Source organism: Capricornis sumatraensis, chromosome 18 (genome assembly GCF_032405125.1).
Source record: "Capricornis sumatraensis isolate serow.1 chromosome 18, serow.2, whole genome shotgun sequence".
NCBI lineage: Eukaryota > Metazoa > Chordata > Mammalia > Artiodactyla > Bovidae > Capricornis > Capricornis sumatraensis.
The window spans coordinates 20,812,037-20,956,215 of NC_091086.1; the positions used below are offsets into that span (position 1 = coordinate 20,812,037).

General features: G+C 35.8%; 3 protein-coding genes across 5 annotated transcripts in view; 2 read left to right on the forward strand and 1 right to left on the reverse strand.

Annotated features, from left to right (window-relative positions):
* Positions 1-214: 214 nt before the first annotated feature.
* Positions 215-21,280, reverse strand: PPWD1 (peptidylprolyl isomerase domain and WD repeat containing 1). Of its 2 annotated transcripts, XM_068990496.1 has the most exons (11): positions 21,091-21,280; positions 17,617-17,719; positions 15,846-15,946; positions 15,589-15,709; positions 12,440-12,887; positions 8,243-8,433; positions 7,230-7,419; positions 4,320-4,501; positions 3,076-3,157; positions 1,967-2,149; positions 215-418 (listed from the first exon to the last, which is right to left on the reverse strand). In XM_068990496.1, the coding sequence occupies exons 1-11, from the start codon at positions 21,278-21,280 to the stop codon at positions 275-277; spliced, it is 1,935 nt and encodes a 644-aa protein (XP_068846597.1). In that variant the 3' UTR covers positions 215-274. The 2 variants fall into 2 exon arrangements, with proteins under 2 accessions (XP_068846597.1, XP_068846598.1); XM_068990497.1 differs by lacking the exon at positions 17,617-17,719 and having other exon boundaries at positions 21,091-21,175.
* Positions 21,281-30,893: 9,613 nt separating this feature from the next.
* On the forward strand, positions 30,894-57,318 carry CENPK (centromere protein K). 2 transcript variants are annotated; one of them, XM_068990735.1, is made up of 9 exons: positions 30,894-31,010; positions 33,049-33,105; positions 37,964-38,036; positions 42,175-42,221; positions 47,303-47,385; positions 47,485-47,583; positions 47,919-48,045; positions 53,858-53,911; positions 57,147-57,318. In XM_068990735.1, the coding sequence occupies exons 1-9, from the start codon at positions 30,894-30,896 to the stop codon at positions 57,303-57,305; spliced, it is 816 nt and encodes a 271-aa protein (XP_068846836.1). In that variant the 3' UTR covers positions 57,306-57,318. The 2 variants fall into 2 exon arrangements, with proteins under 2 accessions (XP_068846836.1, XP_068846837.1); XM_068990736.1 differs by lacking the exon at positions 47,485-47,583 and having other exon boundaries at positions 30,990-31,010.
* Positions 57,319-77,821: 20,503 nt separating this feature from the next.
* The window catches only part of ADAMTS6 (ADAM metallopeptidase with thrombospondin type 1 motif 6), a 277,466-nt gene continuing 211,108 nt past the window's right edge, over positions 77,822-144,179 (forward strand). The window contains exons 1-6 of the mRNA XM_068990700.1: positions 77,822-77,918; positions 80,204-80,568; positions 96,002-96,170; positions 102,826-103,037; positions 103,457-103,540; positions 104,044-104,189. Coding sequence (XP_068846801.1) covers positions 77,822-77,918; positions 80,204-80,568; positions 96,002-96,170; positions 102,826-103,037; positions 103,457-103,540; positions 104,044-104,189 — 1,073 coding nt within the window. The remainder of the gene's footprint in view (positions 77,919-80,203; positions 80,569-96,001; positions 96,171-102,825; positions 103,038-103,456; positions 103,541-104,043; positions 104,190-144,179) is intronic.

The window sequence follows — 144,179 nt, forward strand, 5'->3', positions numbered from 1 at the left end:
TTTTAAGACTCTTGAGAAATTATGTATAAAGAGTGCTGTTTGCCTGAGTTTTAGTCCATTTGAGTTTATTACCTCTTAGGATGAGAAATACTGCAAGAAAACTCAAAGGCAGAGCTTTTAAAAAATAGCCTTTAATGAAAAATACACAAATATAATACTGAATTCCTGAAACATGATTTGTACATTCAGCAAACCTTGAGCTTCCTTATGTAAAATCATCCTGTGTTTAATGTATGTGTATTTTTATTTATATAGACAATGAGACAAATCTATTTTACTTAACAGTAATATTTATGATGCTGACATCCTCATAGGGCTTATCTGTTTTGGGATTGACTTTGACGTTGGAGATCCTTTGTACGACTTCCATTCCTTTAGTCACTCGTCCAAACACTGTGTGCTTATTATCAAGCCAAGGCTGTGTTGGAGGACAAACAGAAAATCTTGGTAAACCCTAAATTCTTAAATCACACCCTCTGGATGAGCAAATTAAAAAGAATTAAACTTTGGCTTCATTTAAAAATATAATTAAGATTATTTTCATTTAGCAGCTTTTAAGAGTAGTTTCCATGTTATAATAAAAATAAAAAAGCATAGTTAAATATTTAATATCTGCATCTTTTAGATCAAAGGGAGCTGGGAGATGTTTGCTAAAGGTAAGTTTCTTTGCAGTAACCTTACCTGCACAAGAAGCAGTCTGGAATACTTTAAGCAGCATGTGCTCTGGCATCAGAGATAGGAGTTCAGACTCTGGCTCTGCTACTTACTTGACCTTTGGCAAGTTCATCAGGTCTCACTGTTTCCTCATCTATTTTTTTAAAACTTGCTTCCCTGGTGGCTCAGAAGGTAAAGAATCTGCCTGCAATGCAGGAGACCAAGGCTTGATCCCTGAGTGGGGAAGATCTCCTGGAGAAGGAAATGGCAACCCACTCCAGTATTCCTGCCTGGAGAATCCCATGGACAGAGGAGCCTGATGAGCTACAGTCCATGTGGTTGCAATGATACTAGAAGTATTGTGAATATTACATGAGATCATGTACCTGGCAGACAGACAGTAGTTATAAATTGTTTTCTTTAATTCTAAAAAATAAGAGTTTTTGTAATTTTGTAGAACTGCATAGCAACAGAGCTAGATATTCTTACATGTATTTCATCAAAGCTACATTGTAATTGATTAAAAAGAAACTTTGGCTTCATTTTAAAATACAATTTAAAAGATATATTTTCACTTAGAAGCTTTTAAGAGTTCCATGTTATAATAAAAACTAATAAAATCTTAATGTTTAATATCTGCATCTTTTAGATGAAAGGGAGCTGGAAAATGCATTCTGATTTCAGAGATAGAAAAATGTGGGAAAAACTGTATTAAAATCGGGAATTCTTATACCCTCATCCTACTATTCTAAAGATGAGGAAACAAGCCCAGAGGTAGAATAATTTGTTTTGGATTGTCCAAGAAATAGTGCAAAGCTGACTTAAACTCAGCTTTATTTATTATAAATAATAATAATTTATTATTATTTATTGGCCTGAATTACAAAAGTACTGATTATAAAGTCTTGTTAGGTAATTTTCCATTTTCCTTCCTGAATTGTTTTCATTTTTATATCCTAGCATATATAAATAATAGAGAATAATAAAGCTCTCTTTTCCACTGAATTTACTCTTAGATCAAAGCCCATGAATCTTTGGCTTAAATTCACCTGGAAAATGCCTCCCAGGTGGCGCAAGTAGAAAAGAAACTGCCTGTCAATGCAGGAGAGATAAGAGACATGGGTTTGATCCCCGAGTTGGGACGATGCCTGAGTTGGGACGATCCCCTGGAGGAAGCATGGCAACCCACTCCAGTACTCTTGACTGGAGAATCCCATGGACAGAGGGGCCTGGCAGGCTACAGTCCATCGAGCTGCAAAGAGTCAAACATGACTGAAGCGACTTAGCACACACACATGCATGTTCTACTTACTGTTGGTACTACTGTTATGAAAAACTGGGATCCATTAGTATTCGATCCAGCATTGGCCATGCTGAGTGTATATGGTCTGTCATGTCGTAATGTTGAATGAAATTCATCTTCAAATTCTCCTCCCCATATACTTTCTCCTCCCATACCAGTACCTGTTGGATCTCCTGTCTGAATCATGAAGCCCTTAACAGAAAGTAGACAAAGTAGTATTACACACATTACATACATGTATGCTTTGGAGTCGTATGTTTGTCAAGAGTGCTTTATATTCAATAAAATCTTAAGTCATTCTGTAAACTCATTTTAAAGTAAACCCTTGCTTATACTTTATGTATTTTCATTGTGTAACTGCCACCTTATCTCAGTGATGGAAACAAAAATGTAAAGGTCTTTCCATTTATAGATAGGCACTATCTCACTCAATAATATAATTAAAGCCAATTAATAGTGTAGATAAGTTTTAGGATCTTGTTTAATGTGTTAGGTCTTACATAATTGGCCCACTCTTTTCTCCCCCCTTTCCCTAGACACTCTGAATGTCCTAGTCAGTCACTTCACACTTCACTAATTCCTTCAGAAATCTGAAATCTAATTTTTCCTTCCGACATTTCTTCTGCCATTTCCGACCTGCCAGTAATCAAGAACTACCTCACTGCTCCATACATTTCATGGAATGTTGCTCAACAAAATCCTGGCTTGAATTCATTCTGTTCATCAGGTATTAGTGGTAGTTTTCACAGATAAAGTGGCAACATGGCTCTTCTAATACTTAATCTTCTAGATCTAGACCTTATCTAGCTACTAAAAACAGGTTACCTTGGCTACTGGTTTTATCTCAGCAAGACCTTTTACTCATTACCTGATCCTTTGCTTTAACTGCTGACAAAAATTGCTGCAGTGTTTCTAAAAAGGCTACCCTGCTACTGTTCCTACCCTTGATTTTATATCTGATTTTCATGATCATCCATTATTCTTGTGACTTCCATAGTCCATTTTTCCTATTCCTAATAAAGTGCTAAGTGTGAATGAGATTCCTTAGGTTCTAAACGTCTTGTTATACAATGACATACTTTTCCTTAAATCAGATAAAATTTGCATAAGTTACCTACCTTAATTATGCGGTGAAATGTGTGTCCATTATAATAACCATTTCTGCTGTGAACACAGAAATTTTCCACGGTCTTAGGGCACCTAGTAAGACATATATTAAAAATATGAAAATTTAATGGAGCATGTTAGGAAAGTTTTCTTTGTAGTTAGGCGTCCCAATGGTATTTTCAGAATCTTCTGAATGTTTCAGGACAGTCTTTTTTTTCATAATTTTTTCTGATCTCAGTAGAAGCAAGAGTTGACAGGGCATATAGGCAGTAGCCTGTTCTTACAGTTTATATAATATACCATCTTTATATCACAACTGCTTATTTTACTTGAATTTGAGAGTATTTAGGTTCCAAAGTCATTTAGTATTTTTAAAAAATATAACCACAGCACCATAACCCACTGTATATAGTTCCTGGGAAAGGTAATTTTCTTATAAAAACAATGTTATAGTATGGTGACATTTCCTGACCAAGAACTTATTCACTGCTATGATAGCTACTAAATTTAATAAACTTTAAATGATAGTCACACACTCAGATACACTTTCTAAATAATATTAACTAATCTCATGAAATGATTTAATACTGTATATTATCATATAATAGCTCCCAATGCTGAGAATGGCAGAGAGAATCAAGAGAATCTTGTACCAACCACATCAGGGAGTAGGCTTAGTGGATGCATGGGTTCTGAATACTTAAAATGAGATAGTCCACGTGTTTTGTCTGGTTGGACATAAAACATTCATATCAAAATAACAAAGTAGTTTTAAATCAAGGCACTGTACAAGAGGTCTTCTTTTGGATCGAGAATAACCAGTCGTATCGCATTGTATTTGGTATTGTATGTTCATTCTGCAAACTGAAATGTCAGGAAGGAAAAATAATTATCCTCCCCTCAATGATTTGAGAGGAAAGCCAGTTATAACAAGTGAGCCACAAAACCTATAGTTGGCATGTGTAGTTGATGGTAGCGGTAATATATATTTGTATGTCAATCTATAATTTACATTCAGCACTGTCATATCTACTATATTTTGTCCTCATAATAATAAACCTGTGAAATATGTTTATGTATGTATAAAATTTTCACATTTTCTAATGCAACAATTATCAGAGAGCTTAGGAAGATGCTTTATCTAACAGCTCAATTTTTCAAAATACTTTTAAGTCAAAATAACAAGAAGTTGCAGTTTCCTCAAATATATACATTTACACTGGTATTTATTTATGACAACAGAAACAGTACATACTCAACAGGAAAGAGTTTGATGTGAATGTCTCCCATGCTTGTGTGGATAATGGCACTATCTGACACTCGTTTAGGTCCCTCAGCTTGAGTAGCTGCCATGACTTCTTCTTTAGAAGGTTTCTCATTAAAAACATCGCGGTCAGAATCTGCACTTTTTGTATCTTCTGGTTCTCGTTTAGTAAACTCAAGGAGGAAAATAAAAAGTGAGTAAATCAATTAAATTTTTCATCTGTTTAAAATTTATGAACAAGAAAATTACATTTCTAATGAAGTATTTGAGGAAACTAAGAATTTACATCAGAATAAATGCTTATTTCAGGAATTGCTTCCAATCATAGGACATGCAAGGCAGCTAAATTTCTGCATTTGCCTAATGAGAAAATTCATATGATGAAGATGAATGATTTCAAATGGAATTTAATTTCTTTTTTGGTGAAAATTTTTTTGAGTACCCATTTAAAAATAGGCAGTTCTGAGGTAGCTCTCTGCTTCTGCCTTCTAGTATGTCCTACCTAACCTGCCATCTATTGCTTACTTTTCACTATTTAGATTGCCTGGGTTTGAATTGTAGTTTGCCACTTAACTAGTTATATGGCTTTGGGGAAGTAAATTCATTACTTTCATTTCCTTACTCATAAAAGAAGATAATAAAAACTACCTCAAAATGACACCTGATATGAAGATTAAATGAAGGATATAAAATGTTTAGAGAATAGTGCCTGACACAGAAGGCAATATATACATATTAATAATTGTTATTACTATGAACAGAACCTGGTACTGGTAGGATGAGGATTCAAAGATGAATCAGCAGTGGACCTTGACCTCTTTTTTTTGACAGAGTCCCATCTGATCTATCTAAACCTTGAAGCCTGGAAGAAAGGATGTACAGTACATTTTGAGTGAAGCAGAAATCTCAGGATCCTCAAGGTCTATAGAAAATTAAGAAAAAACTTTCAGTTGTTAAAATTCTGGACTTCTAAAGGCCTATTTGTTTTATTTGACTCTCAGTAAGCAGAAATCTTCTCTCCCTTAGAAAGTGGATGTTAACTGAGCTCCAGGAAGGTCAGTCTAGTGCCCAGACTCTGTTTTGCCTATGTCAGTCCTTGGTCTACTTGGATCGATTCCAGATAAAGGAACAACTAAGCCAGGATGTCACTGCTTTAGCATATTTTTCTCCAGTTACCAAAGAATGACATGTCTGTTTCACTATTTAATTATATGAATTTTTAAAAATTATCTTGATTTAGTTCACATATAGAACTATTAAAGTTCAAATTTTATACAATCTTTTATTTTATGGTTATTTTATGGTACTGGATTTGAAAAAAGGGATATAAAATTTGCATATATGAATACCATTTTAGTTTTAAGAATATGTACATCTAATAATTCATGAAAATGTTAGCAGTATAAATACTCAGTGAGTGACTTAATTTTTTATTTTTCTATTTCTTCAGAGTTTCTAAGGAACATGTGTGGTTTAATCAACAAACATAAACTCTGGGGAAAGACAATTTTTAAATAAAGTGGATGGAAAATTAAATTTAGTGTATATTAAGAACTGTCTTTTATGATTTCTTTTTACCTTCAAAAAATTATAGGTAATAACAAGAAAAAGTATTTTTCTTTAACATATATATTAATAAATCTTTAGCAGTGAATTTGAAAGTTTATAAGCAAAATTCTTATCTTAAAAAAATATATGCCATTTTAGGCCAGAAGAAAAATATTGGAGTAGATAAACTGCTATTTCGCACATTTACCAAATGCTGGTAACCTTTAAAGCCTCACAGCTGCCTGTAAATTGTCAGACGAATGAATGAGTATACTATAATGGGTCAGATAATTCACCAAACTCTGTGGAGTTTGGTATGTGAAGAAAACATAGTGCTCTGTATTTATGGATTTTATATTATCTTGAGGAAGAGAAGACAGTGTAAGGGACCCCTCCCCACCCCCTGAAAATAACAATTATTCCAGAAAGTGTGACATGTACACAAGCAGGCACACCTATTCCAGACTTGATGTCAGAGGAAGGCTTCCAAGCTGGGATCTGAAATATGAAGAGGAACTGGGGAGAGGTTTGTGGCTGACAGAAGGAATAACCCGTGCAAACACCACCAAGTAAAAATAACATCAAGTCCTGCAAATGGGGTCAAGTTCAGTATAGGCAATGAACTAAAAATGAAGAAAGATAAACTAGGAGAGCGGTTAATATAGACAGATGGGGAGTCATTTAAGGATTTTAGGCAAAAAAATAATCACACTCGGGTTTTAGAAAGTCTCTAAGCATGAAAGACAGATACAGATGCAGAGGTCTCTACACTTCAGATTTTTCTGCTTGACTGAACAATATTAGAACAGTGTTATTCCTAGATGGCTTAGTAGTTTGATTTTGAGCCCAATCTTACTTAACATGCAAAGTACTTTTAATTTCCAGAAAAAAAAAAATCTCTCAGGAATGAATACCACGGTAGCATCATTACAATGGAATCAAAAGGTGAAAAAAGATTTGTATCTAGAGAAGGAAATGTGCAAGTCATGTTGAAGAGTAAAAGGTGAATAATACTAAAACAGAAGAATTTTTAAAAGTCCACAGGAAAATCAATTTTGGATGCAATTATTACCACAGCCACTTACTTCCTATTTTCTTAGACAACACAAGTTGTAGAAGCTAGGTTGAAAACTAGTTCAAAACCGGATGTAAAACAATACAGAAATACTTAAACAAACCCTAGTTAAAGATTCTACAATACTAATGTTATAAGATGGTATTCTGGTTGTTTAGAAAGTCTGCTATTATGGGCAACATTCTCTTCAGTTGAAAACACAAGTTAAAAAAATAAAACTCCAATCAAACTGGAAGAAACATTAAAGACTATCTCCTGTTATTGATACTTCCACATACCATATAAAATCTGTTCTTTTTGAAGGATGTACAGACTATTGTTGGGTCAGCTTGAATATTCTGAAGAACAGGGTTTTCAGAAGCTTTCATTTCTATAGTAGTTGCAGCACGATGTTTTTTGGCTATTCCCTGGAACAAAGCCAATTGCATCACTCTAATATTTTCTTGCTTGCCTAAGATCCGCACACAACTGGAAAATACATATAATAAAATTATTAGGATTAACTCCAATTATACCAACTTTGCAGATAAAAGCTAGAAATCAACTATCTTTTATTTTTGTACAAAATAACCAGTAAAAGATTTTTAAAAAGTATTTTTCTGCCTCTCCCACTCCCCCCAAAAAGTTATTTTAAATTGGTATTTATAATTTTCAGATTAAAAAAAATATTTAAACAGTTTTAACCTATCCCTATCATTTTAATCTTTCTTCAAGCCTTCAAAGATTCTGTATTGCCAAGAACTACAATATAAATTTGTTTATATGTGAAAATGTATAGTACAAGACTGTTTTCCTTTAAATATACTTTAAGTTCTTTTCATTTACATTCAGTGATAGTATCTGATTATAGCAATTTTGTTCTAAGACCAAATGGGCTGTTTGTACCAAAGGCTTATTGTGGTTTCATGCATTTTAACTTCTGATTTTATGTCTAGCAGGATGTAATGCTGAATTCTGTGGTTAAAATATTTGGCAACATTTAACATGAAACGGGCTAATTTAAATCAATAAGCAAAAGACAGACTGAAACTTGTTAAAAAAACACAACAACTTGAAACTATGCATATCTTTCTTCCATTTCTTTAACAAACATGAGTGGAAACTTTTTACATAAGATTATAAACAACCAAAAGACCACAGAAAAATCCAGTCAAAACATTTGGTTAAGTTTAGACATCTGGGACCATTCCACTTGTCTTGGAACAAACAAAACTCCCATTGTTTTCCCCCAAGGAGGAAATGGTCCTTTAGAAGTAAATTTTTAAAAAGCATATGTGATATTAAAGCTTACCGGTTTGTCTCTACGTTTATAACTTTAATGCCCAGCATTGTTCCATACAGCACGAAGTGTCCAGTTTCATCAAAAACTATATTTATTAATCTTACTGCATCCACCTTCTCCAATTCCCGTTCTACAGCCATCCGTCGACCAAATTCCATGTCTGGTAGCTGTTGCCTCATCTGCTGCAGTTCAGTAAACATCTAGGAAACAAACCATTTATTAACAAAAATAATGTTACATGATAAAGGGAAGGAGAATTTAAATAAAAGCAGAGTGTCCATTAATAGCCACTGACAGTTTATGTGCTTATATATCTTCTTAAGCAGTACTCTATAAACACTATAAGCAGGAATTGAATTACAAAATTCAATCATAAAAAATAGTATTTATACTAACTCGTTATTTTAATAAAAAAATAAGAGTTAATGTAACTACTGCTTTTTCTGCAGAAACAATATATCTGCTGCATTTTATAAGCCACACACAGCACTTTCCAATATAAACCATATATGTAATTTTAAATTTTTTAGTAGCTATGTTAAACGAAGTAAAAATGAACATGAAATTAATCTTTTATTCAACCCAATATATCTAAAATATTATCAAGACATTAAGCAAAATCAATAATACAAAAAAGTAAAATAAAGACATTAAAATATTAAGCAATATTTAAAAACTGAGATCTTTTTTCCTTCTTATACTAAGTCTTTGAAGTCCAGTGTGTATTTTACACTTTTAGTCCAGCTCAATTTGGACTAGTCACATGCCAAGTGTTCAGCAATCCTATGTGGCTAGTGGCTATTAAGCTGCACAATGCAGATACGGACTGTGAGACCTTGTTCCAGGATCATGGACCTGCCATTTAACAAGCACTCGATTTTATTTTTTATGATTTCACTAACTTACAACAATTTCATATTTCAGAAAATGTTTCAAGTTGTTTTGGAGCATCACTATATATTTAGATTATCATTAGGTAAATGTGATTTAGGATTGATGAATTTTATGAGTGCCCTTTAGTTTGGATATTTGGTTTACTTTTCTTTAGATATTTAATATACAACTTTCAAGATAAGGGTCAGTTACTATGTACAGTCACACTACCAGCCTCCCCAAAGATGTGATCTTTACATTCAGTTTCCCCAACATTTAGGGCATAAAACTGCAGAAATCAAAAGTGGCTAGATTGCAAATGAAAAGAGGTCAGTCAGGCTTATGTCCCATCTACTACTTTTTTTTTCATGCTTGCACTAACAAAATCTCTGGTTTTTCTAGACGTGGAAAGAACAACAATATACGTTAACTCCAGAAATGAAAAGGAGGTATACATGTTAGGGAATAACATTAGGATTTCTTGTTACTCATTTGCCAGAAATAGCCTAGATGCTACATTTTTGTAGTATGGGAGCCTTGACTATTTTGCTAGAAAGAAGATTCATTTTCAAGAAATAAAGTTTATAGATGGTGATCTACCCATGTAAAAGTAATAAATGCTAATCTAACCTTTCAAGCACATTAGTATCTTTTAAAAAATTAATTTAATTGGAGGATAATTACAATATTGTGGTGGTTTTTGTCACATATTGACATCAATCAGCCACAGGTGTATGTGTCCCCCGATCCTGAACCCCCTCCTCCCACCTTCCCATCCCATCCCTCTGGGTTGTCCCAGAGCACCAGCTTTGAGTGCCTTGCTTCACGCATCAAACTTGGACTGGTCATCTATTTCACATATGGTAATAAACATGTTTCAATGCTATTCTCTCAAATCATCCCACCCTCACCTTCTCCCACAGAGTCCAAGTCTGTTCTTTACACCTGTGTCTCTTCTGCTGCCTTGCATATAGGATCGTTGTTACCGTCATTCTAAACTCCATATATATGCATTAATATACTGTATTGGTGTTTTTTTTACAATATTCTAGCTTTAATAGCTGCATCTCTTACCATCTCATCATCTCTGTATGGCCATATGCAGTACTCCTGATTAATAAAATGCCAAAAGATACAACTTCACACCATCCAATTAAATTTGTCTATTAAACTAGGACTCTTAACTAGTTAGAACCCTTAACATGGAACTAGGAGATACCAGTCATTAACTAACTAGTAACTAGCATTATTACTAAATTAATTGGCATTTATACCCCCTCTTTTTTTTGGGGGGGTGGCAAACTCCCTTATCCTGAATCTCAACTTCTGTCCTATACTTTGCTACTGATCTTATCACAATAATCCTATAATTTCAACAAATATTAAAGACAATAATGAAATAGAGTGAATTCAACAGCTCAGAGTATATGTGTTAAATGATTTGTATCCAGAGAATAGATTTGTTTTCTTAAGGAATCTAGGAAGAATTGCAAATTGTGAAGAGTTTTAAAATTATAGTTAAGTTGAAGCCATCATTAAAGAAAACATTACAAGGTTTCTCCTTTTCCCAAAAGCATAATGGAAAGTTATAATTCTTCCAATAAGAAAATGAGTTATGAGGATAAGTTGACTAGCATACAAACCTTCCCTTTTGTCTGGATTCATATTCCTTCAGGCAGCTAATTCACCCAACTTATTACTACATCTCTAATAAGGTGACAGCATTTTTGAAGTACTTAATGCAAGCAATCTATTATAAACTGGTGGCTACAAAGACTGTAGAATTGACACTGTTGTACAATAAACACTATTGTTACAAAGATTTGACCCACAGACTTTTGGAGAATTCAACATACCCATAGCAGTTAGAGAACCACAAGATGGAAACATGATGAGACTCAAATATCCACAAAACCAATTATCTTTGCATGGATAAAAACTCATTCTACAGCTACATGCTCTAATAAATACATTTTTTCTTCCCCGTTTTTTGGCTATGCCAAAAGGCATGCAGGATCTTCATTCTCCAACCAGGGATTGAACGCATGCCCCCCTGCAATGGAAGTGCTGTGTCTTAACCAATGAACCACTAGCAAAGTCCCAATAAATTATTGTTAACAGTTAATTATGTGTCAGGTATCATTCTTAGTGCTGGAGATTCAATCACAAGCACAATAGATACAGGACCATAAATGACATGCAGTTTAATCTACTGGGGGAGGGGGTGATACACATTAATCAAATAATAAGACCAAATATTCTAAAAGAAAATAAATAGTGATACACTACCACATTAAAAAAATATAAGTAGTCTGAGACTGAAGAATAGTGGAAGATCACTGGGGGAAATGATTCTTTGAGATTTGAAGGATGAGTTCAATATGTAAGGGGAGGAATGAGGATTAATGGGACTAGGGGTCACTCCAAGCAGGAGGGACAGCATATGCAAAGGTGCTGTGGTGGGAGACGTAGTCAAGAAACTGAAAGAAGGCCTGACTAGGTACAGTAGAGGCAGGGAGGGAGGTGATTTACAGCAGGTTGAAGTGGAAGGGAGGGGTACAATACGGTAGGCCATGATTTTGGTCTCGCTCCTAAAAACAACAGGTAGTCACTGAAATAATCAAAGGATGACATGATAAGATAATGTATTTTTAAAAGATTCCTCTGGGTGGAGCATGGATAACAGGTTAGGAAGAAGCTAGGATAGATTCAGAGAGTAGGCCATGCAATAGGCCAGGCAGCAGATTATGAGCTAGGGTAGTCACAGCTGTGCTAAAAGGAAATGTATGTATTTAAAGTATATGTAGAAAGTAAAACTGACAGGACTGATGATGAATTAAATAGACGGGTAAGGAAAAACAGTTAAAAATGACTCAGATTTCTGGCTTGTGCAAGCAGATACATATTGGTGCCATGAAAACAGCAAAAATAAATACATAAAAGGATAGGGACAGGTCTGTTTACAATAGAAGGCTGGAGAAATAAATTTTTAAGTAGTCATAAAGAAGGCAGGAGTGAAAAGGATGAGAAGAGAAGGAGGCCTAGCATGGGTTTTGAGGATCTCAAAAGAATGAGCTTTCAAACAACAAAACTACAAAAACAGCCACATAAGTGTAAGAAAAACTGGCTCAGAAAATATCACATCATAAACCTAGAGAAGAGAGTTTTAAAGAGTAACAATGCAAGACAGCAGACAAACAATATCTTTAATGTGATAAGCATATTAATCATCAATCTAAATGTCCATGTCCAGAAAAAAATCTTTTAAGATAAAGCACAAACTAAAGACATTTTCAGAAAAGTAAAATCTGATTAAATTTATATGGCACTTACACTTAGTGATTCATCAAAGACTCTCATGAGTTTTCCAGTTAAGAATCTGAAAATTCTAACTTTTCTGTCAGAACCAATAGTGGCTAATTTCTTCCCATCAGGTGAAAAACATATGCTGGTTGGATAAGCCTTGCACCTGGCAAATTCATATAAATCTGTGTCAGTTTTATATTCCCAATTCACATTTTTGGGGAATTTATACTCATAAGGAGGACCAGTCCAGTATTCAATCATTCCAGATTTGTCAGAAGACACTACTGCTTTGTAAACTGGGTTTAGCCGTATCTGAGTAAGAGGTGATGTATGGAGTTTGTCAAAGATATGCAGTGGCTGGTTATCTCCTCGACCATCATAAATGAAAATTTTTCCTGTACTTTTCTCAGAAGCAGCAACTGAAGATATGGCATCTCCCGGGCAATAGATCCACTCACACTGTCCAGGGAAATACCTAAAATAGTAAAGAATTGAGGGGGATAAGAAGAGGCCAAAACAAGTCATAAGCATCCTTACTCATTCCCATCAATAAAAAACGTCCCTGCAGTGATTCAGCCAGTTTTAGATTCTTTGATCAAACATAGCAGCGAGAAACAGAATGGGGAAGAATAGGAAAAGTTACTAATTTTTCTCTTTCTGACCTCATAAATGAATGATAATAACTTCTGAGGACTGATCAAACCACAGGAAGAGAACTCACACAGCAAGTATTTACAAGGAAACTGAAACAGAACTGGTTCTTAAAATATTCTGAGGCATTTTTTGTTTTGTTTTGGATCTCGATGTCTCTGTCTATGTATGTGCTATTCTAAGTCACTTCAGTTGTGTCCGACTGTTTGGGATCCAATGGACTGTAGCCTGCCAGGCTCCTCTGTCCATGGGCTTCTCCAGGCAAGAATACTGGAGTGGGCTGCCATGCCCAGGTCCTCCAGGGGATCTCCCCTACCCAGGGATCAGACATGCATCTCTTATGTCTCCTGCATTGGCAGGCAGGTTCTTTACCGTTAGCTCCACCTGGGAAGCCCCTGTCTATGTATACCCTACTTTTCAATAGGTTACCATGTTAGTATACTTTACAAATCCATTCTTGAAATATTTAAGGTCAAAATATTTTAGTCATGGCTTTGCTCTAAACAAAAATGTTCTGATATCACTCTCTCATTATCAGTAGCTTGATCTTAATACTATGAGCTTTGAACATGTTACCTGATAAAGTGTAAAAGAATTGGACAGATGTAATCAACATACTAAATTTATATATTCAATTGTGTGTTGTTTCCTTCAAAATCATTAGTCTGAGAAGCTAGAGTTTCTCCAATGACAGAGCTAATGCTCAAAACTTTTTGAGGACTCTCAGAATTTCTATAAAATCTTAAGAGACACAGGCATAGCTTGGAGATGTTGCAGGTTTGGTTCCAGATCACAAAAATTGAAAATTGCAATAATGTGAGCCATATAGATTTTCTTTGGTTTTCCAGAGCACAATAAAAGTTTGTTTACACTACCTGTATTTCTACTGAAGTGTGCAATCACATTATGTCTAAAAAATTACATGTATATATACATATCTTAATTTAAAAATACTTTATTGCTTAAAAAATGCTAATTATCATGTGAGGCTTCGGCCAGTTGTAATCTTTTTGTAACAGTAACATCAAAGATCACTGATCACTATAACAAATATAAAAATAATGAAAAATGAAATATTATGACAATTACTAAATGTGAAATAATGACACAAACTGAGCAAATGCCGTTGGAAAAATTGGTGAGTACAGACTTACTCCATCCAGGGTTGCCACAAACTTGTTATTTGTTTAAAAAAAAAAAACAAACCAGTGTGTGCAAAGTGCAATAAAACAAGATATGCCTGTTCTCTTTCAATACCTTCAAAGGTGGCAAATGTTCAACATATATTTGATTTAAAAAACAAACAAACAGCTAAAGTCTGGGGGAAACAAAGCTGGGAATATGACACATATCAATAGGTATTTCTATTTGTAGTCAAAAAATAAGCTCTTATTATAAATAATGAGACTAACTTCTTTTAGTGGTTCATAAACTGGTTTTGAAGGAAATTCCCAAAAAGTACTGTCACATACTGAATTGTGTAGTTCTAATTCCTACTTTCCTCCAATTCACATGGTGAAGCCCTCATCCCCAAAGTTACTGTATCTGGAGAAAGGGTTTTAAAGAGGTAATTAAATGAGGTCAGAAGGTGGGGCCCTAATCCAACAGGCCTTGGCCTTCTAAGAAGTGGAAGAGCAAAATATTTCCCTCTTTCCCCTGTACTTAACAAGGACAAAGTATGAAACCCGTAAGAGTCCTCACCAGAACACAAACACTGTTAGAACAATGATTTTGGACTTTTCACCTCCAAAAGTTTTGGACTTTCCAATCTCCTCATCGGAAAAGACTCAGATGCTGGGAAAGATTGAAGGTAGGAGGAGAACGGGACGACAGAGGATGAGATAGTTGGATGGCATAACTGACTTGATGGACATGAGTTTGAGTGGGCTCTGGGAGTTGGTGATGGACAGGGAAGCCTGCCGTGTTGCAGTCAATGGGGTCACAAACAGTCAGACACAAGTGAGCAACTGAGCTGAACCGAACCTCCAGAAGTGTGAGAAAATATATTTCTGTTGCTTAAGCTACGCATTCCATGGTCTTCTGTTTAATTTCGTTACTGCACAGTCTAACCACATAGTTTGGGTATCAATACACTTTAAAGTTTAAAATCACCAACAATTCCAAAAATGCACATAAGCCTTATAAAAACACAATGCTATATTACTGAAATAAGCATTACTAGGACGTTAATTTAAATGCCAGTAAATTAGACATGATGGATGCTCATTAAATTATTAAGTAGTGTAAAATGGATATAATTAATCCTTGTTATGGGGCTACTTGGACATTTCTGTTGTAATTAATGACAAAACTCACAGCAGAAGCTCACAAACAACATCATAACAAAGATTCATAATATTTAATTTTCCCAAGCAAAATCTAAAGGCACATTTTTTAATGGAATGGTAATATATTCTGTTTAGAAATACCTATGAAATGGTGAAGTTTAGTTCAAGAATTCTTTCATTAAGTTAAAAAAATATATATATACATATATATACACACACACTTTAAAAAAGACTCACCCAAGCTTCAGCATATTGATCATGTCAAAGTTTACTACATCAAACACCTTCATTGCTTTATCATCACCCACGGAACAGAATAAAGCTCCCTCAGAGCTAATTGCAATACTCTCAATAACTCCTATTTAAAGAAACCAAATCAAAACATTCTAGTAAATATAAAAGAAATGGATATAATTAAAAGGAAAAAAAGTTTAAAAAGAAATTTTAATTAATACAGTTGAAATGAGAGCCAAAAAAAAGAGTGAAATTCTTACCTAGGTGACTACGAAAATGTTTAACAAATTCAATTCCCTCTTCTATTTTTTTCCAGAATTTAACATGTCCATCGTGACTAGCAGTAATAATAAAGTCTGTCCTGCATAAAAAATTATAGAAGTTACTTTCTAAAACAGATGCAAAAATCACTTTGTGCCCCCAAGCCAATCATTTACTGAGAATCTTGGACTCTTAAATAACAGATTACAAAAAAAATCTTCCTTTATACAAACCACTGTATCACTGTATTAGGGTAGACATAACATTGCAAAATTTGAAGCTCTTTTCTGGATATCATAACAGCTACTGCTGCACTAATCTTATTTATTTTTTACTGGTGTATAATTGCTTTACGCCAGTTGTGTTGTGTTAGTTTCTGCTGTACAGCAAAGTGAATTAGCTATATGTAAACAAGTTCAATATTTCGCCTCTTTGTCACCGCAGAGCACTAAAAACAGTTCCATGCTGCACTAATTTTAAATCTAAGAGCTAGGATCAGGATTGAGGTAATCTTGACATTAAAAAAGTCTCACAAGGAATCACTAGTTCATAGAGTCCTTTAATGCTAAAATTACCCTACAGGCAGTCTTTCCACAGGGAAAATGTACTATCTTTCAGAAGGTGATAAATAATTAAATCCCAACATACAACTTACATATAAAGCAAAACTCAATGTAAGTTTGTTTCAGATATTATCCAAGGTATTTTGGTTAAGTACCAAAATTTTGTACAGTATAGCCTCTCATCAGTTATATAAAAATAGAAATCATTTGTTGAAAGCTATTATATGTTGAGTACTCTACATACATTATCTTAGTTATAACCATCTTTACAACAACCCTATAAGGTGAATATTTTTCACCATCTTTTTAAAAATTAGGAAACAGTTTAAAAATGTTAAATGTATTTGCCCCAGGTCTGTAGCTGGAGAAGAGCATTCAATATTGGGTTTGCCTAACTTCAAAACACTAGGTTTCTATAAAATCTTCAAAAATCTTTCCATTATAGTCTGCTGTCTTAGGTTAAACAAAGAAACCTGGAGTGACAGAAAGCTAGTCCTATATGCTGCCTTATTAACTGACAACTTTCTACTAGGAAAAGAGCTAATATTTGGTCAAAATTATCCCATAAAAGGAATATAAAGATATTTAAATCTTTTAATTGTCTCTAAGAGATCAAGAATAAACTGATCCAAACAGCAAAGTAAATCATCTACTTCTTTCCATACTCATTGCCAATATCATCTCAGCTACCATCCTAATTCATCTATGATTACTGCCTCCTCATTGCTTTCTCTGTATCCATTTTTGCTGTGTTTGAATCCATTCATTTCACCACAACCACAGTGATCTTGAAGTTTACACACACACACAGACACATGTATACACATATGTGATGTTACTCTCCCAATCAGGTTCAAAATCCATACAAGAAATAGAAAACTGTGGGATTTCTTGCATTTTTTTCTCCAGCCTCAATTACCACTTAAACCCCTCTAAACCTGTTTCCTTATCTATAAAACGTAGATGAATACTACTTGTAAGACTGTTAAGATCAATGGGACAATTAATGAAAAAGCCTTGATACAGGACCTAGACATAATATGAGCTCAACAAAGAGCAGAGTATTACTATTCCTTCTACAAAACCTCATTCAGCTATTTTAAAGATTCTCTGACATTTCCAGAAAAGTTACTTCTACAATTCACCTCAAAACTGAAGTATTTTTAAAAAACAATAAATTCTCAGGAAAGAATATAGATAGACTTACTTGGTGCACACCACATGGGTGATAACATCTCTATGCATGTAACTGCGCTCATACATGGATGCACTGGGGAGATTATCAAGATAGACTTTTTCAAACTCTAGAACTAAGGGAAAAAAGTAAAGGAAAATATTTTTAACAACTGGAACTAAATACTATTTTGTATTTTCTTTTAATTTTAATTTCTCTCAATTCACACGTAATGAAAAAATATCCAGTGTCTGTTATGTCAGTTGTAACTTATTATTTCATTGTACTGAATAGCACCGTTGTTTATTTGGTCATGAATCATTCTCAGGTTTTATACAGATGCTTAACTGTGTCCCAGAACTTAAGAACTGAGTGGCTCTGGCTTAATATACAAGTTACATTAAAAGAGAAAAACCTTAAGTTTCATGAAAGTATCACAACCAACTTTCCAACCATGTAGATCCAATTATTACTGCTAATTTAAATAAGTACTAAGAGGTCAGAGGCCATCCAGAACATCTCAGTTTATCTTGAAGGCAATGATCCTCTTTGAAGTCACTGATACTAGGTTTGAGTAAACGTAATAAATGCTTAGATTTCTGGAGCTGAGACAATCCTAGAGAACGTCCAGTTGAGTGATTCTTAAACTTTTTCCAAGGGCAAAACATTTTTAAGAGTGGTAATCTTATGGCAAAACCAATACAGTATTGTAAAGTAAAATAAAGTAAAAATAAAAATTAAAAAAAAAAAGAGTGGTAATTTGAGGAAATATTTCATGGTATGAGCTATAAAAAATTTTACTAGTAAAAAAATGACGTATTTGTTACCTAAAAACAATCCAATGATGGCCAAACATGCCCATAAAAAGTTTCTAAATTAAGCATGATCATTTCATGGTTTTTCATCATTGCTATTTAGCAAGCTCAAAGTTGTGTTCAACAAATTACGTCTCTCTTCATTTTCAGTAACGGAACTTCCATTTTTACATGGGAATAATGACATCTAGCTGTAGTCACCTCTAACTTTTCTGCAGTTAGGAGTGACTAAGTACCAATGAAATAAAAATGGAAGTGTTGTGTAACAGTCAATAAGTCTCCCTCAAGAGCTGTGCCATTCTTTCTTTCCCCATCTGACAGTTTAAAACTGGGAGATAACCATCAAGGACAAACACGAGGTCCATATCCTAGTGATGCTGGAGCAGAAAACTAGGAGGAAACTTTGGAGCCTCCACACCAATCCCAGACTGTCTACTTTAGGACTTTTATCTTTATTGTCATTTTGGACTTTTTTTCTTTATTTATTGTCATTTGGATTTTTCTGTAATATACAGCTAAATTTAATCCTGATGGATATTCCTTTTGCTGTTAGTTCACTTGTTGAACAGATATTTACTGAAAAAAAACTAGGTTCCAAGGGACATGGACATGAAGAGTTAACACTGTCTTGAGAAAACCATCATTGGTAGAGCCATATAATATATAATATATATAGAGAGAGAGTGAGCCATATAAGGTAGAGCCATATAACCATTTATAGTATCTTTCTGAAAATGTGTACAAAAGTCCAATGTCCAAAGAACATGTTAAAGGGGATGGTTCCATTTCTACTAAGTTTTAAACCCTATCCTTTTAAATGAAATCTTCAGTGATATTTTTCTAACATTTCATACATGTTTCTGAATTTCAACTTTTTCTTCAAACTGAATACACTACTGATTAATTTGAATAAGCATCTCATTGTCTCAACTGTATTAAGTTTATAAGCTCTTTGTTCCCTAATGCTAATAATATCAGCATCTTGATATTTTTGGACTTTTCCATTTCCACTCATTTCCACAAAAAGGGACCTGATATCTAGTCCAAGAAAATAATTGTGAACATACACATAGTAATATTCATTCGTTGAAGACTTACTTTTGTACCTGCTATATGGAAAGCACTGTACCCAGCACTGGAGCAAAATAGGCATGGTCTTTGCTCTTATATGCTTACAGTCTTAACAGTGAAGAGAAACATTCATCAGAGAATTACATGAATAAACATTCAATTTAAAAATGTAGCAAGTGCAATGAGGAACAATTGCTATGGAAACATTCAACTTAAAAGGCTTAGCAGTAAAAAAGGTAACTGCACTTTAAGGGTGTTAAGGAACAATATTCAAAAAAGTAGCTTCTTCAAAATTTGGATACATAAAATTTTGTTGTATCTGGATCCAAATTGTATTCAAAATTTGGAACCATAAAAATGTCATTCTGATAAATACATCTCATACTTATGATCAATGTACTTTAGAAACTCAGCCCAGACTGGAAAAGTCATACGTTTTCCAGAAAAAGTAATAGCTGAGCTAAAGGTTGAACGACAGTAGGTTAAGTGAAGTGGGTGAGGAAAATTATTCCAGGTAGACCCTGTGACACCCACGTAGACATTCGCAGTTGTAAAAGGGCATGCCCCATTCTCTAGTGTTATAGTATGGCTTGGACAAAGAGTAAGGAGGATCAAGGATTTGGGAGAGGAAGTAATGGAAATGTGCTGAAGGAGGAATCGTATCAAGAGCCTTACATGCTATATTAGGGAGTTTGGACATTGTTCTAATCAGAAATCACTTAAAATTTTTAAGTTGGAAGAGTAATTAAAGATTTGAGCTTTCAGAAAGATCACATTTTAATGGTCTTATACGTTTAAGGAAAACATTTAAAAGAACCTGAAAAATAAGAAAATTTAATGTGACCCTTTCACCAACATCTCCCCCCTTTTTTGGTGCACCCTTTTTATTTCATAAAATTTTGTCACTATTACACGCTAGTGGCAAAATGCTTCCGGCCATGATATCTCACGAGTATGCTTTGAAAAACACAGATCTTGGTTTTTGGATGAAAAACTTGTAATCCAGGAAAGTTTTGTAATCGTCAGAAAACTCATTAGTGGTGGAGTCAGGAATTAAATTATCCTTGCTAAGATGCTAAGTCACTTCAGTCGTGTCCGACTCTGTGCGACCCCATAGACGGCAGCACACCAGGCTCCCCTGTCCCTGGGATTCTCCAGGCAAAAACACTGGAGTGGGTTGCCATTATCCTTATCTATTCCTTAAGACTCTAAACAGGCACCACCTTCCCGGGTGGCCAAATACACTACCACCAGTCTTCAACTAAAAACCTGAAATAGAAAGTTTTCTTTTCCACATCTGCTAAACGGGGTTAAAACTTCCAACCTCATACGACAGCTGTACGGATTAAATGAGCGGTGCCAAACACGTTATGTAATGGCAAGTTAGCTTTAGCCTCTATTGTAACAAACAAGAGAGATTGTTAGATAACTATTAAAAAGACGCTTTACTCTGTCCAAATCACTATTTCGGAGTAGAGAACGGCCAGAAGTGAGAAGACGACCCTCTGTTCCGACGACACAAATACCCACAATCACACACCCTCCGTATTGGGGTCTGGTTTGAACTCTCCCACTCGGAGGACACAGTATTTCATTTCGCCCTGTGCCTGTCTGTAGCTACCTTTCCTCTTCTTCGCCAATGTTGCTTCTACAGGTAAAGGCCCAACCCAGCGCTCTTCATTTTCTTCTTCGTTCTCTTGAGGCACTGCCACTACCAGCTCTCGAGCGCTGAGTTCCGTTTTCTCCGGTTCCTCCGGGTCCCGGCGCCTTCTTCTTCTCAGCTGTGAATCACTACCACACTCGGCCGCCATGTTGTCCGAACCGTCAGAAAATGCGCGACACTCACAGCTCGGCTACCAATCCCGAAGCAGCGGCGCGGCCTTCTCGTCAGCGGCCGAGCAAGTTCCAGGATTGGCTGGAATGGGTGGAAGCAGATCCAATCAGCAATCAGCGCGCGCGCGTTCTGGTCCGTAGAGCCACTTCTGGAGTAGGCTGAGGCGACCTGAAGTCTGTGGTGCGGAGGAGGTAAGCATTTGGCCGGGAGAGCGTCGTAACCGGTGAAACTTGCTCCCGGGGTTGACAATTCCTAGGATATGGAGCTGCAGACCCCCACGGTGGGACCCTTACCTCCGAGAAACTGGATACCTGTCGTCCCACCAGGCCTGAGTCCCGTTCTTCTCCGGGTCTAGAATCCCACAGGTTATGAGAGAAAGACATAGGGGTGGGGAATTTGAAAGAACTAGTTAACTTTCGGGCCTCCCTTGAGATTTGCCAAACATCTTTTTTCCTGAGCTTCTTGATTCTTTCACACACAGTCTGAAGAAGATAATGAGCGCTTGTTACTGTGGGGGTTGAGTGGTGGGGCTGGGGAGTGGGGCGGGAGGGACTGGGCAGAAATCCAGTCACGCCGAAGTGGCCCAGGCAGGACCATTTACCTTCTGGTCTAGGTTTCCACCTCTTAGTGGGCTTCTAGACTTAAGCTCTCTTATTTACAAATGATTTTTTTTTTACTCTGGTAAAAAAACCAAATATACAAAATTTACCATAAAAATTGAGATATAATTGACATGTTAGTTTCAGGTGTACAGTGTAATGATTTAGTGTTTGTATGTTGTATGTATTGAGAAATGATCACCACAGTAAGTCGAACATCCATCACTATACATAGTTACAGAATGTTTTTTACCCCTGTGGTGAGAACTTTTTAAGTCTACTCTTCTTAGCAACTTTCATATATGCTTTCATATAGTATAATTTTCTGTAGTGACCGTTCTGTACATTATATTCCCATGACTTACTTATTTTGTAACTAAGTTTGTACCTTTCAACCCTCTCCACCCACTTAGATACCACATGTAAGTGAGATCATGTGGTATGTCTTTCTCTGTCCAACTTATTTCACCTAGCATAATGCTCTCAAGGTCCATTGGTGTGGCCAGTGAGATTTCATTCTTCTTTATGGATGAATAAAATTTACTGATATGTCTGTCTATATCGTATTGCATTTTCTTTATTCGCCAGTTGATAGACACTTAGGTTGTCCTCGCTGTTGTTAAGTCATGCTGCCACGAACATGAGACTGCATATATATTTTTGAATTAATGTTTTCGTTTTCTTTGGATAAACCCAGAAGTGGAATTGCTGGATCATATGGTAGTTCTGTCTTTACCTTTTTGAAGAACCTTTATAATATTTCTCACAGTGGCCACACCAACTTATGTTTTCACCAACAGTGAACAAGGAATTCCTTTTTCCCCACATCCTGGCCAACACTGGTTTCATAATTGCCACTCTAACATCTCATTGTGTTTTTTTTAATTAATTTATTTTAATTGGAGGCTAATTACTTTACAGTATTGTAGTGGTTTTTGCCATACATCGACATGAATCTGCCACAGGCGCACATGTGTTCCCCATCCAGAACCCCCCTCCCACCTCCCTCCCCATCCTATCCCCCAGGGTCATCCCAGGGCACCAGCCCTGAGCACCCTGTCTCATGCATCGAACCTAGACCTGCGATCCACTTCACTTATGATAATATACATGTTTCAACACTACCCTGTCAAATCATCCCACCCTCGCCTTCTCCCACAGAGTCCAAAAGACTGTTCTTTATAGGGTCATAGTTACCATCTTTCTAAATTCCATATATATGCGTTAGTATACTGTATTGGTGTTTTTTTTTTCTGACTTACTTCACTCTGTATAATAGACTCCAGTTTCATCCACCTCATTAGAACTGATTCAAATGTATTATTTTTAATGGCTGAGTAATAGTCCATTGTGTATATGTACCACAGCTTTCTTATCCGTTCGTCTGCTGATGGGCATCTAGGTTGGTTCCATGTCCTGGCTATTGTAAACAGTGCTGCAGTGAACTTTGGGGTACATGTGTCTCTTTCAGTTTTGGTTTCCTCAGTGTGTATGTCCAGCTGAGATTGGGATTACTGGCTCGTATGGCAATTCTATTTCCACTTTTTTAAGGAATCTCAACATGTTCTTCATGTGGCTGTACTAGTTTGCATTCCCACCAAGACTATAAGAGGGTTCCTTTTTCTCCTCACCCTCTCCAGCATTTATTGTTTGTAAACTGTTTGATAGCAGCCATTCTGACTGGTGTGAGATGGTACCTCATTGTGGTTTTGATTTGCATTTACTTGATAATGTTAAGTACTTTTTCATGTAACTGTTGGTCATCTATATGTCTTCTTTGGAACATTTTCATTTTTAAGTCACATTACTTTTTGGTATGGACTTGTCTGAGTTCTTCATGTATTTTGGATAGTAATCTCATATCAAATATATGATTTGCAAATATTTTCCCCCATTCAGTTAGTTGCCTTTTCATTCTGTTAATGGTTTCCTTTGCTGTGCAGAGGCTTTATAGTTTAATACAGTCCTACTTGTTTATTTTTGCTTTTTTGCCAAACTCCCCACATCATCACCAAGACCGATGACAAGGAAGTTGCCACTTATATCTTCTTCTAGGAGTCTTAGAGTTTTAAGTCTTACATTCAAGTCTTTTAACCATTTGGAGTTAATTTTTGGGTATGGTATAAAATAGTGGTCCAGTTTCATTCTTTTGTGTGTGGCTGTCCAGATTTTCCAACACCATTATTGAGAAGACTCCCTGTCATGTATTCTTGGCTCATTTGTCATAAAATTAATTGACCTTATTTGTGTGGGTTTATTTCAGGGCTCTTTATTCTGTTTTGTTGACCTATGTGTAAAATTTGCCATCTTGATCTTTTTTATCCAATAAATATAACTTGTCAAATGGTCTCCCTAAAACACTTCCTCCAGAAGCCCACTCAGAAGGCATCTGGTTGCCTGTTTCAAACCAGATAAATTGCTTCTTTGCTTTTGCTTTGTGGTAGACCCCAGATGGGTTTTCCTGGTAGCTCAGCAGTAAAGAATCCACCTGTAATGAAAGAGTCACAGTACACATGGGTTTGATTCCTGGGTGGGAGAAGATCCCCTGGAGGAGGGCATGGCAGCCCACTCCAGTGTTCTTGCCTGGAGAATCCCATGGACAGAGGAGCCTGGCGGGCTACAGTCCAAAGGGTCAGAAACCACTGAGGCAACTTACCACGCATGCACACACAGACCCGAAATACAGGGAGGTAACTGCCCATAGGAAATACTTGTTAAAGGTTCACCTCGCCTCTAAATTTTAAATTCCCCCTGAGTTTCCCAGTGGCTCAGTGGTAAAGAGTTTACCTGCCAATTTAGGAGATGTGGGTTCGATCCCTGGGTGGGGAAGATACCCTGGAGAAGGAAATGGCAGCCCATTCCAGTATTCTTGCCTGGGAAATCCCACAGATAGAGGAGCCTGGTGGGCTACATTCCATGGGGTCGCCAAAGAGTTGGATAGGGCATAGTGACTAAACAACAGCAACAGCAAATTTTAAAGGCTCCCATTATTTGACAGGTCCTACCTAGAAATTCTCATTTCTTCTCTGCCTTCTGCTCTAATCACACCAGTTTCTTTTGTGTCTCACAAATTTTTCATGTTCATACTTGCTCTAATCTTGTTTTTAATTCTTTGAGAGAGCATCTCTATAGCAAAGCTAACCTTCATCTTTACAGTTTCTCATAATCATTGCCATTCTAGGGAGCTAGCACTGTGTACTGAGCACTGTACTAAGCCATTTGTTCTTCCCAGTAGATTTCTTTGATCTTCGATATAGTTAATTCTGAAAGCACTTGCAGTCTTTATTGTATAATTTACCACACTTGCAACTACCTGAAGAAATTTCAGATAGTTGTCCATTTATTTATATTGTCTCTCTTCATTGAAAATGTATGCTGCATGAGGACAGACTTCATCTACACAGTTAGAGCCACAGTGTCTGACAAATGGCACACATTAAGATAATGTGTCAGATAAATATAGCTTAGAATTACATGGGTACTTCCTATTAATTTATTTCATGTATGTTCTTCCAATGATGGTATGAGGTTCTTTAATTAATATTAAGTCTTGGTTTTAGATCTTTTAAGTTTGTATGGCATAGTATCTCTAAATATAGCACTACTGTTCTTCAATAAGTGACTCCAAATTATAATACTGAGGACTTCAAAATATCTGAGGACTTGTTCTCTTTATAGAAAGGTAGATTTAAGGATATATATTGTAGGGAAAGGATAAATTTAAATCCTTGTGTTAGTCACTCAGTCGTGTCCAACTCTTTGCGACCTGTGGACTGTAGCCCACCAGACTCCTTGTTCCATGGAATTCCTCAGGCAAGAATACTAGAGTGAATTGCCATTTCCTTCTCCAAAATTTAAATCCTTAAATATTCTTATTTATTTGTTACATTGGGTTGTACATTGAGTTGTACATTCATGCTACATTGAGTTGTACATTCAGCTAATTACATTACTTTTTCTCACTGATAATGAATTTTATTGGCTAGTATTCTGCAAGATGGGGAAGGATCAATTTGCACTTAATTTCTAAATTCAGTTCAGTTCAGTTCAGTTGCTCAGTTGTGTCCGACTCTTTGCGACCCCATGAATCGCAACATGCCAGGCCTCCCTCTCCATCATCAACTCCCAGAGTTTACCCAAACTCATGTCCATTCTTTGGCGCTCAGCCTTCTTCACAGTCCAACTCACATCCATACATGACTACTGGAAAAACCATAGCCTTGACTAGACGGACCTTAGTCAGCAAAGTAATGTCTCTGCTTTTGAATATGCAGTCTATGTTGGTCATAACTTTTCTTCCAAGGAGTAAGCATCTTTTAATTTCGTGGCTGCAATCACCATCTGCAGTGATTTTGGAGCCCCAAAAAATAAAGTCTGACACTGTTTCCACTGTTTCCCCATCTATTTCCCACAAAGTGATGAGACTGGATGCCATGATCTTCGTTTTCTAAATGTTGAGCTTTAAGCCAACTTTTTCACTCTCCTCTTTCACTTTCATCAAGAGGCTTTTTAGTTCCTCTTCAGTTTCTGCCATAAGGGTGGTGTCATCTGCATATCTGAGGTTATTGATATTTCTCCTGGCAATCTTGATTCCAGCTTGTGTTTCTTCCAGTCCAGCGTTTCTCATGATGTACTCTGCGTATAAGTTAAATAAGCAGGGTTAAGGTATATTTAAAACATATATAATGTTTGATTTTTTGCTTAAAAATTTTCTAAAATTGTTAATGACTGTTTATAGCTTTGTGAACTTAACTATATCTTTAGTGTATAGCAAGGAAGATATTTGGATATGGCATAAATTGTTTAACCAACCTTCTACTAGTTAACATTCAGTTTGTTAATGTTAATAGCCAATACTGATATAATTCTTTACATGCCAGGCACATTTCTAAGAACTTTGCATATGTTAACTCAGTTAATTGTCATAACAATCCTATAAAGTAAGTGATACTGTCTTCATTTTACAGATTAGGAAACTGAGGCACTGGCAATGTAAGTGACTTGCTCAAGGTCATTAGGCTTGTAAATTTGAAGTGAGAATTTAAACCAGGACAGTCTAATTGGAGAGTTCACTCGCATGAATGTTTTTATTGATAATGTTGAGAAAGCATACCAATGTCAGTCAGTTCAGTTCAGTCACTCAGTCGTGTCCGACTCTTTGTTACCCCATGAATCGCAGCATGCCGGGCCTCCCTGTCCATCACCAACTCCAATGTAGACTTACACAAATATAACTGTAGGATTATTCCTGGCAGTAGAATTTCTGATTCAAAAGATAAATACATTTAAAGTTTTAATGGATATTGCTAATTACCCTACAAAGGGATTGATCTTCAGACAATGCATGCCTTTTGTTCTACACTCTTGCCAGTATTGATTTTTTAAATTAATTTTTCACTGTTGCTAGTCTGAATGAAAAAATAATTTTAATTTGCATTTTTATGACATGGGTAAGGATAATGCATTTTCTATATTTAAAATATATTTTTTTAATTTCTCATTTGTTTTCTTTACTCATTTCTATTTGAGCTTTTTTATTGTTGTCTTTTATTGCAAAATAAATACAGATAGGAAAAACCTCACACAAAATAAATGTAAAATTTATAAATTATTATAAGATGAATACCTTTATCACCATGCAGATCAAGAAATGAAATGCTGGTAATCATTTCGGAAGTCTCTCCATTTGGCCCATCTCAGTCACAGCCTCCCATCTCCTTTTACCTCCTCTTTCTCACCATCCAAAAGTAATTAATATCCTGACTTTTATAGTGGTCATTTAAAAAATTTTTTCTTTTATGATTTGTTGTTGCTTTTTTCTATTAATTTGTGAGCATTATTCATTAAGAAATTAGGTCCTGGATGCCAAGTATATTACAGATTTCTTTATTAAGTTTTTGGGTTTAAAATTTTATATAGTGATTTTACTTAGTTTTGTCTAGAAAGGCCTTTCCTCATCTAAGATCTAAAAACATGTTTTCTCCCTGTTCTTTATTGTTTGGATTTTTTGAGGGATGGAGGAGTACTCTAAAGATTGAGGCATATACTGTGCTCATTTTTCCTCACAAAAATTACGCATTTGTTAAAAAGAATGAGGAAAGTGTGTATGGGCCAAAATATATCTGGAAAAAAAGGCAATATATATCATAGGTCCCTAAATGTGTGACTCTGGAAAGGTTTTGTGTTCCATTGTTCAGTTGCCTATCTATGTGCTAGTTGAACACTATAATAATTAATATAATTTTTAAAAAATAATTTTGACAACTGGTAAAACAAGTCTTCCCATCTTAATCTTTGTGAGGATCTTGACTGTTTTGACCATCTGCACTTCCATATAAATTTTGGAATTAGCTTGTCAGATGCCACAAAAAGAAATGAAAACTTTTGAAATTTTGAAATAATATTGAATAGATCAACTTGAGAGGAATTTATCCTTACATTATTGAGTCCTCCAATCTGTGATATAACTTTATGTATCTTTAAAAACTCTCTATTGATAAATAATAGATTAAACAATATAAAATTAAAGTTACATATGAATAGAACTATTTTGGGAGGTGGGTTATTCTGGTTTGCATTTGGTATTGTGGGATAGATATCCTCATTGTTTTTTATTACTCTGACCACCTCCTTAAAATTACCCAACGTTGAATTTATGCCATCAGACTCTACCACCAATCATTTTTCCTTGCAGCAGTTATCTATCAGGTTTATATCATGCGCCTTCATTCCTTGAAGATTTTTAGCTCCTGACTCTGTCACCCTCTCTTATAATTCTGTCATAATTCTTGATGATTTTAATATCCATATAGAGGGTCTTCCAAATCACCTGGCCTCTCTTTTTCTTGACCTCCTTTCCTCCAGTGATTATATTCTCCACCTTATCTTAGCTACTCACTCCCTCTGGTCATACTAATTTAGACTTTGTCAGTCTTTCATTTTGTCTGTTTTTACCTATGCTGCTACACCATAGAGGAAAACACACAAACATGTTCTCCTTTCACTTTAAATTCATGCCTACTAACCTCAAGTGGGCTGTAATGTTACCCAGTTATCCTACTATTTCACCCTCTTCCACTTTTTTATATATGTATTTTATAAATTTTTTTCCCTTTCTTAAATCTCCACTGCATTTTTCCCATCTTCTTTCGTAGCTGATGACCTTAGTTACCACTTCACTAATGAAAGAGAAGCAACTCAGACAGAACTTACATAAGCTTACATATTTATTCATCTTCCTGTATCTGTGTCCCTAATATTCTGCCTACCTTTCCATTAAAATGGATGAACTGCATGTACATCTGTCTTAAGCCAATCCCTCTACTTGTGCATTAGATCTTTTTTTTTATATTATTATTATTTTATCTATTTAGTCTGTACATTAGATCTAATTCTTCTTTTTCCTCTCCTTTCTCTTCTGCATTAGAATGTTTGCTTCTCTTACTATGTCATATAAAGATGCTATATTTCATCCTATCTTAAAAAAAATAATAACTTTCTTAACCTTGTGTCTTACTGCAGCTGGGACCTCGTTTCTTCCCTTTAGAGAAAAAATTCTTAAAAGTGTTTTATATACTGAATATGTTCAATTCTTTGCCTGCTGTCTCTTGAATCTACTTCAGTCAGGCTTTCACTTCCATGATTCTCTTGAAGCTACTTTTATGAAGGTTAACAGTGACCTCCATTTTTGTTATTTACTTGAAATTGTGTGACACATTATTCCAAAACTTATGTAATAGGGGCCAGGCAGGTGCACAACTGTTAGGGCGTGCCCATTAGCACGGTGATTAGAAGTTGTGCTCTAACACTGGTCAGTCTTTCAGTGGTCTTCACAACAGAAAGTGCAGTGAAGTGGATCTTGGGCTTCTCTCCGGGTTCTCTCCAGCTTTTCCAGGCCTTCCAGCTTCAGGCTGGTGGGTGAGCTGAGGGGCCAGAGTACAGGCTAAGGGCTGTGTCCTGTAGAGACCTAGAGCCCTCACCTTGAAGCAGCAGGGAATGTCTCCCCTATCCTCGCCTCTGTGATCTAATGACCGTGGCAGTATCCATGGGTCACAGTCTGTGGGACTTGGCCCTGATTTGGGTGGCCTTAGGGCAGGCTGGGTCTTGAGCACCTTGCTCCCTCAGTGATAATGGCTGGGTAGAGTCTGGGAACCTGGCCCTGAGGGCCCTACCAGCTGAGAGCTGTCTCTTCAGCCAGGCCCAGGCACTGGCTGGAAGACCCAGACTGAGTGGTGGATGGCTTCTCCCAGGCAAGGGAAATTGCTCATGTAGAGACCCTCCTTCTCTTAGCCTGGACCTTGGGGAGCCTGGACCTTGGGGGGCAAAAGTTGAGCTTTGGGACCTTTCCCTCTCTTGTCAGAACAGAGAATTAACATTTGTTTTGGTGGCGGTTTATAGGAACCTCAACCTGTGACCTCACCTCAAGAACAAAGGACCTCTGACCTCATTTTGTTTTCTCTGCCTTACTCTGCTCTAATCACAGTGGCTTCTTTACTACTTTAGGACACAGCAGTCATGTTACTTCCCCAGGACCTTTGTACTTACAGTTCTCTCTGCCTGGAGCCTCTTCTCCTAAATATCCATGTGTCTTCCTTCTCTCCTTTGTATTTTTGCTAAGTTGTCTCATTGAGCTTGTATGACCACCTTATGAAAAATCATGTTGCCCCTGTCTGAGCACTCCCTATGTTTCTTGCTTGTCTTGCTTTTCTTACATAGTACTTTAAACTATTTGATATATAACACATATGTATATCTTTTATTTTATTTATAGTTTATATTTATTTATATTTGTTTTAATCTTTTGAGTTTATATTGTTTTCCTCAAGTGAAATGTAAGCTCCTTGGTTGGAGGAATATTTGCCTGTTTTCTTCACTGTTACATCTTTAGCTTCTAGGTGAGTATCTGGCAGGTAGTGGGTATCAATGAATATTGTTAAATGAATATTTTTTACTTTAGTTTTTCTTAAAAGGTTAACAAAAATCATAAGGCACATGTCAGTGAATCAGCAAGATCTAGATCCAGATAGTACTACAGATGTGGAAGATGTTGCCGATGCTGAAGAAGAACTTATTAAAAAATGTGAAGAAATGTGGAAAGATATGGAAGAAGTAAGTATCAAGACATAAAAGTGATATACTAATTAATTACTATAAGGTTGAATTCCATTTCAATAGTAGACTTAAGAAAGAATTACACTGGTTTCTGAAAGCAGTTATGCATGTGTGCAGTTGTGTTCAACTCTTTGTGACCCTATGGACTGTAGCCATATGTGACCCTACGGACCTGCCAGGCTCCTCTGTCCATGAGATTTTCCGGGCAAGAATACTGGAGTGGGTTGCCATACCCTCCTCCAGGGGATCTTCATGACCCACGGATCAAACCTGCATCTCCTGTGTCTTCTGGATTGGCAGGTGGATTCTTTACTGCTGAGCCACCAAGGAAGCCTGAAAGCCATTATATTATATGATAAATACTTACATATTTTTTAGACTTATAAGCATTCATTTTAGAAATTTTATGCTAGGTGAGCTGTAGAAAGAGAAAAAATTATGGCAGTCCCTGTCCTCAAGGAGATTATCATCTAATTCAGGCAATCACAAATTATAATATGGTGGTAAAGTTTAAAGACTATACTTAAGAGGAATACTAAGCCTAGCCTGAAGGTATCAAAGATAGCTTTCTTAAAGAGGAAATAATACTGAATTCATTTCAAAAGGATAAATAGGAGTTAGCCTGTGAAAGTGGGAGAGATATACAAAGTAAAACAAAATATATAAATGTTGGGAGAATTTAGAGAACTCTTAGTAGAATATTATGACATTTAAATTAGGAGAAGAAGAATTTGTAGAATGAGACTGGAGAGGTAATTAGCGGCAAGCACATGAAGAATTTTGTTGGATGAATATTATGGGGAACTATTAAAGGATTATAAACATGAAGTGGCATTATGAGATACCTTGTTTGAGGAAATAACTCTGGTAGTTTTGAAGAAGATGGAATGTAGAAAAGTGAGACTACAGAAAGAAAGAATATTCAGGAGGCACTAGTAGTGGTCCTGTAAGAAGTACTAAAGCCAGAGTATTGTCATTGCGAATAGAAGAATGGATTCAAGAGATACTAAGAAGATTGGACTAAAAGGACCTGGAGGTTAATTGTTGTGAAATAGTGATATAGAATTACAGATAGTTTTAGGTTCCTAGCTTGGGCCGTTGAGTGGTTAGTGGTTTTATTTTCCAAGATAGAGAATATAACGGGTAAGAACACTTTATACTTAACGGAGTTTGAGTGAAAATATGAATTAATTTAGAAAATTTGATTGAATTATATGTACATTTTCTGAGTTAATGAGATAGAATCACTCTGGTGCACTATAATATGCTGGTAAAAATTTGTTTTACTCAAAATAGTGTAATATATGATATAGGCCATAGACAATTTTTTACATGTTATTCCCAGTAAAATTTTATGTTAAGGCAGTTAATGGTTTTTTCATATTTTCCTTTTTAAAAAATTATTATTTTTTAAACATATATCCTTGGTACCCTGTGATTACTGAATTTTTAAGATACTTCGTGTTGCTTTTGAAATATTTTCAGTATAGAATTTTGAATTTAAAAACTAAAAAATTTTTATGGAAAAATATTGCAACTAGAAATAAGCACAAATAACATTTAAGTTGGTCATATTTTTACTTAGATTTAATCACTATTAACAATTGTGAATTCTTTTTTCAATAGCATAGTAGCAGTGTCTCCTGATGATTTTATTTTCATATGATTTTAACTGCCTTCTTACCTCTTGTTATCTTTCTGTAGTGCTTTCCCCCATGTTCTATTATTTCCCATTTTTCCATGGTCTACTTTCTAATTTACCCTAGCTATTAGTTTTTGTTTTTCTTATGCTCATTTTTTCATTCTGTGTTGAGTCAAGAGTCCACTTGTACTTTTGTTGTGTTCACGTTGGGACCTGTTTGGCTTCCTTCTTGATCCTCTTGCTTAGAAAGTAAGGATTTTAAAGATTGTTCTCATACATAAGATATTTGTATATCATTTTAGAGGAATAATACATTGGTATAGAAAGACAGAGGAAAGAAATTGTCTATGGTATATAGTGTGTGATTTGTTTTTCTTTTCTTTTTAAATCAAGTGTCAAAACAAATTATCACTTACTGGAACTGAGACACTCACTGATTCAAATGTTCAGGTATGATTCCTTTTGTTCTTCCTAAAAGTAGAATACATTGTGTTTTAGGTACAAAATGTTTGTATTTATTCCAAGTATAACATTTTTGTTACTACCTGTATACTTAATGATTTGGAAAATTTTCTCCTCTTTCTGATTTAAGAGAAATATTCTAAAAACTTTTTGAATGATCTGTTATAAGTAAATTCTTTATTATTTATGTTTTAACAACTGCACATGCATTCAGCATGGAGTGAATTGCTCACTGGCAGCTATTGTGATACCTTGGTAAAAATTAGAACAAAGACTGTCCTACGTTGTGTTAGGTGCAGTAGCCACAGTTGTTTACTTTCTGTGTGGAATCTTGACTAATTTTACCCTAAGCTTCATAAAAGGATTAAACTATTCATTTGAATAATCAAAGACCTATGGAATTAGTTTAGAAATATACCAGTGGTTCAGTGCAACAGGTTAAGAATTTAAAGTGTGACAGAGATGACAGCACAATCTTTGGGAAAGGGATGAATTAGTTAATAAATAATAGTGGTACAACTAGATATTCATCTGGAGAAAATAAAATTGGACTTCTGTCTTTTAATGTAGAAACTTAGTTCTAGATGCTATGAAAACCTAAGAAAACCTGGAGACTGCAGTCTTGGTAGAGACAGAAGAAAATGGCTTGGCCAATAATAGAAATCTCAGTTCAGTTCAGTTGCTCAGTTGTGTCCGACTCTTTGCGACCCCATGAATCGCAGCACGCCAGGCCTCCCTGTCCATCACCAACTCCCAGAGTTCACTCAGACTCACGTCCATCGAGTCCGTGATGCCATCCAGCCATCTCATCCTCTGTCCTCCCCTTCTCCTCCTGTCCCCAATCCCTCTCAGCATGAGTCTTTTCCAATGAGTCAACTCTTTGCATGAGGTGGCCAAAGTACTAGAGTTTCAGCTTTAGCATCATTCCTTCCAAAGAAATCCCAGGGCTGATTTCCTTCAGAATGGATTGGTTGGATCTCCTTGCAGTCCAAGGGACTCTCAAGAGTCTTCTCCAACACCACAGTTCAAAAGCATCAATTCTTCGGCACTCAGCTTTCTTCACAGTCCAATTCTCACATCCATACATGACCACAGGAAAAACCATAGCCTTGACTAGACGGACCTTAGTCAGCAAAGTAATGTCTCTGCTTTTCAATATGCTATCTAGGTTGATGATAACTTTTCTTCCAAGGAGTAAGTGTCTTTTAATTTCATGGCTGCAGTCACCATCTGCAGTGATTTTGGAGCCCCCTAAAATAAAGTCTGACACTATTTCCACTGTTTCCCCATCTATTTCCCATGAAGTGATGGGCCCAGATGTCATGATCTTTGTTTTTTGAATGAATAGAAATCTAGACATGGTAAAAGAAAATTTAGATGCATTTGACCATATAAAAAGTTAAAAATGTTTTTATAATAAAAATTCTAAGAACAGAGTTAAATATGCAAATAATTCCAATGAAAGTTCTCCAGAAATACTGGGAGCATGTCAAAAGACATTGGAACCTTTTGAAGGCACTCAGCTGTCCATATTTGGTATCATGTGAGCATCAAAAAAAAAAAAAAAATAATGGCTTTAGCTGATTATAACAATATGAAAACATTAAAATCTGTGAGAATAATACTCCTTAGTAATTACTCAGTAATTACTCAGTAATACTCCTCTCTTTCTCATGAGTGAGAAAGAGACAAGAAAAATGCTAATTTGTCACTTTGAAAAGTGCCTATTACAGCAGATTTTTGAAAACTGGTCATAAAAAATTAAGTCATCTTTTGTAAAAGGGTTTGTATCCATCAATAAGTAAATAATGTTCTTTTGTACAGGGTAAAACTGAATATTATATTTGGGAAATCATTGTACAGTAAAATAAATTATCTGGTTTCCTTGGGAAATGTAATTCTTTTTTTGTAGAAACTGAGACCTTCTGAATCAGAATCACAAGTGATGAAGACTGTAAGTTTCGATTTTCAGACAATAAGCCAAACATCAGTTTTGAGGGAAGTGCTTAGATAGTGGTAAATAATCAGTATCCTGAGATAGTCAGTAATAACTTTATCCAAAGAATCCACAAAATGTGCTGGGGTCTCCAACATTCCTCCCAGGTTTGATGGTTCTCTACAATTATTCAGAGGACTTAATCTATAGTCGTCATATTCATGACTGAGATTTATTGCATTGGAATGGTACAGAATAAAATTAGCAAAGGGAAAAGAAGCATGGGTCGAAGTCCAGAGGAAACCAGGCATGAGCTTTTAGGACCCTTTCCCAGTGGAGTCACAGAAGACATACTTAATTACCCGATTGAGTTGTGACGAGTGTGAAACATTGTCTACCAGGGAAGCTTATTAGAGACTCAGAGTCCTAAGTTTTTGTGGGAGGTAGTTACATAGGCACCCTTTTGCCTGTCAGTTATCAAAACACCAGATTCTTAGGAGGAAAGCAGGTGTTCAGTATAAATTGTATTTTCTTACAGTTAGGCACAGAGAGCCGCTCTTATCAGATTGGTGGGAACTTACTTAAGATCCAGGTTTCTAGATGCCAGGGACCAACCTTGCAAGCAGGCCTTTAAGGATAATTTCAAGCTTGCTTAGTTTATTCTTTTCAGCATGTCTATTTGTTTCAAAACTTCAGTATTAAAGCTCAGTCCATTTTCTAAAGCAAGAAATTAGATATTTAAATGGGAAAATGGTAGGATTTCTCAAATTTTTAAAAAGTCACTTTAGAAATACTACTCTTTTTTTTGTTAGAAAGGGTTTAATTTTATAGCAGTATCAGATGTAATTTGCATATTTGCCTTACCTGGGCTTTAAAAGGTAAGAGCTGAGTTTCATCTATAGTATGAGGTTAAATTATATTTTTTAATAGGTTAGAAAAATGAGTGTCAGTAATTTTATGTATTTTGGTCTAATATGTTCAGGAAAAGTGATATAGAGTCCTTATCATTTTGATAGTTTTGCCTAGTTTAAATGCTACTTTTTAAGAATTTGTTATCCTTTTATAGTAATAATAATAATTAGCATTTATAAGTGACTTTATAGTTCTCAAAACACTTTTTTACATTCTTGTTTAATCTCTAAGAAAATTATGTTAAACTCTTCTTTGGTAAAAATTTGTAATACCTGTAGATGCATTTTTATATAATTAAGTAAATCTTTCAAAGAGACTAGGTTTTTCCATGTGACTATTCAACAGCCAATGTTATGATCCAGAGTAGGGTCTTTAAGCTTCCTGATTGTATTTTAAATATTGATTAAACAAGAGTACTTGAGGGACTTACCTGGTGGTGCAGTGATTGGAATCTGCCTGCCAATGCAGGGGCTGTGGATTTGATCTGTGGTCTGATCTGTGGGTCCAGAACTAAAATCCCACCTGCTGGAGCTCAACTAGACCCTTGCACTGCAGCTACTGAAGTTAGCGCACTCTAAAGCCCGTGCCCTGTAACAGGAGAAGTTCCTGGTCCCTGCGACTAGAGAAAGCCCAAGCTCAGCAGCAAAGAGCCCAGGCACCATGGCAAAGACAAAGCACAGCCAAAAATAAATACGTAAATTTTAATTATAAAAAAAAGAGTACTTGGTAACTTTTTAATATAGTTATTACAGGAATACTTACTGCCTTTTAAAAAATATTTATTTACTTATTTTTTATCTTTGATTGTGTTGGGACTTCTGCTGTGTGAGGGTTTTTCTCTAGTTGTGCAGAGCAGGGGCTGCTCTTTAGTTGTGATATGTGGGCTTCTTATTATGGTGGCTTCTCTTGTTGTGGAGCATGGGGCTCTAGGCACACAGGCTTCAGTAGCAGTGGTTTGAGAGCTCTAGAGCACAGGCTCAGTAGTTGTGACACATGGGCTTAGTTGTTCTGTGGCATGTGGGATCTTCCTTCACCAGGGTTTGAACCAGCATTCCATACATTGCAAGGCGGAGTCTTAATAACTGGACCACCAGGGAAGCCTCCCTATTGCATTTTTGAAATGTAAGTTTTTTTAATCTATTTGGCTACCTATAAAAATTATGTAGAAGAGATTAAAATGTTCTGAAATTTAAGCATGTGTTAGTCACTCAGTTGTGTCTGACTCTTTGCAACCCTGTGGACTTTAGTCCACCAGGCTCCTATGTCCATGGTGCTTCCCATGCAAAAATACTGGAGTAGGTTGCCATTTCCTTCTCGAGAAATTTAAGCATACATACATGTTAATTTTATGGTCTAATCTGGCAACAGATTTATCACATAGATTTGTAATTTTAAAGATTAAAATGATTGGAATCACCTAATATAGAAACATTTATTCTAATTTATTTTGGGCTAAAGGGATATACAGTTTACAAACTTTGGTATAGTAAAACTTTTTTTGTGTGTGTATGTGTGATTTGTGGAATAAGTCTCATTTTATAATTGTTTTTTATGTATGTATTTAAACTTATTTTTAACTCCTCAGTTAAACTAGTTGCAATTTTTCTAAAAGTGCATAGAAAGGGGAAAAAAGAGCATCTTTCAAGCAAATTTGCCCCCCAGAATCGGCAAGAAATAGCATTTCTTTAAAAAAGAATATTACTTCAGAGAATAAACTTAATGTACTTAGGTTCTTTTAGGTCGAGTGGTGAAATTAGAAATGATCATTTGTAGGACTGTATTGCTGCTATAATGGCAATTTATAGGCTATAATTAATGTGATTTAAAGGAAAATTATGTTGGGAGTGATAATTTTTTATAGTTTAGATGGATGTTGTTACATTAGCCACTTATTTTAGGGACTTGTACTAAAGTATTAAGACTGTTTACACATTCATCTATGAATAGATATGAATATTCCATAGGAAATAACTTTGTTTTATTCTCTTCTTTTAATAGCTCTCATTATTAATTATGCAAGTGAAATGTTTGACTGCTGAACTTAGTCAGTGGCAAAAAGCAACTCCTGAAAGTAAGATTCTTATTTTTAGATTTATATTTTTATAAACAAATTAATGTTGAATTAATTTAATGATCACAAGAAGAATTCAAGATGTATTTAACTTTCTTGAAATTGGTCTAAATTCCATTGCTATAAGGAAGTCACCTTATTTTTATTTTTTTACACACAGAATTTCATACTTCTTTATTATTATAGATGAGCATGTCTGCCTCACATTAGAATATAGTAATCTTGATTATGGAGACTTTATTATAGCTATCACTTTATTCTCATAGACACTATTTTATATGCTCAGTAGAAACTGTATTGTTTCCTAATGAATCAAACTTACATAGTGGAAGAGAGAAATTATTTTAGAGACTTGAATTAAAAGCTGCACACATTTTATGTTGCCTTTTGATTTGTCCAACAGTATTTTTGCCTTTAGTTGAGAAACAGAAAATTACTTAAAAATCTGTAGTTATAATACCCAGCTAGGAGATATTTTTCAGTTATTAAAGATTTCATTCCTTTAAGTGATATGTATGTCTGTATTCGATCTTTTATATGGATTGTACTCTCTTTTTTTGTTTAGGTCTCCGTTCTGCTTTCTTCTACCCCTCTGTCTCTTTTCCAACTTTATTTCTTAGTTTCCTCTCCATTTTCTTCCAGTTATCAGGATTCTTTTTTCTCATTCTCTTCCTAAACAGTTTTATCTGCATTCTTGTTTTAAACTGTTAGGTTGATGCAAAAGTAATAGCAGTTTTGCAATGTTGAACTTTGCCATTGAATATTGGAATATAATCTTAAATAAATGTGGTTATATTATACATTTAATGTACATTTGTAGCTTTATGTATTTTTTGCTAACGACATTACTTGCTCTTTATTTTATATTTATTTTAGACTAGGGAAATGGTGTTAGACAAAAAGGAAATTTGAGTGATTTTTCTTATATGAGTTTGGAATGTTGATGAAGCAGCAGAGATAACTTGCAGCATCAACAATGCATTTTTCTCAGGAACTGCTAATAAACGTATAGTGCAGTGGCGGTTCAAGAAGTTTAGCAAAGGAGATGAGAGCCTTGAAGATGAGGAGTACATGGCCGGCCATCAGAAGTTGACAACAACTAGTTGAAAGGATCATTGAAGCTGATCCTCTTACAACTACACAAGAAGTTATGGAAGAACTCAGTGTTGGCCATTCTATGGTTGTTCAGTATTTGAAGCAAATTGAAAAGGTGAAAAAGCTCGTTAAGTGAGTACCTCGTGGGCTGACTGAAAGTCAAAAAAAATCATCGTTTTAAGTGTTTTCTTACTGTATGCAACAACAATGAACCATTTCTCAATAGGATTGTGATGTGTAATGAAAAGTTGATTTTATATGACAGCCAGTGATGACCAGCTCAGTGGTTGGATCAACAGGAATCTCCAAAGCACTTCCCAAAGCCAAATTTGCCCCAAGAAAAGGTCATGGTCACTAGTGATCTGCTGCTGGTCTAATCCAGTACAGCTTTCTGAATCCTAGTGAAACTATTACATCTGAGAAGTATGCTCAGCAAATTGATGAGATGCACTGAAAACTGAAGCACCTACACTGGCATTGATCAACAGAAAGGGCCCAAGTCTTCTCTGTAATAACACCTGACTGCACAGCGTACAACCAGTGCTTCCAAAGTTGAATGAACTGGGCTATGTTGTTTTGCTGCATCCATCATATTCACCTGATTTCTTGCCAATGGACTACCACTTCTTCAAGCATCTTGACAACTTTTGCAGGGAAAACGCTTCCACAACCAGCAGGAGGCAGAAAATGCTTTCTGAGAGTTTGTCAAATCCTGAAGCCCGGATTTTTATGCTACAGGGATAAACTAACTTATTTCTCATTGGCAAAATGTATTGATTGTAATGGTTCCTATTTTGATTAATAAAGATCTGTTTGAGCCTGGTTATAATGATTTAAAATTTATGATCTGAAACTGCATTTATGTTTGCACCAACCTAATATTATGTTCATGCCAATGTCCACCATTGTTTTATGTCTTCCCTACCACCTAGTAGTCTTTTTAATTTCAGCACCTCTGATACGTATGTGTATACAATTATGATTTTAATTTATATTCAACCGTATATCTTGTTGCCTCCTCTAGCATTATATTGGGCATCTCAAAGACCGCTCATACTCTGATATTAAAATGTTGGTGTTCAGTGCTTTTTGCTTCTTACTCTATATCTATTTCAACATTATATTTTTCTGCTCCTATTTTAATGTGTTATGTCTGTATTAATGACTTCTATATTAGTTTGTTAGTGCTGCCATAACAAAGTAGCATGACTGAGTTGCTTAAACAACAGAAGCTGTTTTCCTCCCTCACAATTCTGGAGGATAGAAGTCCAAGATCAAGGTGTTGGCAAGGTTGGTTTCTTCTGAGGCCTCTCTTCTTGGCTAGTAGACTGCCTACCATCTTCTTCCTGTGTCTTCACATGGTCACCCATCTGTGTTCTAATCTCTTTGTATAAGAAAGCCATTCATAATGGAGTAGGGTCCACCCTGTTGACCTCATTTTAACTTAATTATGATCCAGCCCCAATACAGTCATGTTTTGAGGTACTAGAACTTAGGATGTCAAAATATGAATTTTGGTGGAGTGGGAATGGATAGAAGAATAGGGAGAGGACACAAAATTTCCACAGCTTTCATGTCTGTATATCCAAAGAAGACTTCTCTGTAACATCACACTTGTATATCTCTCTACCTTCCAGACGTCTAATAATCTTACATAAAGACCTTGTACTGCTAGCACATTGAATTGTTGGTCAAATATCCACCTTGCTTAAGGTTGTGAATCCCATAGGCTGCCACACTGGAAAGATTTTTAAAATCTTTATATTCTTAGAGCCTGCCATATTGGTTGAAATGATTGTTTGAATATGAAGTGCTACTTTTGGTCACATTTGTCAAAAGGGAGATTTTTAAACTTTATATTCTTAGAATCCTTTTCATTGTATAGCTATCCCAGGGCTGCCTATAATTAGTCCTATTTAGTTCTACAGGGCCTATGAATTACATTTCTTTTCTGTTAGAAAACCCTCTAGCATGGAAGAAAGCTTAGAAAGTTTCCAGTAGCATATCATTTGAGAAATTTTAGTAGCACTTTATTAGGAAAAATAAATTTAGAATAAGAATTGAACTTTTGTAAATAAAAGGATTTGATTTTGCTGCTGCTGCTGCTAAGTCGCTTCAGTCGTGTCTGACTCTGTGTGACCCAATAGATGGCAGCCCACCAGGCTCCTCTATATGAAATTAAAATGGAATATTAATTTATATTCATCAGACTGGCAGAATTTTTAGAAGAGTTTATAATATTTTTGCTGTTTCTTAGTCATTGTTCCCAGAGAATGAAAAAAAAAAAGAATCTAGCATACTATTTTAAATTTCAAAATACTCATTTTCTTCTGTGAAATTTACTTTCTGGGAATCAATCCCACAGAAATGAAAGAATCAACATATAGGGACATAAATAAAAGAATGTTTCCTGCATCATTGTATTTTGAGGCTAAACTCTAGACACAAAGTTAGTGCTCAATCAGTAGTGAAATTGCTCAACACATTTGATGAATTTACCCTGTGGAATATTATGCAGTGATTTAAAATTATGAATTTGACTTACTCCTGATGAATACACAGGCTTTCCCTATGGGTTTTGTTGAGTGAAAATAAGAGTAATGTGTATGATATGATATCATTCTTGTAAAACTGGGAATGACAAAAATTAATAACCCTTTTTGTGTATATGTACAAATATGCGTATACTGTATACATTGGAACTATGTTTGTATGCATAGAATCATTTAACCACAGAGAAATATTTAAGAAACACTGTAGATTATTAATTTTGTTTTTGATGGATTGGGAAAATAAAATAAGAGAAAAATGCACTGAAAACAAAATGTGAAAATATCACATTTGTCTAATGTGATATATAATTTGGCTATATATGTAAAGGTGTTAAATAAAAATGTTTATAAAAATTTTACACATCTCATAAACATTCTATTGTATATAAATGAAAAGCGAAATTGTTATCTTAGAAACTACAAAATCAAATTCTTGATTTTTGAGAGATAACTAAGTATATGTATAATTTTTGTTTGTTTTGTTCCTATAGTGATTCCCCTGGATGAAGAAATTCTGGTAACATTAGGAAAAGAAGAGGTAAGTCACTGAATGAATTTGTAGTAACCCAAAATAGCTTATGACAAGAAGTGTTTTTAATAAGTTCATGCCATAGCGAGTGAGATCAAACCACTTTAAAATTGTATTAATTATGTTTTATTGAATAGGATTCTTCAGATTGTTTGAATTTTGAATTAAATATGTAAACTTTACTCTTGTATTTAATTTTTGTTGATTAAACTTCAAATGCTAAAAGTTTACATATAACTAAGTGATTATACATACATATCTGTCCTTAAAACTTAATATAAAGGTCAATAAAGATGTTTTTAAAAGCATCAGTTTATTAGATTGAAGTTTAGGAGATAAGATAGAAGCAAATAAGAATTTTAAACAAAGTTGTAGAGCATTGAAATAGATAAATATCTGTATTCTTAGAGACAGAATCTGCCCAGTAGAACTGAAGAAAGGCTTTGGATTTGAGGGAACCTGGTACTTGAAAATTCAGGGTTCAACTGTAGAGCTTAAAATAAGATTTCTTTAAAGTAAGAACAGACCACTAGACCTTCTCTCTCTCTCTTGCAGTCAAGTGGCTAACTTTGACCCACACACCTGAAAACTGGAGGCATGTTATATGGAGACATTAAACTATTGAGGCTTTGACCTTAGCACACCAGGTTTAATAAGGTTGGTGTGAGGTCAAAAGTCAGAAAGTTCAAGTTAACATTTTTATACTGTGTGATGGAAGTACCAGCTCCTTCTCTTGATCTATCTACAGGGGTCCTTTGTTGTTGTTAAGTTGCAAAGTTGTGTCCCAGTCTCTGCAACCTCATGAACTGTACCATGCCAGGCTTTCCTCTTCTTCACTATCTCCCTGAGTTTGCTCAAACTCATGTCCATTGAATCAGTGATGCCATCCAACCGTCTCATCCTCTGTCGCCCCTTGCTCCTCTCGTCCTCAGTCTTTCCCAGCATCAGGGTCTTTTCCATTGAGTTGGCTCTTCACATCAGGTGGCTAAAGTATTGGAGCTTCAGCTTCAGCACCAGTCCTTGCAATGACTATTCAGAGTTGATTTCCTTTAGGGTTCGTAAAGTATGGTATAAAAGTAGCCTCAAACTGGAGTTAAAATAGTCTCTGGAAAATATAAATGGCCCTAGAAAAAAGGTCTATAAGTATTAATACAGGGGAGTTCCCAGTGGAAAGCAGGATGGATGTTCATCAAAAAGTAATTTATGAGTGGAGTATGTTTTTGAGCTTTAAATGTGAATTAAAACTCACATTTCTTTAATGAAACATGAAACAAATTTCATTCAACATAGTGTTGGAGGTCTGAGACTCAGCAATCACTCAAGAAAAAGATAGAAAGAATCCAAATTGGAAAAGAAGTAAAGCTATTACTGTAGATGACATGATATTATACGTGGAAAATCCTAAAGACACTACTAGAAAACTACTAGAACACTTCAATGTATTTGGTTAAGTTTCAGGATACAAAATTAATAGAAACATATTACATTTCTCTACACTAACGAGGAACTAATGTAGGCATGTAAGACAGTCTAGAAAGAACCCCACACATTTTTGGTCATTTAATCTACAACAAAGGAGGCAAGAATTTACAATGGGGAAAAGACAGTCTCTTCAGTGAGTGGTGTTGGGAAAACTGGACATCCATACATAAAAAAATAAAACTAGAACATTTTCTATCACCATATACAAAGTAAACTCAAAACAGATTAAAGACAGAAAAGTAAGACCAGAAACCATCAGTCTTCTAGAGGAAAATATGGGTAGAACAGTTCAGTTCAGTCGCTCAGTCGTGTCCGACTCTTTGCGACCCCATGAATGGCAGCACTCCAGGCCTCCCTGTTCATCACCATCTCCCAGAGTTCACTCAGACTCATGTCCATTGAGTCCATGATGCCATCCAGCCATCTCATCCTCTGTCGTCCCCTTCTCCTCCTGCCCCCAATCCCTCCCTCCCAGCATCAGTCTTTTCCAATGAGTCAACTCTTCGCATCAGGTGGCCAAAGTACTGGAGTTTCAGCTTTAGCATCATTCCTTCCAAAGAAATCCCAGGGTTGATCTCCTTCAGAATGGACTGGTTGGATCTCCTTGCAGTCCAAGGGACTCTCAAGAGTCTTCTCCAACACCACGGTTCAAAAGCATCAATTCTTTGGCGCTCAGCCTTCTTCACAGTCCAGCTCTCACATCCATACATGACCGCAGGAAAAACCATAGCCTTGACTAGACGGACCTTTGTCTGCTCTGACATAAAATATAGCAATGTGTTTTTAGCTTTGTCTCCTAAGGTAAAGGAAATAAAAGCAACAGTAAACAAATAGGACCTTAATAAATTTAGAAGCTTTTGCACAGCAAAAGAAAACATCAGCAAATGAAAAGACAACCTACTGAATGGGAAAATACATTAGCAAATGCTATGACTGATAAGAGGTTAATATCCAACTTATATAAATGACTTATACAAGTCAACATAAAAAACAGCTAGGACTTCCGTAGCAGTCCCCTGGTTAAGACTGCATTTCCACTGCAGGGGGCCTGAATTCAATCCCTGGTCGGGGAAGTAAGATCCTGAATGCCACATGGTAATGCCCCCCCCAAAAGCAAAAAAACAAGCTGATTAAAATAATAATACCTCATGCTACCTCACTATTGTCAAAAAGAATACAAATAACGAATGCTGAGGACATGGAGAAAAGGGAACCCTCAAACACTGTTGGAAACATAAATTGGTGTATTCTCTGTGGAAAACAGTATGGCAGTTTCTCAAAAAACTAAAAGTAGACTACCATATTACCCAGCAACTCCACTCCTGGGTATATATCTGAATAAAACAAAAATACTAATTCAGAAAGATACATGCACCTCATTGTTCATCAGTTCAGTCACTCAGTCATGTCCAACTCTTAGTGACCCATGGACTACAGCACTCCAGGCCTCCCTGTCCATCACCAACTCCCGCTGATTCAAACTCATGTCCATCGACTCATTGATGCCCTCCAACCATCTCGTTCTCTGTCATCCCCTTCTGCCTTCAATCTTTCCCAGCATCAGGATCTTTTCCAGAGAGTCAGTTCTTCACATTCAGGTGGCCAAAGTATTGGAGCTTCAGCTTCAGCATCAGGCCTTTCAATGAATATTCAGGACTGATTTCCTTTAGGATGGACTGCTTGGATCTCCTTGCAGTCCAAGGGACTCAAGAGCCTTCTCCAACACCACGGTTCAAAAGCATCAATTTTTCGGTGCCCAGTCTTGTTTATGGTCCAACTCTCACATCCATACATGACTACTGGAAAAACCATTGCTTTAACTAGATGGACCTTTGTTGACAAAGTAATATCTCTGCTTTTTAGTATACTCTCTAGATTGGTCATAGCTTTTCTTCCAAGGAGTAAACGTCTTTTAATTTCATGGCTGCAGTCACCGTCTGCAGTGATTTTGGAGCCCAAAAAAATAAAATCTGTCACTGTTTCCATTGTTTCCCTATCTATTTGCCATGAAGTGATGGGACCAGATGCCATGATCTTAGTTTTCTTAATGTTGAGCTTTAAGCCAACTTTTTCACTCTCCTCTTTCACTGTCATCAGGAGAGTTTTTAGTTCTTTGCTTTCTACCATAAGAGTGATGTCATCTGCATATCTGAGGTTATTGATATTTCTCCCGGCAATCTTGATTCCAGCTTGTGCTTCATCCAGCCTGGTGTTTCACATGATGTGCTCTGCATATAAGTTAAATAAGCAGGGTGACAATATACAGCCTTGACCACTCCTTTCCTGATTTGGAACCAGTCTGTTGTTCCATGTCCAGTTCTAACTATTATTTCTTGACCTGTATACAAATTTCTCAGGAGGCAGGTAAGGTGATCTGGTATTCCCACCTCTTTAAGAATTTTCCATAGTTTGATGTCATCCACATAGCCAAAGGCCTTGACGTAATCAATAAAGCAGAAGTAGATGTTTTTCTGGAACTCTTGCATTTTTGATGATCTAGATGTTCAAGCTAGATTTAGAGAGAGAGCTTTCTTTTTTTCTAATACAGGCTTTTAGTGGTGTAAATTCTTACCTGAATACTTCTTTTGCTTTATTCCAGAAAGTTTAATCTTGCTTTTATTTTCAAATAGTTCATCATAATTTCTTATTTTTCTGAAAATTGTGTTTTTGACCCATGGATTATTTGCATCTTTATTTGTACTTTTAGCATCCAGATTTTCACATTTTTTTCAAATAAATTTTTTTTATTAATTTAAGTCCATTATTGGACCATATTTAATGTACTGTCAGTGTTGTTTATATCATACCTAAAAATGCCATCCCTGCTCCTCATTTCTGTACTCTTGCTTTGACCTATTTTTACTGTATTGTATTTATCCCTCTCTGGAGTTTCAAGTTTGTTTTCTTCGTTTGGATTCCCCTCTTTGTTCTGTTCACTTTTGCATCCCTGACTCCTTCAACAGTGCCTGGGTTAACAATTGATCAAGAAATATTTGTTGAATGAGTGATACTCATCTGTGTCTGTTTAGTATAGTCTCCTTAGAAAAGAGACCTACCTAATATGCCTGGTTACTGAAAATTTTCCACTGAGTTGCCTTTCAGTATGAAATTACAATTTATTGCTTAAAACCTCTTATATCTTTTAATTTAACAGTGAAATATTATATAGAACTTAGTTCAGTTCAGTTGCTCAGTTGTGTCTGACTCTTTGCGACCCCATGAACTACAGCACGCCAGGCCTCCCTGTCCACCACCAACTCCCGGAGTCCATCCAAACCCATGTCCATTGAGTTGGTGATGCCATCCAACCATCTCATCCTCTGTCGTCCCCTTCTCTTCCTGCCCTCAATCTTTCCCAGCATCAGGGTCTTTTAAAATGAGTCAGCTCTTTGTATCAGGTGTCCAAAGTATTGGAGTTTCAGCTTCAACATCAGTCCTACCAATGAACATTCTAATACCTGGTGTATATTTCTGTTTCAAAGACTTTTTTGCTAGCCTTTTTTTGCCGTTAATTTCTGAATGTATATCCTAGTATGTAAATTTCACTATTGTTCAGATATATAACTATCTACAAGATTAAACAATTAATTTTAATTATTTTGTTCTAGTTCCAAAAATTGAGACATGATCTTGAATTGGTGCTATCTACTATTCAGTCAAATAATGAAAAATTAAAGGAAGATTTAGAAAGGTATATTTATATTATAATTACCATTAGTCTTTTCTGTGTATTGAATTAGCATTAATGTTTTATTTGACTATTGTTTGTTTTGTTTTTTCACATTCAAAGGGAGCAAAAATGGTTGGATGAACAGCAACAAATATTGGAATCTCTTAATGTAATACAAAATGAATTGAAACAGCAGGTTGTGACATTTTCTGAATCAAGGTATTGACTTTGTGTTCTAGGGTTTCAAAATAGGAGAAATTATTTACTTTTTTATATTACATGAAATGCATAGATGAAAAGCAGGTGAATTTTACCAGAAATTGTCTTACCCTGACTTTTACTAATTGTTAAAATTTATATAATCTTTTATTAATAATTTGACTTTTAGTTTTCCTATGTTAAATAGACTATTTATCTCATAAAGCTAGTTGTTTGATTTGAGCAATGAAGTTTGAACAGAGTGTTTGATTAATTTTATGAGTAACCAATTCTTTATTCCTAAGTATTTTATCAACAAATTAATTCTCTTAATTTAAAAAAAAATTTTTTTCTAGAGTTTTTAATGAGCTGAAAACAAAAATGAGTGATGTAAAAGAATATAAGGAGAAACTCTTGGTTACCATGGGTGAGTTTCTCGAAGACCATTTTCCTCTGCCTGATAGAAACGTTAAAAAGAAAAAGGTAAGTTGTAGAGAAGACATTCAGATATGAAATTGTTTTAGTAGGTTCAAATGTAAATTTTCTGATGAATTTTCTTGTTTAATATGCACTTCAAAGATATAAATTTGCATCCCTTGTGGCTCAGACGGTAAAGCATCTGTCTGCAATGTGGGAGACCTGGGTTCGATACCTGGGTTGGGAAGATCCCCTGGAGAAGGAAATGGCAACCGACTCCAGTACTTTTGCCTGGAAAATCCCATGGATGGAGGAGTCTAATAGGCTACAGTCCACAGGGTCACAAAGAATCAGCCACGACTGGGTGACTTCTCTTTCTTTCTTTCTTTCTTTTTTTTCTTTTCAAAGATATAAACAAATAGGTACATGTACAGAAGTACTCCATCATCATGTTATGGTATTTATTGAAAAATTAGAAGGAATCTAGTTATTCAATAAACTAAATAAATATATATTTTTTACATTGTATTCATATAGTGGAGAAAATGGAGCTTTTCAAAATAATGTATTGAACACTATCAAAGGAATTGATGAAATGCTCACAAATTTTCGTTAGAGGATAAAGCATAGATGATTAAATTGTATACCAAAAAGTCTAATTGGTACCAAAAAATGTAATAGTGCTTTATGCCTGGGGCTAAGATTGTAGATGAGACTTGTTTTTGTTTTCATTTTCATTATTTTCCAAATTTTCTATAATAAACATGTAACTTAAAATCAGAAGATACCTATACCTATGAGGTAAGTTATTGACTATTTTAATAGTAGTTATGATGAAATAAACTTTTTTCACAAAAGCAAATAAATATTTCATTGGTTGACAGAAAGTTGGAAACAAGCAATTTAATTCATTTTTAAAAAGCAAAACAGGGTATAAATAATAAGAACTTGTGGGCGTAGGATAGGCATTGAAACTGGATCCAGAATGATCTTTCTAAAACTTTACATATTTAATAATTTATTTAATCATATATTTTAAAATATGCATATTTTAATCTTTTCATTGTAAAACCTTTTTTTTTTTTTCCAATTTTGATGCCACCCTCTGGGATGAAGTCTGTAAACTCCTTAGAGTAATGAATTTGTATTCTGGACTTTGTCCATCTCTGTAGCCTTCTTTCCATCTTTATCCATCTCTTGCATGAGTCCATTCATCCATGCTATTGGAGCAGATGTACAATTTGACCTGTCACTTTTTTGTGCCTTCTACATGCTGTTCCCTCTGATTACAAAAGAGTTCCTATCTGATGAGGATAGTAAATTCCTTCTTAAAGCAACTCAAACAACATCTTTTGTATGAGGCATTAAGTGAAGTTGAGGTGTCATCTTATTAGCATTTATTACATGATTTTGTAGTAGCAATTTATGCCTCTCTCTTCACCTACCATGCTCTGTGAGCTGCTTGCTTCATTTAATTCATATTTGTATTTGTACTGTCTTTCATACCTATTGCAGTACCTCAGTTCATATTTCTTGAGTGACTGTGTGCAGTCTAGGGAAAGGAGAAAGTTTTGTTTTCTTATAATCTGTGTTTATTTATTCTTCTCTTTCTTTTTGTAACTATCAGTAGGCTTTACATTTGTTATGGAATATTTTTCTGATTCTGTTATTATTTATACCCGTTAGTCATTTCTGAAATTGTTGACAGCCTTCTGTTAACCATTTCAGTTAATTTAGGATCCCTTATGTCTTAATGATCATAATCTTAACTCAGTGATTTATTTCCTGATTCTAGTCTCCCTTTTTTTAACTTTTTTTGGTTTTTTTTTTAACCTCTTAAGGTTCCCCACTAATAGAACCAGAGATTTGAGATATTCTTAAAAGGAAGCATTCATAACCAGAAGCTATCATGAATTTGTTAAGTCATATTGGATAAGCTCAGTTTTTTTAAATGAATTATATGAACTGTTGATACATATTACAAAATGATAGGTTACTTTCTCTGTCAAGCTAGAAAAATGGATGTATTAGTGGGCTCAAGCTGCTATAACAAAATACCAAAGATTAGGTGGCTTAAACAAAAATTAATTTTCTCACAGTTTTGGCGGCCAAAAGTCCAAAGTGCTATCAGTTTATTTAAAATAAGTAAATTGTATTATTTATTTTTAATTTTCCCGGTTTTATTGCATTTATATTTTGTTCTATACCATCATTCACATATGCATTTAGTCTTTATTGTACATTGTTAGATTCCATTCTTATCATATTTTACCTTTCATTTTTAAGTTTTTAAGTTTAATCCATTGTTTGCTATGATAGATTTCTTTAACAAGTAATTTGTTCAAGAAGAATTCCTGGATGTTTTATTTTTGAAATTTTAACTGCTGACATTGTTTGCTTTATAATTAGGGGCTTATCTTTGGCAGAGATTTTAAAAAATCACAAGACTTGGTAGTGGGTTTCTCCATTTTTCTTAGATGGAAATGTGCTGTGGAGAAGTTGAGGCCAGCCTGCAGATGTTTTCTGGCATGACTACTTGCCTGAAAGATTCTTTATGTCTGACCTTCAGTAACTTAATGAGGATATGTCACCATGTTGATCATTCAATATCTGTTTTGCTTTGATGATATATTGTTTCTTGGGGCAGATTTAGGTCACATTTCATTTCATGGAAATATATTATATTTTATACTGCTTTTGTTGTTCAGTCGCTAGGTAATATCCAACTCTTTGTGACCTCATCTTCTCTGTCCTTTACTATCTCCCTTAGTTTGCTCAAATTCATGTCCATTGAGTCAGTGATGCCATCCAACCATCTTATCCTCTGTCACCACCTTCTCCTCTTGCTCTCAATCTTTCCCAATATCAGTGTCTTTCCCAAAGAGTCAGCTCTTCACATCAGGTGGCCAAAGTATTGGAGCTTCAGCTTCAGCATCAGTCCTTCTAATGCGTATTCAGGGTTAATTTCCCTTAGGATTGACTGGTTTTATTTCTTTGCTGTCCTAGGGACTCTCAAGGGTCTTCTCTAGCACCATAGTTCGAAAGCATAAATTCTGTGGTGCTCAGACTTCTTTATGGTCCCACTTTCACATCCATGCATGGCTACTAGAAAAATCATAGCTTTGAGTATATGGATATTTGTCAGCAAAGTGATGTCTCTGCTTTCTAATATGCTGTCTAGGTTTGTCATAGTTTTTCCTCCAAGACACAACCATCTTTTAATTTCATGGCTGCAATCACCATCTGCAGTGATTTTGGAGCCCAAGAAAATGAAATCTGTCAATGTTTCCAGTTTTCCCCCATTTATATGCCATGAGGTGATGGGACCAGATGCTGTGATCTTCATTTTTTGAATGTTGGGTTTTAAGCCAGCCTTTTCACTCTGCCCTCTCACATTCTTCAGGAGGTTCTTTAGTGCGTCTTCACTTTCCGCCATTAAAGTGGTATCCTCTGTATAACTGAGTTTGTTGATACTTCTCCCCGCAATCTTGATTCCAGCTTGTGAATCTTCTAGCCCAACATTCAGCATGATGTACTTACTCTGCATATAAATTAAATAAGTTAGGGTGACAGTTTACAGCCTTGGCGTATTCCTTTCCCAGTAACGCTGAACCAGTCTGCTGTTCCATATCCAGTTCTAACTGTCGCTTCCTGTCCTGCACGCAGGTTTCTTAGGACCCAGGTAAGGTGGTCTGGCATTTCCATCTTTTTAAGAGTTTTCTACAGTTTGTTGTGATCCACACAGTCAGAGGCTTTCATGTAGTTAGTGAAGCAGAAATAGATTTTTTTTATAATTCCTTGCTTTTTCCATGATCCAGTAGATCTATGCAATTTGTTCTTTATTTCCTCTGTCTTTTCTAAATCCATCTTATACATCAGGAAGTTCTTGGTTCACATACTGCTGAAGCCTAGCTTGAAGGATTTTGAGCATCGTCTTACTAGTATTTGAAAAGAGAGCAGTTGTAATGTAATTTGAATATTCTTTGGCATTGCCATTCTTTGGGATTGAAATGAAAACTTATCTTTTCCAGTCCTGTGGCCACCACTGAATTTTCCAAATTTGCTGGCATATTGAGTGCAGCACTTTCATAGCATCATCTTTTAGGATCTGAAATAGCTCAGCTAGAATCCCATCATTTCCACTAGCTTTATTCATAGTAATGCTTCCCAAGGCTCGTTAGACTTCACACTCCAGGATGTCTGGTTCTAGGTGAGTGACCACACCGTTGTGGTTAGCTAGGTCATTAAGAACTTTTTTGTAAAGTTCTGTGTATTCTTGGTACTTAATCTCTTCTGTTTCCTTTAGGTCCTTGCCATTTCTGTACTTTATTATATGTTGTTATATTGCCTTTATTATATAATTATATTGCCATTTGTGTCTTTTATTATATGCTTATGATATCTTCCCTGGGGCTCAGACGGTAAAGCGTCTGCCTGCAATGCAGGAGACCAGGGTTCAATCCCTGGATCTGGAAGATCCCCTGGAGAAGGCAATGGCAACCCACTCCAGTATTCTTGCCTGGAAAATTGCATAGACTGAGGAGACTGGTAGGCTACAGTCCATGGGATCACAAAGAGTCAGACACGACTGAGCGATTTCACTTTCACTATATCTTGATGTTTAAACATTTTTTGTTTCCTTTTATTATAATTTTTCTCTGCATTTTCTTTGATTGTCTCAAACTTTTATATTTTTATCTGTGCCTGGCTGCTTCTTATATCTTTATCAGTTTGGTAATTGTGTATGCTTTCATCACTAGTGAATCATATGCTACTTTTTACCTCTCTTCCATTTAGTAAGGAATTAGGGGGACAGGAGATGATGATCTCCAGCTTTACCATCTTTACTCAGTAATCACATTTGTTTTTGTCAGGATTATTTTATTGTTTCTTTTATATATTTATATTTCTATAAGACCTTATAAGGACTCTGTGGTAATCTTTGCCTGTTGTCAGGAAAGTACTGGATTTCACTATAGTAGGAAATATAGTTAATTGAATGTCTGAACTCAGAAGCTCCTGATTTCACTTAGTATTGTCTTGGAAGATTTCCCGTAGAACCTTATCCTATTGAACATTTTTAGCAGTAATTTGGATAAAGAGATAGAGAACATAGTCATCAAAGTTTATAAACGATATGAAACTGAAGAGGATTAGAGTAAATTTATTGGATGACAAAATTAAAACTGAATTTTTTAATTGCCATGATAAAATAGGATAGTCCAAATAAAATAGAACAATATTTAGTGGTGGAACTTGGGTTAAAACATTAAAAAAGAATAAAGGAGACATATCTTAGCTAGACACAGTGAAACTCTAGAATGGAACTGGAATGAGATCTATTCTCTGCCATTCCAGGAAAAAAAGAACTAGTGAGTTGAGTTAATATTAGGAACCATCATGAACTGTGAAAAGATGAGCAAATCTCCCCAGGAAGCAAGTTTTCTGTCCTAAAACTATCAGTACAGTCTGAAATGTCATTTGCTTGGATATTTCGATTGGGGAGGTTCAGAAATTAGATTTACATTTATATGGGTATATATAATATGTGTAATATACTTTACCCATTATTTATTTATAGATAGGTAGGTAAATAGTCTGAATTGTATGTTTTAGTAATTACCAAAGACTTCCCTGTCTTAGAGATTGTTTCAGTTGTATTTTTATGAACCTTAATGTTTAGTACAACAGGTTGTCTTCTTTCAGAATTCTTTTAAAGTCATCTCATTTTAAATGTTTGGTTTTAGTATATCTTGTATCATTGCAATTGAGAGATATTAATTTAAAAGATTTTTAAAAAATTTAAATAAATAGTCTAATAGCCTGCCATTGTCAGAACTGAAATTTTAATTTCTTATTATTCACACTTTCCTCAAAGAAAAACATTCAAGAATCAACTGCACAGCTGATAACACTGCATGATATGTTAGAGGTAAGTGTTTCGTGTAGTTGTTTTGTTTGAAGATTTGTCTTGAAGATGTCTTGATTAGTGATTTATGGACAATTATACAGAAACTTGGGGCTTCCCAGGTGGCTCAGTTGTAAAGAATCCACCTGCCAATGAAAGAGATGAGTGTTTGATCCCTGAACAGGGAAGATCCCCTGGAGGAGTAAATGGCAACCCTCTCCAGTATTCTTGCCTGAAAAATTCCAATGGACCGAGGAGCCTGACCAGCCACAGTGTGTGGGAATTGCAAAGATTTGGATGCAACTGAGTGACTAAGTACAGGCACATACTCCGGTTTGAAAAAGAAAAAAATGCTGCATTAGTTTTTAAGGTATACACCAAATTTTATTACATATATTAATTTATCTTTAGTATAAAATTAGTTTCTATTTTTTGTGTAGTAAGAAAGAATATTTTTTAAGAGAAGATGAAACTAAAATCTTACCCTTAATTGTATTCCAGATTATTACTTTAAGAAAATTTTTCTTTCTGGCTTGCTTCACTCTGTATAACAGGCTCCAGTTTCATCCACCTCATTAGAACTGATTCAAATGTATTCTTTTTAATGGCTGGCAAAACCAATACAATATTGCAAAGTAATTAACCTCCAATTAAAATAAATCTATATTAAAAAAAAGAAAATTTTTATGATGTTATTTAGTATCTACACAGTGAAACCCTTTGCTGTTATGTAATCTATACGTGTTTTCTCTGCCTGACATTTGCTTTTTTTTTTTTTACAAATATCTTTGACCCTTAAAAAAAAGGGTTCAATGATATTTTGAACTTTGGCCAAGTTATCAACTAAAGTATTAAATACTTTAGATCTTGATATGATGACCTATTGCAAGTTGGGTGAACAGAAAGGAGATGGTCTTTGAAGAGCTGTTTAACAATCAATGTGGGTTTTTAAAATGAGTGATAAGTTTAGAACAAAGTGATTTCAGAAAAGTTGCTTCATAGTAATTTTATGAAAAGTCTTTATCTAGTTAAAGTCTTCATTTATCTAGGTAAGTGTTTTTGATACTAACGTCTTTAGCTAAGTGGTTTTGGTACCTCTACCTTCCTGTTCACCCAATTTGGAATAAGTTGTCATATCAAGATCTAAAGTATTTAATATAGTTGATAATTTGGCCAAAGTTCAAAAACGTTTTTTAAGGGTCAAAGATATTTGTGGAAAAAAAAAGTAAATGTCAGGCAGAGAAAGCATGTACCTTTGATACCTCAGGATTTCTTAATATAGATTATTATTACTTTGAACAGCAAAATACAAATATTTTTTAGATTGTAATTTGAATCTTTCAGCATATTCCAATTTACTTACAATTTATACTGGAACTAAAACTACCATTTCTCGTGGATGACTTGACATTTTTTAAAATAAAGATTGTCATATATATGGCAAATATTGACAGTTAATGCAGAAATACATGTGTAATTTTTGAATAGTGTACTATGAGATACCATATAAAGCTTAGATTTAGGAACCATTACATACCAAGCCTTGTATTATCAATGATAATTGTAAACTAAATTTATACTGCTGTTCAGTGAAAAGTAAAATAATATAAACATACTGACTTTAAAGTAGAATTTTTAACATTTAATTATTTCTGGCATTTACTAGGATTTTGATTGATTTTATTTTATGTAGCAGTGAAAAGTAAGATTTTAAATTATATTAAAATGTGAGCAATTGCTCTAAAATGGAAATAATATCTTATTCTCTTATGATCATACCTAAAAGAAATGAGACCAACAGCTTTCTTCTCCAGGATGTGGTTCTTGAAATAACTAAAGTTAGAGAATTCCCTGGTGGTCTGGTGATTAGCATTCTGGGTTTTCACTGCCACAGTCCGTGTTCAGTCCCTGGTTGAGGAACTGATATTCTACACTGTCACAGCCAAAGAAAAAAAAACAAGCTAAAATTTATGACAGGTGAAATTTTTCTTTAAGAATTATAATGTTAAAAAACAAGAATAGAGGTGTTGATATTATCATGAAGTGTGATTGAGATGAGAACTTAATAGTTTAATTATATTTCTATGACACATTTACTGTTGTTAGCTGTTAAGTCATGTCCGACTCTTTTACGACCCCATGGACTATAGCCCGACAGGCTCCTTTGTACATGGGATTTTCCAGCAAGAATACTGGAGTGGGTTGCCATTTTCTTCTCCAGGGGATCTTCACGACCCAGGGATCAAACACACGTCTCCTGCATTGCAGGCAGATTCTTTATTATATGGTATAAATTTTATTTTTCCTTTTCTGTGTTTCTTAAAATAATGTCTTTACGTGAAAATTTTGGCATGGCAGTTCGAAGATATGGATTCTAATTCATTATCTTTTACTAATTATGTACCCCTTGAATCTTTTAACCGTTATGAATCCTGGTTTTGTAATTTTTGAAGGCACTTTGTGGGAGCTGAGGAGGTAGAGTAATAATTGATACATATTTAACATTTTTCACTATATCTCATAGAACATTAATGTTCAGATATTAATGTGTGTTTCTTACACAACTTTTCTAATGCCCTGAATCTGGGAAAGATGGGTCATTCTCAGTGCATATTAGCATCTTTCTTGAGCTTATTTAACCACAGGATCCTGTTACTCCATGCTAAGAGCATTGCTAGGGAGACCAATTTCATGGAATGTAGTTCAAGAAATATTAGTCTTATATAATTTACTACAGGTATTGAAAACTTCTCAGTATCCTTAGTGAAGAGATCAAAGTGTTTAAGATAATTTGAAGAAATAATGATGATAGAATTTTTGTTTTGAAGGTTTATCAGATGAATAAGTGGCTTTGAGTAGAGGGGGAAGGTTGGTGTTTTCTGTTTCCCTGAAATATTAAGACATGTATGCAATTTTTTGAACTTTTTTTTTAATCTGAAGAAATGGTTATTACCAAATTTCTAACATAAACAAATTATTAATCTTGAGGGGAGAATTGTAAATGCTTTTTAACAAGTTTTTAGGAAATGTTTTAAAAATTCAGGTACAAAGATTCATTTTAAAGCTATTTCCATTTAGTAATATTTGTAGTTTTTTTAAAAAAAAGAATCAGCTATTTAATACATAGAAATTATGATTAAACAATTATTCAAAGAAAAGAGATCAACATTCTTTGGTTAAAAAAAAAAAACTGCTTTAATATATCTGTATCAATTCTTTTTTCCAAGTAAGATATATCTTGAATGGTGTTTTTTCCTAGATTCTTTTAAATAGATTATTTGGTGTTCCACATGACCCATATGTCAAAATTAGTGATTCTTTTTGGCCACCTTATATTGAGCTGCTCCTGCGTAATGGAATTGCCTTGAGACATCCAGAAGATCCAACCCGAATAAGATTAGAAGCCTTCCATCAGTAAAAAGATGGTGTTTTTTTCACACAGTACGTAAAGAATCTTGTCATTAAAGGATAATGGAAACACTGAGAACTGCTTAGATAAAAAATGTTATTTGCTAATCAAAGCGCATAATATAGTCCTTTTCCTTTCTTGCTTAAAATGACTCATGCTGCCATCTACTATTCATTTAAAAATGATAGCTTCATAGTCAGTCAATGCTTTTGTGTTTTCAACTGAGTTGACAAGAATGTAAGTAAAAGACATTCTAGACTTTATAATACTTTAAATATACCTTACTTCTGCACTATTCTTTGGAAAATTCTTTGTTAATTATATTCCTAATGTAATGTTTTTCTTTTAAAATATATGCCAGTTTATTTTATGCATTTTAAGTTCTATTTGGTGCTTATATCCTTTAAATTTATAAATTATGGTGAAAGGCCATAATTTGCTGGAGGTTAAAAAACTGACTTAATATCTTAATGTATAATGTAGCATAATTTTTAAGTATATAGTACATCGGTTCCATGTATACTACAATATTTCTAGGTTTGTTAAAGATTGGAATATTAAAAAATAATGAATAAAGGTAGCATGAAAGCTATTTTAATGTGTATTATAAGTAACATATATATTAAACCTTTCTTGATTCTGTTAATTATTGCTAATGATATTGTGTTCATGAAATTTTGTTAATCCTCTGTGACTTTTCTGTAAATAAAATTCTCATTTAAAATTCTCTAGCTTTTTTGGGGGTGTGGCATGATATTTTAATAAATAGCCTTTATCATAGGTAGATAATTATACTACATATAAGGTAAACTAGAGAATTCCAAACACTTTTTGTGTCATTAGTTTTCAGAGTGGACTTGGTGTATATTTTTATTTTTGAAATTGATTTCTACTGCATTGTATTATTCAAGTTTTTTATTTACCTTGAATACTAAGTCTCTCTTAAAACAGGCAAAAACTTACAAGTATACCATGTCCCTTTTGTAGCAAATACAAATACTGTTATATTTTAGAAAACTTGTAAGTTCTTTCTCCGGAAGATGACATACAAAAATACCTTCCTAGAATACTCTAGTTGAGATTCAAAGGAATGAGCAACTTACTATTCCTTGAAGTTACTAGAAAAAGGCAAAATGGTGCTGGCAGTATAAATTTGACAGTATTTCTACAAAGCAGATAATACTATTGTCTGTGAACTTCTCTGTGTTGCAAATTACAGAAATAAATAGATAAAAGCAGTAAACAATTTGATGATTTTTTGATAAGTCTTGATTTCACATTTATGTAATTTAATTTATTTATTACTTTTGGCTGTACTGAGTCTTCATTGCTGTGCGGGCTTTTCTCTAGTTGCAGCAAGCGAGGGCTACTCTCTAGTTGCGGTGCACAGGCTTCTCGTTGTGGTGGCTTCTCTTCTTGCTGAGCATGGGCTCTAGGGTGCATGGGCTTGTGTAAAGTTTTAAAGAAAACTATGATGATTGCATCCTACTTTTTAATTTGCTAACCCAGCCTTCTTATATAGCACAGTTTTTTGCCCACTTTTCATCTCAATCATAAACAAAGTAAATTACAGTAGAATTAGTCTTGATTTGTACCCCATCTAAGCTTACAGGCCTCGAAGGGTTTTTTTTGTTGTTGTTGTTGTTGTTTTGTGTGTGTGTGGTTTTGAGTATGTTGGAGAAAATGTTTCAGTTTTTGAGAACCTGTATGTAGGGGCCATCACTATTGATCCCAGGAACATTAAGAGGGTAATGAGTACTATGAATAACTGTTCTCCTAAATGTTATAAATTAGATGAACTGGACCAATTTTATGAAAGACACAGCCTACTAAAATTCACACAAGGAAAAATTGCCACTTTGTATAAGCCTATGTATTAAAGAAATTGAAAATAGTTATTAAACTTTCAAAACAAAACATCAGACCCAAATGGTTTCACTGGTGAATTCTATCAAATATTTGAGATGAAAATGATGAAAATTCAGTACAGTCTGTTCCAAAAAATAGAAGCTTATTCTTTCTATGAGGCTGGCATTACCCTAATACCAAAACCAGACGTTACATTATCCTAACACTAAAACCAAAGACTTTTAAACAGATATCGTTTATGAACACAGGCACAAATATCCTCAACAAAATAATCAAATTCAACAGTATATTAAAAGGGTTATGCATCCAGCCAAGCGGTATTTATTCCAAATATTCAAGACTGGTTCAACATTCAAATATCAATTAATGTAACGCATATATTCTCAAAATAGAAAGTAGAAAAATCATGATGACACCAATAGGTTATTAAAAAGCTATATGACAAAATTGAATACCTATTCATGATGAAAGCTCTCAGCAAGCTAGAAATGGAAACTTCCTTAGCTTGATAAAGAACATCCACAATCTTGTACATTATTACTTATTCTTTAAAAAAAAAAATTATAGAAAACACAGCTAACATGCTTAATGGTGAGAAACCAGATGCTTTTTCTCTAAGATCAGGAACAAGGCAAGAATATGTTCTCTCACCAGTGCTATTCAGCATTGTACTGGAAGTTGAATAAATTTATATGGAAAGACAAAAGACACAGAATATCTGCCATAATGAAGAAGAACAATGTGGAAGAACTGACGGCAACCTTAAGACTCATTGTAAATCTGTAGTAACCAATATTGTAAAGTTGGTGCAAAATCAGATAACGGATCACTGGAACAGAATAGAGAGCTCAGAAGTAGACCCATACAAATATGATCAGCTAATCTTTGACAAAGAGGAAAGGCAATCCAATGGAGAAAGCTCTGTCTTTTTCAACAAATGGTGATAGAACTGTACATGCACATACAAAGAAAGAAAACTGGGCACTGCCGTAGTGATGTTACACCTTTAAATTAACTCAAAATGAATCATAGACCTAAATATAAAATGCACAACTACAAAACTTCTAGAAAATAATAGAAAATCTAGTGTGACTTTGAGTTTGGTGAAATTGAAACTTTTTCTGTTAAAAACACTGAAAAAAAACAGGAAAAAATGTCTGCAGAACACATATATCAAAAAGATGAAAGATAGAACTCACCAAAATACAGTAAACTCAACAATAAGGGCAAACATCCCAATTAAAAAGAGGGCAAAATGTCTCAACTGACTCCTGTCCAAACAAGATAAACAGCAAGTAAGCAGATGAAAAGATTTTCACATTGTATGTCATCAAGAAAATGCAAATTGAAAAACAATGAGATAGCACTAAATACCCATTAGAATGACCAAATGCTGACAGTGTGGAGCAACAGGAACTCATTTATTGCTGGTGGGAATGCAAAATACAGTCATTTGGAAAAAAATGTACTAAGCATACTCTTAATATACAATCCACCAATTATGCCTCTTGGTATTTACCCAAATGAGTTGAAAACTTACATTCACACAAAACCTTGCACACCAATGAGTTTAGCAGCCTTTTTCATGATTGTCAAAAATTGAAAGCAATCCAGATGTTCTTCAATAATTGAATGGACAAATCATGGGACAATGGATTACAATGGATTATTCAGATATAAAAAGAAATGATCAACCCACAAGAAAGGATGAAGGAAACTTAAATGCATATTCTTAAGTGAAAGAAGGCAATCTGAAAAGCCTACATACTGTGATTCCAGCTGTATGATATTCTGGAAGAGGCAAAAATATGAAGACAGTTGAAAGATGATTGTGGTTTTAGGGGATTGGTAGTGGGTGGAGAAGGCGATGGCACCCCACTCCAGTACTCTTGCCTGGAAAATCCCATGGACAGAGGAGCCTGGTAGGCTGCGGACCATGGGGTTGTGAAGAGTCAGACACGACTGAGCGACTTCACTTTCACTTTTCACTTTCCTGCATTGGAGAAGGAAATGGCAACCCACTCCAGTGTTCTTGCCTGGAGAATCCCAGGAACGGGGGAGCCTGGTGGGCTGCCGTCTATGGGGTCACACGGAGTTGGACATGACTGAAGTGACTTAGCAGCAGCAGCAGGGCAGAAGGGGTGGGATGAATAGGTGGATTACAGAGGATTTTAAGGGCAGTGAAACTATTCTTCTATTGGTGGATATTTAACATTATGCATTTATTAAAACCCAGCACTATACAAAAAATGAAACCTGATGTAAACTATGGACTTTAGTTAATAATGTATCAATATTAATCCTTCTGTTTTAACAAGTATAACACCAAATATAAGATGTTAATGATAGTGGAAACTATGGGCAAAGGAAAATGAAGTATATGGGAACTGAGGAAATGGAGAAAGATTTTTCTTACTAATTTAAAAAAATAAACATGAAGAAATGGTTTGTGATGTCCTGGTGGGTGTTATTACATCTGCATGAAACATCTACGACTCTTTAGCCATTTTGTAAGCATTTGGAGAGCTGCCATGGGAGAATCTGGCATATTTAGTATGGCAATATCTCAAAAAGTAACAAATCCTGATGTTATTGAACCAGGTAATTGACCACAGAGCTGTGGTACTAGGGAGCATGATTTACAAGAAAATACATTTTCCTTCTGAGGCAGATTTTTTTGTTATTGTTTTTTGAAACAGAAGTCATTCTACCAATGTAGCCAAACCATCAGATGGAACTTTAACTTGCTGAAAGTGATTTTATGAAACAGTCTGACAAAGACGTTAAAATGTGTATTTTGAGGTTGCTGGGAGAAATTAATTTTTTCCATTTAAAAAGGGCCCAACATTGTAATACAAAAATAGGAACAAATGAAACAACATTTGGTTATAAATAGGAATTAATTGTATGTCCGATTATGATTAAATATAATGACTTAAATACAAATTCTACAAGTAGGATAAACTCTTGACTGGATAGAGTTACAGATTGATTTATTTAATTGAAAGATAATTTGAAGAATTCATCCAGAAAAATTAAAAAAAAATATGAAGAGCAGATAAAAAAGAACAAATTGAGGCACTTCAACATAGAATTTCCTGTTGGAAAGAATAGCAGAAATGATTGTTAAGCAATATTTGAATAGATAATAGCTGGAAACTTTTCTGCAGAAGAACTGAAAGCCTCAGAAAAATGTACACTGAATACTGTGCATGATAAGCAACACTGTGAAACAGTTTAATAAAGCTGTAAAATATCAAAGAGAAAGAATTTTCAAAGATACTAAAGAGAAAAGATAGTTTACAAAGGCAAAAACAGCAATTATTCATTTGCAAAAATAGAAAGGCTGTGGGGGGGGTCTCTATATGGTTTCTTTTATAAGAACACTCATCCCATTTATGAGTGTTTTATCCTCATGACCTAAGCATCTCCTCAAAGCCCCACCTCCTAATACAGTCACATCAAACATTAGGATTTCCTGAAGTTGGGAGAAATCAACTGAATTGAATGTTGTTGGAGTTTAAGTGAGAACTAAGAAATCGACCACAAAATTTGTCTACATGTATGTCCAAAAAAATCATTAGACTGCACTGAGTTCTCTTGTTTGAAGCCCAAAGTACTTATTAAATTATGTAACTTATTGCAGTCCATCTGTAACTCGATTGAGGGGAAGAACTTTGCCTTTTATTTTTATACTCTTTTGCTGTCTGCACAGTGCTGAAGAATAGGCAGTTGTTATTGGCATATCAGGGTCTTTGCTGTTGTTCAGTTGCTAAGTCATGTTGGACTCTGCGACCCCATGAACTGCAGCACACCAGGCTTCCCTGTCCTTCACTATCTCCTAGAGTTTGGTCAAACTCATGTCCATTGAGTCAGTGATGCTATCCAACCATCTCATCCTCTGTCATCCCTTCTCTTGCCCCCAGTCTTTCCTGGCATCAAGGCCTTTTTCTTTGACTTTTTCTTCTCCTTTTTGAATGATAGATATTTGTATAATACAGTTAAAAGTAATCGGTTATACACACACTTTTCTTAGCAAGTTTTAAAAAAAATCTCATACTCAATAAGTTAAATAAAGAAAGAAAGGTTAAAGTGAAATTATTTTATGTCACTATCTGTAGTAAAAAGTTTTGGATATAAAGACCGAAATTATAAAGTAAAACACAATACATGAATTCTAGTGAGCTTTGCTCACCCATAATGTATCATTATATTGCTGATTGCAAATTTAAAATGTTTTTGAAATTGCCAGGTAAATGCTAACAACAAATCACTGTAATCTTTTTTCCTTTTTTATAAAGTTGCAAATTTTTTCAAGTATACAGAGATTAAAATGAATACATACCGATGTACACTCAATACCCTGAATTAGTAGCTGTTAACATTTTGTGATAATTCAAATTGTTTTGTTTTTCAAACAGAATTTTATAGATGTAGGTGATGCTCAGTTTGTGATCCTTAATTCCATCCTCTTTCTCTCCTAGGTAAGTATGATCCCTGAGATACTATGTTCTTCCTCTGCGTACTTTGGTAAGTTTGAGATATACATTTAGTGTTAAAAATATTTATAATTAAAGCTTTATATACATATAGTCATATATCTACATCCTGTCCCAGTTTGAGTTATAATGTATCCTATTGCAGTATTTCAACTTCAGTTCAGTCGCTCAATTGTGTCAGACTCTTTGCAACCCCGTGAATCGCAGCACACCAGGCCTCCCTGTCCATCACCAACTCCCGGAGTTCACTCGGACTCATGTCCATCGAGTCCGTGATACCATCCAGCCATCTCATCCTCTGTCGTCCCCTTCTCCTGTCCCCAATCCCTCCTAGCATCAGAGTCTTTTCCAATGAGTCAACTCTTTGCGTGAGGTGGCCAAAGTACTGGAGTTTCAGCTTTAGCATCATTCCTTCCAAAATGTTATATAATTTATCCATGTTGATGTGTGTGGATTTAGTCCATCATTTAACTGCTATATAATACTCCAATGTAGAAATAGAATACAACTTTTTTTCCCTATGGATAGCCATTTTGGTTATTTCCATTTATTCACTGCTACAAATAATGTTCCCTTAGTTATTAATGTAGATGCTCATCTGCAAGAATTTCTTAAAGTTATGTATTTAAAAATGAAATGGCTGGGTCAAAAATGCACATCTTCTGGATTAGATATTGCCACATTTGCTCTTTGTGGTGTTTGCACTTAATTTACACTTCCATCAACAATATATTAGATGTCACCTCACACCAGTCAGAATGACCATCATGAAAAAGTCTACAAATAATAAATGCTAGAGAGTATTGAGAAAAGGGAACCCTGCTACACTGTTGGTGAGAATGTAAATTTGTACAGCCACTATGGAGAATAGCCTGGCAGTTCCTTAAAACTCTAAAAATAGAGCTACCATATCATCCTGCAGTCCCACTCCTGGGCATATATCTGAAGAAAACTATAATTCAGAAGGGATCATACACCCCATTGTTTATTGCAGCACTAATTACAATATTTAAGACACAGAAGCAACCTAAATGTCTATTGGCAGATGAATGGATAAAGAAAACGTGTGTGTGTGTGTGTGTATATATATATAAATACATATATACAATGGAATACTACTCAACCATTAAAAAGAATGAAATAATGCCATTTGTAGTAACATGGATGGACTTGGAGATTATTATACTAAGTGAAGTTAGATAGATGAAGGCAAATAGCATACGGTATCATTTATATGTGGAATCTGAAAAAAGAGATGCAAATGAACTTATTTATAAAACAGAAACAAGACTCACAGACATAGAAAATGAACTTATGTTTATCAAGGGGGAAGTGTAAAGGGTTATGTTTATCACGGGGGAAGTATAAGGGGGCAGGATAGATTGGGAGTTTGGAATTGACATAAATACACTGCTATTTAAAATAGATAACCAACAAGGATGAACTGTTTAGCATTAGGAACTCTGCTCAATATTCTGTAATAACCTGAATGGGAATAGAACTTGAAAAAGAATAGATACATGTACATGTATAACTGAATCACCTGAAACTAACATGACATTGTTACTCAACTGTACTCCAGTATAAAGTAAAACATTTTAAAAAATAATAAATAATTTTTAAAAAGAGAAAAAAAACCCAAAATATTACATGTCCAGTTTGTCCAGTCCTCCCAAACACTTGATATTATCAAATTGTAACATTTTTGCCACTCTGATGAAAGAAACATTTTCATTTCTATGATTGCTAGCAAGATAGAACATTTCATTACTCATTTATCGGTCCTCAGGTTTTTTTCTCCTGCTGCTTTTCTGTTTATACCATTAAAAAAGTTCTTTTGACCTGTCCCTTATAGATTGGTGAGAATTCTTTCAATATTCTTGATATTTATTATGCTTCAGTTCAGTTCAGTTCAGTTTAGTCGCTCAGTTGTGTCTGACTCTTTGCAACCCCATGAATCGCAGCACGCCAGGCCTCCCTGTTCATCACCAACTCCCGGAGTTCACTCAAACTCATGTCCTTCGAGTCGGTGATGCCATCCAGCCATCTCATCCTCTGTCGTCCCCTTCTCCTCCTGCCCACAGTCCCTCCAAGCATCAGAGTCTTTTCCAATGAGTCAACTCTTCGCATGAGGTGGCCAAAGTACTGGAGTTTCAGCTTTAGCATCATTCCTTCCAAAGAAATCCCAGGGCTGATCTCCTTCAGAATGGACGGGTTGGATCTCCTTGCAGTCCAAGGGACTCTCAAGAGTCTTCTCCAACACCACAGTTCAAAAGCATCAATTCTTCAGTGCTCAGCTTTCTTCACAGTCCAACTCTCACATCCATACATGACCACTGGAAAAACCATAGCCTTATATTGTTACGATTTTTCTCCCGCTTTCTGGTTTATGCTTTTTTAAATGTTTTTAAAATTTTCATTAATAAGTTTAAACTTACCAATCTTTTCCTTTATGCTTTGAGCTTTTGCACATTACCTAAGAAATCCTATAATAGTCTTTCAAAGATTAGAAGATATTTATTTTAACTAAGTCAAATTTAAATCCAGTCCTATTGAAAGAATAAAATGTTTTATATAAAAAGTGTATGGACTCTGGTTTTAATATCTGTGAGGTAAATTTAAAACTCATCATCTTTAGAGATAGTCACCTGCTTCAATTTAATAATTTCAAACCAACATAAAATCAGAATTCTTCATCTCATTTTTTTCTGAAAATACAAGAAAACACTGTAACTATAAGACATGGCTTGATTTTTAACTAAATTAAATTTAATTTATATGCTAATAATATATTAATAAACTACTGTACAATTTTTATTACCCTTAAAATTCCCTTGGTCCCTCTTCTCTGATTCTCAATCTCTTCTACCTTTGTTTTTCAGTCTCTGAAAAAATAAACACGTGTGCATGAAAATATATATATGTGTGTACATACAAGTTTCTTCCTCTCCCATATTTCCATTCATTTCATCTTTGATTTCCTGAAAGTGTCCATTCATTTACATTTAATTATATTTTTAAAACTTACAGGAAAAATATTTTTAGGTAGGGAGATTGCTATCAATTCCACTTTGCTCATAATCTTTATTTCTTTCTAAAATTTTTTAATTAATTATTTACTATTATTTTTTAAAGCCAAGATGTCTCCCACTGAGAAATGAGTGCTTTGTATATACTCTTTTTATATTCCTTTCCACTGTGGTTTATCACAGAATATTGAATATAGTTCCCTGTTCTATGTAGTATGACCTTGTTGTTTATCCATTGTACATATAATAGTTTGCATTTGCCAAACTCCCATTCCATCTCTCCCCTACCCCAATTCGTCTATCATTTTAAAATGAAACAGTGAAAAGAGAAAGAAAGCTGGAGCGAAAACTTAGGGTCTAAGAGTAGAGGATTGTTCATGATAAACATTTTAAAGAATTTCTGTTGCAACTTAAATTCATTCAGGGTTTGATTTAAATTTGTTACATATAATTCAACTAAAAAATAATGTCTGGGTAGTGCACTAAAACATTTCCATGCTAATTGAAGTTGTTTGTATAGTAAAATATTAATACAGTGTTTACATTGCAACATAAGGAATGCATGTGCGCTTAGTCACGTCCAGCTCTTTGGGACTTATGGGCTGTAGACTCCCAGCCTCCTCTGTCCATGGGATTCTCCAGGCAAGAATACTAGAGTTTGTAGCTATTCTACTCTCCAGGGGATCTTCCTGATCCAGGATTTGAACCTGGGTCTCCTGCATTGCAGGCAAATTCTTTACCAGCCTAGTCACCAGGGAACCCTGATAAGAAATGAGGAGGAACCAATAGATTAAAGTTACATGGTTACATGGGTAGCTTCTTTTTGTGAAAATATATTAGGATAACACTTTCATCAAGATATATTTATGTACCTTTATGAATATTCTACTTCATTACAAAGTTCTTTAAAAAGGAGACATAAGAGATCAACCTAATGCAATGTATAGATCTGATTCCAGTAAGTTTTTTAAGCCTTTATTTGCAATTGAGGAAATCTATAGTACTTAATGAAATTAAGGGATTGTTGTTTTAAGTCAATAGTGTAGTAGTGGCTATTTTTTTAGTCCTTATATTTTAGAAATACAGTAAATATTTAATGAATGAAATGAGATGTTATCTGAGTTTGGCTTTAAGGTAATCTAGAGGGATAGAACCAGTAATAGGAAAAGTGGACATGATTTGATACTTGTTAAGACTGGATAATGGATACATTGGGATTCATTGTACTATTTTTCTGCTTTTGAATGTGTTTGAAATTTCTGTCATACACTGAAAATGTACACACACACACAGAGTTAAACTGAGAATTCATCATTTCTTATGCTGATAAGTTTTTACCCTTATTCTTGCTGTTTTTCTTAAGTCATTTGGAGGATAGGATGAGAATCTCTTGGAAATTTTTCATTACTCTGTTTAGACGCAGGATGGCACTCTTTGAATAAGTAATTAGCCAAAGTCCACTTCTCATTGAATAAGCTCCTTTCCTTTACAGTACTGCTGTTTCCTAAGGCAGTTTGTTTTAGGTGAGTGTAAAAACTTTTCAGTCAGCTTATAGACATGATTACTACTCATACCTTAACTTTAAATTTTCTCTGCTAGCTCTGTCTACTACCAGGTTTTGAAAAATTAAGGATAAGTTTCAACTACTATTTCAAAGGTGGTTTGATGCAAAGCCAGCTCTGTACCCACTCTTATTTTTAGTATTTACAGTTATTGCTAAGAGATTAGCCAACTTGTATTCAATTCAGTTCAGTCGCTCAGTCATGTCCAACTCTTTGCGACCCCATAGACTGCCAACTTGTATATTTTAATGTAAATATCTATCTATCTATATCTCCATATGAATCATTTTTCTTTAAAACTGTCAGTTCCAACCTCAGGTTATGTTTCTACGTTTTAAATGGAATTGAGCCAGATATAACTGATTAAGGTCAAGATGCAAACTATTGACTGTGGACAGATGCTTTCCCCTTTCAGTCCTCAAAAAAGAATAGAAGTAACTGTATTCTTGGATGTTCTCAGTCTGATTCATGCCTTCTTTAGCCAACTATTCATGTATTCACCAGAAGTATTACACCTACTACCTCCGGTGTAGGAAGAAAAAAAAAAAAAATCAAATGAGCAATAGTGTTAACAGAAGCTTGAAACTTAAGAGCTGGTATTCAGAAACGCCCTCCTCCCTATCCCCTTCCCTCCGGTCCAATTCCCCTTTCTGGTTCTGGCCATCGGAAATTGACTTGGCATTAACAGCGAACTGGAATTTCGAGGCGTCAATTCCCAGCCTCCACCCCCCCCACCCCCGACTCCCCACCCCTCGGAAACTCTTAAACCTCTCCCTACCGTCCTCTCAACGGTAGAGACAGATAAATGATACAGCAGATTACACTGCTGAAAGGCAACATTTGTCCTGAGCTATTTTCACATTTTTTCCTGTTTCCGATTTGTGTGCCAGACTTTGTTTGCTTTCTTAGGACATGGAAAACATATTTGGGCATTTCACTCACAGTTTAATGCCAGTGGCTTTTCCCCAACAAATGAAAGTGAAAGTGCTACGTTGTAGCCTTGTTTTATCCTTAAAGTGGGGACAGGCAGCTGGTGTGTATGGAGTTGTTGGGGGAGGGGTTGGATTGGGAAACTTGAAGAACCAGTTTTCAGGTTTTGTTTGTTTATCTTGAGATAGCAGGAGGGTATCTGCCCCCTCTCCCGACTCTGGGGTCTGACTTGGGATTTATTTTCCTTGGGGCAGTCATTGAAGTTTCATTCAATATACTGTTTTAAATATATATATGTATATATACTTGTAGCTTTCCCCGGTTGCACTTTAAAACACCATCCAGTCTCACCCTCATCTGGAAATAATGCAAGTTTCTCTCTCTTCCCCCGCGCTCTCTCCTCCCCCACTTTTTTTTTTTTTTCTTTTAAAGCCCCACATAACCTGAAGTCAGTAATCAGATGGAAAATGTGCTGGTCTTAGTTTATTTTAGTCTACTTTCCCTTTTGTTGGCAATTTTGCTTGTTGAGGTATATTAAGGGGGAGAAAAAGCTCACACACAGGCATTTTGTGCACTTGTAGCTACCGAGTCTTGAAATCTGCCACTGATTGATGTTTACTATAGTTTCCTCAGAGACACTGTTTATGTGAAACTTTTAACATTGTTGCGTGGACTTTAAAAAAAATACACGAAGAAGGGTACCAGAGATCTTAACAGTGACATTAGTTCACCTAAAGCCATTCATCCTCCCTCCCCCTTTCCTTTTCCAAGAAACTACTAATCACAAACCAAGCTAGAATTTCTAAAAGAGGTTAGAGGAAGAGGAGGAAACGAGGCAGAGTGGGGAAGGGGATTGAGGTTAGAAGGGCCAGAATTTCTCTCATTCACAGGGTGGAAAAGTTGACATTGTCTAAACCCTTCTGAATGGCTGGTAGTTGGTTACCCCGATTGTACCTCTACCTCCCCTCCCCCTCCACGTGACGACCCAGGACACATGCGCACCCGACGCAGCCCGGCACATCTGCAGACTGACGTCAGTGTGCTCTGCCTCTGAGGAAAAGCTGCCAAAATTTTCTACTGCTGCAATTCAAGTTGGCTGGGGGCCGGTAGTGAGATCTAGGGCTACTTCAACAAAACTTTGCTGCCCTTCCTGCTCTTCTTGTCTTCTTTTCTCCTGATACCTTTTGATGCTCTTCACATGTTATTTGCATAGCAAAGGCACTAAGCTGTCCAGGAAGAGAGGGCACCACTTCCACCCCCAATAAGTCTTTTTTTTTCTTCCTTCCTTTCTTTTTTTTTTCTTTCCTTTTTTTTTTTTTTTGAAGGGAGGGGGTGCGGGAGAGAAAGGGGGTTTGCAAAGGCAGCATCTCAGGATGATAGCCTGGATGTATTGAAGGCATCTTTTTTTCTGCCAAATCGGAAAGTCCGTTCTCTAAAGCCCGGGTTAGCCAGACTATAGGGTTTTATTCTGGCTGCAGAATAACTAACTCACTGCTGTGGCTTTGCAAAGGGGGGCAGAAAAAAAAGAGGAGAGGGAGTACGTGAGTCGTCCAGTGCAATCTCTATTGTTTGAAACTTACTTTTTATCAGAATTTGAAGATGAAAACGGTAAGGAAGAGTTCACAATATTCAATGAAACCGTTTTTTTTTTTTTAATTAAAACTTGTGCTTTGCTTGTCTTCCGAATAACGCGTAGAAAACTTTTTTCTGTGTGTGTTTTTTTTTTCTTTTTCTTCTTCTTCTTTTTTTTTTTTTTTTTAAATGGCAATGAGTGAGCTTGACTGAACTCATTTTACAGATAGAAATCTTTTAACTCCAGACTAGTCGGGGGTTGGAGAATTCTGGGTCTTGCAAATATTTTATGATGCAAAAAGAAATATATGTTTATTATACAAATAGACATGTTTTGTGAAGTATGACTTGATTATGATTTTTGTGGTCTTTAATCACCAAATAGTAATTGGGAAAGTAATAATGATGTGATTTTAATCTGATTTTCAGTTCTTAAAAAAAGACCTGCATTTTACAGTTTCAAATCAGTGTCTTAAGTAGTCAGACAAGTGCATATTTTGTGCCTGGGCTCAGAGGGCAGAATTAATGTGCTAGCTATAGTCCCGATGCTCTAGATATGTTAAGCTCTTAATAGGCTAATCAAAGAGATGGAAACGTGTGTTTTTGATTTACTTTTGGCCACTTGGGACATGGTAGGCTCATAACCCTCTGGAGCCTTGAATATCAGGATATGTCCGTGTATATGGTATATGGGATCAAAGTTCAGAGACTGGAGAGGGGATTGTGCTTCAGGGGTTATTGGAAAGCTGCCTTTAGATAATGTTTACTATAATTCCTGTCTTTGGTAATTTCTTTCCTTGTTGTAGTGGAAGCAAAGAGAGGGAGAGAGTGAGAAAGCGCACTGAGAGGGAACAAGAGAGTGAGTTTCTTACTCTTGTTTTTATTTGAGCTGCCGGTGCAACGCGTTTGGGCCAAATGCCAACTGTCTGGGTCACACGCGTTTTATCCAAATAGATTTAGCGCTGCTGTCTGGAAATGGGCTGCTGAATGTTAACTTTAGGATCAACTCAACCAGGGCAGCTCAGACTGTTACCCTCTGTCTGGGTGAAGAGGGGTGGGGGTGGGGGGGTTGGGGGGAGGCGAGAGTATGCAGAATGACGGAGGAAAGGGGAAACTGAACTATTGCTTGGAACTTTTAAAAACACACTGGAGTGTGATTTTCAACCTACTCTTTTATGTTCAAATTTCTTGGACAATTTTTTTCTTTCCTTTTTTAGGTTATGTTGATTAGACTGAAACTTAGATGTGTGAATGGCAGCTCTCAAAATTCATGACAGGAAAATAAATGTAACATAAGACTGGTGTAGTTGAAAGGAAATTGAGAAAATTAATTTTGGAGATAATTGTTTTCCTGTGTTTCACCAAAGTGGTAGCTGCAGTTCCAGTTTATATTAATTTAGTGTTTATATGTGATCATTGGTATTTTAGATTTTTGAAGAATAGCTATAGAGGCAAAAAAGCTGATTTCAAACAAATCATTCAATTTTTTACAAATGGCAGCAAATGAAATCTGTGTTGTGGTATTAGTATTTTTGTGATTCTCAAGGGCAAAACTCTCTAACCTCAAGACTTGAAATACTTCAATACTTTTCATGTCTGAGCCATTGCATGTAAGATTAATTCTTATTCTTGTCTATTCTTACTACTTCCTCTTCATTTCCTTAGCAACCATTAGTAGCTGCTGGTGCTTTGGGATGGTCCTCTATGCCAATCTTATGCTGTGTGTGACTTTTGTGAGAGAATAAAGAGCTAACATATTAAGAGAATTGATAGCACATTCTCTGGAACATTTCTGGGGAGAAGAGTAAAAGGTGGAAGAAGTGGATAGCTCTCTTGGTTCTACCAAAGAATTATCAACATTTTGAGCTAATGTCAAGAGAAAAAGGTGTTTCTGTTTTTTAGGAGAGAAGTTATAATACAGATAACATATTTAACTTGCCATCTGGAATAAACAGTTGGGCGCTATATGTAATTTGGGGCTTGCTTTTTATAGAATAATATTGTGTATTTTTGCTTTTGGCTTGTTTGCTTTTCTTGTTTGGTAAGTTTTAAGTCTCCTTAACTACACCTTTCCTTGGAAAGCAGTGTCACTGTAAACTTTTGTATTTCAAGCCTTAGCATATAATGGTGGTGGTTTTATTGCTAAGTTGTATCTGACTCTTGCGACCCCATGGACTGCAGCCCGCCAGGCTCCTCTGTCCATGGGATTTCCCAGGCAAGAATGCTGGAGTGGGTCTCCATTTCCTTCGCCAGGGATCATCCCGACCCAGGGATCAAATCCGTGTCTCCTGCATTGCAGGTGGATTCTTTACTAATTGAGTCACCAGGGTAGCTAAATACTTGTTGAATGAATAATTGGAAAATGAAATGAGAAGTTAATTTTCACATATAAAAATTGAAGTACCTGAAGGAAGTGTGGTATTATTGCTTCCTCAGTGAAGACAAAATCAGCTTTAAAAAAATAATCAGAATTAAGATGAATGAAGGAAGTCAAGAAGGATGTTATATGTGTTCCTTAGCTCCATAATGATAGTTCTTGAGAGGAAATTATTACCTTGGCTACTCTTAGATCATTTGAGTTGAAAGTACAGATGATAGAGGAAAAAGACAAGTACCCTTCAGCTTGGGTGGACTACTGAGGAAATCAGTAAAGTTTAAGTTTTTTAAAATTATTTCTACTTAGTGTCGCTTTGATCGATGGAAGCAGGTAAATGATCCCTTAACTCTACTGATTGGTGCATTTTTCTTAGGGGAAAAAGTCTGTGTAAAATCAATGTAAAATGGAAGTTTTGATTCTGTTTTCAGATTTAAAGTAGTTGTCAGTCCAGTTATCATGACCTAAATTCTTTACTGTTCACTCTAATAGATAATATGACCTAGTTGATTCCATCATCATATCCAACTGTTCCACATTCTTAAGGGACGGAGATACATGAAACTCCTTGAAGGAAGGCCTTTGAAAAATGATGAGTCAGATATTGAGGAGAAAGGGACTAATATTTATTTAACTATTAAAGTGAAGCATGTGGACACTTTACGTCATGTATAATCTAATCTCTCAGCAAATCTTTGTAAGATAGATATCATAATCATGTTTTTATAGATGAGGAAACATCTATTAGAGTTAAGTAACTTGCAGTCAAAACAGGATTCAAAACCTCTTGTATATTCCACAGCATAATGCTTCTGCTGTCCAATGTAAGGACATTATGCTTTTTGGATAATTATGTACTATTTTAATATTAATCTGAATTTTGGAAACTATTTCTGGAGAAGTTAGTACCTATACATATTTGCTTATAATGTCCAGATTAAATTCTCCAGTAGGTGTCAGAAAGTAAGTTCAGCTGTTCATTTTTATTGTATAGGTGACTAAGAGTGGTTAGATATATTAGTTGTTGTTGACTTTAATTGAACTTGAGCCCACTTATTTACTTATTATTAAATTTCTTTACTGGCACTAGAAGCTTGAAAAATGTGAGGAGGGGAGGAAGGAATGAGAATGGAGAAAGAGACTGAAATTTATTGAGTGCCTATGTGCCAGATACTGTAGTCAGTGGTAGAACCAGGACTATCACACTGGTTTGTTTATCTTCAAAACTTCTGCTCTTTCTATTATGCATCAATGTTCTTTTTTTACTACAAGTTCTTAAATCAAATGTTAGTGTACTTTTGGCCAGGTGCTTCATACTACTTTTTCTCTGGATGTTATACTTGCTTATTTAACTTGGGCACTTACAAGAAAGTGGTAGTAATGGTAAAATTAGAGGTTAAAAAACTGTGAAGAGCAGGAAATTTCTCAAGAGGAGAAAACAGTTGTTTCCTAAATGTGGCTCATTATAAGTTTGTCAGTTTTAGAGCCTAGGAAAATAGGAAAAAAAGGATAAATATGATTCACTACAAATCTATCATCACTTACTAGAAATTCACTCAAATATGTTTATTATATATTCCTCTTTAAAGGAAGATTAAAGTATATGAGGGACACACTTAATGTCAGATATTTTTATGCCCAGCACTCAAGTAATCTGATAAAACAACAACGAAGAGTAAATGCTCATGAAGCAACAGGTAAGCAGTTGGAGACTGTACATAAATAGGCTGGGAATCAAGATAACTGGATTTTTTTTTTACTGTTGACCTTGTACAGCACAGATTGGAGCTGCAAGTCCATATATACAAGAATTTTTTTTTCAGTAATAATACTATAGTATTATATTATATATTTATATATATATTAATTTATATTATGTATTATTATATATTATACATTATATAATAATACTATAGTACTACACTATCCTTTATTAGTTGAATCTATTATGGAGAAGCTGCATACGTAGAGGGTTACCTGTAGTTTATAATTCACATTTTTGCAGAAACTGGGTACTGCCCACTCACAGGTAATTCAAGAGTCAGTTGTGCTGTTATTGAATAATAGTGTGATTTAATCTCTTTATAGATTTTTGCCTGGGAAAGAATATATAGTGCCTGTTGTTTTGCCTAAATCACTGTAGAAGAAATTTTGAGATAAAAGTTATTGTGTATCAAGTTGCTTAAAATTTCACATTAATTATCATCATTTATGAATATTTAGTTTGATACTGGTCATATGCAATTACTATTGAATATTTAAGTTAGAGTAATTTAAAATGGAAATGTGATATAATATAAAAAATTTAGACTTTAAAGAACACACATTTATTAACAGTATCTGTGAGTCAGGAGCCTGGGCATGGCTTACTCTGTCTTGTGCTTCAGAGTCTCTCAAGAGGCTATAGTTAAAATGTTGGCAAGGACTAAGGGAACCACAGAAAACTTGAGTGGGGAGGGATATGCTTATAAGCTCACATATTCAAGGCTTAGTTCCTTGCAAGCTATAGAATTGAGGGCTGCATTTCCTAGCTAGTGGTTATCTGAAGGCTGCTCTCAGTTCCTTGCCATGTGAGCCTATCCATATGGCAGCTTGTTTCGTCAAAGTCCAGTAAGGGAGTCTACCGCTAAGATGGAAGTCAGAATCTTTTGTAATCTAATCATGGAAGTGACATCCTTTCACCATTGAGGTATTATATTAGTTAGGATCAAATTACTCCAAGGAAGGAGGTTACAGAATGCCTTGGGTATTAGGAGGCAGGATCTCTGGGGCCATTCCTCACACACAGCAATAATACCTACTTTATAAGATTGTAATGAATATTAAAAGGAGTAACATATATTTAAAGTTCTCTTTGTTTTTAGACCTGACCTTAAACTACCTTTCTAGATATTACCTGTCTTCTGCATAGGAACAAAACTTAATATCATTACTAATATTTTCCATTTTTACTTGCCATCTGTACTTTGTGCAATCTGTTTCTTTAATTTGTAATGATTGCCCCCAGAAACTTGACTTGTCAAATTCTGTTCATCTTCCAGGGTGTATCTCAAATGTTATTTTTTTTCATAACCTTTTCTTCACTATCTTTCTTTGATTCAGAAGTCATTCCCTTCATCTGATCTCTTATAAATACTTTTGTAAGTTTATTATGGCGTATGTCAGTCTGTCTTGAGTTTTTTCTTTTTCCTTAGATTATGATTGCCTAAAGGGCAAAGATTGTGTCTTAATCTTTTCTTATCTCCATGTTGTTATAGCATCTGAGACAACAGTTGTTGATTGGTTGAATTAGTTTTTCAAGGTTTATCAATTTAATAATTTGTAGACACAGACTTAAGAAACTTGAAACGATTGTGGGTTTTTTTATACATTGTAATAACCAATATTTCTAGCACTATAGGGAATGAAGTATTCCAAATAACTTAGTTTTACAGTTAAGCTTTTGAATATCAGATATTTAGCTATAACACAGTCATATACACAATATGAACTATTAAGCTATGTAAGGACCGTTTGTCTCTACCTTCAATGTATTGCTTTCGGTTTCTAAAGCTACTTTTTGGTTTTTCCTCTTTTTTTGGTTAACTTTTGTTGCCTTTTCTGAGCTACCTTTTAGTCCTTTTTTTTGTTTCCTTATTCTGGAAAATCAGGTAGCCAAATATGCCAGTGTTCTGTATAAAATATGAAATCATGGCTTCTGAGTGAAATTGTAAGTCAGAAGAAAAGTACATGAGATAGGACATGAAATCTGTTGTGTTACCTGAACTGAATTTTAAAAAATTCTTTTCAGAAAATGAATTACTTTTCTTTATAGTTATATTCTAGATAAATTGTTTCATATGTGTTGCTTTATGAGTCAAAAGATTTCCAGATAGAGTCAAGGGTTACAGTAAATATGGTTCAGCTTTTCAGAAGTTTAATTTATGCTACTGTCTGAGTTTTCACAAATAGTTGCTTAATACCACTGTGTATTTGTAGATCTACTCTCTAAGAAAAAAATGATAGGTAACAAATCAAACTCTAGATAGAGGTGTACTAAATGTTAAGGAATACAGTCACATACTGTTTATCAGTACTGTTCATAAAATGAACTTTGTGAAGTCAGCCTGGTTTTTATTGAAAGATTAGTCACTATATACCCATACATTGTTATTTTCAAAGTTTTAAGAAGAGAATTTTTATGATCCTCCTTAGGTTCCTTCTTTGATTATCAAGTAGCTTTGGTATTATCCTTCTAAACATTTAGGTTTCCAATTCGGTACTTAGTCTCGTGAATGTTTATTTACACTATGAAGGACAACAATGGTCTGAATAGTTATGTAATTTTGTAGTATATGTCCTTTGGCAAGCATTCTGCAATATAGATCTGTCCATTCAGAATGTTTTTCAATTAACTTAATTTTTTTTTTCTAGGTTAAAAAATAGCCATACTTTTAGTGACTATTCAGCCTAATACTCTGCTTATGAAAATTTCCATCATTATTATTTTCATTTTGGATTGAGAAAATGAATCCAAATATAGAAGAAAGTACCAGATGTTGGGAAAAAATACCTGCTAAATAGTGGAACATCTAATAACTAATCTGCAAGAAGTTATAAAGAAATAAAATTGTTATGCTTCGATTTTGGTATGGTATTGACTCTCTAGAACATAGGTAGCCCTCTAAAAAATCATCCAGTTTTCTAAATTATGGAAATTTTGTGGAAGACGTTTACCTGGATTTTGAGCCTCGTCATGGCTTCATCGGAATTTCATAGTGACTACAGGCTTTCATACAGTTCTCAAGGTAGGATTCCTGCTTTCGAAACTGACAAAAAAATATTGCTATTAATCTTGCAATGAAAGATTCTGAATATTTAGTTGAACGAACATTTTCTTTCATATGTATAATGGTAGGAGCAGAGACCTAGTGTGTCAATTCAGTGCTAGTTTCATAAATGTTAATGACTATAATAGACTTTTAACTTGTCCTACTAGTATTTAACATCTAGTGCATTTTAGAGTTGACTGGTCTTCCTCAGAAGACCCTGGCCTCTTCTTCTCATTCTTAACTTTACTAATATACTCATTGTCAGGGTTTACAGGAAAGATCATGCTCAAAAGGAATCCAGAGGTTATTGCTATAGAAGAATAAGAAACCAGACAAATTCTGACGTAAGATCCTTGTGGACCCTTAATATAAAAATGTGTTTCCAAACTTAAGAATTCTGATCTAAGGACTAGAAGCTAGATAAAAGAATTAGAAGTTCAACTTGTCAAGTTCTAATCCACGTGTGAAAGTTGCTCAGTCATGTCTGACTCTTTGCGACCCCATGAAGTATACAGTCCACGGAATTCTCTAGGCTAGGATACTGGAGTGGGTAGCCTTTCCCTTCTCCAGGGGATCTTCCCAACCCAGGGATCAAAGCCAGGTCTCCCACATTGCAGGTGGATTCTTTACCAACTAAAACACAAGGGAAGCCCATAATTTTAGTCCATAAAATTGAACTTTTTATCATAGAAAAGATGTTACCAGAGGTCCTAGGAATGAAGATCATTTTGTTTTCCACAGACCAGTCCAATTCTTAAAGAGTTATTGAAAGCATACCTTTTTGAATTCTGCTCCCATGAATGTATAGTAACAGATCTTTTTTTGTTGTTCTGATAAGCCAGATTTTCAGGACCATTATGGATTGATGTATATATCTAAGAAGTCCATATGTACAAAATGTGGCTCTCAAATCAACAAAGCCATAGCATTTAATATAAACTGTTATTTATAATTGAAATAAGTATTATTTAAAATTTTTTTTCCATTTGGTCATGGTTTCATGGGAGTTTATATTTGTGGGTAAACTTCATATTTAGACAGTGAAGCAGTGTGCAGACATTTGGTTCTGCCTTAGTGATAAACTTAGCTAAAGGAAGATATGGTTAAGAAGGTAAATTGGTAATATTTAATGCATCTAAGTGACGAAAATATATTTAATAGTCTTCTGAATTTTTTATCGATCTGATAATTTTTAAACAACTGTACTGTAATATACATACCATATAATCACCCATTTAAAATATACAATTCATTGGTTTACAGTTACTCACAGAGTTGTACAACCATCATCACAATCAAATTTAGAACATTTTATCAACCCCAAAAGAAACTCTGAACTCATTAATGGTCACTCCCCACTTCCCTCCAAACCACCTTATCCCCAGTCCTAGGCAACCTCTGGTCTATTTTTGTCTATAGAGTTTTGCCTAGTCTATGTGACTGGTTCTTTTCATTTAGCATAGTGTTTTTATAGTATTAGATAAGGAACTTTGATTAGGAAGGCTGTTATGAAGATTCATTCATGTCATAACATGTTTCAGTATTCCTTTTTATTGTACAATCATTTGTTGCATGAATATATCACATATTATTCATCCATTCATTCATTTATCAGTTGATGGACATTTGGGTTATTTACCCCTTTTAGTTATTATGAATAATGCTGCTATGAACATTTTTGTGCAAGTTTTTGTGTGGATTTATGTTTTCATTTCTCTTGTAAAAATACCTGAGAGTGAAATTGCTGGGTCAGATGGTAGTTCTATGTTTAACTTTTTGAGGAACTGCTAGGCTGTTTTCCAAAGTGGTTGCTGTAATTTTACATTGTAACTGATAATTAAAAAACAAAAAGTTCAACAAGGCTGTAGAGATTCTGTGTAAACTCTGTTGGGTAACTTTCACAACATTTTATCTGAATGAAATTCTGTTGTTTTACGTATGTGTATTTTTACCAATATTCTTATGTGCTATAAAATTTAGCTCTTAGAATTCATGTTTTCAAAATTAAATTTTAAAAAAGCCTTTCAAAAAACTTTAAAATACTTTTTAAAGGAATGGAATATTTGGAACTTAATTCATCTTGAGATTTTAAACTTTTGCTCTTTCATTTTTGCTTAATATAACATGTTTTCCCATACTTTGTATATAATAATGCATAGTTTTAAGGAATATAGTTGCTTATACTGCTACTTCTTTGATCTGTTAAATTTTCTTTTCTTCCATGTGTTTTTTCTGGATTTTCTGCCTTGTGATTACAAAAGAGGAATTCCTGACTTATCTAGAACACTACCAGCTAACTATTCCAATAAGAGTTGATCAAAATGGAGCTTTTCTCAGCTTTACTGTGAAAAATGATAAACACTCCAGGAGAAGACGAAGTATGGACCCTATCGATCCACAGCAGGCAGTATCTAAGTTATTTTTTAAACTTTCAGCCTATGGCAAGCACTTTCACCTAAACTTGACTCTCAACACAGATTTTGTGTCCAAACATTTTACAGTAGAATATTGGGGAAAAGATGGACCCCAGTGGAAGCATGATTTTTTAGACAACTGTCATTACACAGGATACTTGCAAGATCAACGTAGTACAACTAAAGTGGCTTTAAGCAATTGTGTTGGGTTGGTAAGTAGATGTTATAATTTTAAATTTCTGATGGGGAAATAAATTCACAATATAAATGTCTTTTCTCAGGTTAATAATATACACACATATATTTATATGGTTTATCTAGGGAAGGAAACATTCTAAAATTTTTGTTATTTCTATTGCCTTTGCTTTTGATAATCTTTTTCATAATGTTTGCATTGAACTTTCAAAGTAGGAACAATTTTTAAAACCCTGTATTATTAGTAGAGGAGTGAATGAAACCTCTCCTTTCCTTTTAGAGTTAAATTTTTCTGATCAAATACTATATGCTTAATGCATAGACAAAACTCAGTCTTTGATGAGGAACTTAAGGGTATTGTGTGTATGTATGTGTTTGTATTATGCAGGAAACCATGACACTGATTACCTCTTAAAGTTCTTTCGTGTCTTTCTCTGGTAATCAACATAACTTAAAATTACTCATGACCTATTTAGGTTTATAAGTCCTTGAAGCAAAATCTTATATATCAATCAATGTCTCTTTAGAAAATATTTTTTTTCCTACATTTATCTGATAATTGATAATAAATCTTATTTTACCCTGAAACTGGATTTCAAGAGTATAGGTTCTATGCTGGGCATTTGAGTCCATTCTAGTCTAATGGTAAATACACAGTTCAAGGCTGCACATAGTAATGGTTGTAGAACAAAGCACATTCTTCATTTCTACCTCCTGTATTTCACATTTCATCTGCTGCTTTTCATGCCAGTGTAGATGTTCTATTAAAGCTTTATTGGTTTAAAAGAGTACAGACATTTTGATGCTCAACTCACATTTTCAGAAACTGTTTTTCTTCCTTACTCTATCACATCCATATCGTCAATCTTATTTCACTATAAAAAAGTATATGGAGTTGAGTTTAGATAGATTCTAAATTTCAAAGAAGTATTAAGAACCATGTAGTTGAGAAAAATTTTTGCCATGGGTATATATAAGAATTTGCTCAAATGTCAATTTTCTGTAATGTTAATAAGTCAAAATGATTACTTAGATTTTAATATTTGGGTTAATTCCTATAATATAGACATATTGAATATATTCATCACTAGTTTCTTTGTCTCTAAGCAGTTTTAAACTTTATATACAAAAGAGATTCCTCTTTTTGAATAAATTATCCAAAATAACTATTTTTAAACTTATGACATTTGCTGTTAAGTATGATAGAAAAATACTGTTCCTAGTCATTAACCAAGCTCTTTAAATTTGGCATTAATTATGCCATTGATAATTTTAACACGCTGGTCAAATGAACAGATCTGAGATTTAGAAAAAAAGCTAATTCCATTGTGAAGCTGAGGGAAGAGGAGTGATTGGAGATATGAAGATGAGTTAGATCTTATAGGAGATAATGAAAGTCTATACCGACTATGGCACTGGGAATGGAGCAGATGGATAAATTTGAACCTCATTTTGGTGAGAAAATTTATAGGATTTGTGTCTTATTGATTTTTCTTCCCTAGCATATAGTAAATAATGGATATTTAATGATATTTAAAAAATCATTGAACTGGATGTGAAATGGAGGAGAGAAAGTAATTGATGATGATTGAGATTTCACTTTTGGATGAGGCTGTATATGAATTTTACTAATAGAGAAAACTCATGGTAGTGGAATGCTGGCGTTTAAAGGAAGATGAAGATAGTGATTTTGATATAGTGAATGTGAAGAATCTGAAGAAATAAAGGTTAAAGATTCTAGTTGGCTTTTGGAAAATATAGCTTTGAAATCTAGAAAAGAATTTTATTCTGGAAACAAATAATTTGAGAATTGCTGATATAAGTGACTACTGATGGAATGGTGAAAGACGTTGATCAGGCAAAGGTGAGAAGAAGATTATAAATGGAATCCGTACGTAAGGGAATAGCAGAGTGTTGTTGCAAGGAAGGTGGACCCCTTCCAGGGCCTGAAACTGGCCTCTTGTCTAATGCTCGGAAATGAATTGTCCAAGGAGACACATGGGCTGACAAAGCAAGAGATTTTATTGGGAAAGGGCACCTGGGTGGAGAGCAGTAGGGTAAGGAAACCCAGGAGAACTGTAGGGTAAGGAAATCCAGGAGAACTGCTCTGCTGTGTGGCTCGCAGTCTTGGGTTTTATGGTGATGGGATTAGTTTCCTGGTGGTCTTTGGCCAATCATTCTAATTCAGAGTCTTTCCTGGTGGCGCACGCATCGCTCAGCCAAGATGGATGCTAGCGAGAGGGATTCTGGGAAGTGGACGGACACGCAGTGTCTCCTTTAGACCTTTCCAGAACTCTTCTGGTTGGTGACGGCTTATTAGTTCCCTGTTCCTTATCAGGATCTCCTGTCATAAAACAACTCATGCAAATGGTTACTATGGTGCCTGGCCAGGGTGGGTGGTTTCAATCAATGTGCTTCCCCTAACAGTGTCACTCATCTATTTTTCATCCTCATTGAAACTTCTGTGTCTCTTGTTCTCTTTTTTTTCCTATTCATTAGCACCTGTTTTGGGCTTCCCTTGTAGCTCAGCTGGTAAATAATCCACCTGCAGTGCGGGAGACCTGGGTTTGACCCCTAGGTTCCAAAGATCCCCTGGAGAAGGGAAAGGATACCCACTCCAGTATTCTGCCCTGGAGAATTCCATGGACTGTAGGGGTCTTAAATAGTTGGACCTAACTGAGCAACTTTCACTTTCACTTTTAGCACCTGTTTTACTTTTAGCTTCCTGTTGAAACTGTGTGGTGTTGATTCATTTTGATTTCTTGATTTAGGGGTGGTCTACCAGGTTTATAACTGAAGTTTCCATTTCTTTTTGGCAACTAATAAGGAATTTGTGAGCAGATCCTATGTAAATATCCTTCCTCATCATACTTTTATTTGCCAGTGTTAGTAATCCTCACATTTATTCTTATTTTATGTCATGTTATTTTTTTAAATGTGTCCAACTCTGTGACCCCATAGACTGTAGCCTGCAGGCTTCCTCTGTCCATGGAATTCTCCAGGCAAAAATCCTGAAGTGGGTAGCCATTCTCTTCTCTAGAGGATCTTCCCAACCTAGAGATTGAACTTGAGTCTCCTGCATTGCAGGTGGATTCTTTACCATCTGACACAGCAGGGAAGCCGTATATCATATTACATTTTTAATCAAATGGAATATATAAATAAGTTTTTCTAAAATCCCATTTTTCTAAGGTCCCTTTTAACCAATTTTGTTTTTAATTGTTCTATATAAAATAGTTTTCAATGTAGAGATCATTGGTGCTTTCTAATCATATTTCCTTACCCATAATTTCAATTTTAGAATGCTTATACCACTCATCCATTTCCTTAGCCCTTGTATTTATTGCTTGGAATATATTCCATTCTTCTTTGGAGTCATTTTTCTTGGAGTATATGGTTTAATCAATTTCTTGAGCTAGTAATAGCTCAAGATCTTGGGGTTTCTTTATTCCTAGGTTAATTCTGCATTTTCTTTTTGTTTACAGAATTTGCATACTTGTTTTGTTGGAGAACATTGTTAGGTAATTACCTCAGAAAAGGTACCTGAGAAGTAAAATTTCTGAGTGCCTGTTTCAAAGTGACTTTATGTTGCCCTCTTGTTTGGTTAATAACTCAGCTAGATATAGAAATATCTATAGAAATATCAAAAATAATTTTCCTTTAGGACCATGGATGTTGGAATTGGAAAAGGGAAATATGGGGTATCAAACTTATCTCTATGGCTTTATATCTTAGGAAAAGATTTAAAGGTCTAAGCATTGATTTATTTTGGTGGCAGATAAGTCTGCTTCTTACTCTTTTCTTTACAAATTTTTCTTTCTTCAAAATCGTATGCTTTTCTTCTTATCCTTTTTGTTTCAGAAATTATATAATAATGTATAAGCTGTGGGTCTTCTGTCCTTACACTGACTTTGTATTTGATGAGTACTTTCAATTTAAAGACTCTCCTTCAACTGAGAGATATATAAAAAAAAATTTCTTAGTAACTTTCTCTCCTTGTACCCCACCATCCCATTCTGTAACTGGATCTCCTTTTTTCTTTTCACTCCATTTTTTTTTTTTCATTTTTGTTCTAAGATCTATGAAATTTTCCCACTTTTGCTTTCTTTGTCTTCATTGATTTAAAAATTATAGCAGTCATATTTCTTATTTTCAATAGATCTTTTCCAGATCTCTTTGTTTCTTCGTATTTTGTTCAACTTCATGAAAAATGATTTTATCTCTCTAAGATACTAAATACTATACACATAGTTCAGTTCAGTTCAGTTCAGTTGCTCAGTTGTGTCCGACTCTTTGTGATCCCATGAATTGCAGCACTCCAGGCCTCCCTGTCCATCACCAACTCCTGGAGCTCACCCAAACTCATGTGCATCGAGTCAGTGATGCCATCCAGCCATCTCATCCTCTGTCGTCTCCTTCTCCTCCTGCCCCTAGTCCCGCCCAGCATCAGGGTCTTTTCCAATCAGTCAACTGTTTGCATGAGGTGGCCAAAGTATTGGAGTTTCAGCCTCAGCATCAGTCCTTGCAGTGAACACCCAGGACTGATCTTTTTTAGAATGGACTGGTTGGATCTCCTTGCAGTCCAAGGGACTCCTAAGAGTCTTCTCCAACACCACAGTTCAAAAGCATCAATTCTTCAGTGCTCAGCTTTCTTCACAGTCCAACTCTCACATCCCTACATGACCACTGGAAAAACCATAGCCTTGACTAGACGGACCTTTGTTGGCAAAGTATATCTCTGCTTTTGAATATACTATCTAGGTTGGTCATAACTTTCCTTCCAAGGAGTAATTGTCTTTTAATTTCATGGCTGTAATCACCATGTGCCGTGATTTATTTTTTGGAGCCCCAAAAAATAAAGTCTGACACTGTTTCCACTGTTTCCCCATCTATTTCCCATGAAGTGATGGGACTAGATGCCATGATCTTCGTTTTCTGAATGTTGAGCTTTAGGCCAACTTTTTCACTCTCCTCTTTCACTTTCATCAAGAGGATTTTTAGTTCTTCTTCACTTTCTGCCATAAGGGTGGTGTCATCTGCATATCTGAGGTTATTGATATTTCTCCCGGCAATCTTGATTCCAGCTTGTGCTTCCTCTAGCCCAGCATATCTCATGATGTACTCTGCATATAAGATAAATAAGCAGGGTGACAATATCCAGCCTTGACGTACTCCTTTTCCTATTTGGAACCAGTCTGTTGTTCCATGTCCAGTTCTAACTGTGCTTCCTGACCTGCGTATAGGTTTCTCAAGAGGCAGGTCAGGTGGTCTGGTATGCCCATCTCTTTCAGAATTTTCCACAGTTTATTGTGATCCACACAGTCAAAGGCTTTGGTATAGTCAATAAAGCAGAAGTAGATGTTTTCCTGGAACTCTCTTGCTTTTTCCATGATCCAGCGGATGTTGGCAATTTGATCTCTGGCTCCTCTGGCTTTTCTAAAACCAGCTTGAACATCTGGAAGTTCATGGTTCATGTATTGCTGAAGCCTGGCTTGGAGAATTTTGAGCATTGCTTTGCTAGCATGTGAGATGAGTGCAATTGTGCGGTAGTTTGAGCATTCTTTGGCATTGCCTTTCTTTGAAATTGGAATGAAAACTGACCTTTTCCAGTCCTGTGGCCACTGCTGAGTTTTCCAAATTTGCTGGCATATTGAGTGCAGCACATTCTCAGCATCATCTTTCAGGATTTGAAATAGCTCAACTGGAATTCCATCATCTCCACTAGTTTTGTTCATAATGATGCTTTCTAAGGCCCACTTGACTTCATATTCCAGGATGTCTGACTCTAGGTGAGTGATCATACCATTGTGGTTATCTTTATCGTGAATATCTTTTTTGTACAGTTCTTCTGTGTATTCTTGCCACCTCTTCTTAATATCTTCTGCTTCTTTTAGGTCCATACAATTTCTTTATTGAGCCCATCTTTGCATGAAATGTTCCCTTGGTATCTCTAATTTTCTTGAAGAGGTCTCTAGCCTTTTCCATTCTGTTGTTTTCCTCTATTTCTTTGCATTGTTCACTAAGGAAGGCTTTCTTATCTCTCCTTGCTATTCTTTGGAACTCTGCATTCAGATGGGAATATCTTTCCTTTTCTCCTTTGCTTTTCCCTTGTCTTCTTTTCACAGCTATTTATAAGCCCTCCTCAGACAGCCATTTTGCTTTTTTTGCATTTTTTTTTCCATGGGGCTGGTCTTGATCTCTGTCTCCTGTACAATGTCACGAACCTCTGTCCATAGTTCATCAGGCACTCTATCTATCAGATCTAGTCCCTTAAATCTATTTCTCACTTCCACTGTATAATCATAAGGGATTTGATTTAGGTCATACCTGAATAGTCTAGTGGTTTTCCCTACTTTCTTCAAATTCAGTCTAAATTTGACAATAAGGAGTTCATGATCTAAGCCACAGTCAGTTCCTGGTTTTGTTTTTGTTGTCTGTATAGAGCTTCTCCATCTTTGGCTGCAAAGAATATAATCAATCTGACTTTGGTGTTGACCATCTGGTGATTTCCATGTGTAGAGTCTTCTCTTGTGTTGTTGGAAGAGGGTGTTTGCTATGACCAGTGCATTTTCTTGGCAAAACTCTATTAGTCTTTGCCCTGCTTCATTCTGTATTCCAAGGCCAGATTTGCCTATTACTCCAGGTGTTTCTTGACTTCCTACTTTTGCATTCCAGTCCCCAATAATGAAAACGACATCTTTTTTGGGTGTTAGTTCTAAGAAGTCTTCTAGGTCTTCATAGAACCGTTCAACTTCAGCTTTTTCAGCGTTACTGGTTGGGGCGTAGGCTTGGATCACCATGATATTGAATGGTTTGCCTTGGAAACGAACAGAGATCATTCTGCTGTTTTTGAGATTGGATCCAAGTACTGCATTTTGGCCTCTTTTGTTGACCATGATGGCTACTCCATTTCTTCTAAGGGATTCTTTCCTACATAGTTAGAAAAGACCAACAACCCCGTTAGACTTTCTGTTCATTTAGTTATGTTCACAATTGCCTCTCTACATTTTTCATTATTAATTCATCCATTCATCAAATGATTATAAGTACTTATCAAGTATGTGGCACTGTTCCAGGTAATAGGAGTACAACAATGAGCAAAACAAGAATCCATGTAATCCTATAGCTTGCATTCTAGTGGAGGAGATGCACAATTAAGTAAATAAGAATCATAATATGTTGGATAGTGATAAGTTCTAAGGTAGAAAAAATATTTACTAAAGACCTTAAAAGGAATAAGAAAAGGAATGATGACATCTGAAGGATAAGATTTCCAGGTGGAAATCTTCAGATACAGAGGTCTGATTTGAGAGTGTTTGAGGAATACCAAGAAGATTGCCATGGCTAAAGCTAAGTGAGAGAGAGCAAGAGTAATGGAAGGTGAAGTTAGAAAGAGAACTGGGGGCAGATGTTAGGGTTTAGAGAACACAGTAAGGAAAGAATCAGTGATGATTCCAAGCTTGGGGCCTGAGCAACTAGAATATATTAATAGCAGCCATCAATGAGATGAGAAAGATGTAGGTATTAATTGAGATGGAAAAACTGTAGAAGTCGTAGGTTGGGGGGTTTTATATAACATAATTTCACACACTGAACTTGAGATACTATCTAGGGTACTAGATATGCAAGCCTGGAGTTCAGGAGAGAGATGTGAGTTGTGAACTTATTTTGGGAGTCATCTATCTATCTATGTATATGTCTGTATCTATATCTGTCTCTCTATATATGGCATTTAAGCCAGGAGGTAATAGGAATTTGCTTTGAGAGAGTATATATAGAATAAATCAGAGGTCTAAGGACTGAGCCCTTGAGTGCTCCAAGAGGTTAGGGAGATCAAAAAGATGTGGAGGGGACATCTAAGAACAGTGGAGCAAGAAGGCTGAAGAAAAACCAGGCAAATATCCTGGAAGCTAATAGAGGGAAGTATTTAAAGGGAAAAATGCTGCTGAGTCAAAATAAGAGTAAACTAAAGACCAAAAATTGAATTTATCAATGGCTTCTCTCCTAGACCTCCAGAGGGATTCAGGGTACGTACACAAATACAAATATTAAGAGCCAATGATATACAAAAATACTGAAGTCAACAATTATTCAGGAATGGTATTGTAGTGAGTGACAATGATCCAGAAACTTAACGTCTTTGAGGAGTGATGAAACTGACTTTGGGTCAGTAGTTGGCAACTACTACTTGCAGAGGGAAAAGGTGATGGTATGGGATTTGAAGGGTATGGATTTTTTTTTTTTTTTTTTTTTGAGAACAGGGCGATAATTGCTTAGAAATATCATTGAGTACAAGAAATCTTAACCCTCCCTCCATGTCTAATAGGAGGCATGTAGGAGAGAAAGTAGCCACCATTCCAGAAGATTACAGGGAAGGAAAAATGTTATTCAGGGAGATTCAGGTTTTTGTTTGAACCTGATGAAATGAACATTCACAGATGAGGCAGAGGGTATATATAAATTATATGTAATTGACCTTGAGATTGAGAGGATATAGTTGCAGTATTTTAAATGGTGAAGGGGGAAATAGAAGATGAGATCACAAAATGTAATGTACCTAACCATACGGGCAATGGAATCCAGGGAATGAGTCTTGCGGTTTTTGGAGGGACTGGCATGTCAGGGAATGGAGGACTCCATCATCTGACCTTCCAGCACATAATCCTTTTCCCTTACCCTCCCTTTATCTACAGAACTCCTTCTCAAATACTGTGTGCATGCTTCTGTCCTGTTGTCTCTGCATTTGCCATTCCCACTGTCTGGCTCTTTCCTAAGATATCTGGCATACTCCTTCACTTTATTCAGGTTTCTGTTCAAATACCACCTTACAGAGGATGTTCCTGACCATCCTAAATAGTTTGTATAATTCTCTCTGTCCTCTGATTACTTTCTGTCCTCTTACTGCTTTATTTCTCTTCTTGACATATCTTGCTACCTGATTCTTCATTTATTTATACAATGAATGAACAACTTTTTTTTCTAGTTCTTTCCTAAAGCATATAAGCTTCATGAAAGGGCCAAAATTCTCTTTTCATTTTTGTTCTCCTACCACCTAGAATAGTACCTGTCATGTGATAGGCTCTCAAAGCATACTTTTTAAGTAAATAGATGAAGTTAGAAGCAACCCTCAGAGACTAGGGGAATTATAATATAGTGACTAAGAGTTCAGCTTCCAAAGATAGTTGAATGAATTTGTTACTGAACTTTGCTCAATATAATTTTCTTATCTGCCAAATAGTAGTACCTACTTTATAGAGATATTAAGATTAAATGGGATAATGTGTATAGACATTTTACAGACTACCTAACACATCAGATCTCTGGATTTTCTTCCAGGACCTTTACCTTCTTGAAATTAGAGATTTTATTTACCAGCTTTCTGACTATTTTTCTCTAGCAGCCTGACTTTCTTGTTTTTGACATCTGCCCACAGTCCAGCATCTACCGTAGACCCTGCTTCCTCCACTTGATGCTTATCAAAATGTCTTATATAAGCCCTCCCTTCTGCATGCACCTTCTTTTCTTCAGGAGACTTGCTTAGTTTGTTATTGCTTTGTTAATCTTCTTGGTAAAGTAATTCATAATCAGATATTAGGGTTTGTTAGTGGCCTATTCTATTATTCCTGTCAGTTGTTATTATTTACTCGCTAAGTTGTGTCTGACTCTTTTGCAACCCCATGGACTATAGAGGGCCAATCTCCTTTATTCATCATATTTCCCAGGTAAGAATACTGGAATTGGTTGCCATTTCCTTATTCATGAGTACTTCCCAACCCAAGGATCGAGCCCACATCTCTTACATTGGTTCAGTTCAGTTCAGTCACTCAGTCGTGTCCAACTCTTTGAGACCCCATGAATTGCAGCACGCCAGGCCTCCCTGTCCATCACCATCTCCCAGAATTCATTCAGAATCACGTCCATCTCGTGATGCCATCCAGCCATCTCATCCTCTGTCATCCCCTTCTTCTCCTGCCGCCAATCCCTCCCAGCATAGGAGTCTTTTCCAATGAGTCAACTCTTGGCATGAGGTGGCCAAAGTACTGGAGTTTCAGCTTTAGCATCATTGCTTCCAAAGAAATCCCAGGGCTGATCTCCTTCAGAATGGACTGGTTGGATCTCCTTGCAGTCAAGGGACTCTCAAGAGTCTTCTCCAACACCACAGTTCAAAAGCATCAATTCTTTGGTGCTAAGCCTTCTTCACAGTCCAACTCTCACATCCATACATGACCACAGGAAAAACCATAGCCTTGACTAGACGGACCTTAGTCAGCAAAGTAATGTCTCTGCTTTTGAATATACTATCTAGGTTGGTGATAACTTTTCTTCCAAGGAGTAAGCGCCTTTTAATTTCATGGCTGCAATCACCATCTGCAGTGATTTTGGAGCCCCAAAAAATAAAGTCTGACACTGTTTCCACTGTTTCCCCATCTACTTCCCATGAAGTGATGGGACCGGATGCCATGATCTTCGTTTTCTGAATGTTGAGCTTTAAGCCAACTTTTTCACTCTCCTCTTTCACTTTCATCAAGAGGCTTTTTAGCTCCTCTTCACTTTCTGCCATAAGGGTGGTGTCATCTGCATATCTGAGGTTATTAATATTTCTCCCAGCAATCTTGATTCCAGCTTGTGTTTCTTCCAGTCCAGCATTTCTCATGATGTACTCTGCATATAAGATAAATAAGCAGGGTGACAATATCCAGCCTTGACGTACTCCTTTTCCTATTTGGAACCAGTCTGTTGTTCCATGTCCAGTTCTAACTGTTGCTTCCTGACCTGCATACAGAGTTCTCAAGAGGCAGGTCAGGTGGTCTGGTATGCCCATCTCTTTCAGAATTTTCCACAGTTTATTGTGATCCACACAGTCAAAGTCTTTGGTATAGTTAATAAAGCAGAAATAGATGTTTTTCTGGAACTCTCTTGCTTTTTCCATGATCCAGTGGATGCTGGCAATTTGATCTCTGGTTCCTCTGCCTTTTCTAAAACCAGCTTGAACATCAGGAAGTTCACGGTTCACGTATTGCTGAAGCCTGGCTTGGAGAATTTTGAGCATTACTTTACTAGCATGTGAGATGAGTGCAATTGTGCAGTAGTTTGAGCATTCTTTGGCATTGCCTTTCTTTGGGATTGGCATGAAAACTGACCTTTTCCAGTCCTGTGGCCACTGCTGAGTTTTCCAAATTTGTTGGCATATTGAGTGCAGCACTTTCACAGCATCATCTTTCAGGATTTGAAACAGCTCCACTGAAATTCCATCACCTCCACTGGCTTTGTTGTAGTGATGCTTTCTAAGGCCCACTTGACTTCACATTCCAAGATGTCTGGCTCTAGATTAGTGATCACATCATCATGATTATCTGGGTCATGAAGATCTTTTTTGTACAGTTCTTCCGTGTATTCTTGCCACCTTTTCTTAATATCTTCTGCTTCTGTTAGGTCCATACGATTTCTGTCCTATATTGAGCCTATCTTTGCATGAAACGTTCCCTTGGTAACTCTAATTTTCTTAAAGAGACCTCTAGTCTTTCCCATTCTGTTGTTTTCCTCTATATCTTTGCATTGATCGCTGGAGAAGGCTTTCTTATCTCTTCTTGTTATTCTTTGGAACTCTGCATTCAGATGCTTATATCTTTCCTTTACTCCTATGCTTTTCGCCTCTCTTCTTTTCACAGCTATTTGTAAGGTAGGCAGATTTTTTTTTACCACTGAGCCACCAGGGAAGTATTCCTGTCAGTATTTCTATTTAATTTAGAGACTAATATCCTTAAGTAAGGCCAACAATAGTGAAAATAATGTGAAGTGACTAGGCCGCTTTTTTGTGTTTTTTGCACTCTTTTTTTATTGTTGTTCAGTCACAAGTTGTGTCCGACTCTTGGTGACCCCAGTGGTTTGCAGCACACCAGGCTCCCCTGTCCTTCACTATTTCTTGAAGTTTGCTCAAATTCCTATCCATTGAGTCAGTGATGCTATCTAACCGTCTCATTCTCTGCTACCTGCTTCTCCTTCTGCCCTCAATCTTTCCCAGCATCAGTGTGTTTTCCAATGAGTAGATTCTTCATATCAGGTGGTCAAAGTATTAGAGCTTTAGCTTCAGCATCAGTCCTTCCAGTGAATATTCACGGTTGATTTCTTTTAGGATTGACTCGTTTTATCTCTTTACAGTCCAAAGGACTCTCAGGAGTCTTTTCAAGCGCAGTCTGAAAGCATCAGATCTTTGGCACTAAACCTTATTTATGGTCCAACTCTCACATCCATACATGACCACTGGAAAAACCATAGCTTTGACTGTATGGACCTTTGTCGGCAAAGTGATGTGTCTGTTTTTAATATGCTGTCTACGTTTGTCATAGCTTTCCTTCGAAGGAACAAGTGCCTTTTAATTTCATAACTGCAGTCACTGTCCACAGTGATTTTGGAGCCCAAGAAAATAAAATCTGTCACTGTTTCCACTATTCCCCTTCTATTTGCCATGAAGTGATGTGACTGGATGCCATGATGTTAGTTTTTTGAATGTTGAGTTTTAAGTCAGCTTTTTCACTTGCCTCTCCTTGTTCACCCTCATTGAGAGGCTCTTTAGTTCATCTTCACTCTCTGCCATTAGTGTGGTATCATCTGCATATCTGATGTTGTTGATATTTTTCCTGGCAATCTTGATTCCAGCTTGTGAGTCTGGCATGCTGTACTCTGTGTAGAAGTTAAATTAGCAGGGTGACAATATACAACCTTGATGTACTCGTTTCCCAATTTGGAACCAGTCCTTTGTTCCATATCTGGTTCTAACTGTTGATTCTTGACCTGCATACAGGTTTCTCAGAAGACAGTTAAGATAGTCTGGTATTCCTATCTCTTTGAGAATTTCCACAGTTTGTTGTGATCCACACAGTTAAAAACTTCAGTGTAGTCAATAAAGCAGAAGTAGATGTTTTTCTGAAATTCCCTTGTGTTCTCAATGATCTAACAAATGTTGCCAATTTAATCTTTGGTTTCTCTGTCTTTTCTAAACCCAGTTTGTACATCTCGAAGTTCTTAGTTCACATGCTTGTGAAGCCTAGCTTGAAGGATTTTGAGCATAACTTTGCTAGCATGTAAAATGAGTGTAGTTGTATGATAGTTTGAACATTCTTTGTCATTGCCCTTCTTTGGGACTGGAATGAAAACTAACCATTTCCAGTCTTGTGGCCACTGAATTTTCCAGATTTGCTGGCATATTGAGTGAAACATTTTAACAGCATCATCTTTTAGGATTTGAAATAGCTCATCTGGAATCCCATCACCTTACTAGCTTTGTTTGTAGTAATGCTTCTTAAGGCCCTTTTAACTTTACACACCAGGTTGTCTGGCTGTAGGTGAGTGACCACACCATCATGATTATCTGGGTCATTAAGACCTTTTTTGATTTAGTTATTCTGTGTATTCTTGCCATCTCTTCTTAGCCTGTTCCTTACCATTTCTGTCCTTTATCATGCCCATCCTTGTATGAAATGCTCCCTTGTTGTCTCCAGGTTTTTTGAAGAGATCTCTAGTCTTTCTCATTCTGTTTTCCCCTGTTTCTTTGCATTGTTCATTTAAGAAGGCCTTCTTATCTCTCTTTGCTATTCTCTGAAACTCTGCATTCAGTTGGGTATATCATTCCCTTTTCCACTTGCTCTTTGCTTCTCTTCTTTAACTCATTTCTTTTAGCTCATTTCATGTAGGTGACAGCCAACTTCATCTATTAATTAGAGTAGCTCTGATTATGTCTTATTTTTCTCTTCAAGCATATGGTACTTAGCATGAATTTCCCTAAACAGAATCATAGAGGTTTAGATTCAAAGGGATCTTAGAGATTATTGCACCAGATGTTTTCAGCTTTTTTCTTTTTAAAGCAGCAAAATTCTTTTCTCAAATGAAATATTATGTGGAAACTTAATATATAGATTAATAAAAGTGCAGCTGATTCCTAAGCCTAGCAATCCAAGCCATGTAGGTCTCCCTTTGTTGTCTGTGGCAATCTCCTGAAGGCACTTCCATAGAACCCTTAGGGTTCCCTGGAGTGCTGTTTTAAAAGCACTAATTTACAGCAACCCTTTCATTTTTCCAGCTGAGGAAATACACTCAGAGTTTGTGTTTTATCCAATGTTACAGGGTAAATTAGTTGGGTTAAGAACAGTCCTTACATGTGCCATTCTTAGGAAAACACTGTTAGACAAAGCTGGAAGTTCTTATTTCTGATGCAGATAGCTTACTATCTCATTTCTTTTAATCAGCTTGTTTTTTTTTTTCCTATATATACAACATATGGAATACTTTCTTTGCCTGTAACTGATATAAGAAACCCTTTTCCAGAGTTTAAGAGATGGGGATTGGAGAGATAAGAAGTGGCCCAATCTCTGTTTAAGAGAGCAAATAGTATGCTTGGGAAAAGACAACATGGAGTTGAAAAGTTAAAAATTGATTCAATACTTGAGATGTAGCAATGCAATGTTGAATTAATTAAACATAAATGATACCAATAGTAAGCTCTCTTGTAGTTCAGAAGAGTGTGAAGCTACTCCAGTTGGGCTCAAAGATGTTTTAAAGAGGAATAATGACTGAGCTAAGTAGAACTTGGCTAAGTAAACAGATGTAAGGCAATATAATATTGCAAATAAGAGCAGAGCTTTGTGTGACTGCCAGCTCCTTCACTTACCTCTGTCTAATACTGGACAGGTTCTTAACCTCTGAACCTAGTACTTCAGAGATGTATGGAGATGTATGGCATGTATATGAATTAAGAACATATATATTGGTGTAACATAGAGCTTTAAATGTGAGAAGTGTATCACAATACAAGTTTATTTCTCCCGTATATGTGTCTAGACTGGACAGCTTTCCATGAGGTCACTTAGGGACCCAAGTTCTTTTTTGGCTTCCACTTTTCCTAGGTTTTCTCTGAGAGAGTGGAGAATTCCAGTGGAGACACTCTTAGGGGCTTGGCCTGAAAGTCATATATGCTCTGCCTATTTTCTGTTGGTCACAATTTGACTATAAAGTTGTACCTAGTTAAGTTGTGTGCACAATTTGGAAAGTAAATAAGTCTTAGTGAACATACAAACCTGGAGAAGGAAATGGCAACTCACTCCACTATTCTTGCCTGGAAAATCCCATGGACAGAGGAGCCTGGCAGGCTATAGTCCATGGGGTTGCAAAGAGTCAGACACGACTGAGTGACTGAGCATGTACCACACGAACATACAGAGATCTCTACTACCTAACATTGTTATTGGGGAAATGAGGGAATAATTTATGTTTTATGCTTAGTACAAGGCAAAGCATGTAAAGGTATATAAGCATCCTTTTTAAAGAACAGCAAAATTCATGTGTTTTAGCCTCCTTTTTGGAGAGGTATCACCTTATTTTTGACTCTTGGCAATAGTAGTAATTAATATTTAAAATGATTCTTCTTGTTAAATTCTTTGCTTCTTTTTCTTTTAGCATGGTGTTATTGCTACAGAAGATGAAGAATATTTTATTGAACCATTAAAGAATACCACAGAGGATTCCAAACATTTTAGTTATGAAAATGGCCATCCTCATGTCATTTACAAAAAGTCTACCCTTCAGCAAAGGCATCTATATGATCACTCTCATTGTGGGGTCTCGGGTGAGTGTGTAGCTTTTAGAAAGTATAGTCTTGTATTTCCACTTCCTTCTGGCATATATGGTAAGATTAACAATAAAAAATAAATAGGAATTTGAGTAATTAGAATGATAATATCCAGAGTCTACTTAAAAGATGTCACCTGTCAATAATTTCAAGTCAATTTTGGAAGCTCTTGAAGAAGTCTGTAAAATACAAGTCTGTGTGAAAGTTGTTTTTTTTTTTTTTTCTCTGAAAGTGTTAGTTGCTCAGTCATGTCCATCTCTTTGCAACCCCATGGATTGTAGCCCATCAGGCTTCTCTGTCCATGGAATTCTCCAGGTTAGAGAACTGGATTGAGTAGCCATTCCCCTCTCCAGGGGATCTTCCTGACTCTGGGATTGAAGCCTGGGTCTCCTGCATTGCAGGTGGATTCTTAACCGTCTGAGCCACTAGGGAAACCTGTTTCTTTGAAGGTTAAGCCTTATTTTATCCAGATAATAGTTACAGCTTTCATGCACAGGTATTCTATAGTACTCTGCTGTTTGGTTTGCCTGATATGAGAATCTAAACACTTGAAGAAAGCTTGAAGAGACTTAAAGTTCGAATTCAAAGGTAGTGTTAGTTCAGGTACTGTGGAGATACATACAAACCTAGACTTCAGTGGTCAAAGAAGGCTTCGTGGAGGAAATGAATTTTAAGCTGAGGGAGTAATGGGTAGAGTGTTCTATATAAAAGGAATAACATTTACAAAGGTTCTGAACCAAAAGAGAAGATATCACATTCCTGAAACTGGCAGTTGATGTAACTCGATATTAGAATATGGATTGGAGAGAAAAGAGTGAGATTCATAGTGGTTTGGGGTGAGTGGTTGTGAGAGGTGAAACTGTAAGAAGTGGCCCAGTCACAAAGGGCTTATAAACTTTGTTGAAGAGTTTGTTTATCTTAAGTGTAGTGCTATCCCACAGAAAGGGTCAGTGAAAATCAGATGATTAGATTTGGGTTTTAAAAAGCTTACTCTGGCAGCCTTATGGAGACTGAATTGGGCAGAAGAGAGGTAAGGGGTTAGGAGGAAATTTAGTCTAAAGATTAGGAACTTAGAGAAATAGAGGATATAGTATAATATAGTAGAAAGAACATGGGCTGGGGCATATTTGTGGACAAATTACCCAACTTTCTGAGTACTCCTCTCAGCAAACATTAGTTACTCAGTCCAGTGGCAGCAGCCATCATTATTATTGGGATGACCTTTGAGATACTATATTAAAGAGTAGATTTATTCCATGTAGTTCTGGTAGCTAGAAGTAGGAGCAGAGTGTTTCAGAGACAACTTTCAGCTTAATACAAAGAAGAATTCACCAACCAGTAAATTTAGTAAAATATGGAATGTGTTCAACAGATAGATTTGTAAAAGTGGACTAGTTTACCTTGTGAGTTAGTGAATGTATCCCCCTCTGTTTCTTCTCTATATCCTTCATAGGCTCTTTTTCTTCTGTTTCAAGTACAAGTTTTCTTTGGAGTTCTTTCCTCAGCTCACTGTTCTCATTCTCCATGCTCTCTTCCTGAGTGATTTTTGAGGCTTTTAATTGTGGGAGATTCTTATAGGTTAAGGATAATTGGCCCTAAAAAAGATCACTTAAAGTGAATCTACCTGAGAGATGAAATACAACATCATAGTAAATAATGAAAAAAAAGTTTTATTTGTCTTTGGATTGAATAATGAAACTAAACAGTATGGAAATCATTTATTTATCTTATAGTTAACAAAATTTAGGCTATAAGTGACAACCTTATATAAATTCTTTAAAAAGCAGGATTCAAATATTTAGCTGTTTATTGTGATATAGTTTTCCCACCATTTTTTTCTTAACATGACATTCTCCAAGTCATAATTGTAAAGATAACCTTTGCAAAAGCATTTAAAGATTTCATATTCTGAAAAGTATCTCTCAGCTATTTGAGATTCAAATTATCAACTTTTGCAGTGCCTATTTTGTTACTGATTGGTATTTACCAGGAAGATTCTTATTTTTCAATGGTTTAGACATGAATCAGGCAATTCTGTTTTTATCACTGTCGTAAAATTCTGTCCTCTTGGAAGAAGATTTTTATATTCTACAATCTCTTTCCCTAGATTATGGAAATTGTTTCCTAAATGGTCTTTGCTTTTAATGCATCCTTTCATTAGCCATTTCTGCTACCTCTAACACTGGTCCATTTAGTTTGAACTCTCATTATCTCTTGCTTAGACCATTGTAATGAGTTTCTATCTAGTCTTCCTATCTCTAGGTTTGTCCATTTCTGTCTTTCGTCAGGTTTGTCTCCTAATTCTGGCTTACACACCTTCCCACTGGCATCCCAATAGTGGGAATATAGTAGTACTAGTAGTTCCCTAAATTCCATGGATATGTCACTAGATATTATTGGGGAAAAAGCATTTTATATTTAATAAGTGTGAGAAATGTCTGGTTAAGAACTACTGATTTTAATTTTGATACTAGTTCAACGGTATAGTTCAGTATAATAAAGCGAGATGTGCATTTACAGGTATACACTGCCTATTATCAGGAACTCAAGTTTATATTAAAATATATAAAAACTGTTGACAGTGGGTATATTTATTTCAAATTAAAATATGAACTTTCTCATTCTAGTTAGATTTACTGTTGATTAAAAAACTTTTTATGGAGCTCAAAGTGAGTCTCTTGTGTCTGGCCCCGCTCCCTGCACTTTGTCACCATGCCTCACCAAATTTAGAAATCAAGGACTTTCTGCTCACAGCCAGGTGAAGGGACACCAGATCTGTCAAGATGAAGAAAAATAAGGATAATGCAAAGTTTACAGTTCGTTGCAGCAGATACCTTTATACCTTCATCTTCGCAGACAAAGAGAAAGCAAAGAAGCAGTCCTTGCCCCTAGGTTTGACAGTGAAGGAGCTAAAATGAACTACACACATTAATTTGAACTGTATTAAATTTTTAAAAATTAAAAAGGAAACTTTTTATGAAAGAAATGTCTGTTCTTTGTAGAAATTTTAGAAAATACAGGATGAAAAGAAAAAAGAAGTTGCTCTTATACCACCGCCCAGAGATAACTGAATGTTCTTATAGTCTATTCATACAGATATGTCTTTATACCTGCATTATCTACTTATATATAATATTAAATAAATATTCATTTGGCATGCATGCACAAGACTATTCTCAGTGCTGGGATGCAGCGACAAATAAAGCAGAAAAAGTTCATACTTTCTGGAATCTTATATTCTAGTGAGGAGAGTGTTGCTCAGTTGTGTCTGACTCTTTGCCACTCCGTGGACTGTAGCCCACCAGGCTCTTTGTCCATGTAATTCTCTAGGCAAGAATACTGGAGTGGGTTGCCATTTCCTTTTCCAGAGGATCTTCTCTACCCAGGATTCAAAGCTAGGTCTCCTGTAAAGCAGGCAGACTCTTTACCATCTGAGCCACCAGGGAAGTCCAGTGAGGAGAGACAGTTACTAAACAAGCATTTAAATAAACAAATAACTACATGGCCAACTGTCAAGAAGTAGTGAGTAATGAAAAATAAAGCAGATCAATGAGATAATTTTGCATGGCTGTATATATTAAAAATGTTTTAATATTGATCAAAAACTTAAAATTCTATTTTAGATGATGAAGAGATCTATGAATTTGGCTTTGGGGGTAAAGTTCTTCATTGTGCAATATATGTTTGTGGAAGAATGTTTTCTTTAACATTCTATACTCAATCCAGGATTAAACTGAGCAAGCCACATGTAATGAGTATCATTTGAAAGACTGCTTATCTCTGTTTTGAAACAAAACAAGTCAGTTCTGTATTCTGCTTCACACTAAAAAGGATGTTAATTACAGATCATTAAACTTAATGTTAAGCAGTCAATTGACAATTGTAAAATGTAGATAATGTTTTGTAATGATCTAATCACATGGGGGAGACTTTAATCTTTAAATTTTACTCAGAATACTTGCATGTTTATTACATGTATTTATCAGACTAAAAATCTTTTGAGTATAAGGATTACGTTTTTTCATTTATGAACATTGATCAAGGACATTGTGAATATATATTTCTGATGGAGCAGTAGCCAAGCAAACTTAACATTTAAAAATCCTAAAAGCTGAAAGCTGTGAAAATGATAATAACAACAGTTACCTTATACTAAATGCTATAAAATGAGAAACACTATTGCTAATGTTTATTTTGCCCAATTATGTCTAATTCTTTATATAATACTTTAAATGAAAATAAGGAGAAATTGAATAAGTGAAAATGATAAAAATAATGGAAATTCTGTGCTGTATTTAGACCTTGAAGCTGTCCAGCCAGAGTAAGAAGAAAACTAAGCATGATTTGAATGTATGAGTGGTTTCATGATCACAAAAGACTGAGCAAGAGAAACTGGGAGTAATATTAATGCAGGAAAGATTTTGGCTGTCTCATATCGATATTACCTCAAACCCAGTGGCTTAAGCAATATACATTTATTATCTTGCATTTTCTGTGGACCAGAAGTTTGTGTATGGGGCTTCCCTGGTGGCTCAGAGGTTAAAGCGTATGCCTCCAATGTGGGAAACCCGGGTTCGATCCCTGGGTCGGGAAGATCCCCTGGAGAAGGAAATGGCAACCTACTCCAGTACTCTTGCCTGGAAAATCCTATGGATGGAGGAGTTTGGTACAGTCCATGGGGTTGCAAAGAGTCGGACACGACTGAGTGACTTCACTTTCACTTTCAGGTTATTTATTTAGCCTCAACCAGGGCTGGGTTCTCATCCAGAGTTTTTACTGGGGAAGAATTCACTTCCTCACTCCCATAGTTATTGGCAGCATTCAGTTCCTTGCTGTTACAAGACTGAAAGCTTTAGTTTTGGCTTGTTGTCTGCCAGAGTCCACCTGCAGTGCCTCAGCATGTACAGTTTACCAACTTGGTTGGTTCCTTCCTGTAAGTCAGCAAGGGAACAACTGTAGTAAGAGAGATGCTACAACATTATATAGTATAGCTATGTAGGCATATACATGTTTCTGTTAGAAGCTAGTCACAGTTCCAGCTCGTACTCAAGGGAGGAGATGAGGACACAGGAGGTTATGGGAACTCCTTAAGAGTGTCTGCCACAGTGGACATAGAGGAATACTTACTGACTGTCTTGGGGATATGCTATTGAATTAAGAAGTAGAATGTTTCTTTCTTGACCTTTTGACCTAGGAATAGACACTCATTTAATTTATTTGAGTTTCAAAGTATTCGACTGATGCTCCCTGTGGTTATTTCTCTTATTTCTTAAAATTTATAACTTCTCTCAACGTCATTTTTAAAAGGGAAAAGCTGAAAACAGAGAGTAATGCCACTACTTTTTATAAAGTAGATTATATAGATTACTCTGATTTTTCCTCACTAAATTTTTCAATAAGTGATGGTTAGAAAGATTTCCTGTTCAGTCTGACGATCAGAAAGTGGGGCATATAGGGACTTCCCTGGTGGTCCAGCTGTTAAGAATCTGCTGCGTTTCTAAAGCAGGGGACACAGGTTTAATCCCTGGTCGAGGAACTAAGATTTCACATGCTGTGAGGCAACTAAAGCCTCAGTGAAGACCCAGCACAGCCAAAATAATAATAATAATAATAAAAGAATGAATCTATAGTTAAAAGTCTTCCCTTAAAAAAAAAATAGAAAATGTGTACAATGGATCTGTACTTGCTCAAGTTTACTAAATGAAGATGAATATAAGTTAGGCAAGTGTTTACAAATGCCATAGTACTAAAAAGCTTCCTGTGTGCTGAAGGACCAAATATCTAGAAATCAAAAGAAAAGCTACAATCCACGCTGAAATCTGGTTTAAAGTGAGTCATGTTGGAATCATTGTCTTTCAACTCTGATTCTAATCCCATTTACCTCTAGAGTTTGGAAAAGGAATATATTGGATACTTTGTCAGGATAAAGAGTTCTAGACTGTGAAGCTAAATGGAAAAGATAATTCATATCTTTTTAGAACTGAGATTTCTAGAGCTTTTGTTGTTGTTGTTGTTCAGTCACTAAGTCATGTCTGACTCTTTGCGACCCCATGAACTGCAGCAGACCAGGCTTCCCTGTCCTTCACTATGTCCCTGAGCTTGCTCAAACTCATGTCCATTGAGTCAGGGTCTTTATCTAGAGGAGTAAAATTGCTCTAATTTAAAATAGTTTAATAAAAGCATCTTATTTTAAAATAAATGCTTGCAAAGCATTTTAGGAATAGATTTTTACAATATTAATATTCTTCATCAGAACTGTCTTAGGCTGTTTAGAAAGTTAATGCTTAATAGTTGCTTTTTAAACAACTTGAAATGATGTTTTAAAGTATAGATTTTAAATTTAAAAGTATTATGACATAATCACTCACTGGAAAAATGTGAACTGATTATTTGAAGTTTCCTTTTTTAAAGTTAACTATTAGATTTATTTTGTTTTCATGAATAGTTTAATGTTATTAATTTTTTCAGGTAAGATTATTTTGAAAAATTTGAAGAGTTTAATTTTTTCACTACTGCATTTCCTCGTCCCCTTCCCTCACTTTGATAAATCTTAATATGTTAGAGAATTTGAGAAGCATGGCTGCATGAAAGCTCTATGAATAAGTAGGTTAAATTAGTTAACTATGTGAACTATGTATTGTTTTTATTGTAGACCTCCTAAGAAGTGGCAAACCTTGGTGGCTGAATGACACATCTGCTTTTCCTTCTTCACTACCAATTAATGGCACACATATCCACCAGAGACAGAAGAGATCAGTAAGCATTGAGCGGTTTGTGGAGACACTAGTAGTGGCAGACAAAATGATGGTGGGCTACCATGGCCGCAAAGACATTGAACATTACATTTTGAGTGTGATGAATATTGTAAGTTTGATCCCTCTATGTAATTTTTTAACTTAATAATTTTTTGTGAATTTTGACTAAGGTCGTGGATTTTTATTGTGAAATAATTTTGAGAACTAGCTCATCGAAAGTTAGAATTGATCTATTATTGTAAGATAAATTTAAAGGTTACTTTATTGTTCATTTAGATTGACTCATCCTCTTAATTACTATGACGTAGTTCAACTTTAGAAGAAAATTTTTCTTAACGTAGATTTGTATAACCTTTTACTAAGATATCTTGAGGGTAGAATTCTAAGTGACATGAGATAAAAGAATACCTTTTTATACACACAGTGGTTAATTTGATGAAAAATTATTCTACCACTCTAAAAAAAATTGAACAATCACTTTGTGATTTTTGTCTGACTTTGTGTCTTTTCTTATTTTCTGGAGGTCAGGTTGCCAAACTTTACCGTGATTCCAGCCTAGGAAACGTTGTGAATATTATAGTGGCCCGTTTAATTGTTCTCACAGAAGATCAGGTAAGAATGAGTTAGTTTATAAGTCTAAAACTCTTAACAGACTGTAGAAATATTAAAAAGTATATTTTATTGTTGCTACTCTTAGAAAGTTCTAGCTGAATGTGACTTTCAGCTCTAAGCACTTAGTATTTTAAGCAAATTTGAAATAGTTTACAAGAGTATACCTCTTATGTACAAGATGTATATATGTGTGTGTTAGCTATATGTTTCAGTATAAAGATGAAGATTTGCATGGCAGACCTTATAAGAGTGGTTTTGGTTGGTTTTGTAGGCTGATAATCACATATATTCACATTATCTTTAAAGTTGAAACTGGAAAGAATATCTGTTCAATAATACACTAAATTAATTCTAGGCCAGATATGACAGAGATGAAAATTGGCAAGAGGTTATTCCTAGAAACCACTATGTCTAATTATAGTCCCACTTTAGTCTTCAAAAGTTTTAACAACTGACCTTAGTAATTTGTTTGGAACATTTCTGGTATGCATGTTGTATTGCAGCCAAACTTGGAGATAAACCACCATGCAGACAAGTCCCTCGATAGCTTCTGTAAATGGCAGAAATCCATTCTCTCCCACCAAAGTGATGGAAACACCATTCCAGAAAATGGGATTGCCCACCACGATAATGCAGTTCTTATTACTAGGTATGGTTTGTTGAAAGTATTTTACCTTTGATTGTTGTGTTTGATATTGTAACTATATTTGGAGAAAGCAAAATGGTACTTTATTATTCACCACTGAGAAAGAATATATTACACTATTATTGTGTTTGCATTAAATGAACCAAATAAGAGAAAAGAAAAGATTTAGAGTTGACTTAGGAATTTAGTAAATATCTTTCTTCTATTAAGCTCTATTCATAAAGTTTAACTGGAAATACATACATGTTTTGTTAATTGAACAAAATACTTGCTAAAGCAAAATTGAAAATTATGAGAAAAATCTGTCTTAAATATAAAAGTGGGTTATTACTCTTGTTTATAAAATATATTAATTATTCTTACCTCCAAATTGTTAAAAGGGAAGACATCAGTAGTTTTACAGTATATTTAGATGAATGCTTATTTAATTAAACATTTTAATTAAGAGATACATAAAGAACCATATTTGCTATACCATATGTTGACTTGCTTGTCTTTCAGGCAGAATTATTACTTGATGATAACTCAATGAATTCATATATTTCTTTCCAGTTTTATAAACCTGTATTCAGATCCACATTATTCCTTAGTCTTCAACAAAAATGCTGTGAAGTAGATATTGTTATTATTTTTCTCATGTAAGAAACAAGGAAACCAGTTCAAAATATTTAAGTAAAAGAGAAGGGCTCAAGTCCAGGATCCTATCTTTGTTTATACTTGGCTGTCTGTCTTAGTTTTGTAATACTTTGATTATGGTTGGTTAGAACCATACTTAAATCAACTAAAGATGCTTTTCTTTGATCTCTTATCAGTATTTAAAAGTGAAAACAAAATAAGTTATAATAAATAGACAAATAAGCAAAATGGAAGCATTATTCTATCTTGGCAAGTGGATTACTTTTTTTTTAATTTGCAAGGCCATATTTAACATAAACATCATCTGTGGTATGCCCACAGACTCCACATTAGACTCTCTAGGTGGGGAGTAAGAAGTATGTAGGATCAGAACTGTGAGGCCCAGTATGATAATGTGACTTTAGCTTTTTGAAAAATATTCCTGTTAATAGAGTTGTCAAGTTTCTGATTTTACCTTTTTTAATGCTTACAATTGACTTCATCTACCTCACATTGTAAACCAAAAAATTTTTTTATGATATGCTTGCTGAATAAAACCAACATTTTAAAGTTCTTTGTTCATATATGTTGACTCATCAGTCTGATAAATTCTTCAATTCTTCAGAGTCTTATGGTCTGGTATGATTCCCAAATATACTTGAGGAGTTAAAAATATACTAGGAAATGTGCAAATATAGAAACTTTAATATAAAGGTATATATGATATGATTGGTTCCTATGAAATTACTAGAGGAATGTATCTATTATATATATTTAGCAGAATGATCACAGATACTTGCATTGGTATCTGTACTCATAGTACTTATATTTATAAAATGCTACCTCTCCCCAGAAAGCTCCTGATGATTCATATTTTTGTTATTGTATCTGTGCTGGATTTTCCGCATTTAAAAAAAATCTATTTATTTATTTACTTGACTGTGCCATGCTGCATGGCTTGCAGGATCTTAGTTCCCCTACCAGAGGGTTGAACCTTGGCCCCTCCACAGTGAAAGGACAAAGTCCTAACCACTGGACTGCCAAGGAATTCTTGGATTTTTAACTTTTCCATCAAATGACAGGAGTTACACTAAGAGTGCAAGATTATAAGTGTTCAAGTAGGGAAATACATCTGGGCAGTTAGCCACCCTATCTTTACACTGGCTACAGCATGCAACTGTCTGATTTATTACTCTGAATTGGCCCAGATATTTTTCCGATCCTCTGCAGAACTCTTTTTGCTTCTATAAGCTACTTTGAGCGCCTGTTTGATGTCTGAGATTTGATCACAAAATTTTCTTTTGAAATTTTCCTCCTAATGTTCAGAAAGCACTAGAAATGATCTCAGGACTTAAAGGTCAATACTACAAAGAATTCATATATCATATCATTTTAGATTGATTTCATAATGGAGGTTAGAAAAATGCCCTTTAGGACTGCATAGAATACCTTTTTGATTTGTTACTAAAGTCTCAAAATAACTTTCACCTTAATTAAAAATCTGTAATTATCTTTATTAGGGCCACAGAGTGACTTATATAAATGAGTTTCTGAATATTATTTAGGTTTTTTATTGGTTGGAAGTTTTACCAGTTCTTGACTCTTCCTTATATATTTTTGATTTGCAAAGTTGAATATATGCTTATATCATAGCACCACTTTTATTAAAAATAATTATGATACTTCCATAGATGATTTTATATTAACTTTGGAAATTGCTTCATGTAACTCATTTGTTGACATGTTCAGGATTGTGATTCCACCATTTGGAGGTAAGATCGTGATTTATGCTTGCTTGAAATGTCAGCTCACTAGGGAGAATGTATAATGTGTTCATCGAGAATTCAATTTTGTTTTAGGGATTTAAATGTTTTAATCAGAAAAACATTTGGAACCTAGTTATATAGGTATAATAGTTACTTTTGGAAAAAAGTATAAAAACTAAAAATGTTATCTCCTCTTATCAAATGATGTTTTATTGATGTAAATTTAAAGCAAGGCACTGTACAAAGCTCTCAGACTACCATAAGCAGACAGAAAGAAAATTAAAAAATGAAATTTTGTTGTTTTATCTGGTATCAGCAGTATTGAATTAATTAACACTAAAGAGCATATTAAAAATGATTAATATAACATATATTTTAAAATGTTCATATACATTTTTTTGTGTATAAGCATATGTGTATATAAATATATAGTGAAATTTGTTATACCTCAACTAGCTTTAGCTAACGTTTTTTTTAAAAAACTGAAGCTGAGAATTCCTTGGTAGTCCCATGATTAGCAGGGCTTCCCAGATAATACTAGTGGTAAAGAACCTGCTTGGCAATGTAGGAGATGCAGGAGATGCGGGTTTGATCCATGGGTTGGAAAGATCCCCTGGAGGAGGGCACGGCAACCCACTCCAGTATTCTTGCCTAGAGAATCCCATGTATAGGTCACAAATTGTCAAACATGACTGAAGCAACTTAGCATGCATGCACCAGTGGTTAGGTTTTGGTCTTTTCGCTGGGAGGGCCTTGGTTCAATCCCTGGTGAAGAAACTAAGATTCCACAAGCCGTGCAGCATGTCCAAAATGAACAAGAAAAACTGAGGTATAATTGACAAGCAAAATTATGTATATCTAAAGTGTACAATGTGATGATTTGACATACATATACATTATGAGCTGATATATATATTTGTGGATATATATATATATATATATCCATTGTTGAACGTGAGATATTAAAATTCCTACTAGTATTGCATTGCTGCCTATTTCTGCCTTCTGATCTTCCAATATTTGCTTAATATGTTAAGGTGCTCTGATTTTGGAGTACGTATATATTTGCAGTTAAATACTCTTGATGAATTGATCCCTTTATCATTATATCATGACCTTCTTTGTCTCTTTTTCAGCTTTTGACTTAAAAAGTCTGTTTTGTCTGATATGAGTTTCTCTTTTCTCTTTACATGAATTATCTTTTATATGTTTTTTCTTCCCTTCACTTTCAGTCTATATGTATCCTTAAAGCTAAATCATTTCTAGCTCTGGAGAAGGCCCAGCAGTATAGTCTTCATGCAGCTTCATCAGTTGTGGTTAGCATTGGTGAAGACTGCAGGAGTCCCCAATGGTCAGGACCCCTGCAGTAGTAGCAAAGGCTGCTGGAGACCAGCTGATCTCTTTTTCTCTCACAGGAGATATCACTGTGCAAGGGATTCCTCTTGGTGTTGGGTCTGGCTTGGAAGAGCCTACACCAGTGCTGGTGTCTGATGTGTGGGCACCTGTGGAGCAGTCACGGAGCTGGGGACTGGAATACTAGAGCCTGCAGAGTGACAGCAACTCTGGGGTTGGTGTGCTGGCTATACCACAACAGCAGTGATGTGTGAGTTGTAGCTGTGTGTGAATTAGCCATGTAGATGGAGTCTGAAGCATGGCACTTAGAGAGCAGTGATGGCATTTGGGTCCAGGTGCTGGCTAGCTGGAAGTGACAGTGCCTCCAAGTCTTGAGATGTGGTCATGTGTGGACCAGTGGCAGAGCTGGAGTCTGGTGCATGGGTGCCACACAGTGGCCCTAGATCCAGGTCTGGCATGTGGGAACAAGTGGAGCAACTATGATGCTGTAGTGTCCGGGATGTGCTCAGGGTCGGGGAGTGCTGGAAGTTCTTTTCCCAGGCCAGCATAATAGTGGCTCTTTCCTGGGGTAAGCACAGTGACATCTCCTTCCCTAAGATCTGTGATAGCAATAACTAAATTACTTGGATGGTAAAACCTGCCAGTCTGCTCGGGAGCAGCTGTTGTGAGGGCTCTTCAGTCTTGTGGCTGATAGTTTCCACCTTTCCTCTTTGTTCCTAGTTGCCTTTAGACATCTTCAGTAAGCTGATTTCCCCAGTGATCCTTTCTATGCTGCTGCTGCTGCTGCTGCTGCTGCTAAGTCGCTTAAGTCATGTCCGACTGTGCAACCCCTTAGATGGCAGTCCACCAGGCTTCCCTGTCCCTGGGATTCTCCAGGGAAGATCACTGGAGTGGGTTGCCATTTCCTTCTCCAGTGCATGAAAGTGAAAAGGGAAAGTGAAGTCACTCAGTTGTGTCCGACTCTTAGCAACCCCATGGACTGCAGCCTACCAGGCTCCTCTGCCCATGGGATTTTCCAGGCAAGAGTACTGGAGTGGGGTGCCATTGCCTTCTCCCCTTTCTATGCAGTTACCCTTTATTTTTTGCCCTATTATGGTACTGTTGTTTCTTAATTAGACTTAATTAGATTCAAGCCCTTTCAGGACCATTTTCATTTGTGGATTGCTATCTAATTGTTTTCTGTTGGGTGCTGAAGGTTAATATTTCCTACTTCACCATATTGCTGATATTACTCTCCTTGCTTTATTCAATCTTAACATTATACCCCATCAAAGAGCAGTTTCATGTCACTTTCTAAAGTGATATACTGGCATTGATTACTTCTCTATGGTATATCGACTGCCTGACATTTTAGTTCTGAATACCAGAGATAATGCTATCATGTATAAATTTGTCAAAATATGACCATGTGGTGCTTTTTTGAATAATGGTGCATTATTGAAACTTATCTTCCATTTTTGTGATCTGTTTTTAGTTAAAATAAAATAGTAGTAACGTACATTTTATCTGACAGTTATTAGTGCTCATCTAAATCAACCTGACATTTATTAACTCTTTCAAAATAATGGAGTATGACACGATATCATTAGTTCAAGAAGTGATTAATAGTTTGTTCCTGATACTCTAGAAACAGAATTTAAGAAGATAACATAGAACTGTGTGTACACTTAAAAAGTTACACTTGCTACAAAAATTTTAGATAATCCTTATTATTGGTATCAAAAAATTGTGAATTAATGCTATTTAGGAGTAAAACTCTACCATTTGACATGTTTTTAAAAAATTATATTTATATTTCTACATGAAGTCAGGAAATATCCACCATAAATTTAAAGTCAAGTCAATTTTTAAATTTATCTTGAGTCAAAGACATTCAAGAAATCTATGTATAGTCTGAAAATAAGTAGAAAATTTAGTGACATAAGTGTACTTGCATCATTGTTTTAAGGAAATTAACATGACTAATGCATATATTTCATAGTTTTCTCCCCTAAACATGCATCAGAATCATATTTTGAATCTTTATGATATTATATAACAGTATATATTTTGCATAGGTATTACAATCTAAGTTGTTCCCTTTTGGTAATGTCTTTATTGAAATAGTATCTCATAGACCATACAGTTTACCCATTTAAAGTATATGATTCGGTAGTCTTAGTATACTCACAGGGTTGTACAACCATCACATAATTTTAGAACATTTTTCCCATTCCCTTCATCCTCCCCACTCCAGCTCCAGCCTGAGGCAAGTGGTAATTTACTTTAGCTTTGCTTATTATAAACTTTTCATATAAAGGGAATCTTACAGTGTATAGTATAGATGGTGACTGCAGCCATGAAATTAAAAGATGCTTGCTTCTTGGAAGAAAAGTTATGACCAACCTAGACAGCATATTAAAAAGCAGAGACATTACTTTGCCAACAAAGGTCCATCTAGTCAAAGCTATGGTTTTTCCAGTAGTCATGTATGAATGTGAGAGTTGGACTATAAAGAAAGCTGGGCTCCAAAGAATTGATGCTTTTAAACTGTGGTGTTGGAGAAGACTCTTGAGAGTCCCTTGGACTGCAAGGAGATCCAACCAGTCCATCCTAAAGGAGATCAGTCCTGAATATTCATTGGAAGGACTGATGCTGAAGCTGAAATTCCAATACTTTGGGCATCTGATGTGAAAAACTGACTCATTGGAAAATACTCTGATGCTGGGAAAGATTGAAGGCTGGAAAAGAAAGGGACAACAGAGGATGAGATGGTTGGATGGCATCACCGACTCAACGGACATGAGTTTGAGCAAGCTCCGGGAGTTGGTGATGGACAGGGAGACTAGATGTGCTGCAGTCCATGGAGTCACAAAGAGTTGGACATGACTGAGTGACTGACTGAACTGAACTGACAGTGTATAGTCTTTTGTGACTGGCATAAATAAAACTTTCATCGTACACACAGAGTGGACATTTGATACACAGACATTAACATTTGGGGTGGAGATTCTGTGGGTTAGATATGGAGCCCACATGTTTAATATTCACTATTTTAAATTACCATTGTTAGCATGAGGAGAATGCAGCGCTAGTACTTGGCCTATTTTTAAACTAGTGTAATAAGCCTAGTCATACCATTCAGTATTTTTGCTTTTTAAAATAAGTAACCACAATTACTGGAATCCACCTGCCAAGGCAGGAGACTCAGGTTTGATCCTTGGGTTGGGAATATCCCCTGGAGTAGGAAGTGGCAACCCACTTCAGTATTCTTGCCTGGAAAATTCCATGGACTGAAGAACCTGGCAGGCTACAGTTCATGGGATTGCAAAGAGTTGGACACAACTGAGCGACTGAATAACTCTTTTACTTTGCATGGTGTTTTCAAGGTTCATCCTATAGTAGCATATACCAGGACTTTTTTCCTATTATCTTAAATTCTTGGAAAATTCAAGGTATGGCTCTTTAAAAGTGTCTCTGTTGATAGGCTTTTCTTCAAAATATATACTTTCTTTTCAGTTTTTCATTAATGAAATGCACATGATATATAAATACTACTCAAAGTACAGATGCAGAAATTATACACCAAGTGACATAATTTAGTCTTTAATTAAAATCAGCATATTTATCCTCTTAAGAGATCATGACTATTTGCTTTGATGCTGCTGGGTTTTAAAGGGATTAGAATTTCCAAAGTTAACTAATGTTTTCAGGTGGGAGATTAAAAATAGCTATAAAAATGGTTTCTTGCTAAAACAGCCTGTAGCATACAGGTTTAAATAAATTAAAAAAAAAATTTAAAGGCTTGGAGAATTATATATAGGCTTTTTGATTATATATTAAAAACAGAGGAAAGGGAAATTAAACAAGGTACCTTAATATTTATTTGGTATCCATTTATGGATTTTTTAATCCTTAAGGAAATGCCAGTTAAATTTTTTATGAAGTATTGTTAAGCTTTTAAGAATATGCTGTGTTTACAGGCAAAAAAGGAATCTTGATTTCAGGTTGCGGGTATATTGATTTTTTTATTTTGACATTTTGAAGCATTTATTATTCTCTTAACCACTGTGGCTTACCACCATTCTTACCTGTCCTGCTGCCTACCTTTCTTCTTCCTTTTTCAGGTTTTTTTTTTTTTTTTGTCTTTTTCTTTTTTTCTTTATCCCTGGCTTGTTTGTCCCTTAGGTAGATGTGTTTATCTAGATTCAGATTCCATTCCATTTGAGGATTATGACACACTTGCTAAGTCACTTCAGTCGTGTCCGACTTTGTGTGATCCCGTAGACGGCAGCCCACCAGGCTCCCCCATCCCTGGGATTATCCAGGCAAGAACACTGGAGTGGGTTGCCATTTCCTTCTCCAATGCATGAAAGTGAAAAGTGAAAATGGAGTCGCTCAGTCGTGTCTTGACTCTTAGCGACCCCATGGACTGCAGCCTACCAGGGGAAATCCATCCATGGCATTTTCCAGGCAAGAGTACTGGAGTGGGTTGCCATTGCCTTCTCCATGACACACTTGTGTGACCCTAATTTTTGTCCAATCTGGGACACTTTAAGAGTAAAAGAGGGTACCATTGACAGGTTCGGCTAAATAATAGGGACAAAACTAGTACCAGGTAAACAGGGTTATGGTCATCCCAGACGTTATGTATGTTTGCTTGTTAAACTTTGGTTAAAAAATGGAAATAAGAAGATACTTTTTCTTCAGTCCATGAAGATCAAATAACATGCAATTTAGTAAATTGTCTTTGTATACATCTTGCCTAAAACTGTGTTTTATTTATAATGGGCATCACTAAATAGTTAAATCTAAGAAGGATATGTTATAATCAACACATTAACAGTAAGTAAATTTTTATGTTGTTTGTATGGATGTATTTATACACTTTTTTATTATGTGCCAAATACTTAGTGCTTTATAGATTTATATTTAATCATTTAAACTCAATAACTGCATGAGATAGGTTCTATCATTATCTCTATTTTATAGATGAGGAAGCTGAGGCATGGAGAAGTTAAATGATTAGCAAGCTCACACATTAGTTAGAAGACCCAGAATGTAAACCAGGTAGTTTGGTTCCAGAGTACTTTTAGAGGAATTACAAGGGTATTCAACAAAAATTAATATGGAGATACTTCACTAATATTGGTGCCCCTGGTAGGCAGTCTTCTAAGATGGTCCCCAGCTATCTCTGCCTCCTGATGTTCATGACTTTGTGCAATCAGCTTCGCTTGGATTTGAGCTGGACCTTGTGGTATCTTAATAATGAGACTTCTTCCTACTTATAGCCAGGGTATATTTCTCCATTTCTTTAGGTCTTTAATTTCTCAGGAATGTTTTGTGGTTTTCAGTGTTTTCATACCACTTGTCCTTTTTCCATGTTATTGTAAATGATACTGTTTTTTAAAATCCACTTATTAATTGTTCATCACCAGTATATTCACTTTCACTTTCAGTATATAAAAATGCAGTTGATTTTGTATAACCGTGCTAAGGTTATTGCTTTAAGTGAAAGTTGCTCAGTCGTGTCTGACTCTTTGCAACCCCATGGACTAGACAGTCCATGGAATTCTCCAGGCCAGAATACTGGAGTGGGTAGCCATTCCCTTCTCCAGGGGATCTTTCCAACCCAGGGATTGAACCCAGGTCTCCAGCATTGCAGGCAGATTCTTTACCAGCTGAGCCACAAGGGTAGCCCTTATTACTTTAAGTAGTTTTTTTTTTTTTTTTTTGAGATTCCAATGATATTTTCTACAAAAATGATAATGATTTTTGAGATTAGAGATATTTTTACTTTTCTCTTTTAATCATGAAAGATTTTTTTTTTCTTGCCTGTTTCACTGACTATCCTCTCCAGTACAGTGTGGAATAAAGCTGGCTGTATTGCAGCGCCAGTTGTCTTGCTGTATTTCATTGTGTGCACTGTTCGCTGAACCTATGGTAGGCAAGGCGTGATCTGAGAGACTCAAAGAAAATTCGAGGAGCTGTAGGAACTGCAGACACATTTATTCTCATCTGGTTGACACAGCAGCCATAACAGTGTTCTCTCCTGGCTGACATAGCAGCCATATCAGTAGACAGGCTGTCTTCTCTCGTGGCTTACCCAATGGACACAGTTGTGACGCAGCAGTAATGCTGCTGCTTTTTATGTGGAGCCCATATAGCAGAAGTAGCCTCTGTCCGAGGGAGTACCTTGTGATGCTTATGCTCAGTGCTATAAATGATCTCAGCTGTTACATAGTCATTATTTACAAAACATGGAGCATGAGAGCCTAAACATGCCATCTTGGCTAGTTTGCTGTCTCCCCACAGTGGCAAAAGCAGACATCATTGTCTTGTTCCTTCCTGATCTTAGTGGGAAAGCATTTTATCTTTCATTATTGTGATGTTAGTTGTAGGGTTATTGTAAATGCCCTTCAGTCAGGCTAGCAAAGTTCTCTTCTATACCTAGTTCTCTGAGAGTTTTTATCAGGAATGGATGTTGGATTTTGTTAAATGCCTTTTCTGCATCTGTTGAGATGATTATATATATGGTTTTTCATTCTTTAGCTTAATACAGTGAATTGCACTGATTGGTTTAGAACATTGTATCAACTCAAGTTTCTGAGATAAGCCCAGTTTGGTCGTGATGTATGTTATTTTTTTCGTATACCATTAGATAAGATTTGCCAAAATTTTATTTATAGTTCTTTGCATCTATATGCAAAATGGCCTTCCCATGTGGTATGACAGATGGGCTTCCCAAGTGGCTCAGTGGTGAAAAATCTGCCTGCAGTGCAGAAGTTGCAGGCACAGCATCCCACTCTAGTATTCTTGCCTAGAGAATCCCATGGACAGAGGAGCCTGCCGGTTTATAGTACATAGTGCTGCAAAGAGTTGGACACAACTGAAGCAACTTAGCATGCACACATGCATGTTTGAGGGATATTGTCCTGTAGTGTTTGTTGATAATGTCTTTATCTGGTTTTGGTATTAAGAGGGTAAGGTTGACCTCACAATGTGAGTTAGAAAACATTGTTTCCTTTTCAATTTTCTGGAAAAACTCACGTAGAATCAATATTGTTTTGCTGTAAACGTTTTATAGAATTCACAAATGAAGCTCTCTGGACCTGGAGTTTCCTTTGTGGGGTAATTTTTAGCTACCACTTCAAATCTTTCAGAAATATAGGGCTTTAAAAAAATACACATATATTTGTTTATTTATTTACTTGGCTGCATGTGGGATCTTTTCTTTCAGGCATATGAGCTCTTAGTTCCCTGACTAAGGATCAAGCCTTTGTCCCCTGCATTGGAAGGTGGATTCTTAAGCACTGAAGCACCAGAGACGTCCCTGAGATATGGGGCTATTAAGACTATCTTATTCAATGTGGTTTGGTAGTTTCAGTCTTTCAGGAAATATATTTCATCTAAATTCAGAATGTATTGACAAAATTCTTCATAATGTTTTCATATTATCCTTTTAAGTAGGTGGTACCTTGTAGGGAGGCATAGTAATAATTTGGAGCTGTTGCTAACTGTATGTTAGATACAATCAGGTTTTGAGAAGAAAAAGAATTAGCTTCTATTTTCTTTACATAATGGATGATACTGTAGAAATTTAAGCAGAAAAGTGACATGAGCAAATTCAAAATATGTCCCTGGAAAGGGTATGAGGATAGATTGTGTGTGTGTGTGTGTGTGTGTGTGTGTGTGTGTGAGAGAGAGAGAGAGAGAGAGAGAGAGAGAGAGAGAGAGAGAGAGACTTAAGTGCTAATATATGCAAAGCAGTGAAAAATGGGTAGAAAAAAATTCAATGCCTCTTTTCTCTCCAGTTTAGAAAGGCTTTTTAGAACCATTTGAATTAGCATTTCATTTTCCTTTTTCTTGCTATCCTGAAGAATTGGGTGCCAGGCAAAAATCTTTGAGTTTTAGTGTTAGAAGATGAGGGAGGACTTCTTGATGAGTGATGAAAAAGGATAAAAGAGAAAGAGAAAAAGGAGATTTGGGGCTTAAAAAGGGGGAAAACTCCACTTGAAGTTTATGATAGGTTCTTCCTCTTTTTTGGTTATTTTACACTGGATTCTTTTGGGACAGTATTTACTAAATTCACATTATCTTTCTTATCCACTCCCCCCAAAGTTTTCAAAAATCAGCATCCCTATAAATGATATCTTTCTCATTTCATAAATTCTCAGCACCTTAATAATAGGCCTATGTTGAAATGTTGATAGAAATAATTCTGAAAAGTTTTTCTAGAATAAGAAAAAGTAGTGTTTACGTCTTTTACCAATTTCTCTCAGTCTCTTCTCAGCTTACATTTACTTTTAGTATTTTTATTTTTATTTTTTCATGATTTTAAGTACCATCTATGGGGTTAGGTATGTCTATACAGTTTTAAGCACCATTTATATTTAAATATACGTCATCAGCTGGGTCCCTCCCCTAAAGTCTGTATTTTTTTTTATCAAGTTGCATAGTTGACATCTCCATGTGTCTCAAACTAAAGCAGATTCCCAGTCTTTCCTTTAAACCTGCTCTTTCTGCAGCTTTTCTTTTTTCAGGTTGTCCCTGAATGGCAATTATAGTATTTTTTCCTGTCATAAAAAGTGAATGAGGTTCCAATTAGGGAACTAATATTGAGAAATTATAACTTGATACTGGGAAATTAATATGTATTTAGCTATTACAGAATTTTCAAGTGTTTCCTCGATTTCCCTGCTTTAAATTGATATTTTTTGTTTGCTAATCTCTCATATCTTTGTTCCTGCCTCCTCATAGTTTATGTATGTCATGAGCTATTAGCAAAATATACAAACTTAAAAACACTATTAAGAGGAAAGAAGATGAATTATGGTTCTTGTGAAGGTAAATGATGTATTCAGGGGATCCTGCCAACCAGTCCATTTCTCTGAAGTTTTGGGTTTAAATTCTGAATGAGTTTAGGGGCCTAAAAGAAACACTTGAAATAATACAGTAACTTTTCAAAAGTTTCTTCAAAAAATAAACTTTTCCATTTTGCTGATGACAAAGGGTAATTGAGAAAGCAAAAACTAAGAAGAAATGTTTATTGGGCTCTATAGGGCTGCAGTGGAAAAAGAAGTAAACAATTTAAAAATAATCTTGAAGTGTAAAAAAATTGTTATCTTTCTAAGAAATATCTTAAAGCTGCATTTATTCATTCACTAATGGCACCCCACTCCAGTACTCTTGCCTGGAAAATCCCATGGACAGAGGAGCCTGGTAGGCTGCATTCCATGGGGTTGCTAAGAGTCGGACACGACTGAGGGACTTCCCTTTCACTTTTCACTTTCACGCATTGGAGAAGGAAATGGCAACCCACTCCAGTGTTCTTGCCTGAAGAATCCCAGGGACGGGGGAGCCTGGTGGGCTGCCGTCTATGGGGTAGCACAGAGTCGGACACGACTGAAGAGACTTAGCAGCAGCAGCAGCAAGACATTCTACAACATTAACATATATTCAGCATTTATGGAGTGCTTACTGTGTGTAAATTGTTGGGATCACAGTGACTGAAATAAAAATCTGGGCACAGCTTATATTCTACAGAGGGAAATAGATTTTAAGCAAGTAAACAAAGAAACGCGTGTGATATATATATAAACTATGAAAAGTCTCTTTAATAAGGTGACTTGATTTAAAAATTCTGAAGGATGATGCCTACTGGAGGAGGAAATGACAAGGGCATATATATGTTTTAGGCAAAGGAAACAGTACATGCAAATAATAAACACCCCACTCCAGTACTCTTGCCTGAAAAATCCCATGGACGGAGGAGCCTGGAAGGCTGCAGTCCATGGGGTCGTTGAGGGTTGGACACAACTGAGCAACTTCACTTACACTTTTCACTTTCATGCACTGGAGAAGGAAATGGCAACCCACTCCAGTGTTCTGGCCTGGATAACCCTAGGGACTGGGGAGCCTGATGGGCTGCCGTCTATGGGGTCGCACAGAGTCGGACACGACTGAAGTGACTTAGCAGCTGCAGCAGCAGCGGCAAGTAAAAGTGATGGTAAAGAGTTTAGCTTCTATGAGAATATTTGCTATAAGTACAAGCACACCCACTCTTTTCTCACTTATTTGTGCTTTGCCTTTCCACGAGCACCCTTAGCTGTCTGTTTATTTTGAAAAAATGCTAATTGAGAACCTTTTATTTACATTGGGTAGGGCTTGTTGAGGAGGGCTTCCTTAAGGTGATTTCAAGTTGTTTGACTTTCTTTGTGTGTGGGAGCAAAAGTGTCAGTGTTTTGGAGGCTTTTCCCTGAGATCATTCTTTTTTTCCAGAAAATAACCAAGAGTTTCCTGCCCATTTGCACATGTTCTGAAAGCAAGATGGATGAGGGGGTGGAAAGGTTCCATGCATGAACATTCTCATTTTTTTAGCCTTACGCTTTACCTTTGCCCTCCACTGAGTAAAATATGCTTGAAACCGAGCTTCTCTATTTTTGTTTCTTCAAATAACGAAACTAGAGGTTGGGGCTATTTTCTAGACTTGTAGAAATACCTAAATTTTGTGTACAGATTTTTATACCAGTCCCAGTTTTCAACCTCTTGTCTCAGTCCTTTCAGAGATGGTTAATTTTTTTGTTTGTTTTCTTTGGTAGTTGCCACATGCTGGCTCTCCATTGTGGCACAGGGGTTTAGTTGCCCTGAGGCATGTGGGATCTTAGTTCCCATACCAGAGACTGAACCCATCTCCCCTGCATTGCAGGGTGGATTCTTAAGCACTGAACCACCAAGGAAGTCCCAGAGATGGTTAATTTTTAATTTTCCACTTCCTTTTTGGAAAGATAATGTATTTAAATCTTTCAGAAATACAGAACAAATATTGATAATGATAGCTGAAGTTAGCTATCATAATGATAATTGCTTCCCTAGTGACTTCGCTGGTAAAGAATCCACCTGCAATGTGGGAGACCTGGGTTTGATCCCTGGGTTGGGAAGATCCCATGGAGAAGGGAACAGTTACCCACTCCAGTATTCTGGAGAATTCCATGGAGTGTATAGTCCATGGGGTTGTAAACAGTGAGACATGACTGAGCAACTTTCGCTTCACTTCAAGTGATATTGATAACGAAGTATATGGAATAGACAAAATTTGTTAACTTTGAGATAAGTTAATATTAAGTATAGTTTTGTAACTTCATGGAAACTATCATTGAGAAAACAGTTATTAAAATGTCTACTTTCTTAAAATACTGCCTATAATATCAAACATGATTGGAGTGCATAGTTTGTAGTATTTTATAATTTTGTTTATAAAATCTTGATTATTTAAATAGAATTATTGTGTATTTTTTCTGTCAGATGTATTAGTAGCCTTCCATTTATTGACTTTTTAAAAAAACACATCGAATTTAATGATTTAATTTTGTTTTGTTACTTAGGGTTGGTTAATTCTGATTAATCATTCAGTAGTATGATGATAAGTAATATTATGTATATAATAAATTTATTTTTATTTCCCACTGACTCTGTTCCTTCCAATGACAATTTTTCATTTCCTCAATTTTTTTCTTAAGTACTTGATTATGATACTTCTCTAGTTAGAAAGAAAGCTTTGATTTCCTACTAATGTTGTGCAAAGGTCAATTCAGAATAGACTGAACATCCCTTTGGATTTCTGCCAGGTAAGCTCTAGAAAATCAGGATTGCTAGTAAAGTACTTTGGTGTGTAACGTGGTCCTTAGGAAAGTTTAAATATGTAAAATAAGTTAATAATTTTCAGAAAAAAACAAGTAACTTTATCTACAATGAAGGTTCAGTTCTGTTCAGTTCATGCATTCATTCAGTCGTGTCTGACTCTTTGCGACCTCTTGTACTGCAGCACGCCAGGCTTCCCTGTCCATCACCAAGTCCCGGGACTTGCTCAAACTCTTGTCCATCAAGTTGGTGATGCCATCCAACCATCTCATCCTCTGTCGTCCCCTTTTCCTCCTGCCTTCAGTCTTTCCCAGCATTGGGGTCTTTTCTAATGAGTCAGTTCTTCACGTCCGGTAGCTAAAATTCTGGAGCTTCAGCTTCAACATCAGTCCTTCCAATGAACACTCAGGACTGATTTCCTTTAGGATGGACTGGTTTGATCTCCTTGCAGTCCAAGGGACTCCCAAGAGACTTCTCCAACAGCACAGGTCAAAAGCATCAATTCTTCAGTGCTCAGCTTTCTTTATGGTCCAACACCTATACACGACTACTGGAAAAACCGTTGCTTTGACTAGACGGACCTTGGTAGACAAAGTAATGTCTCTGCTTTTTAATACACCGTCTAGGTTTGTCATAGCTTTTCTTCCAAGGAGCAAGCATCTATTAATTTCATGGCTGCAGTCACCATCTGCAGTGATTTTGGAGCCCAAGAAAATAAAGTCTGTCACTGTTTCCATTGTTTCCCCTTCTTTTTGTTGTTAAGTGATGTGGCCGGATGCCATGATCTTAGTTTTTTGAGTGTTGAGTTTTAAGCGAGCTTTTTCACTCTCCTCTTTGACTTTCACCGAATGTGGGTACAGCGTGTAAATTACTGAGCCTTTTCAGTGCTTATTGGGCAATACTCCTTGAAGCCCTTTGTTTCTCTTTGGTTTTCTTCCTTTGGCATGTAAGTACTTTTACTTTTCCATAGAGTTTGTAAATGATAATGATTATATTCTTGATGCTGAATGTTTATTTAATGAAAGTGACTAAAAATAGTAACACTTACTGTGTGCTTAGTGAACCTTTTGTCGACTTTAAAAAATATAACATGAGAGTTGCAAGTTATGTTTTATTTGGGGCTAAATCAGGACTACAGTCTAGAAGACATCTCCTCAGGTAGCTCTGAGAACCTGCTCCAGAGAGGCAGGGGGCAAGATCAGTATATATGTGCTTTTGCTGCTAAGTCACTTCAGTCGTGTCCAACTCTGTGTGAACCCATAGATGGCAGCCCACCAGGCTCTGCCATCCCTGGGCTTCTCCAGGCAAGAGCGCTGGAATGGGTTGCCATTGCCTTTCTCCAATTCATGAAAGTGAAAAAAGAAAGTAAAATCGCTCAGTCGTGTGCTTTTAGTGAAATGGAAATACATTCAATCAAGCACATATTTTTCCAAAAAGTTTCTGCTAGTCTCGTGAAATTTTTTGCTAGTCACGAGGAATAGTCATCACCATGAAGGATTTTAGTGCTTTTCTAGGTATGCTACTGCTACTGCTGCTAAGTCACTTCAGTCGTGTCCGACTCTATGTGACCCCATAGAGGGCAGCCCACCAGGCTCCCCCGTCCTTGGGATTCTCTAGGCAAGAACACTGGAATGGGTTGCCATTTCCTTCTCCAATGCATAAAAATGAAACGTGAAAGTGAAGTCGCTCAGTCGTGTCTGACTCTTAGCGATCCCATAGAATGAGGACGTATCAAAGTTGGGCTCATAAAACTGCTCCTGAAAATATATAACTATCTGAAGACCTGTCTTGCCACCCATACTCGCCTACCCCAAAGTACGGAGTGCCTCATTTCTGCTCTTACCCTGCACTTCTTTCAGGGAATGGTAGAGGTCAACAACTGCAGCAGCACATGATGTAATCCTTGTAGAGGTGGATGGCAAGTGCCCATGGGAAATGCCAATTTGTAGTTGACACTGTCTATAGGAAATAGTCGGTCAGTCATGTCCAACTCTTTGGGACCAGTGGGAATAAAGACAATAATTAAAATAACTTTCAAATCATGATTTTTGAACTTCTGAAGTACACTTTTTATATTACAATTCCTTTTTATAAATAATTCCTCTTTCCCTTAAATTTTATTTATTTATTGACTCTTCATCTTTGTTGCTGCATGGGCTTTATCTAGTTGTACTGAGTGGGAGCTGCTCTTCATTGCAGTGCACAGGTTTCTCATTACAGTGGCTTCTCTTGTTGAGGAGCATGGGCTCTAGGGCATGTGGGCTTCAGTAGTTGTGATGTATGAGCTTTGTTGCCCCACGCAAGTGGGATCTTCCCAGACCAGGGGTCAACCCATTTCTCCTGCATTGCGAGGCAGATTCTTAACCATTGGACACCAGGAAGTCCCTCCTTTTTCATAAATAATTTCATAGAGCAAGAGAAGTTTATAATAAAAATTCATGTGTTAACTTAATTGTGATTAGAATTTTGACTAGTTATATTTTCTTATTTTCAAAACTTACCATTTTTACCCTAGGAGTATAGCTTTAAGTTAAAGAAAAAAATTTTTTTTCATATATTGTTCTGAGTCATATTGGCATTTTGACTTAAACCTGCATTTAGCTGTATTTGGCTATCTATATACTTTTAATTTAAACTTTGTTTTCTTTTTTTGTATACTAAATATATATTTGTGCTGTCAATAAGCTCTCTTTTTTGTTGAGCCCCTGAAGTTCCCCTTCTGTCCCATCTGATCTCCCTGCTGGTTAAGAAACTTCCCCAGATGCAGGAACCTTTCCTTACCTTCAGTGCTATGCCAGGGGAGCAGGTTCTGTCCTACTTCCTCTCCTCTTCTTCCCTTCTTCTTTCTTTCATTCTACTCAGTTATGTGGGGATCTTTTTAGTCCTTTTAAGTGTCTGAGGCCCTCTGCTATTGTTGGTGCTCTGTGAGAATTGTTTGATCTGTAGATGTTTTCTTGATGTATGTGTAGGGAAATGAACTCCATGTCCTTCTACTCCTCTGCCATATTCGAAAGTTTTCTCTTCCTCATCCTCATTATAAGCCTACTCTGAGTTTTTGGCTAGTTCATCCCATTTCTCTCCTGACAGGATCACACAATATTAGAGATGAACATCAGGAAAAATGGAGCCAAGCTTATTGTGCAGATCACAGCTACTTCCAAACAGATTCTGAACCAATTTTAGCAGATATTATGGGAAAAATGAGACTTTTAAAACCTTTGATTTACTTAAGTGATTTTATGACTGCAGTGATAAAGCATCGACACTGATGTGAAGAAGATGCTTTGAGAATTCATATAATGTTGCATGTTGGCTTTTAAATTACTTTTTAAAGATTTATTTATAAATCGGCATTATAAGTGTCTTAAGTCCTAGTAAGGGCTCTGCTGAAGCTTCAGAAATTATTAAGAAACAGAGCTCTGAGAGCAAGGCCCATTTATAGTGGGAATCAGATTTAAAATTTAAATCCCAGATTTAGCACTGGGAATCAGTGCTAAAAAAAGACACTGGGCACTTAAGGTAGAAAGGAGGATAAAGAACAGTTGGAAAGTTTTACATTGATGAGTTTTTAGTATCATCACATTTGTGGGAGAATGAGGGTAATAATGAGGGAGACAAGTCAGAGACCCTGAGAAATTTATGTGGAAAGATTTTGTGAGGATTGGTGGGACTGACTGATTGGATGGATGCTTGGAGATGATATTAGGGTGAGGAGACCAGAAAGAGTGAGTTACATTGGATGAAAGATTGGTAATGAATTTCTAAAATGCTTTTTTATCTTATAGAAAATGAATTGGTAGCTACTATCCTATGTCTGATATTAAACCTTGGTTAAAACAGTCTTTTTTTTTTTTTAACAGTCTTATGAGTTTGGTTTAAGAGAATATAAAAGTCAAAACAAGTTATCAGAGATTTAAATCTAAAATGCCAATTTACAGGTATTAAAAGCAAATAATAGCTTTCCTTTTGGCTCAGATGGTAAAGAGTCTGACTGCAGTGCAGGATACTCGGGTTTCATTCCTGCATTCGGAAGAGCCCATGGAGAAGGGAATGGCAGCCCACTCCAGTATCCTTGCCTGGAGAATTTCATAGACAGAGGAGCCTGGAGAGATACAGTCCATGGGGTCGCAAAGAGTTGGACACAACTGAGTGACCAACATTTTCACTTTCACTTCACTTTCAAAAGCAACTAAGATAATTGTTTTTACTATGAAAGACCAGTTACCAATAAGTACATTTTAGTAGGATTTTATCCAAATTTGACTGTATTACTATTAGGAAAATTGGAGAACCTAAGCAGAAGATATTAAGAAGTGGTGGCAAGAATACACGGAAGAACTGTACAAAAAAGATCTTCACGACCCAGATAATCATGATGATGTGATCACTAATCTAGAGCCAGACATCTTGGAATGTGAAGTCAAGTGGGCCTTAGAAAGCATCACTACGAACAAAGCTAGTGGAGGTGATGGAATTCCAGTGGAGCTGTTTCAAATCCTGAAAGATGATGCTGTGAAAGTGCTGCACTCAATATGCCAACAAATTTGGAAAACTCAGCAGTGGCCACAGGACTGGAAAAGGTCAGTTTACATGCCAATCCCAAAGAAAGGCAATGCCAAAGAATGCTCAAACTACGGCACAGTTGCACTCATCTCACATGCTAGTAAAGTAATGCTCAAAATTCTCCAAGCCAGGCTTCAGCAATACGTGAACTGTGAACTCCCTGATGTTCAAGCTGGTTTTAGAAAAGGCAGAGGAACCAGAGATCAAATTGCCAACATCCGCTGGATCATGGAAAAAGCAAGAGAGTTCCAGAAAAACATCTATTTCTGCTTTATTGACTAAGCCAAAGCCTTTGACTGTGTGGATCACAATAAACTGTGGAAAATTCTGAAAGAGATGGGCATACCAGACCACCTGACCTGCCTCTTGAGAACTCTGTATGCAGGTCAGGAAGTAACAGTTAAAATGACATGGAACAACAGACTGGTTCCAAATAGGAAAAGGAGTATGTCAAGGCTGTATATTGTCACCCTGCTTATTTAACTTATATGCAGAGTACATCATGAGAAACACTGGACTGGAAGAAACACAAGCTGGAATCAAGATTGCCGGGAGAAATATCAATCACCTCAGATATGCAGATGACACCACCCTTATGGCAGAAAGTGAAGAGGAGCTAAAAAGCCTCTTGATGAAAGTGAAAGAGGAGAGTGAAAAAGTTGGCTTAAAGCTCAATATACAGAAAACGAAGACCCATCACTTCATGGGAAATAGATGGGGAAACAGTGGAAGCAGTGTCAGACTTTATTTTTTGGGGCTCCAAAATCACTGCAGATGGTGACTGCAGCCATGGAATTAAAAGATACTTACTCCTTGGAAGAAAAGTTATGACCAACCTAGATAGTATATTCAAAAGCAGAGACATTACTTTGCCGACTAAGGTCCATCTAGTCAAGGCTATGGTTTTTCCTGTGGTCATGTATGGATGTGAGAGTTGGACTGTGAAGAAGGCTGAGCGCCAAAGAATTGATGCTTTTGAACTGTGATGTTGGAGAAGACTCTTGAGAGTGCCCTGGACTGCCTGGAGATCCAACCAGTCCATTCTGAAGGAGATCAGCCCTGGGATTTCTTTGGAAGGAATGATGCTAAGGCTGAGACTCTAGTACTTTGGCCACCTCATGCCAAGAGTTGACTCACTGGAAAAGACTCTGATGCTGGGAGGGATTGGGGGCAGGAGGAGAAGGGGACGACAGAGGATGAGATGGCTGGATGGCATCACAGATTCGATGGACGTGAGTCTGAGTGAACTCCGGGAGTTGGTGATGGACAGGGAGGCCTGGCGTGCTGCGATTCATGGGGTCACAAAGAGTCGGACACGACTGAGAGACTGAACTGAACTGAACTAAAACGGAATTTTATCTTTAATTCATTAACTCATGTGACTTCTTTGATGCTTATTTAGAGGAAATTTGGTTTTTTAAAATAATAACCTATTGATATTGTATCCTATAATTTTTCTTCCTTACTGTTATCTTCAGTTGTAATCTTTTGTTCTTTAAATAATGTTGAAATTTTACACTAGAATTCAATTAAGAATTAGGTAAAATATTCAATAGACATTTCTTCAGAGAAGATATGCAAATGGCTGACAAACACATGAAAAGATGTTCAGCATCATTGGTCATTAGAGAAAAGCAAATCAAACTACAATTAGAAAGGACTTCATCCCATTAGGATGATTGTAATCAAAATGACAGAATAACACATTTTGGTGATAGTGTAAATAAATTGGAACCCTCTTGTATTGCTGATATAAATGCACAGTGGTACAGTTATTTTGGAATACAGTTTGAATTTGTTGGAAAAAAAACCAATGTGGCAGTTATTCAAGGATTAAATGTAGAATTACTGTATGATTCAGTAATTCCATTCCTAGGCATAAATCTAAGAGAATCGAAAATTTAATGTCCAAACTTGTCCACTATTACTAATACCATTATTCATAATAGTCAAAAAGAGGATACAATATCCCAAAATCCAACAGATCAATGAAAGCTACACTGTAGTATATCTATTCATTGTTATATTATTCAGTTATAAAAAGGAATGAAGAAATGTTTCATGGTGCAGTATTAATGAACATTGAAGGCATTATATTATGTGAAAGAAGTCAAATAGGCTCTGTGTGTGTGTGTATATATATGTATATATATATGGTTCCATTTATATGAAATATCCAGAATAAAAGAAAATAGAAAAACAAATCATAGATTAGGTGTTGCTTAGGGGTAAGAAGAAATGCAGAGTGACTGCTCATGGGTACAAAGTTTCTTCTGCTATGATGATGAAAATATTCTGAACCATTTTGTGTATACGGTAAAATGACAGAATTGTGCACTTTAAAAAAATATTTTAATTGGAGTTTAATTACTTTACAGTATTGTGGTGGTTTTGGCCATACATTGACATGAATCAGCCATGGGTGTACATATGTCCCCCCGTCCTAAAACCCCCTCCCATCTCCCTCCCATCCCATCCCTCTGTGTTGTCCCAGTGCACTGGCTTTGAGTGCTGAGCTTCATGCATCAAACTTGGACTGGTCACCTATTTCACATACGGTAATATACATGTTTCAATGCTATTCTCTCAAATCATCCCACCCTCACCTCCCACAGACTCCAAAAGTCTGTTCTTCACATCTGTGTCTCTTTTGCTGTCTTGCATATAGGGTCATCATTACCATCTTTCTAAATTCCATATATATGCATTAATATATTGTATTGGTGGTTTTTTTTATTTTCTGACTTCACTCTGTATCATAGGCTCCAGTTTCATCCACCTCATTAGAACCTACTCAAATGTGTTCTTTTTTATAGCTGAATAACATTCCATTGTGTACATGTACCACAACTTTCTTATCCATTTGTCTCCTGATGGACATCTAGGTTGCTTACATGTACAAGCTATTGTAAACAGTGCTGCAATGAACATTGGGGTACATGTGTCCGTTTCAATCCTGGTTTCCTCAGTGTGTATGCCCAGTAGTGGGATTGCTTGGGTCATATGGCAGTTCTATTTCCAGTTTTTTAAGCAATCTCCACACTTTTCTCCATAGTGGCTGTACTAGTTTGCATTCCCACCAACAGTGTAAGAGGGTTCCCTTTTCTCTACACCCTCTCCAGCATTTATTATTTGTAGACTTTTTGATAGCAGCCATTCTGACCAGCATGAGATGGTATCTTATTGTGGTTTTGGTTTGCATTCTCTGATAATGAGTGATGTCTGTTTAGTTCTTTGGCCCATATTTTGATTGGGTCGTTTATTTTTCTGGTATTGAGCTGCGTGAGCTGCTTGTATTTTGGAGATTAATATTTTGGAGATTAATTCTTTGTCAGTTGTTTTGTTTGCTTTTATTTAAGGCTGCCTTTTCACCTTGTTTACAGTTTCCTTAGTTGTGCAAAAGCCTTTAAGTTTAATTAGGTCACATTTGTTTATTTTTGCTTTAATTTCCATTACTCTGGGAGGTGGGTCATAGAGTATCTTGCTGTGATTTATGTCAGAGAGTGTTCTGCTGATGTTTTCCTCTAGGAGTGTTATAGTTTCTGGTCTTACATTTAGATCATTAATCCATTTTGAGTTTATTTTTGTGTATTATGTTAGAAAGTGTTCTAGTTTCATTCTTTTACAGGTGGTTGACCAGTTTTCCCAGTGCCACTTGTTAAAGATATTGTCTTTTTCCATTCTGTGTTTTTGCCTCCCTTGTCAAAGATAAGGTGTCCATAGCTGTGTGGAATTATCTCTGGGCTTTCTATTTTGTTCCATTGATCTATATTTCTGTCTTTGTGTCAGTACCATACTGTCTTGATGACTGTAGCTTTGTAGTATAGTCTGAAGTCAGGTAGGTTGATTCCTCCAGTTCCATTATGATCAATATTGCTTTGGCTATTTGAGGTTTTTTGTGTTTCCATACAAATCTTGAAATTATTTGTTCTAGTCCTATGAAAAATACCGTTGGTAGCTTGATAGGAATTGCATTGAACCTATCGATTGCTTTGGGTGGTATACTCATTTTCAGTATATTGACTCTTCCAATCCGTGAACATGGTATATTTCTCCATCTATCTGTGTCATCTTTGATTTCTTTCATCAGTGGTTTATAGTTTTCTATATTTAGGTCTTTTTTTTCTTTAGGTAAATTTATTCCTAAATATTTTATTATTTTCCTTGCAATGGTGAATGGGATTGTTTCCTTAATTTCTCTTTCTGTTTTCTCATTGTCAGTCTATAGAAATGCAAGGGATTTCTTTGTATTAATTTTATACAGCTTACCATATTCATTGATTAGCTCTAGTAATTTTCTGATGGTGTCTTTGCCTTTTTCTATGTAGAGGATCGTGTCATCTGCAAACTGAGAGTTTTACTTCTTCTTTTCCAATCTGGATTCCTTTTTCTTTTTCCTCTCTGATTGCTGTGGTTAGGACTTCCAGAACTATGTTGGATAGTAGTGATGAGAATGGGCACCCTTGTCTTGTTCTTGATTTTAGGGGAAGTGCTTTCAGTTATTCCCCATTGAGTATAATATTTGCTGTAGGTTTGTCATGGATGGCTTTTATTATGTTGAGGTATGTTCTTTCTGTGTCTGCTTTCTGAAGGGTTTTTGTCATAAATGGGTATTAAATTTTGTCTAAGGCTTTCTCTGCATATATTGAGGTAATCATATGACTTTTATCTTCCAATTTGTTAATATGGTGTATCACATTGATTGATCCACAAATATTGAAGAATCTTTGCATCCCTGATATAAAGCCCACATGTTCATGATGTATGATCTTTTAAATATGTTGTTGGGTTCTGTTTAGTATTTTGTTGAGGATTTTTGCATCTGTGTTCATCAGTTATATTGGCCTATAGTTTTCTTTTTCTGTGGCATCTTTGTCTGGTGTTGGTATTAGGGTGATGATGGCTTCATAGAATGAGTTTGGGAGTTTACTGTCCTCTGCAATTTTCTGGAAGAGTTGGGGTGAGATAGGTGTTAACTCTTTTCTAAATTTTTGATAGAATTCACCTGTGAAGTGAATTCACATCTGGTCCTGGGCTTTTGTTTGTTGGAAGATTTTTTATTACACTTTTGATTTCTGTGCTTCTGATGGGTCTGTTAAGATTTTCTACTTCTTCCTGGTTCACCTTTGGAAGGTTATACTTTTCTAAGAAATTGTCTTTTTTTTCCAAGTTGTCCATTCTGTTGGCATATAGTTGCTGATAGTAGTCTCATGATCCTTTGTATTTCTGTTTTGTCTGTTGTGATTTCTCCAGTTTCATTTCTAATTTTATTGATTTTTCTCCCTTTTTTCCTTGATGAGTCTGGCTAATGGTTTTCCTAGTTTATTTATGTTCTCAAAAAACCAGCTTTTAGTTTTGTTGATTTTTGCTGTAGTTTCCTTCATTTCTTTTTCATTTGTTTCTGCTTTGATTTTTATGATTTTTTTTTTTTTTCCTTCTACTAACTTAGGAAAATCGATGGGGAAACAGTGGAAACAGTGGATGACTTTATTTTTCTGGGCTCCAAAATCACTGCAGATAGTGATTGCAGCCATGAAATTAAAAGATGCTTACTCCTTGGAAGGAAATTGTGACCAACCTAGACAGCATATTAAAAAGCAGAGACATTACTTTGTCAACAAAGGTCTGTCTAGCCAAGGGTATGGTTTTTCCAGTAGTCATGTATGAATGTGAGAGTTGGACTATAAGGAAAGCTGAGTGCCAAAGAATTGATGCTTTTGAACTGTGGTATTGGAGAAGACTCCTGAGAGTCCCTTGGACTGCAAGGAGATCCAACCAGTCCATCCTAAAGGAGATCAGTCCTGGGTGTTCATTGGAGGGACTGATGTTGAAGCTGAAACTCCAATACTTTGGCCACCTGATGCGAAGAGCTCACTCATTGGAAAAGACTCTGATGCTGGGAAAGATTGAGGGCAGGAGGAGAAGTGGACGACAGAGGATGAGATGGTTGGATGGCATCACCAACTCAAGGGACATGGGTTTGAGTGAACTCTGGGAGTTGGTGATGGACAGGGAGGCCTGGCGTGCTGCAGTTCATGGGGTCGCAAAGAGTTGGATGTGACTGGGCGACTGAACTGAACTTTGGGGTTCTTCATTTCTTCTTTTTCTAGTTGCTTTAGGTGTAAAGTTAGGTTATTTTTTTGATGTTTCTCTTGTTTCTGGAGGTAAGCTTGTATTACTATGAACCTTTCTCTTAGCACTACTTTTACTGCATTCCATAGGTTTTGGGTTGTCATGTTTTCATTTTCATTTGTTTCTATGCATATTTTGATTTCCGTTTTGATTTCTTCCATGATCTGTTGGTTATTCAGAAGCATGTTATTTAGCCTCCATATGTTTGTATTTTTAGTAGTTTTTTTTTTCCTGTAACTGACATCTAAGCTTACCACATTGTGATCAAAAAAGATGCTTGAAATGATTTCAGTTTTTTTTTTTTAATTTACCAAGGCTAGATTTATGGCCCAGGATGTGATCTATCCTGGAGAATGTTCTGTGTGCACTTGAGAAATAGGTGAAATACATTGTTTTGGGGTGAAATGCCCTATAGGTATCGGAGAAGGCAATGGCAACCCACTCCAGTATTCTTTCCTGGATAATCTCATGAACGGAGGAGCCTGGTAGGCTGCAGTCCATGGGGTCGCTAAGAGTCGGACACAACTGAGCGACTTCCCTTTCACTTTTCACTTTCATTCTTTGGAGAAGGAAATGGCAACCCACTCCAATGTTCTTGTCTGGAGAATCCCAGGGACTGTGGAGCCTGGTGGGCTGCCGTCTATGGGGTTGCACAGAGTCGGGCACGACTGAAGCGACTTAGCAGCAGCAGCAGCAGCCCTATAGATATCAGTTAGGTCTAACTGGTCCATTGTATCATTTAAAGCTTGTGTTTCCTAGCTAATTTTCTGTTTGGTTGATCTAAGCATAGGTGTGAGTGGGGTATTTAAGTCTCGCACTATTATTGTGTTGCTGTTAATTTCCCCTCTCATACTTGTTAGCATTTGCCTTATATTGAGGTGCTTCTATGTCAGGTGTATATATATTTATAATTGTTATATCTTCTACTTGAATTGATTCTTTGATCATTATGTAGTATCCTTTTTTGTCTCTTTTCATGGTCTTTATTTTAAAGTCTTTTATCTGATATGAGTATTGCTACTCCTGCTTTCTTTTAGGTCACCATTTGCGTGAAATATCTTTTTCCAGCCCTTCACTTTCAGTCTGTAGGTGTTCCTTGGTTTGAGGTGGGTCTCTTGTAGATGGCATATATAGGGGTCAAAGTTTCTTTAGAGAAACCATTGTCATCTGAGAGAATGTCCTGCTGAGTCTATAGTTGTAGCCAGTGATTCTTTAAGAAGATACAGAGGCCTGTTTTTAGGTTTTATAAGGTCATTTTCAGAGGCTACAGATTGATCAAAACTACAAGTTCTTTCTTTGGTGGTGGTGGTGCTGCTGCTGCTAAGTCACTTCAGTTGTGTCCGACTCTTGTGACCGCATAGACGGCAGCCCACAGTCCCTGGGGTTCTCCAGGCAAGAACACTGGAGTGGGTTGCCATTTCTTTCTCCACTGCATGAAAGTGAAAAGTGAAAGTGAAGTCGCTCAGTCGTGTCCAACTCTTAGCGACCGCAAGGACTGCAGCCTACCAGGCTCCTCCGTCCATGGGATTTTCCAGGCAAGAGTACTGGAGTGAGGTGCCATCACCTTCTCCACCTTTGGTGCTACAGAGAAATAAATACAGCTCTGTGAACTTTGATCTTTAATATATAGATTTGGGCTGTTAGCAAACTACAAAGCACTTTATGTGGGGGTTCCCAAGTGGCGCTAGTGATAAAGAACCCATGTACTAGTGCAGGAGATATAAGAGACGTGGGTTCAGTCCCTGAGCTGGGAAAATCCCCTGGAGGAAGGCATGGCAACCCACTTCAGGATTCCTGCCTGGAGATTCCTGTGGACAGAGGAGCCTGGCAGACTACAGTCCATAGGGTTGCAAAGAGTCAGACATGACCAAAGTGACTTAGCACACACAAGCAAGTTAGAAAGATTTGGGAAGAGTTGGTATTCATAAAATTAAGCAATACAGTAGAAAATACTAAGATACACATGATTAGGGACTTGTATTTTAACATTAAACAGTTTCTAGGTGCATATAGCTGAGTTTTCAGAAAACATTATATCAGTGTTATTTTGAATAGTTTTCAGTAAATTCATTGTTGTTTTCAATTACATTATTTAGTTTTATTTAATTTTGTTATTTGATACCAAGTATATGTCTTGCATGAACAGTCTTTTCTTTTGTTTTTTGTATGTAGTATCCCAATAATTTAGCTATCATATCTCAATATGAATCATCTATAACTTTATTACTAAAGCAAATATATATAAATTACCCACTACTCGAAATTTACTTGTGTAGGCATATATTATTGGTGACATGTGCTATGAATGTGTAACATGAAAATAGGTTACAACATGCTATCATGGTAAGAGTAATAAAATTATTGCTTTAAAATATTTAAAGGACATTATTATACAATATGAAATTATATGTATATGGTTAAAGTTTATATATATATATATATACTTGCACAAAAACATGCTTATACATGACTTTACAATCATAATTCACTCCCCCAAGGACTAACTATTGATAATTGAGACTCTGCATTCGTTTTTGTCATTCTACTCTTAAAATGTAATTTCTTGGTTCTAAAAGCTTTTAGTTTTTGATAATTGTATTTTCACCTTTGAAAGTATATATTCTCCCAGAATATATATCACATCAGAATCATTTGTTAAATTAAAGATCCCCTTGCTTTCCTGTGTGTCCTTGGACAGATTATTTCTTTGTGCTTAATTTTCTCACCTATAAAGTAAGGATTGTAATAATGACCTACCTCACTGAGTGATTATGATGATTAAATAATTCTTGTATTTTAGAGCAGTGCCTGGTATAAATTAGCAGTCAATAAATGACAGCTATTATTAATATTTAGCACACTAGTGAGATTATTTGACTTAGTAGGAGACTTACAAATATAATATATTGTAGAGCAGCTCTAATTCCCTACTTCCCTACCCTTAAGGGCATAGTAATGTGGTCTACATGAGAACCTACAGCTTCTAGCTTATGACAGCCTTCAAGAAATGCATAATATCTTTCAAGGCTTCTGTGCACTGCAGTTTTAATAACCATGTTGATTTTAATACTAAATGTTTTCTTTTAACTTTTAAGTTGTTTTTTTCTTTCCCCAGTGTACCCTTATCTTTGAATAAAATTGAATGAGCAGGAAGAGGCACCATATTTAGCTTATGACTTTGCCTACTTTATGGCAGTCTGCCAAGCTCCTCTCATTACTCATACTCCAATTTGAGAAGTAACAGGGACTAGATAGACTGTGAGGAGGACAGATTGGTAGCAAAAGGTAGGAAGTAGTTGGAATAGGAATAAAATACTTATGAAAGAAATAGTAGAATTCTGTTAGAGTGGGGGAGCCTGGTGGGCTGCTATCTATGGGGTTGCACAGAGTCAGACACAACTGAAGCGACTTAGCAGCAGCAGCAGCAGCAACTTTTGAATATATATATTTTTTCCATTTAAGTTGTCTTAGCTCAAGATGCAAGTGACAAAATACCACAGATTGGGAGGCTTAAAAAGCAGGAATTTATCTCTCACAGGAGGCTGAGAAATTCTAAGATCAAAGTGATAGTCAGTTCTGTTCCCTGATTTTGCTCTGCCTTGCAAACAGCCACTATTCTGCTGTACCCTAATGGGGGAAAAGGAAGAGGGAGTGAGAGAGAGGTGGTCTCTTCTTTTTCTTTTGAGGACAGTAATCTCTTCATGGAGACCCATCCTCATAACATCAACTAAATCTAATTGCTTTTTTAAGGCTCAACCTCCAAGTACCATCATATTGGATGTTAGGGCTTCAACATATAAATTTTGGGGAGGACAACAAATATTCAATCTACAACATAAGAAAAAGAATGCTAGCAACTATTATTATCTCTAACTTGTATCCGTAATTTATTTGACTTAATGAATTATGCATGGGTCAACAAACTGTTACATGATTGAATTTGTATGTAATAATTTATATAAGAATAAATGGTTTTTTTTTTATAGTAAACAGACATGTTTTTTAATTGGTTACCAACAATGTCCAGGACTTGAGCATTTATGACATGGCCAAGTTTGTCAGTGAGACTCCAGGTTTCTCTTTTTGAGGCCCTTTCTCACTCTTTCCTTGCTGTTACTGTTACCTGGGACTATAAGTATATTTTTAGGAAATAATATGATAAATTCAACCAAATGGAGTTGTAAGCAGTCCTCTGAAATTACAAATACTATGCTTTCTCTTCTTCAAGTATGTGATTTTCATAGAGGCCAAAGCATTTAAGTAACCTACGTGTTTATATTAAAAATTGAGTCAAAAATAGTTTCTTAATTCATTGATTAATTAATATCAATACTAAAATGTGAAACTTTATTCTGAATTTTTTAGGATTTATTATATCACATCTGAATATAATAGACAACCTGGATGAAGATTCTTAAATAGTGATTTTAAATTGGGATAAAGTCTAATATTCATTAATTTATTTTTTTCGAGCTGTTATGTACCATGCATTCTAAGAGCTGAAGTACAGTGATGAGCAAACAAAATTCCTCCTGTCTTTGGGAGAGCTTCCATTTAAATTGGGGACACAGGTGAAAAGCAAGATAAATAAATACAGAATAAATTGCTAGTTCTAAATGTGTGAAGACTTATAGAGTCAAGAGAGTCATAGTATATGTTTATGTATGTGTGTAGAAATTGCTATTTTATATTATGTGCAGGAGGCTTCTGTTAAGGTGAAATTTAATTTTAGAGACTCAGTCAAAGTGATAGAGTAAGCCAGGTAGATATTGGGAGATAGTAGGAAAAAGGTACCCGGTCAAATGAAACAGTGAGAATAAAGGCCTGAGGCAGGAGCAAGTTAAACATTCAAGGAGAAATGTAGGGACCAGTGTGGCAGGAGTTGAATAAATGATAGGAATAGGGAGAGGTAGAAGGTAAGATCAGAGAGGTTCAGGGACTAGATCACTTATGAACTTGGAGACCAATGTAAAGATAGTATTTACTCTAAGTGAGAGAGAAAAGCACTACAAAATAATTTTGACTTCTAGGTGGTTGCTGCTGATGCTGCTAAGTTGCTTCAGTCATGTCCAACTCTGTGCGACCCCATAGACAGCAGCCCACCAGGCTCCACCATCCCTGGGACTCTCCAGGCAAGAACACTGGAGTGGGTTGCCGTTTCCTTCTCCAGTGCATGAAAGTGAAAAGTGAAATTGAAGTCGCTTAGTTGTGTCCGACTCTTCACGACCCCGTGGACTGCAGCCTACCAGGCTCCTCTGCCCATGGGATTTTCCAGGCAAGAGTACTGAAGTGGGTTGCCATTGCCTTCTCCATCTAGGTGGATAACATGCTCTATAAAGAACAAGGGTGAAAGTCAAATTACCAATTAAAAGTTATTCAACACTTCCAATAACACATGATAGGAGCTTGAACCAGTATTGTGTCAATGGAATCACATTCTAAATATATGCTTAGAAGGCAGAGTTAATAGAGTTATGCCAGTGTATTGTATAGGGGCCAGTAGTGTTAGATAAAGAGAGGAGTAAATGAAAGCTCCAACGTTTTAGTCTGACTAAGAGATTGAATGGAATTGTTTTATTTGTTTTGTTTTGTTTTGTTTTTAGAAGAGTTGGGGAAGGTTTTTAGAGGAAATCCAAGAGTTCTTGGTCTTGCTAATTTTAAGGTGCTTATTTATATCAGTCAGGTTAATGACTCAGTCATGTCCAACTCTTTGCAGCCCCATGGACTACACCATGCCAGGCCTCCTTGTCCATCACCAACTCCCAGAGTTTACTCAAACTCATGTCCATTGAGTTGGTGGTGCCATCCAACCATCTCCTCCTCTGTCATCCCCTTCTCCTCCCGTGTTCAGTCTTTCCCAGCATCAGGGTCTTTTCAAATGAGTCAGTTCTTCAGGTTGCCAAAGTATTGGAGTTTTGAAGAACTGACTCAGGGGCTTATTTATATAGCCAAGAGAAAACGTTAAGATACACAAGTCTTGATTTTAGTAGGCAAAATAGCACTATAGTTAAACATTTGAGAAAACTGTCAGGAGTTAAACAACAAAACAAAACTAAAGTTAAATTTCAAGAATGATTGTGGTACATCAAAAAAAAAAAGCATCTGTTAGAATTTAAGGAAGAATGACGTCCCATTCATCATAGATATATTCTATTTATATAAAATTCACAGCTTTCTGCTCTGAACTCTCTAATTGTTGGAGGAAGTTGGAGAGCTGAAAATAGAAACAGAAGCGAGGTTGACAGTATGAACCAGATGGGTTAGGTCAGGAGTGACCAGGGGATAAACTGGGTGGCCGTAGATAGGAAACGTCTGCTCCAATCAGATAGTAGTGTAGTTTTCTTCCTTATCTCAAATCAAGACATTTTAAGTCCTATAAATTTTATCATAATGTTTCTTTTTCTGAACTTAAATGTTTTACTTAGATAAAACTTATCTATTCCAGTTCTTGGCAAGAATTATTAAAAGATTGTATGTATGCATAAAAATGGGCACGGAAACTAGAAATGACATCATCTCAACTGTTTTTATGTATTTTCCCAAAAAAGGAGGGAGGGACAAAATGTTTTTAGAGGTCTAGTTTACTTCCTTGAGATAGTAGTTTATCTTATTATCTTTTTTTCTATGTAAATTTTCTAGAGGGAAATAATCAGGTTAAACTCTCTTGGCATATTACCTTGATTGTATTTATTACTTATTTTTTTTAGGCACTGAAGTGTCATTCTAATGATTGAGCCAGTGCATTGTGGCCTGTGGTGGGCTAACATGACAAGTATGTAACTTGAAGCCAGTGATGTGTCTGTTGTAATAGTACAGCTTATTGTTTAACTATCAAAGTGTAAGATGTGTTGTTTCTTTGTACCATCAGTTGGAGGAATTTTTTTGGTATATCTTTTCAATGTTGCAAAAGGGACTAGGGATTTACAGTAGAACTACAGAAGCTTTAAAATATTAACAGCCCATTAAGTACAGGATATGGTTCATGAGGTTTAATGGGAAGTTGTTAAAAGGAGATGGAACTATTCCAGTGGTGAGGGAGGGGTGGTTAGTAGGGCAAAGAATAAAAAAAAACTTCGTTTTTTTTCCTATAAATAATCAATGTTTTGGTACACTGAACAAAAACAACAATAGCAACAAATATCTTCCATCCTGATAAGCAATACTTGGAGTTCTAGGAGATTTCCATTTGGTCCATATGTTAATCTTCCTTTTTGGAGGATCTCCAGCAATGTTGTGTTAAAAAAATTTCCTGTGGATTTGAGATGCTTGGCATTCATTAAATCAAAACTTTGGACTTTGAAATAGCACCTACTTTGTTTAACATTTAAAAAATTATAAGGCTTCTGAGATTGTTCCTTGGAATAGCCTTTGGTGATTATCCAGAGAATAATAAAAAAAAAGTAAGTTTTTCAGGGGAGGGTTTTTTAAAGCAAAAAGAGTATAACCTTTAGGAGCATAATATTTAATATACACCGGAGTCTTTCTTTTTTTTCCAGCATATACCACATGGTCAGTGACAATTAGAGTCTAACATATCATGTTGCTCCATGCATGTACTTATGTCTTGAATCCCAGGTCAGGCTAGCAGACCAAGTCTTCTACTTGTTTGGATTAAAAACATTTCCCACCCCCCAGCTCTTCAATTCTAAACAACCTGTGTATCTTCTCTGAGTCTCAAGTTTTCTCACTATGAGGCTCTACCACTTCACAAGATTATTTATAAAATCAAATGAAATCATGTGCATGAAAGTACTTTGTAAATTATTATTTACAAGTATATATATAATATTAGTATATTATAGTAGGTAAATCAGAAGCTAAGTCTCTGGAACTTTGGCGATAGATCCAGTTATTGGAATCATAACTCTGTTTAATGCTGCTGCTAACTCTTTCTAGCAGACCAAAGTTAGCTTTACCACTTATACTTCATGATTTTTTCTTTTTTCTGCTTAGATCAACATTACTGAATGAACTTTGAGAAAAACTGAGAGCCCTGTGGACACTTGAATGAGAAGTATAATAAACATTTAGCATGATTTTCATACCTTCAGTTCCTTACCTGACATTCCTTTTCAGACCAGTCGATGGTGTTACTCACTATTCACTATCTGGAATGCTAACATGTTATGTTGCATAACATCACCCCAGAACTTAGTGGCTTAAAGCAGCCATCATTTTTATCATTGCTCATGGATTCTCTGAGTAAGAATTTGAGAAGCATTCAGCTGGGCAGTGGTTGCTTATTCTCTAATGCATTTGCAGGTAGACTGCGACCAGAGTTGATAAAGGCAGTTGATGCAGCTGAAGGCTGACTGGGCATCTTTGTCTCTTCGTGTAATTTTTCCTTGTGATCTCTTGGGAGTTTCTCACAGCATTCTGACTTTAGGGCAGCCAGCCTGCTCACAGGAGAATCCAAAAGATAGTGTCCTGAGCGAAACAGGAGGAAGTGTGATGCCTTTTATGACCTCACCTCTGAGGTCACAAACCTGCTGAGATTCCAAAGGAAGAAACTCCTCTTGAGAGGAGTGTCAAAATCATAGGTGCATTAGAGATGTTATTATGACCATCTTTGGAAAAAATAATCTGCCATATGAATGATGATTGATCCTATTATTTCATATATAGCTCTTGCCACCTGTTATCCTGACTTCTCTGGAACCACAATATTGAATGACTTAGTCTCATTTTTTTTTGTAATTACACAAATTTCCTGCTACATATGAATAAGGAAAAAACAAAAACTGAGTAAGAGTAATAGGACTACTCTCTTAAAACACTCTTAAATCTAAATTATGCATCATTTTGGAAAGATTATTGACAGAGCTAATGGAAAAAACCCTCAATTTTATTTGGAGTCATATTTATTTATTAAAAGTGTGCTAATAAATATTAGTTTGGAAAGCACATGTTAAAAGTATGCATTTTCATTGGCTTGCATTGAAACTCCAGACACTTTTATTGGGGAGAACAGTTTGTACTGTGATAGATAGTGATGATGTTTTATTCTTATTTCCTTTGACGCCTTCTGTGCATGTTATCATATTTGTTACTTTATACTATGTTATAGTTATGTGCATATCGTCTTCAGAATATGTTGTCATGTCTTTATAAGTAAAATTAATTGCTAATTTATCACTGTGTAGGTACTTGATAAACATTGTTGAATTTGATAACCTGTATTTTCAGGGAGTTGACAGGAATAGCTTCTGGGATAGAGACGAACATCCTGATTCCTCTACAACCAGTGGCTAGTGCCCATAGGTAGTGACAGTTACTCAGTATTAAAGAACATTAGTTATTAGCCCATTTCTCATTTTGAAACCCCCTTGGTGGTTTAGACGGTAGTCTGCCTGCCTGCAATGTGTGAGACTTGGGTTCGATCCCTGGGTCTGGAAGATCCCCTGGAGAAGGAAATGGCAACCCACTCCAGTATTCTTGCTTGAAAAAATCCCATGGACGGAGAAACCTGGCAGGCTACAGTCCATGGGGTTGCAAAGAGTCCGATACAACTGAGCAACTAGCATTTTCACTTCCTGTTTCAGAGATTAATTGGGTAGTTTACCCACGCTAAATTAAGCTCATACCTACTCTATTCTGTTTCTCCCCCGCCCCAGATTTATTGTGATATAAGTGACCTACAGCATTGTGTAAGTTTAGGGTGTACAGTGCAACAATCTGATATGTATATGTTATAGAATGATTACCACAATAAAGTTAGCTAACATCCATCAGTTCACATAGCTACCTTTTTTGTTTTTCTTTTTGTGAAGAGAACTTTCAAGATCTACTTTCTTTGTAACTTTCAGGTTTACAGTAAAGTTTTGTTACCATAAATAGAAGAGAAAGAGAGGCTCTTGTTTATAATAGAATGCTAAGGGCTAATTGTAAATACCACAATCTGAGTTTGAAAATCATCACAGTAAAGAGAGATCAGGGAAGGATCATGTATGGATGACAAATCTAGGGCAAAATTTTGATGAGAAGCTGGATGTTTGATTGACTTCAAGTGTGAGTCTGCTTAGTAGGCTGCAATTAGAAAAATATCCATAATATGTGTGGAGAAATCATGTAACAACTTGACCATGTGACTAAAATTTACAGAGTGAATGAAGGACAGTTAGACCTGTTATGTCTCCAGCTGTGACATTCTGGTCAAGAATGCTTAACTTCATCCTAATCACATCAGACAAATGCAAACTGAGGAATGTTTTATTTAAAGAAAGGAGCGAGCACGGTTTCCTTTAAAAATGTCAGTGTCAAATAGACAAAGACTGTGGAAATGTTCAGAGATTGAAGAAACATGACAACTAAATATAATACCTAACCCTAAGCTGTTTCTTGGAGAAGACAATGACAACCCACTCTAGTACTCTTGCCTGGAAAATCCCATGGATGGAGGAATCTGGTGGGCTGCAGTCCATGGGGTCGTGAAGAGTCGGACACAACTGAGCGACTTCACTTTCACTTTTCACTTTCATGCATTGGAGAAGGAAATGGCAACCCACTCCAGTGTTCTTGCCTTGAGAATCCCAGGGACGGGGGAGCCTGGTAGGCCACCGTCTGTGTGGTCGCACAGAGTCGGACACAACTGAAGCAACTTAGCAGCAGCAGCAACCTGTTTCTAGTACTGGAGGAGAGAAAAATAAATACTGTAAGCAGCATTATTACGTCAACTAATAATTAGAATATTAGATACAAGTATGTTTATCAATATATAATGTATACAGTTTATAATTTTTGTGGTTAGATAAGAGAGTATCCATAAGTAGATTTCTTAGGAAATACCCACTGAAATTTTAGGGGTAAAGGACCATGGTGTATGTAACTTACGATTAAATAGTTCAAAAAATATTTTATATATGTGTATAGAGAGCATGGTGCAAATAATAAAGAAAATAGGGCGGAAGGTTTAACAATAGAAGAGTCTGGATATATGTGTTCATTGTGCTCCTTTTGTTTTGGCAGCTTTGTGTAAATTTGAAATTTTCAATTAAGATTTGTTTTTGTTTGTTTTTTAGGGAACAGAAAACCTAGCTGATGTTAGAATTAAAAGATAAAATAAAGCAAAACTAAATAATTTCATTTAATAAGCTAGTAGGAGATCCATTACTTTGAGACATTTGAAATTATATCTCAAAGATATTAAAGAGATTATTTCATGAAGGTATCAAAGTGAACAACACGGTGGAATTTTTTCTTCTGTCTATGGTTCTTTCTGTGATTTTGGCAAGTGGTATAATCAAAGCTGTGAGGAAAGATCAAGGAAAAAGTGAGCTAATTGGTAATGTCCTAACTTTTTTCTATTGTTTTGAGGTATTCAAATGTGTAAGTAAGAAAAAGAAACTCAAATTATTATCCTTTCTTCTAGAATTGTAGAATTAGAGAACAATATGTATTATTTTCAGTGACCTGAATGACTATGAATTTATGCTGTTACTTGTGAAAATATTTGCTTGCCAATCTATGCTACCATATTAACCATTCCTTTGCTTATATCTTGCTTTGAAAGCTCCCTTTGCTTCTGTTCTGCAGCCCTGTAGTTAATCTACCCTAATTTTCTCCAGTTTACTGAAATCTCTGGCAGCCTACTCTATCAATGCCTTTCTTACTTATTTTCCCCTCTTGTCTTTGACCCAGTGATAAAAGTTCCTCTTATGAACTCGTCAGGAGGAATTCTGACAAACTGAAGCAGTTTTAAAATGTTTGACTAGGCAAGTCACAACACCAGGTGATATCTCTCACTGCATTAGACCTGGAGACCTAGTCTGTGATGAAATTTGTCATATCTATGGATTTGTTAATTTTAATATGCATATATCAAATTCTTTATGGAAAGATGTTATAATTAAATGAATAAAACTGGTTTGTTTTCAGTGACTTTATTCTTCTGCTTTCAAGATTGTTAGGGCTAGAGTTACTTTGTAACCTGTTAGGTTCTAATTGCTGCTGCTTCTAAGAAATTGTGTGAGTCTAAGTTTTGAGAGTTCCCTTGAATACCTGACATCCTGTTCTCTTCATTGAACCAAAGGCATACATATCTAATGATAATTTTTCAAGAATGACCATTAAAGGTGACTTTCTTTTCATTTGAAGCTATGACAATTATGACAATTTTGGGGGACAGTGTGATCCAGAACACAAATGCCAAAGCAGCACTGACACTACATACAGGTACTTTAAGATATTCATTTTACATGCTTATTTTTTATTTTTTAGTCATGCTTGTGTTTATTTTTTTTATCATACTTGGGTTCATCATTTTAAAAGATTGTCCTCAAAATGAAAATCTAAAACAAAAACAATTATCAGTAAATCTATGACCAGAAGGAGTTTATGTACTCCCAGGATGAGAAACACTACATTATCAAATTTAATCATTACTAAAACCCTAGGTTGATATTATTTTTTACCATTTTATAGATGAGATTGAGGTTCAGAGAAGTTAAATAACTTGCTTTAAATTACATCATAGAAAGTAGATTTAGGAGAACCCTTAGATGCAACAAATTACAGAAGGGTGGTAGTGGAGGAATGATAAGGGTTGGATTGCATATTATACTTACTGTATATACTTGCATATTATGCTTGCTTACTATACCAGTCTTACAAGATTTATTGTACAAATTCTACCATTTATTTTCTTATTTTGTCTCCTACCTTATGTAAGTATTCTTAGGCAAAAGAATGTGGTGTTAAATATTGTTTCAGTTCTCTGAATAGTCTTACATATGGTAGCATATGATAAACTATACTGTTTTCTTGGACAGAAGATTTACCAACAAACCTCACTGAAAATTTTCAGGGTAACTCATGAGTTTAATCCACATGAGATGCACATCAAAAAACTTATTAATAATGGTCTCCTTCATTATAACCTTCTGAGATCATAAATACCACTTCTATAAAACTGCTGATGATTACATGCTTAGAAATTAAGAAATTTGTTCATGCTGTCCAGTGCCCTGTTCCATCACTCAGATATCAGGTTGGCTTGACTTAACTGTGAATCGGAAGTTTACAGTGACCTTACTGACAACCTGTCAGACACTTTAAAACCTTTGATTTAAAAGGTACACTGTCACCATATATAAAGTATAAAATTCTTGTCCTGTGCTGGAGATAGAATTATAAAGTTTGAAAAATGTGTTACTGAACATCTGTTCATAATAGTTTAATGACTAAGGAATGAAGTCTTTAGCTAATCTATGAGTTATATTTTTATCTCTTATTATGAATATGCTTTAGATGACATGACTATGAATATACTTTTTGTGGTTTAGGATAATTGCATATATATATATATATATATATATAGCTCATTTTATAGTTTTCACGCTAAAATTCAGACTAATAGCATAGGTTTTGTTTCTTAGCACTGATAATTTTTTAAAAAATCAATAGATCACCTATGCTGAGATCAAAATGTCAGTTATCATATATAACTGCCCCATGTTTTGAACCAAAGAGTAACTCTACTGAAGGAAGAACTTCAGGTACCATGGAAGGACAACATGAGATAATTTTAAAATTGTACAGTTTCCAAATGACTAACATAGAAACCAGCTTGCATTATTGTTCTCCCTTCTATAACAAATCCAATGAAATCATCTTTGTTTCTCACTAATCATTTTATATTCATCAAGACCTAAAAGGTAATAGTCATTGCTTGTTAAGATGTTAATTAAAGAAGCTAATAGCAATGTTTATTAAGCTATTGTGTAAATCGCCTTCATGTCCCCTGTATTTGATAGTATAAATTGGTTTAAGATTACCAAAAGGCATTTTATCTATATGAATTAATGGCATTAACATTTACATATCTTTAGATCCATCAAGTGCATTTCTTAGAATTGCTTTTAAGGATATAAACAGATACATCATTAAAGGTTTGTGAAAAACATCTATTCATTACCATATTATTTATATAGAAGAAAATTGGATGCAA

What these genes read in the sequence shown, in the direction of transcription:
- PPWD1 (XM_068990496.1), bottom strand. Translation starts at nt 21,280, where the DNA reads ATGGCGGCCGAGTGTGGTAGTGATTCACAGCTGAGAAGAAGAAGGCGC. An exon ending in ACATTTTCGTAGTCACCTAG is followed by an intron (nt 15,710 to 15,845) that starts GTAAGAATTTCA and finishes TTCTTTAAATAG; the next exon opens with GAGTTATTGAGAGTATTGCA. An exon ending in TCTTTGATGAATCACTAAGT is followed by an intron (nt 8,434 to 12,439) that starts GTAAGTGCCATA and finishes TTTGTTTCCTAG; the next exon opens with ATGTTTACTGAACTGCAGCA.
- CENPK (XM_068990735.1), top strand. Translation starts at nt 30,894, where the DNA reads ATGTCAGTGAATCAGCAAGATCTAGATCCAGATAGTACTACAGATGTG. An exon ending in TGTGGAAAGATATGGAAGAA is followed by an intron (nt 31,011 to 33,048) that starts GTAAGTATCAAG and finishes TTTTAAATCAAG; the next exon opens with TGTCAAAACAAATTATCACT. An exon ending in TTAAAGGAAGATTTAGAAAG is followed by an intron (nt 47,386 to 47,484) that starts GTATATTTATAT and finishes TCACATTCAAAG; the next exon opens with GGAGCAAAAATGGTTGGATG.